Below are 144,179 nucleotides of genomic sequence, written 5' to 3' on the forward strand. Positions count from 1 at the left end.
ATTGCTTATTGCTAATGGTAGCGATGATTCAACTTTTATTTTGATGAGGCTATCTCTGTAATTAAAGATCTTGATTAGTTGTTCCTGCAAAACCAGGCTTGTGTTGCCTCTGCTCTTGCCCTCTTTTAGAATCTAATTGTCCATTACCATATTAAAAGGCCTAGAAGAAACCAATTTAACTTGGTTAACCCAGGTTTTAAAAAATTCATTTGAACACAAACACTTCGTTTATGTTAGCACCTATTAACCTCTCAAGGACTGGAATTCTAGATAATACACTTTAGGAAATGCTGACCTGGATGGACAATTCCTTCTTTGGAATGTTCCACTTCTCATTAGTTTTATGTCACAAATCTTAGAAGAAAACCTGCTTCATCTCTGCCAATGTTTTTTGTGCCCCCTCTAGAGTAACTTTGCTCTTTGCTTTCCTCTAGGAAACATGTACAGTGGTGTTTCCACGAATGGCATTGTACAGAATTGAGTGTCATACTGAAAGCTGACATATAATGAAATATATATACCACACGTATATATATGTGTGTGTGTGTGTGTGTGTGTGTGTGTGTATTTAATTATTATTATTGGCTCAATTTTTTTCTATTGCCCCAATCTCTGGCACCCCTATGGCAGTTTCTTGGGCACTGTTCCCATCACATGGGGTTTTTAAGCAGAGGTAACTCAGTGGGGGTGTTGAAATGTGCCCCAGGGATGCAAATTGAGCCCCATATGAACACACAGCCTAAAAGCAAGGTGGTGTCGGCAGCAGGCTTCCAGTCTGCCCATATGTACTTCTAGAGAGAGGGCAGTTGGTTTATAATGATCTGATTTGACAAGCCTATAGCTTCTTTCCTGCTGCTGTGATCATAAGCCCCTACTGTAATTATAATGAGGTGATTCCATAAACATTATTACCATGTATTAAACATATGTGATAGCGTCAGATAGACACCATAATAACAACAGAATGTTAACAAGCCCAAATGTTTTTGTGTTTGACAAAGCATAGCACAAAACTTCTTTAAGCCGTGCCTTTCCTTTCAAAGGATGCCAGTGAGTCTGGAACATAAGATTCATATCAGATAAACAACCAAACAAGGAATAATACACCAGGAGAAAGAAACCCTACACAATATGAACTTGAATTCCAATTTTAAAGAAACAGATTGAGTTTTTTATCCTCAGAATGACAATATTATTTAAGTGTAAAAATTGAAATTTGGCGTGAGAAGCAAGTACATCTGATGGGAAAAGAAGTTCTACTTGAGATATTTATTTGGAGGACAGGGAGAAACAGAACCAGAAGTCAGGTCAGTATGAAATGGCAGGCATCCATTAGAGGACACGGATCCTGCTGCTGCCACCATAGTAGACCTTGCTAGGCATCAAAATAAATGAAAATGGAGAAGAAGTATGATCTCATTAAGGTAGCAATACATGGAAAACAGAGGCATTTGCATCTGTGGTAAAATATAGAACTGATGGGAAATCAAATGACCAGAGCTTGAGAAGCCTGTTTTGGAGAACACATTTTGACTCACTGTGCTGGCTGGTGGGAAAAACTGTCCATGGTAGGTTAACTCCTGAGAAAAAGAACCCCCAGATTCGAGTGAATTAGCCTAATAAACGTTTATTTCTCACACATGTCACAGACCGATGCAGTCAGCAGTGAGCTCTGCATTGCCAAGGCATTCGGGGACCTGAGGTATTTCCTTCTGTTGGATCCACAACTCCTAGGGCCTCCCAGTCTTCCCCTCCTCGTCTGGTCAGGAGAGGAAGACTGAAAGAGTGAGAGGGACGGCAGGGGAAGTTTTATGGGCCTGGAATCTGGAAGAATACATCTGCATGTATTACTTCCACTCACATTTCACTGGCCAGAACTCAATGGTATGGTCCCATCTATTTGCAAGGGAAGCTGGGAAACGTGGTCTTCCTATGTGTCAAGGCAGAGAATGAAACAGGGTTATCTCTGCCACTTAAACCTACAGGTGAAACTTTTTTGTCTCACGTTTCTCATTCAGCTCTCAGGTGCTGGATTCATAGCCAGGTTCCCCCAGTTATTAGCTATATGGCTTTGGGCAAGATCCATACAATTTTGAGTCTCATTCTCTGCTTTGAAATTGGATAATAATATATACATCACAGAGTGCCTGTGAGGTTTAAGTAAATGAATTATAAAAGAATTTAGCAGTTTCTGTCCTAGAATAAGCATTCATAAAAGTTATTTAAACCATAAATTTATTTCAGGTCTGAAAGTTTAAGATTTTATTATTTTTTTAAATTAGTTATTGGCAGGTCAACTCATAGCCATTGTCATCAGAGAAGGAAAGGTTTCCAGGATTGGCAACATTTGAAATCTGAGTCACTGTCCTTCTCTTCCATAAACATGGTAGCTGTTGCTATTGACGACCACACTTTTCCCTTTTAAGCTCGACAAGTCCTCAGAGTCCTTATCAACTCAGCATTAGAGTTGAAATGATTGATGCAACCTATCTGCTACCACGAATTTAATTTTTATCCTAATAAGAAGTGAGGTCAAATGCTCTGGGACCAGTTGCACCTTATAGGTAACAAGTTTGGATGCAAAAATCATCTTAATTTCCAAACTGACTCTAGTGCTACCCAGAGAGGAGAAGACTGTAAAGTAATATCCAGTTGTGTGAAGTGTAGCCAGGGTGCATGGTAAGCCTTAAACAGGAAAAGACAGTGAGCATAACGGAAGCTGGTAAAGGGTGTTAAGGACCAGTTGAATCCCCAAATCAGAGGCTAGATTAAGTAAAATCAGGGCTGATGAAAAGCTTTTTGATTTGTGTAGTAAGAGGTTTTCAAGTAAATCTCTGACTGCTATTTGTGTGCTATGACCAGCTCAGGAATCCAGGGTGGGGGAGAGGTGCTGCAATTGTCCATGTGTCTGCAGAAAAAGAGGGTTGAGTTCCATTCTCAAGGAAGTAGCCAAAAATGCAAGTGAAGGAACTGGCTCCTGCTTAGGGAGAAGTTGATGATCCAGGAAGGACTTTTTGATAATAGGAATCACAAAAATATGCTTAAAACTCTACAGAAAGAACCCCAGAGACCAAAGGTCTATTTCATAATAGCAGCAGAAAGAGATGGAAAAATCCCAAAGAGAAAAACAGCAGGGGCACAGCCAAGCGACAAGAAGGTAGAGGAAATTAGTACGAGACCAGACACAGCCCATGCCAACCAAAGACTCCAAGTGGCAGGAGGAAAAATTGCAAACTTTCTGGAATGGTGTGGAGAACCTGTGAAAATGAGGGCAAATGAATTGAAACTGAACTTTTCATAGTGAGGAAGATAAATTTCATTTTAGGTGAGGACAGGGGCTGCACGTCATGAAGTGGGGAGAGGCTGCCCATACGTAGTAACTCTGCCAGGCCATGCTGTTTCATCTCTAGTTCCTTCCCTACCCCTAAAATCTTCTTTCCACTGTGATAATTCCGCAAGGATTGCCACGCTATCCTTCTTTCATGCAGCCCACATGGAGGAGAGGAACCCAGGGGAATGGACCAGCATCAGAAGTAAGACAGCCCTGGGTCTGAGTAAGTCTTAAATCTAATGCTTACTGCTCACAGCTGCTATTCCTCCACTTGTTAAGTGAGAATAATACATCTCTTTAAAGGCTATTACGAGAACAAAGTAAGAAAAGACATATAAAGCATCTAGCCCTGTGCCTTATACTGAAAGATTCTCAATAACGTCCAGATGTTATTAAAAAGCAAAAGAATTCCACTCTATAGTCCTATAAATTGGTGCCCTAAATACTGTATTCAATTGCTTTGCACAGCATTGAAAAAATAAATTAGACAACTTCTCTATCTGGCCACAAGAGAGTAACAGGATCCAGACTCATCCTCCCACCATAAATAACTAGAAAACTGGACAAAATATGTAAACAACTGCTTTCAGACATTGGACTACAGGCAGCACAGGACTGTGAACCCTGATAAAGGAAAGCAAGAGATGAGCCCTAAGATTGCCCTGGCTTTTCTCCTAATGGTGATTTCTGTATCGATGTACAGAGAGGGGGAACCTAAACAGAGCCCTTCAGTCTCTTGGAGTTGAGGCAACAGAGATCATACATTGGACGAGCTGAGAGAGCTGACATTTTCAGGGGAGAGTATCAGAAAAAATGGAGGCACAAGTGAAAGCTCCTGAAATCTACATGGGGTTCACTTTGAGTCTTTGACTGAATACTTATCTGCCATGAGTAAGTTGAAACTATGCAATCTAGCAAAGAACAATTTTCAAGGAAAGAATTCCAGGGAGTTATAAGCCTAAGTTCCCAGAGTTCACATGAGGCTAGGAATTTTTATGTTTCCAGAAGCCAGCCAATATGGAGAGATGGTATTGAATACATAGGGCATTCAGTAGATACTTCAGAACACCCACAGCTTACAAGTGGGACTACCTAGCCCTACGCTTACTATTAAACAGAGCTTAAAACCAAGTCTTGCAAGGACCAAAATGATCCACAGATAACTTAAGAGCCTACCGACACTCTCAAGGAAGAGCATAATAATAATAATAATAGTAATAATAGTAATAAGCAGCACTCAACCATATAAAACTTATAATGTCCATTATTCAATAAAAAATTTCTGCTAGACATGTAATGCAGGAAATGAGTTTATATGGGAAGAAAACAGTCAGTGTAAACAGATCCATTCACAACAGAGATAACAGAATTAGCAAAGATGTTAAAAATGCTCAATAGGCTCAAATATTTTAAGGAAAAATATGATGTAACAAAAGTACACATAGATGATATAAAAAAGAACCAAATGAAATTAAAAATGGAAAAAGATGTGAAATGAAATTTTACAGGACAGGATTTATAACAGACACTATGAAAAAATATCAATGAACTTGAAAATGTGATAATAGAAACCACCCCCAAATTAAGCATGTAGAGTAAAAAACAAAAAACAAAAAACAAAAAACAAAACACCCAAGAACCTCGTAGAATGTATCAAGTGATCTAACTATAATTGAAGTCCAAGATAAAAGGTCTGTAGGGAGAACAAAATATATACCTAAGGAAATTATGGCAAGAAAATTTCTAAATTTGATAAAAATCATAAATCAATATAGATCCAAGTAAATCAGGAAACAGTATATAGGAAAAAGAAAAAAGGGCACCCCAAATTGATTAAAGCTGAATTGCTGTAAAACAGAGATAGAGAATAATCCTAAAAGTAGTCAAAAGAAAAATACCAAATAGGTATAGAAGAATAAAGGTAAGAATCATCTCAGACTTCATGGAAATTATGTAAACCAGAGACAGTAGAATGATGTATTTCCTTACTTATTTTTAAATGTTTGTTTGTTTGTTTATTGAGAGAGTAGGCAGGGGAAGGGCATAGAAAGAGAAAGAGAGAGAGAATCCCAAGCAGACTTCACACTGTCAGCACAGAGCCAGATGCAGGGTTCGAATCCACAAACTGTGAGATCATGACCTGAGCCAGTATCAAGAGTTGGATGCTTAACCGAAAAAGCCACCTAGGTGCCCTAATAGAATGATATATTTAGAGTTTTGAAAGAAAAATAACACTATTGTTCTAGAATTCTACACCCAGTAAAAATATCTTCCAAAAATAAAATGAAAAGAGGGTGTTTTTAAACCCACCAGAGCTAACAGAATTTGTTGCTACCAGACCTGAACTATAAGAAATATTAAAGGAGATTCTTCAGGCAAAGGGAACATAATACCAGATGAAAATTTGAATTTACAAAAAGGAATGAAGAATGTAGCAAGTGGTAAATATATTGGAATATATAAAAAAACATTTTTTAACTTTTAAAATTCTTTAAAGAATACTCATTTAAGGTCAAAACAATATATCATGGGGTTTATAACATGTAAAGGAAAAATGCATGGCAACAATAGCACCAAATCTGGGAGAGGAAAAATAGATGCTTACATTATAGATGAAGTGCTATAATATTATTTTATATAGACTGTGCTTAGAAATGTAGATTGTAAACCCTGGAGAAACCACTAAAAAAACAAAAGAAAAACAAAAAAAACAGATAAAGATAATAAATAAGTCATGAAAATAAAATGTAACCATAAAAATGCTCAATAAATTCAAAAGAAAGCAGGAAAAGCAAATAAGTGAACAGAAACAAGTAGGACAAATAGAAAGACATAAAGATAATAGATATAAACGGAACCATATTGATAATTACATTAAAATCTGATCTTTCAGACTGGATAAGAAAGCTACTATGGTCTGAATGTTTGTGTCCCCCACAAAATCCATATGTTGAAGTTCTAATACCCAATGTTATGATTTTTGTTTGTGGGGTGGGGGTGGGGGTGCTTTGGAGGTGATTAGGTCATGAGAATGGAGCCTTCATAAATGGGAATAGTGCTGTTATGAGAGGTTCCACAGAACTCCCTAGCCCCTTTCATAATGTGCAAACACAGAGAAAAGTCTACAGCCTGAAAGAAGGCCCTCACCTGATGATGCCAGCACCATGATCTTGAACTTCCCAACCTCCAGAACTGTGAGAAATAAATTTCTTTTGTTTGTAAGCTACCTGTCTGTGGTATTTTACTATAGCAACCGGAACAGACGAAGACAAAAGCAAACCCCCAAAACATGCCATGTATAAGAAATTGACTTTAAGGGGCACCTGGGTGGCTCAGCTGGTTAAGCATCTAACTCTTGATTTTAGCACAGGTCATGATCTCACTGTTCATGAGATTGAGCCCCGTGTCGGGCTCAGTGTGGAGCTTGTTTGGGATTCTCTCTCTTCCTCTCAATCTAGCCCCCCGCCTCAAAATAAATACATAAACTTAAAAAAAGAAATTGACTTTAAATATAAACAGATAGTTTAAAAATAAAAGTAAAGGAAAGATACACAACACCAATTATAGAGTAGTTAGAATGGCTAAATTAGAATCAAAGAAAGTAGAACAAGAGATATTACCAGTGGTAAAAGGGACATAACCTAATAAAGCACCAATTCATGAAGAAGAAATAACAAATTTAAAGGTACGTGTATCTAGCAACAGAATTTCAAATACATGAAACAAAAACTGATGGAAGAAAGGAAGAAATAAGCATTCACAATTACAGTTGCAGATTTAAAACCCCTTTCTCAACAACTGATAGAATAGACAAAAATATCAGGAAGGACATAGGAGACTTGAACACTATCAATGGACAACCTTATCAATCAACTTGACCAAATTTTAAATATTAGAACATTTCATCCAATAAGAGTAGAATATATATTCTTTTTCAGTGCATACATATATTCACTAAGACATTATATTCTGAGTCCTAAGAAAACAAAGATTGCAATCATAGGAAATATATTTTAAAACCACACAGAATTAAATTGAATATCAAAAATTATATCTTTAAAATCTTCAAATATTTGGAAACAAATTAGCCTACTTGCATATAGTTTATTAGTTAAAGAAGAAATCACAAGAAAAATTGAAAATATTTTGAACTGTAAGAAAATAAACACAAACATCAAATTTTCTGGATGCAACCAGAGCAATAATTAAAGAAAAATGAATACCTTTAAATGCTTACATTTGAAAAGAATAAAGGTCTAAAATAAAATATTTAAGCCTCTGTTATAAAAAGAAAACAGAATAAAGAACAGGAGCGAAATAAGCGGAGAAAAGGAAATAGCAAAGATAAGATACAAATCAATAAAATAGAAAATGGATAATTAGTAGAGAAAAACCAATAAAATTAAAAGTTGGCTTTTTGAAAAGGTCAATAAAATTAATAAATCTCAGTTAGACTGACCTTTAAGGTGGGGGGGGGCAGTGGAGGAGTAATGGGAAATGAAAGGGAAAATATCACTACAGAAGCTACAGATATTAAAAGAATAATTAGGGATATATATATATTTTTAAATGTATTTATTTAAATCCAAGTTAGTTAACCTACAGTGTAGTAGTGGTTTCAGGAGTAAAACCCAGTGATTCATCACTTACATATAACTCCCAATACTCATCCCAACAAGTGCCCTCCTTAATGCCCATCACCCATTTAGCCCTCCCTCACCCATCTCCCCCTCCAGCAACCCTGGGTTTATTCTCTGCATTTAAGTCTCTTATGGCTTGCCTCCCTTTATGTTTTTATCTTATTTTTCCTTCTCTTCTAATTAGGGGATATTTTAAACAATTTCATGCTGCTGAAGTTGACATCCTAGATGAAATGGATATATTCTTTGGAAGACACAAATTACAGAACTTAGGAAGAAATAGAAAATTTCAAAGCTCTTCAATTTTAAGAACTAAATTCATACATTAAAACTTTTCTCAAAAGAAAACCCCAGACCCAGATCAATTCACTGGTAAATTTTACCAGACATTTAAGGAAGACTTAAGACCAATCCTAAAACACTGTAAGAAAGAAAAAGCTACAGAATATTCTTCAAAAACAGAATCAAGAAGTTCCTCAACAAATATTAAAATCAAAGCTAATTATGTAAAATAATAACATATAATGATCAAGTGGAATGCAAGATTGGTCTAACATTTGAAAATCAATAACCTTAATTCATCACCATTATAATTTACCAATGCAAGTTTTTAACAAAATAAAGAAGTATATGGTTACCTTAACAGATGCAGGAAAAGCATGCAAAAATTCAATATCCATTCATAACAAAAATTAGTGGAATTAGATATAGAAAGAAATCTTTTTAATTTTGAGAGAGAGCATCTTCTGCTAACACTTTACTTAAAGTTGAAAGACCGATTGCTTTCTTACTAAGAATGGGAACTAGGCAAGTATATTCACTCTTAAAATTTCTATTCAACATTGTCCTGGAGGTGCTAGCCAGTGCAATTAAAAAAGAAAAAGGATTATAAGCACACAGATTCAAAGGGAAAAGTAAAATTCTCTTTTTCCTTGGACACATAAAAGATCCCCAAAATTTTATAGAAATATTAGTAGAACTAAGTCATTTTAACACCATTGTTAAAATACATAAAGCAAAATATTAAAATCAAGTTTTTCTCCATATGAGAAATAAACGATTGGGATATGAAATTTCAAAATACCACACCATTTAGAATTTCATCATGAATGTTCACAGAAGTTTTGTTTATGATAGTAAAAGCATGAGAAATGAGCCATATGTCCATGAATAGGTGAATAGATGTTTTTTAAAATAATTTTTTAATGGTACAACCTTATGATGGAAGACTACTTAGCAGAAAAAAAAATAACAAAAAATGGGTGAATCTCAAATGCATTTATGCTAAAATAAAGAAGCTAGACATGTAATAGTTTCTATTGCCCAGTTCAACTTTTATGAAACTCTAGAGAAGACAAATCTAATATATATATAGTGAATGAAAGCAGAGCAGTGGCCTGCCTTGGGCTTGGGGGTGAGGAGGATATTAGATGAGAAAGGAAATAATTAAATCTCATATGTTGGTAAAAAGATTCTTTACCTTGATTTTGTTGGTGGTTATAAAAATTTATCAAAACCCATTGAACTATATAATTAAAATGGTCACATTTTATCTTATATAAATGCTATCACAATAAAGTAGGTTTAAAAACAAGTTGAACTTGTCATTCTCTCTCCATTTAGGCTCAATCTTATGAATTCCTATTACCTCATGACAAGCCCACTTTATTCTACGACAGAGCCAGGATCAGGGTGAGGCAAGAGAGGAAAGGAGGCCTTCACGGTCAGTGTCATCCACACAACCCTGTTCTTTTGCATTACTTGCCTTGCTCTTGAAGACATTTCTTTGTGATGCTTGACTCACAATCCCTTGTGGTCTGACTTCTACTCTCACTGTTCCCCAAAGCTCACCAAAAACAACCGATTTTCTGTGCTTCTAATTTGCCATCTCCATAACTTTGAGCAATGTTAACTATGCTATTCACCTTGAAATCTTTTATCATCTTTAGCTCCCAATTATAGGAAATCATTGCTTTTCTGTATACTCTCCATTGGCTTGTCCATCCACCACTGTTGTGGTGACAATTATTTGACCCTTCGGGAGGCTTCTGTATCTTCCTTTGAACTTTGCCTTCTATCCTCAGCTCCAGTTCCAAATGTTGTCCAGCTACTGCACAGTCACACAGGAAGTCTCATGTTTGCATTACACTTCACTGTATAAATCCAAATTCATCCACTTTGCTCCAACTTACCTTCTGACCTCTCTCCTCACATGTTCTCCTGGTCTCATTACTCCCTTCCACCACCACCACATCCAGTCAGTCCCATGGCTCACAGATGTCACCTCTTCTCCATTTTCGCTGCTGTCATCCATCTCCCCTTTTGCTCACAGCTCAGGATCTTTCACAAGTGTTGCTTAAATGGCCTCCAGATTGCTCTGTGCCTCCCAGTCTTTCCTATGCTAATACGCCCCGTCCCCGACATCATCTTCCTGAAGGATCTATCTAATAATGCCACTCTCAATTCAAAATTCTTGAATGACACTCCTTTGTGTGCAGAATAGAAGCTGGATTTCCTAGTTTGTGTCCCAGGTTCTCCATTCTTTTGCCTAAATCCCCCTTTCACTCTTGTCTCCCACTCATCTCCTACTCAAATCATCTAAGAGAAAAATTGCACTTTCCCTCACTATACATTCTACTATGTTTTAGCCTCTGTTGCTGATGAATGTATCAGTCTGCCAGGATCGACAGAACAAAGCACCGCAATGGAATGGCTTAAACAATAGAAATTTGTTCCTTGCGGTTCTGGAGGCTGGAAGTCTGAGATCAAGTCAGCAGAGCTGGTTTCTTCTGAGGTCTCTTTTCTTGGATCAAGATGGTCAACTTCTCCCTGTGTCTTCACATGGTCTTCCCTCCGTGTACCTGGGTTCTAAGCTCTTCTTATAAGAACATTAGTCACACTGGGACAGGCCCACCGGTATGAGCTCATTTTTATTTAATTACCTCTTTAAAGACCCTATCTTCAAATATAGTCACATTCTGAGGTACTGGGGGTTAGTATTTCACCATATGAATTTTTCGGGGGTGGGGGGGAATACAATTCAGTCCATAACAATGCTCATTGCTTCGGTACATATTTGTTCTCTATTACAAGCAAGCCAAACTCTACTCAGCCTCAAAGACCACATCAGATATTACCTCTGTCTTAAAGTTTTTCCATATGGACAGACCAGATAGGATCACTTACTATTCTGAGCCTTTGTAACATTTGGTTTGTACATCTGTCAGTATATGAATCATAGTCATTATGCAGAAGAACTACTACCGAGCTTTCCTTCTCTCCTCTCCTCTCATGTAAGTTCTCGGTAGTCAGAAAAGATGGTATTTTTATTATCATAACTCCCTTGACTACTAGCATTGTTCTGGTACAAATAAACATTTGTGATTGAATGGGATGCTTCTGGATAGGTGAACCTCCAAGACAAGACTTTAGGAGCCAGGAAGGTCCTTTTTGCCTCTACATTCTCCTCACTTCCTAATCTACTTCATTAGTTCACTTCCAGCATTAATTCTAGGTCAAGTATAACATCTGGGTAAATGTAGTGATGTGTTAGGCTTTTAGAGTACACTTTCATTGTGAGAAAGCATGAAGACCTTTGGGAGCTAGGCTAGAGAAGAAGGTAAAAGAGGAATATAAATATTTATTGACAACTTACAACAGGATAGGACCCGCAGAAACTTTGTGTTCATTTAATCGTCATGACAGTGCTATGGAGTTAAGCTCTGTTTTCCACACTTTACCTGAGGCTCAGAGAAGTTAAGTGACAGGTAGTTAGTACCGGTTATTGTGAGTTACTAGCACATCTAGAACTGTAATGCAAGCCCAACATGTCTCCAGTACTTCACTCTGACCTCTTTCTACCAGGTCGCACTCCATTTTAGCTTGGGTAGATCTGATAAGAATACGGTGGTGTTTACCCGGTGGAAGGCACTGCTCCCAAAGCCTTCGGTATAGTACTTCACACCATCTTAACAGAGGTATCATCACCATTTTACATAGGAGAAAGAAGATGTCGATTGGCTTGCCCAAAATGAAAGGGCTGATAAGTAGAGGGTCCAGAATTTGACCCATGTTGATTCCAGAGTCTCAGTCCTGAACTACTTGACTACACCACCTCTCTCACAAGTTGCCTGCTGCACAAGTATCCCAGCTTCCCTTGATTAGTGCCCCCACTTGGAGTTCCTGTTCATCAGCCGTCTGATTAACGGCCCCTCGGAGGACCGCCAGACATAGATGCACGAGTCAGTTCAATCTTTTCCAGTTTCTTTCTTTCTCAAACTCTTCATAGTTCAGGTAACTACTAAAATAATAGGCACTAGAATCTCGCTTTCTGCCCTTTGGGAATGTATTTCCCAGTCCACATGCCAGCACACATACCATCTCAGCCCAAGCTGGGATGAGAATTGGGTTTGTTTTATTTTAGAAAAAGTGAGTTTCACACATCTAGTTGATCTCCATGGGTTGCTTTTTGGTTTGGGTTTTATTTTTACCTTTTTTTTAGAGGAAAATATAAATTGGGAAGTTGTCCAAAAGTATATCAATTATTTACACTGCATTTGTGCAGACATTTTTCCCAGCTGCTGCTAAAAGGCAAGAAGACATTTTACCAAATGTTTTACCTGTGGCAACTCTCTTCTATTTGTAACTTTGAAGAAGAAAATTGAATTTTACCAAGAAGCGATGTAAAATGTGTTCTGAGCACCACATCTCCCCTTCTGGTTTTGGGGTAGGGGGACTATTTCAAAGACTCCCTTTATTCACTTTTGCCCAGTGGGGATGAAATAATTTATCATATAAATAATAATAATTGGTAAACTTATAAAGAGTAGCTGGATCAAATTCTGTTCCTCTTTCATATTGCCTTGAGCTGCCTTCATGGCTAAGAAAGGGAACCAACCTCAAGTTTGTATGGCTGGTTCATACCTCAAAAGATACTTTTCCTACAGGACTTCAAGTTGACTTTGAATTTAATAGTTACATAGGAAGCAGAAACATTTTGGGGAGGAAGATCTCTCAGGCCTAACCAATTTCATGATAGGAATCAGTGGTAATGGAAATAGCAGCATAAAAACCAAAACATTCACAAGATTTTGTGAAGGCCAAAGTACTCAACAGAGTTCATGAGGGGCACCTGGGTGGCTAGGTTGGTTGAACATCTGACTCTTGATTTCAGCTCAGGTCATGATCCCAGGGTTGTTGGATTGAGCCCCATATCAGGCTCCCTTCTAAGCATGGAGACTCTTTGGGACTCTCTCTCTCTCTCTCTCTCTCTCTTTTTCTCTCTCTCTCTCCCCCTGCTCCTCTCTCCCACTTGTGCTCTCTCTCTTAAAAAAATAAAAAACAGGGGCGCCTGGGTGGCTCAGTCGGTTAAGCGTCTGACTTCGGCTCAGGTCATGATCTCGTGGTTCGTGAGTTCAAGCCCCGCGTCGGGCTCTGTGCTGACAGCTTAGAGCCTGGAGCCTGTTTCCGATTCTGTGTCTCCCTCTCTCTCTCTGACCCTCCCCCGTTCATGCTCTGTCTCTCTCTGTCTCAAAAATAAATAAACGTTTAAAAAAATTTTTAAAAAATTAAAAATAAAATAAAATAAAATAAAAAATAAACAGTTCATGAGTGAGTGGAGCTGCCACCATCCAAATTCCTAAACATTGCTAGAAGTTAGGAAGATCTCACATGATTTTCTCTGGGAATGAAGTCAACAGGGAGACAAATTTGCTTTACCTCTAATACACAGTAAATGCGGAGTGCCAGAATTAAGCTCTTGTGGGAACATTTCTGCCAACAGTGTGTAAGTTCATGGATTGTGACTTTGGGACAACTGACATCTACTACTTAACATCCGGGCGAGGATAAAACTTTTCAGAGACCACTAGTTTCTGGTACCATCTTTGCCAATACTAATTGAGGTGATGCAGAAGACCTGCCAAATGTTGGGGTTTTGTTCTGTTCAGGTTTTGAATAATTTGAGAAAATGAAAGCAATAAAGAACAGAAATGCTGATGGAGACTAAGTTGGAGAGACAAATCAGTTCTGGAAGCCAAGTGAACTTAGGACTATCCAATTTCAGAATTAGGCAGACCTATCCATTGGCTCATACCAATGCTGGAGCTAGCAGACCTCCTGTCTCCTCCTCTGCAGGAACAGTAGAGAAGTGAAGGCAAACGTATGTTCCTGACGTGCAGCTTCTTCAAGAGGAAAAACAGTGATGGGTGCCTGGGTGGCTCAGTGGGTTAAGCATCTGACTTCAGCTCAGGTCATGATCTCACGGTCTGTGAGTTCCAGCCCCGAGTCGGGCTCTGTGCTGACAGCTCAGAGCCTGGAGCCTGTTTCCAATTCTGTGTCTCCCTCTCTCTCTACCCCTACCCCGCTCACACTCTGTCTCTCAAAAATAAGTAAACATTAAAAACAAATTAAGAAGAAGAACAGCGAGCTAGGATGAGCATGCTCAGTTATTCTTCTCCAATGTGGAAAAAAAAAAAACACAAAAAAACAAAAAAACAACCAGAGAATACCTCCCTTCCTCATGGGAGCCAAGAGTGAGAAAATGGTGTTTCTATTTAGCAAAGCCCAAAATAGTCCAATTTTCCTATTTCCCATTTCAGATCAATCTGTAAAGCATTTTACTGCAACTTGTATGGAGGAGATCAGTTCTTATACTAGTTTTCTGAACTGCTGTAACTCCTGTGTTATACAGTGTAGCAACTGAGAATAGCATCGGCCCGTACAAATTTGTAACGGGACTGTCATAAGTTAAGGTCTTACTTTTCCATGACTGACCTCAAACAATATGTACATCATTTTCCGTTGTTAACATTTCACCGTAGACCATTCCAGACTGTCATGTCAGAAAAGGTGAAAAATACCATCTCCTATTCACCGGTTGGGCAACCACAATTTAAAAAAACAGTCTTCAAATCCAGGCATATGAGTAAGGAAGCAAGCACATCACTTTTGCCTCTTGTCACCAGGGAGGAGGATTTCCAAATCACTTTGTTCCCTGTTCCCTGTTTTACTCATCTGTATCTCCTGGTTTAACCATATATATATGGTTTTGAATAATCGATATATACACATATATATATATATCAATCCCTCCTTCAATAATCATACATTATTCTACCTTATCAACCCCACAAAGTCCTTTCTACAGCAAGTAGACTTATTGTATTTTTCAATGGTTTATGCTGTGCTTTCATTGGTGAGTAGATAACATAAAATAAGCTATAACTTTTTAAAAAATGCAATTGATGGGTGGACTTAAAGTCAGTGGAGTGTGTCTGCAGAGCCGTGAAACAATGACTCTTGTTCGTCTCCACTGGAGTGACAGATGTAACCATCAGTTGATGTCCCATCTGGACACATCAACCATCACACGTGGCACCTGCCATAATGTTTGCTAAGGTGATTTGCCAAAATTGAAAAGTTAACCAATTTGATTGCTTAAGTTTTATTCCTAAGTTAGATCTTTTCAGGTATGTCACATCACTGGGCATTGGAGAAGATGAACAACACGAAAGTTTGAATTTCAGAAAGCATGCCAAGTTTTCTGGAATTATAGATGTCTTTGAAAGATTTTCTTTTTTTTAAGACTTTTTTTTTTTTTTTTGCAAAATATCAACTCTCAGTAAATGTTTATTTTTAATTTTAACCTGAAACTAAGTTTTAGAAATCCCAGGCCACATGGATTTTGTTTTTACAAAACTCATCAAAAAGGCTTACAGAAGACCGCCTCTGATAAAACATAGTGATGAAATTGCTACTTCAATGCCAAGAAAGTCTGGAGTGCTTTATTATGACCCCATTTACTGACAAATCTCCAATTGGTTGAAATCCAACTTACATAGATGCAGAAATGTCTATACTTTCCAAACCAAAATATAGAGAAAGGAAGGAAGAGAGGGAGTGAGGAGAGAAAGAGAGAAAGAGGAAAGAAGGAAGGAAGGAAGAAAGGGAAAAGAGGGAGGGAGGAAGGAAGGAAGGAAGGAAGGAAGGAAGGAAGGAAGGAAGGAAGGAAGGAAAGGAGGAAGGAAGGAAGGAAGGGAGGGAGGAAGGAAGGAAGGAAAGGAGGGAGGAAGGAAGGAAGGAAGGGAGGGAGGAGGGAAAGAAGGAAGGAAGGAAGGAAGGAGACTGCAGAAGCTGCACTGACTTGAACAGCATCCACAACAAACTGTTAGAATAGGGGTAGGAAAGGTCACCGAGCTAGAGTTCTCTGATAAACACCTAGAAGTCTCTCAATTGGAGGATTCTCAGCAAGGGCTCACTCAGGAAACCCCCACCAGCCACCTCAGTGCTTCTCTCCCCATCTCACCACATTCTCTCCTGAATTCACTTGTGCCCTGCTTCATCCTGGAAGGAAATGAGCCCTGTAGAGACAAATACAAATCATGCCTTCCAGCCTCCAGTTGGCTCTCTGCTGGTCACCAGGCCTTTATTTCTCTTTCTGAAGTGACCCCAGCATATTCCACAGTTCCCTCCTGCCAGGCCTGAAGGTCAGACTGAAGAGAAAAGACACTGCTTTCAGTGGGACCTTGGGCTTATCTGGCTTCGCCAGGCTGCCTTCCCAGGAAGCACATTGCTGGTAGTGCACTTCACCTGCAGGAGTCAGCGGGCAGCAATGCAGAGAGCATGGCCGTTAGCCCCAGAGAGCTCTAAACTCAAAGTCTAGCTCTTGCTTTTTTTAGCAATACAGCCCGAACTGCAGTCAGAGTTTTCTTCCCAAGAAGCAGTGCTGACCAGGTGCTTGCCCTGCTTAGACCTCCTCGGTGGCTCACGATTGCTTTCTGCATGAAGGCCAGACCTTGCATTCTTCTGGCTTGCGGGCTCTGTGGATTCTGGGCCGCGGCTCCCCCTTGACGGCTCCCCGCACGACTCTCCCCTTCACTCTCAAAACTCCGGTCCTCCGGCATCTCTCTCAGTATCCTGAGCTCTTTTGCTTGTTTCTAGAGCAGAGAACAACACGCTTTTCCTATAAAGAACCAGATGGTCCATATTCTTTCAGTCTTCATAGATGGTCTTTGCCGCAACTATTCACCTCTGCCATTGTGCTGCCAAAGCAGCCACACACACACACACACATGAACGCGTGTGATGTGTGGCAATAAAGCTAGCATATGGGAGGGTGGGGGCAATCGGTGGGGATGCGGATTCTGCCCATGAGCCTCAGTTTGCTAACCGCTGCTCTACAACCTTATTCGTGCTATTTGTTCCTTCTGCCTGGGACACCTTCCGCTTGCCCTCATATGAGTGACTCGTTTTTAGGTGGGTTTGAATTTTTCTTGCCTAAGCTCAGATGCCACTTCTTCCAGGAATCTTTCCTTATGCCCGGCTCTGGGTGACGTGCCTCCTCCCCATGAGTTTCCAAAGCACTTTCCCCACCCCTGGCTCACCGTTCCGTATTTTAATTGCCTGTTTACGTACTAAATCCCTCCCTAGACTTTAAGTTGCACAGGGCAGGGATCACGTTTGCCTTGTTTGTTTTATACCCAGTACCTGCACCTAGTAGGTATTCAATATATAGTATCTCTTGGTGTTACTATCATCCACAGTAGGATAAGTGGACCATTTTGTGCGAGCAACTTAACAACTCTTCTATCAGAAGAATCAGACTAACAGACTCACAAAGGCGACATTTATCTCAGTTCAGCCTTGCCTCGGGGTCTGCATGGGAGTGGGTTTAGCGTGTAAGTACGTGCAAGAGCCTGAGCCCAAGGTCACTGGTTCTCAGCCATCACGTACGTTGGAATCACCTGGGAGGACTCTATTTTTTTTAAGTTTACTTATTTACTTTTGAGAGAGAGAGAGAACAGGTGAAGGAGGGCAGAGAGAGAGGGAGACTCAGAATCCGAGGCAGGCTTCAAGCTCTGAGCTGTCAGCACAGAGCCGGATGTGGGGCTCGAACCCAGGAACCATGAGACCATGACCTGAGCTGAGCTGAGCTGAAGTCAGATGCCTTAACCGACTGAGCCACCAGGCGTCCCACCTGGGAGGACTTTAAAGCTCACTGATGCTTAAAGCCTACCTGCAGAGATTCTTATTTAATTGTTCTGTGGGGAAGTCTGGAATGAGAAGCTTTGCTCTCTCCCCAGGTGTATTTGTTCCCTAGGGCGAAAGCAACAAATTACCGCAAATTAGGTGGTTTAGAGCACCAGAAATTTATTCTCTGAGTTCTGGGGGCTGAAAGTGTGAAATTAAATTGCTGGAGGCTCTAGGGGACAATCCTTCCTTGCCTCTTCCTGCCTCCTGTGGCTGTCAACATTCCTTGGCATCTCGGCTTGTGGTCACATCACTCTGATCTCTGCCTCCGTCTCCATGTCACCTCCTTTGTGTGTCTATGTGACTCTAATAAGGACACCTGTCATTGGACTTAGGGCCCGCTTGGATAATCAAGCATGATCTTATCTCAAGACTTCAACTCAGTTATATCTGCAAAGATCCTTTTTCCAAATAAAGTACATTCTCAGGATCCAGGAATTAGGACACGGACCTATCTTTTGGGGGGCCAACAGTCAACCCCAAACAGTCAATTACCAAACAGGTAATTCTGATTTACAGCCACTCCCTAATTAATATGCACACATTTGTAGGTGGGCTCCCACCTCTGTGCCCAGGCTTGTGTGAGAACCGACCACTTCTTTTGCCAGGTGAGAATGGCCCTTTCAGAGCATTTCCTGCCGTGATAAAAGGAGCAAAGCGCTAAGGATGGATGGTGAGGAAATGTCGGGCATGTGAGATATGGGGGTGGTGTAGAGCATGGGTTTGACAAGCAATTTCTCTCTCTCCGTGTTTTTTCACTGCTTTCGCCCTTGAAATTCTCTCTCTGTAGAGGGGTCTGGAACATCCAGGCTTTTCTTTCCTTTTTTTTTTTTTTCCTTTTCTCCTCTTTCTTAGTTGAAGCATTCTGTGTCAGATGGAATATCTATAGTCATCTCATAGTGTTTCAAAACCATGCTCTTCCTTTGGGTCAGACTTTTAGACAAAACTGCGGGAATGTTTTTGGTGCATCTCTTTGGGTAATGGAGACATTCGTAATGATGAAAAAAAGCAAAGCCTGCTCTTCTTTCAGACTAGTTGAGGATGGAAAGTCAGACGTATGCCTGTGTTTCAGGGAAACCAGAACTGCCTCACACTGAGTCTGAATGCTTTACAGGCTAAAAAGGGGAAAGAAATGTGAAATTCTCATGAAAATAGGGCTTCTTCCTGCTTCTCGTGTTTGCTGTTTAATTTTCAAAAGCCATTTCACTTTAGCTCTTACCGGAAAGAAGTTCAAAAACCTAATAGCAATGAGTCCATGACGGAAGGTCATGAGGTTGGGGATTGAGTGCTCAGTTACATTTTGATTTTTTCCTCTTGGCCATCTTTGGGGAGCCAAACATCATTAGAAGCTCTAATAATTGTGGTACAAATAGTACTTGCATGGCAGTCCTTTAGTGACCTCCTTGAAGGGAAATATCTTGTCCTTATTTATAACAACATAATGTGGAGGCACCTGGGTGGCTCAGTCGGTTAAGCATCTGATTCAGATCAGGTCATGATCTCAGTTTGTGGGTTCAAGCCCAGCATCCAGCTCTGTGCTGACAGCTCAGAGCCTGGAGCCTGCTTTGGATTCGGTGTCTCCCTCTCTCTCTGCCCCTCCCCTGCTCATGCTCATGCTCTCTCTCTCTCTCTCTCTCTCCCTCTCTCAAAATAAATAAACGTTAAAAAAAATTTTTTTAATGCAATAACATAATGTGATTTCGAAAGAGGCAGCATGATTGTGGATTTTGTTTGGGCTGAAAAAAAATCTGCTTTTTTTCTTTTTTCTTTTTTCTTTTTTTTTGAAATGGAGGAATGTAAGGCTGTTAGATGCTGTTTGGATAAGAAGTAGTCGGGAGAGCATACTCATTAATGCATCCTGCCGTCTGGCATGTGGGCTAATACTGACTGCTGGCACCAACTCGCCTCTGCTATTTTGTTAGAAAAAAGAAAAAGAAAATACCCATTCTGCCTGTTTTCACTTTAGTGTCTCTTTCTTATTCTAATCCCCAAATAAAAAGAGCAAAGTCTTTCTGCTGATTCAAGGCTTTTTGCAATTTGGAGAAGAGTCCTATTTTTTCTTCCCAATTATGATGGGATGACGAGCAGTCCGGTAACTTTTCAGGTGTTCTTACTGAAACGAGAATTGCCAGAGAAATGCAGAAAATGCTGGCACTTATCGGAAATGCAAATGTAGCATTTGTTCCCTTAATGTGAATAGCCTTGCCCAGGCAACAACAGTAGAGACAATTAGAATGCAGTAGTGGTTCCAAAAATTCCCCCTTTTTTCCAACTAATATGACATTCTTTCAAAAAGAAAAGAAAGGAAGGAAAGAGAAAGAAAAGGGGAAATACATGTGGTTTTGCTTCAGTTACCAACACAAAAATGCCAATTTGGTACGGGTTTTATTTTAACTAAAATAATCTGTTATTGTGCAAGTATTGTCAGAACAAAGTAGCAATAAAGGAGTTTTATGTCTGTGCTGCCTTCATTATGGCTGAGTTTTAAGAGCAGTGGAACACAGGTCAACCAATGTTAGGAGTGACGGTGGGTGTTATTCTCCGCTGAGGACTGCCGCGAAATAGCCATGTTTAGTGCCCATCATTTTTCAATGATTTTATGCCATCATTTGGGAGATGAATAAAATAACTCTGTAGCAGGCATGCATGTAAATAAATTAAGCATTAAGAACCAGCCAGTTGTAATCATCTTTCTTTGAGAATGTACTAAATAGTTGCAATCAGTGAAATGGACGAGAAATTGCATTAAATTGCGGTCCCAGTTACACAGCACCGCCACTAAAACAAGTCTCGAGGTGCAAGGGGATGTCTGAAGGGAGAGAAGAATGCGGTTGTCTTCTGGGTGTGTTTTAGGCTACAAAACCACACTGGGCAAATAACGTATGGGTCACTTAACCTTCCTAAGTGAAAGTATCTATTATTGATGAACAAACAATGAATGAGCTCTTTAGCAATATATTACCATTGCCCTCATTTGAACATTCAAGTCTCCAAGGCCTGAGAACCTTGGGCAAATATAAAACCAATTGTCTCCTTGTATCATAATGCCTCTTTCCACAATGACCACTTTAATTATTCAGAGAATCCTTTTAAAAATTAAGATTGATTGGGAATAAGAGGAGAGAATTTGATGAAGAGATGAGGATTTTTTCCCCTCTTCTTCTTTTAGGAGAAAAATGGGAACTTTGTATAGAGAAGCATTTTCCTCATTTTCACTGAATTAATGGTTGGACCTCAATGGTATAGACTTTCCAGCACCTTCTCCAGAGTAAAGAAATGTGTGCCCTCCCAACTTTTCTTGATATTTCAGTTGAATGGGGTTAAATTTGGCCTCCATGGATATGTGCTGTAGTCAAGAGACATCTCTGGTTTATCATCTTGATTTCTGATGAAAGTGGGCCAGTCTTTTGGGGGAGGATTTTCAATGAACGGGAAAAAGTATAGGCTTCAGTCATCACCTATTTGGGTTCAAATCCTGGTTCTGCCACTTACAATTGCTTATCTTTAGGATAAGTTTCTTTAAAAACAATTTTTTTTAATGTTTATTTGTTTTTGAGAGAGACAGAGACAGAATGCAAGTGGGTTAGGGGCAGAGAGAGAGGGAGACACAGAATCTGAAGCGGGATCCAGGCTCTGAGCTGTCAGCACAGAGCCTGATACGGGGCCCGAACTCACGAGCTGTGAGATCATGACCTGAGCCGAAGTCAGATGCTCAACCGACTGAGCCACCCAGGCGCCCCCTTAGAATAAGTTTCTTTACCTCTCTGAGCCCTTTTTATTTTTCCCCTCAGAGGGAAAATAGACGCAATAGGGCTCACATCACTTTAGCCTCCTGGTACGTCTCACACGGTATTTGCACAAGTAATGGATGCTGAAGCTGTTAGTCTTAGAATTCAGAAAACTGCCTGTCAAAACGCTCTTCTTTGTAAAGCGCAGCTGACCTACAGCTAATGCTTTTTAAGCCCCTACTCTGTGCCAGGTACTCTGATCATGTATGTTACCTCATTTGCAACACTCAAGGTATTTTGCATAATTCCCATTTTGCAGTGGGACAAAATGAAGCTCAGGGAATGGACCACCTGCTCAGAAACTATTTGCTACCTGCTAGGGCTAGAATTTGGATCCAAGTCTTCTAATCCCATGCTAGGGCCCCTCTCTCCCCAATGCGTCCTCAGCCACATGTGCCACCAAAGTTCAGAGGTCTTAAGATTTGAACTTGAGATTTGAAAAATGAAGCCTTATCTAGGGCTCTGTAACTACGATTTACTTGGTAACTTATTATGTCAGTCAGAATTCTTTAGACAAAAATAAGAGAAACCCAGATTGTACTGGAATATGCAAAAAGAACTAATTGGCTAAAATAACAGAAAAGTTCAGGAGAAACCGGTTTTAAGTAGAGGTGAATTCAGGGACCCAAACAAGTTTGATGGCTCTTGGGTAGGATTTATCCCTGTCTTGACCACTGGCCCCATGTCGGCAGATTGTCCTGCTCTTCAGTTGTTGGTAAGACACCCGCCAACAGCTTCACAGTGGAAATAAAGATCCTCTTTTCCCAACAGAAAAAGGTTCCAAAACTAAATCTTTTTAGGCAATTTGGGTCACATGCCCATCCCTGAACCAATCACTCTAACCAGGACAGTGGGCCAGAACTGGGTCATCTACACACTCCTGGATTGAGGGGTAGAGTTCAGTCAACAGTATGCACAGATGTTGGGGGAGGCCTCCAAAGGAAAGTGTCTAGAATTAGTGTGAATGACCCAAGTTATAGTTGCACTTTGGGAAAGAAACTGAGAATCAAGTCTCTTGTCTATAAGCCATGCCACTTTGAACCAATTGAGTGTCTGTTAAGAATTAGGACTCTGGTGCCTAATTCTTAGATGGACTACGGTGAATTAGTCCAGACTGGATGAATTCTGGCTCTATCATTTTTCAGCTGTGTGACTTTCAGCAGGATTCATCAGCCTTCCGTAACTCAGTTCCTTCATCTGTAAAATGGTGCAATTCATAGAATTTTTGGAAAAAACTAAATAGATCAAACCATATATATGTATAATATATATAAAAAATATATGTATACCTATACATATAAATACATATATTATATGTACATATATATACACGCACATATAATATATGTATTTTACACAATATATATATTATGTATAATATATATATTCTTAAAAATGCTTGGCATGTGGTAAGTGCTCATTAAATGCTGAAGGCAGGCTAACATTTTTATTTTTTTTTTTCAACGTTTTTTTATTTACTTTTGGGACAGAGAGAGACAGAGCATGAACGGGGGAGGGGCAGAGAGAGAGGGAGACACAGAATCGGAAACAGGCTCCAGGCTCCGAGCCATCAGCCCAGAGCCTGACGCGGGGCTCGAACTCACGGACCGCGAGATCGTGACCTGGCTGAAGTCGGACGCTTAACCGACTGCGCCACCCAGGCGCCCCACATTTTTAAATTCTTATGCTTAAAGTTCCTGAAATTTAGCATAGGACTTTGTCTTCCTTGACTCTCCCACAGAATGAAAGTGAGAACATGCACATGATGGCATGTTGAGAAAACAGAAGGCATTCTACAGCTGTTCTCTGGTGACCGCACCGCGAGTGTGCTTGCGGGAATCGGATGCCCTTCCTTCATGGTACCTCCTTCAAGTAAAATTTGTCTAACCACATCCTTTGAAATGATATTGCTGGGATCATACCAGACTGGCCGTTTGCCAGTGGGCCGTTCCCCCAGGGCACAACTTCAGTGATGAGTGAGAAGCAGGGGAGGGCACTGCAGGTGTTGGGTGGATCACTTCTTTCCTCTGCTCAAACTTTCCTGTCGTACTCCGAATAAAATACAAGATCTTTACCATAGCCTAACGATCCTATATAGCCTGCTCTCCTACCTTCTTTCTCTCTTCTCACATCGCCTCACACCCCCCTCTTCTCTCATTGGTTTTGTCCACACTGGCCTCTTTGCTCTTTCTGAAATGTGAACCTGCCAGGTATATTGCAGCCTCAGGGCCTCTGCCTATAAGTTTAACTATTCCTGACCCACTTTCTCACTTCAGTCAAGTATCTGAGCAAATGTCACCTTGCCTGTGAAGCCTTTTCCAATTCACCTGACCTAAAATACATGCTTCCTGACACTCTAATCCGCCTTATCCTTCCATAGGTTTTTGTCGTGTGTAAATGCTCATCTTCACTTGCTATTTTATATATTTAGTCATTGATTCATTTATAACGTTTCCCTTAACTCGAATAAAAGTTCCTTAGAACAAGGATTGTTGCTGTTCATGGTTCTATCCACGATGTCTAGAAGAGTCTGACCATAGTAGTAGAGCTTCAATAACCATTTTCATAATGAATAAATAAATAAGGGATGTAAAAGCCCCTGCTGCCAAACGGGGGACATAATCAGCATTCAATAAAGGTTGGTTTAAAAACATATTTTCAGTTAACGCCTCAGTGAGCTTTAGTTGGTAGTTATTAAAGGTTCCTGGAGACCTTATCCAGCAATTGCACTCCTAGGCATTGGCCTGACTGATTTAAAAATTATGTCCACACAAAAACCTGCCAGTGAATAATAGATAGCAACTTTATTCATAATGATCAAAAACTGGAAGCAACCGCTATGGCTTTCCACAAATATATGGTGGTACATCCATACGATGGAATATTACCCAGCAATAAAAAAAAAAGAGCTATCAGTCCACAAAAAGATATGGATGAATCTTACAAGCATATTCCTATGTGAAAGAAGGCAGCTTAAGAAGGCTACACTGGATGGTTCTGATTATATGGCATTCTGGAAAAGGCAAAAATTAGTAATAGTAAAAATAAAAATCAGTGGTTGCCAGAGGTTTGAGGGAAAGGGGAGGGAGGGTTGAACAGGTGAAGCACAGGTGATTTTTTTGGCAGGCCGGGAGGGGGCTGGGAGGTCAAATAATTCTGTATGATATTGTCATGTGGAAAAATGATATTGTGCATTTACCAAACCCAGTGATTTTTACAGCATGAAGAGTGAATTTTAATTTTTGAAAATTATTTAATAGCCATTTTGAAGGTCTGGTGACCATAGGATGGAAAGCAGAATGCCACAAAACAGTCCAACTGTAATGCCAGTGCTCGAAACAACCTTACCAGACAAGGTGGAGGGGGGGGAAGGTACAGACCGAAATAACTCTAGAAGGAGTGTCGATAAGCACTGTATTCTAGTTGATAGAGTCCTACTCCATAAAGGTAACAGTTAACAATATTGCCACGTGTGTGGACTGGAATTGAACGGTCAGGTAGAGGGGTGGTGGCTGATGAAAGCCAAGTTTATCGCTGCTGGGAGTGGAAGTATACAGATATGCGCAGGGAGGAGGCTCTGGTGATCCATGTTGCGGTGAATTAGGTTGGAGATATCACTATGAACTCATGTTTAGCTTAACATAGATACAGATGACTACACATAAAAACATGTATAGATGTGTATGTATCTAGAGATTTATATATGCATACATGTCCTTGCTGTTTCAGCTGAGAGAGCCTAGAAGCAATAATACCTCAGTAACAATGAGCACATGTTAGCAGTCCCATCTTGGTTTCTAATACCATTGTCCAATAAAAGGAACAAAAGCTCCTTGAAGAAATGGCTGAAATGGCTGATTCTAGAGATAGGAAAAGTTGAGCCTGGAGTATTTTATAGTGCCAGAAAACAAGTGCTAAAAATACAAAACAAAACAACCCCCTCCCCCCCCCAAACTCACAATGATGAGGATATGTCAAAAGGACATAGGAACCAACCCAAAAGTCTTCCAGTGGCCAAAGCTGGAATAATTTAAGCAACAAAATAAATAGTGTAGTATTGGATTATAACCTTAGATACTAAATAAATATTCATCAGTCATACTGATATAAAAAGAATTGAATAAACAAATAAATGAGGGAGAATGGGCAAATTGCCCATGCAGAATTCCAAATACTTTTAGACATTTTCCTCTCAAGGATCTGAAGCATAATTCCCAGATCCTTGAGTGTAGCTGCACATCATAGAGAAACCTGGCCAGGCGATCCAGGTCAACAACCTCGGTGAAAAGTCATGTTAATAATATGTACCCTTGGCATGATGTGATGAAAATAGCACTTCCCCTCTGTGACCCCCTCTGCGGTCTTCCTCTCTCAAATCCATAACCCCAGTCTGATCATGAGAAAAACTTCACACCCATCCCTAGCCTACAGTAGAGGGATAGTGTACAAAGTACCTGACCAGTACTCTGCAAATTGTCCAGGCCATTAAAGCAGGCATAGTCTGAGAAACTGTTATAAACCAAGAAAAGACTAAGGCGATTTGATAATTAAATGTAATGTGGCATCCTGGACGGGATCCTGGAACAGAAAAAGGACACTAGTTAAAATTAAAGAAATCTGAATATAGTAAATAATAATGTGTCAATATTGGTTCATGAATTATAACAAATGCTAATATAAGGTGTTAATAGGGAAAATGGGTTCCAGGCATGTGAGAACTCTGTACTATATTTGCAATTTCTCTGTCAATCTAAAAGTGTTCTCTTTGTTTAAATTTTTGTTTATTTATTTTAGAGAAACTGTGAGCGGGGGAGAGGGGCAGAGGGAGAGAGAGAGAATATGGTGGGCTCCACGCTTAGCATTGAGCCCAATGCAGGGCTTGACCCCACGACCCTGGGATCACGATGACCTGGCCAACATCAAGAGTCAGACTTTCAACCGACTGAGCCACCCATGCATCCCAAAAGTGTTCTAAAATATAAAGTTCACATATATAAGAAAAAGTGGCTGAAGACAGAGGCCCTGGGTAAAGAGCACATAGATTAAGGATGTAATGAATAGACAAAAATGCTGAAGGGACACAAGTAGGGTGCCAAACTTTAACTTGGACTAATTAATGGTTTTATCTACCTCCATTCCTGCAACACAGATGGATCAGAAGTCTGCATTTACCGGGACCTGTGCTAGGAGGCGGGGACACAGTGGGGAACAAGGAAGAGGCCCGTCCACTGTCCTCAGAGAACAAACCAAGTAGGGAACGCAAACATTACTAAAACAAGCAGCTGAGTCAATGTCAAATACCAGTGGTAGTGTTACAAAGGAGAAGTACCCAGGGCCACTAGAATACAAATAGGGGCATCTGAGTCTATCAGAGAAGCTAAGAAATGTATACCCCAGGGGCGCCTGGGTGGCTCAGTCAGTTAAGCATCTGACTTTGGCTCAAGTGCTCCATGAGTGCAAGCCTTGCGTCGGGCTCTGTGCTGGCAGCTCGGGGCCTGGAACCTGCTTCGGATTCTGTGTCTCCCCCTCTTTCTGCCCCTCCCCCACTCACAGACTGTCTCTCTCACTCTAAAAAAAATAAATAGATACACATTAAAAGAAATGTGTACCTGACCCAATATTAAAATCGCAGTGGCCCTTTGGGAGGGTGGGGAAATAGTGGCGCCATTCACCTTACAAAACAAAACTATTGGAAATTTCTCAGCTTCATTCTGTCTGTTGCAGTCAGCCTGAACAGATCGACTGTTGTGCAGACAACTGCCATTTTGTTTAGTTTTTGATAACTGGCATTTTGTTATAGACAACTGCTTCTCGTTTGAAGTTGGAAACGTGGTAAGGAAGAATTAAAAAGATTTTAAGATTACCTGACAGGATTGCTTCACAATAACTAACAGAGCCATGTGAAATGTTTAAAGTGTGAGACATTACTTCCTCAGGGTTTTTGCGTTTTTGTTGTTTTTTGGGTTTTTTTACTGGGCAACCCCCCCTTCCTAATGATTCCCCCATAGATAAGAAATAATTGCTTGTTTCTTGAGGCATAAAAAAAAAAAAAAAGGAGAAATACCCTAAATCTGCTTTCCTCATATTTGGTTTGAAGATGAGTAATGTCTATTCTAATCCTTGAGGCACTCTTAAAAAGAGCCAGCATTTGAATAAAAAAAAAAAATGCTTTAACCTTTTTCCTTTGCTCATTATGTAAATTCTATTGTTTAGTTTCCCTTTTTTCCCCTCAGGTTTCAATGCTTAGTCCCCTACTCTTTATTTTTCTGAATGAGTTTTCTTCTCTTTTGTCTCCCCCCCCCCGTAGATGTTATTATGCACGTTATTTTGGGGTGGATAGGGATATATTAAGACCATTAATATGTTTACCTTTTTACCTATTTAGAGCATGGTGGAAGACAAGGACAATAAAATGAGTAAGTGGGGGCCCTTCTGAATAACACGGAGCTCACAGTAATGGCCAAGTCTTCTCAGAGACTTAAGTGGTAATCTGGCCGCATTGTGAAAGGAAGTATTCAGCATTCTAATCTTTTATATGTAACAACAGCCCAAGTAAATTAATTATAACTTGAGAAATCAACATTAGCATGTAACACATACCGCACCATTTTCCTCCAGGCGGGATGAAACAGTGTTAGCATAGAAATAGAATCATCCTCAGACTCACTGCTAACCTTTGCCCTCATTTTCATTCCTGGTTTTATGCAGGAGTAACTGAGCAGGTTAATGTCACAGAACTGGCTGTGATTATTTTTAGTTTAAACAACAGCGTCTGCCCAAGATAAATGCACCTGCGAGATAGATTTCATCCCTGAGAGTGGTTCATCTTTCCTTTTGCGTGCCATTTTCCCTTTACTGCCCCTCAGATGGGTTCTGAACTTATAGATTACATTATCACATTAAATGAGGATGGGTAAACTTCAAAGCGTTCAGATTAAAATGTACCTGGACTTTCAGATTTGAACTTGAAAGCAAGCTCACATTAACTGATCTATGAAGCCACCTAACGTCGTCAAATTCCTTCGAGTAGTTTTAAAACGAGACAACCCAAATATGGGACTTCAGGGCTTCTGTGTTATCCTCTAAGCTAATGTTGCAAAGGAAAAGAAAAGAATGATTTCAAATTTTTCTCAAATCGTGTATTATAAAAGTGCATTTGTGTCAATGTATCCGCAGCCAACCTTCTATCTAGTTGTGGCCGTTTCATCGTTGAATAAGAAGACTATGTAAATATGGGTATACCAGTTTGGGGCACATGGAAACAATGCTATATATAAATCATTGTTATTTTTACTTATTGGCTTATTCCTTCATTTATTCATTCAATAAACATGTGTTGGGCTTCCACCACATCTAGGCACCACGCAATTAGGTGAGCTCATGAGGATAAACTTTGAGGTGAAGGATTTGGGCTGAGGTAAACGTGTGTCCTGTCTGGGTCAAAGGTTGTGATGGCTGGGGCAAGACCCTCCAGAGCTTCCCTGCTGTGCTGGGGTGACTGAGAGAGCCTCACGTCTCCTGCAGCTGAGTTACAACGTGGAGGAGACCGTCAGCCTGGGGCCTGAGTAGGGCCCTCACTATGGCCCTCCCTAGTGGACCTAGAGCATGAGTGAAAAACCCTGGTTGTGTTAACCATAGGATTTTGAGATGGAAATCGATTTATTATTGTAGCATAACTTAGTTCATCTTGATGGAGAGATAACTGCTTAACTCGTAATCATGATTATAAAATAGCATTTATAAAATCCACAGCAAAAGTCCTGTGAGGCAGCAATTATCATTTACACTTTAGAGGTGAAGAAACTAAAGCTCAGAAGGTCAAGTAACTTACTCAAGCTCAGACAGTTAACAAGAAGCAGAAAAAGGCTTTGAACCAAAGCCTCGTGTCCGTGAATATGCCGTGAGGGTCATAATCAGGGGCTACACGTAAGAATGAAGATCTTTTACGATATTAGGCAGATGTTTACTGATTCATCCATGTAGTTCAAGCTTGTTCGGTACTCCTAAAACAAATATATGCTTACAACAGTGCAACCTGATCCTCAAGATATTAACGAGATTTGTTCTGTGGTCAAATCTGCGAAACACTCTACATAATTTAACTTCACCCGTCTCCCAGGTTCCACCACCATCTTAATGGCTACAGCTGCCGCTACTTGGTCTGTCGGTTTTACCGGTTCTGTTGCCAAGTATTGGGCTTCAGCAAAACTTCCCTCACGCCCGCTGCTGTGGAGTTAAGACAGAGTGGATAGATGTGTCAGCAGGACCCATCGGTGCCTGCCGGAATGAATTGCTGTTGCATGATAGCCACACCGTGGGTGAGCTCGAAGCCTGCCCCGTGTGTAGAGCTCCAGGTAGTGTATTACAATTGGCCATGTGTTTAGTAGGAAGGAGAGGTGCCTGGGGTTTGGACATAAAATGACTTCTGGGAGGTACAAATGGGCTTCATGGTTGGCGTCTGAGAGGGAAGAAACAAGACTAAAGGATTGGTAACACGAAGGTCCAGGATAGAGCTGCATAAAAGGTCCTATGGAAATGGGCACAGATGAGTCTGCTTTGATAGCTTTAGAGATTAATGAGACCATCTTTTTATAAGATCAGAATACAGGAAACTACAGAAAGACTTCCCTCGATACTTGCTCACCACTATAGCTCTTACCATAATCACCTATTTCTTTCTGACCTTAATACAGGTGTAATCTACACTAATTTGAAAAGCCAGCTTATGATGTTTGATCAAGTTAATGCATCGCTCTGCTAAAATGGCATTTCTATTTCAGTAAAGGCCTTCAGAAGTCTAATGTAAATAAATGGGTATTGGGGTGATTTCCACTCTAGCAGCAAAGTAGTAGAGAAAAGAATTCTAAGCAAGAGAGCCTTTTGGTGCTTCTTATATTACAGTCATCAACTTTGCCTAAGGAAGATCAATTTTTCCATGGTATCAGTATCTCCCAGGAATATACTCATTCTCCCCAATATAATAGGATCCTATGTAGTGAGATACGGAGGAGTCTGAAGACAGCATTGGCCCATGTAAGAGTATAGCAGGACTATAATGTCTGGTGGAAGAAAGGAGAGTAAGGGTAGAGATACTACTACTTTTCTGAGTCACTACCCCATAGTTTTTCTGGGAAATAAGAATTCCCCAAAATATGACAGTGATTCTATAGATAAAGTGGTGAAGTCCCCTCAGATGACCTGGACTTGAATCATGGCTGTGTTATATGTAGATTTAACTATTTCCTCAGAGATAATATATTAAGCTTCCATTCTCTCATCTACAAATTGGATGTTATAAGTAACTTGATAGGTGCAGAATGGATGTTATCTTGAATAAGATCAAGGTATTTCCATTATTTGTATAATCTCAGGCAAGTAACTTAAATTGTTTGGGTCCCTTTTGCTCCATGTCAAGACCCCTCTATGTAAGCGTCTTGGTTTAGATAATCACCAAGAACCTTCTAGCTCTGGTGTTATAGGTCCATGCATATGAAAGCATTAATTGGGAAGTGTTGGAGAAATGTAAACTTGATTACCCTTATGATCTATATTTGTATCAGTATTACTATTTTGAATGCAATAGTCCTTGGGAACCAGCCTTCTTTAAGAAAGGAAAAATCATGGTCTTTGATACCCTCCACATGGAACTATTGTCAGTGGCAAAGATTTGTCTCTGTAAAGGCCATTGGTAAGAAGCATAGAGCCCTTTGCTCCTCCTGCTCAAAATTGATGCCCTCCTGCTCTAACCACCAGAAGGGAGACATCATCTGTTTCATTTTCTGATTTACACACAGGAGCTTCTAGCGGCAGTTTTGAAATTAATGAACCCACAGCCTCCAGAAGTCAGAAGCGGCAGAATCATCAATTTCTCATCGATTTCAAGGAGGAGGAAGGAAGGCTCTGCCCTCTTAACTCCTCTCCTCTACTGTCCTTGGAGGATGGATGCAGTCCTGCAAAGGAAACCTGGTTTCCAAAGGGTCATAAAAATGGTCTTGGAAGTCACTGCACGTTATCATTCCTTTACAATGATGATAAACCACTTACTTATTAAGGCTTGACTGCGTGCTCTGCACTGAACTGTGTTCTTTGTCCATATTTTCTTATGTAATTCTCACAACTCCATGTGGTAAATGTCACCCTTCTGCCAGGAACACTGAGACTTAGGAAAGGTAAATAACCGAGAGGTCCGCAAAATGAGGATTTTAACCTATGTCTGAGTCCAAAGTCTGAATTCAAAGCAAGTAATCCTCAATTTTTTTTGGTCTCAGGATGACTTTCCATTCTTAAAATTTATTGAGGACCCCCCAAAGCTTTTGTTTGTGTGTGTCATATCTATTGATATTTATGCATTAGAAATGCAAGCTGTTTTCTGAGGAACCTCCACACTGCTTTCCAGAGCAGCTGCACCAATTTGCATTCCCACCAACAGTGCAAGAGGGTTCCCATTTCTCCACATCCTCTCCAGCATCTATAGTCTCCTGATTTGTTCATTTTGGCAACTCTGACTGGTGTGAGGTGATATCTGAGTGTGGCTTTGATTTGTATTTCCCTGATAAGGAGCAACGTTGAACATCTTTTCATGTGCCTGTTGGCCATCCGGATGTCTTCTTTAGAGAAGTGTCTATTCATGTTTTCTGCCCATTTCTTCACTGGGTTATTTGTTTTTCGGGTGTGGAGTTTGGTGAGCAGAGCTCTACAATACTCAAGCACTTTATCTCCATAGTGAAGAATTCAACCCCTCTGTCCCTTCTGAATATGCAACTTACCGTTGGAAGAGGTGTGGGGGGGAAACTAGTTTTGAAAGTTCTGTACAAAGGAAAGGTGGTTATTGTTATTCCCAATTTCTTTGTAACTCTTTCTTGCTCGTTCTTTACTTAGAATCCTGAAATAAAAGTGTTAGCTGATAACTTTACACCATCACGTCTCATTAAAAGAGATGCTGTTGGAAGCAGTTCATTTTTACCTGCAAGAAGTATTTATCCAGTACCTACTATGTCCCAGGCAATGAGCCAGACCCAAGATTTACAGCAAAGAATGTAACTCAATCCCGGTGCTCAAGAAACATTGCCTCATGAAGATAGACAAATCCAAAGGTAATTTTTATAAAAACAATGTGAGAAGCTAAGAATATGGGAGCACAAAGCAGGAACACCTAATTTGTCTTTCAGAGATCACAGGAGATTAAGAAATACACTAGTAATTTTACTGCTATATTTCAAAAGACCCATTTTTAAGTTTAACTCCATTATCCCAACTTGATGTCACTTTCAACATTGACTTCTAGTTTTCTCCCCTCTATTTAAATGTTGAAGATTTCTTTTTTATATTCAGACACATTGCTCTGCATTTTCAAAGTCAAGTCTCATTGTTATTCCTTCTCTGGGTCCTTTTATATCATTTTTTTCTGATATCCCTGGTATTCATAATATCTCCCAAATGAGCACCATCTGTGAATTTCATCAGTGTGCTGTCTGTTCCCTTTTCCAGCTCATGAGTGAGGATATTCACTAAGAACAGACATTGTAGGACAGCTGCTTCCTGTGGCACCTCACCAGGACCCCTCTCAGCATTTATGGCACCTTCTCCCTGGCATTCATTACCTTTTGTTTATAGTCCCTCAGGTAGCTAGGAATCCCAAGTGATAAGGATAATATTCAAGTGAATGTAAAGTTTTTTATTAAAATTTGAGGTAAGACATGGCATACTTTCTGCTAAATTCTGAGTTCTGGAAAGCAGTTGCCTTACTTCCTCCCCTCTCTACCTCTGGCCCAAAATGGCTCCAGTATTTTCTGGCAAAGTAGTGTCCACATGCATATCGTTCAGTTCATTTCAACATACATGATAGTAGAATGGAAATAAGAGTCACATTTTAATGTGAGGTGAGAAGCCACAATGTGCAATTTGGAAGGGAATGATAAAGAACCAGTTAAAGGATTCTTAACCCAGTACCCCAAGTTGGGTACCAAATGTTAGATTATTGGAGATTAGAGAGGGATTTTTGGAGGCAGCGGTTATACTGTAAGTCCCATTCATTCACTAAGGTGTAGGAAAGGTATTTCCCTGTTCCCCTCAAGCCAACAGAGAGGGAGTTTAAGATGATTCAGAGAGTTTGATAACTATGCTCTGAAGTTTGGGGGATATTATATTTTGACATTTCTCACTCACTGCAATGTCTAAAGACAGAAAGGAATGACTGTGCCAGGCAGCCTACTCTCCTACAATTAATCTGAGCAAAAAATATAGGACCGTGTATGGGCTATGCACAAAAGAAATCCACTTGGGCTCATTGTTGTCTAAAACTGGTAAACAGAAACTTTGCAGAAAGAAGCTAAAGGCACCACTCAGTTTCTACTAATGATAAATGAGATGTAAGCATGCAGCCAGGACTTCAGTGAATTCATCTAAGTCACTGGAACTAGTTGGGGGAAACTGTGCAGCTTGGGAGAACTCAAGCATATCAGCTTTTACTGCATAAGAAAAGACCCCAAAATTTAGTGGCTTAAAACAAAACAACCACTTTCTTAGCTCATGGTTCTTTAGGTTACCTATTTAGATGGAGGCTCAGCTAGGCAGTCTTCATGACCTAGGCTAACTCACTCAAGTGTCTGTGGTTAGATGTGGGTCAGTTGGGGGTTTACTGATCTCATGTAGCTTCAACTTAGCAAATCTCTGCTCCACATGGTCTTTCATCCTCTAGAAGGCTGTTTCAGTGGCCTCAGGCCAGGTTGAGGCCTCGGCTTATCACTGGAATATCTTGAATTCCTTCATATTCTATTGGTCATGGCAAGTCATAAGGCCAACCCAGATTTGATGGGTAGAGAAATAGCCTCCACCTCTTGACAAGAGGAGTTAAGTCTTTTCCTTCATCTTCCTGTGTGTAACACGAACGTGAGCCTGGAAAAGCATCCGTCATCTAGTGCCCAGGTTATGAGTGTGCTCAAAAAGACCTCATCATAAGGGTAGCAGAAAGGGAAGACTGGGGAAAAGAAAGGATCCTTAATGACATCACCGAGCTACCAACCTGCCCTTTACGGCCTACTCCTGTACTTTAATTGCATTTTAAGACAAATAAGCCCCTTTCCTCTTCAAGATACTGTTTGTTGATGTTTCTGTTACTTTCAGGCAAACACATTCCTGACTGATACAATAACAAATTTTTATATAAGATGAGCTAAACTGAACCGCACAACTCAAGAGGGATCACATTAAGAGAAGAGTCATAAAAAATGGATTAAGAGTTTTGTGAGAAAATATCAAAACAACAAGAATTTTTCTGGTCAGAAACAAAAATACAGAACTTGGAGAGAGTTTAGCAAAATTGAGTGAATGGTTAAAATGGAAAAGATTATGAATAAGCTGGTCTTTTATAGTGGGAACAAAACAGAAACCAAGATCACTCTGTAAAATAGTGAGACTTGTAAATTCATCTTTGAGAACCATGCAAACAGTAGAATTCTGTATAAGCATGGCTCTGAATCTCCTTTTCTAGAAATCTTTGAGAATGGAAAATGTTTTCTATCTAGGATTAGATACATTTTTATCCCGAAGAAAAATAAATGAGGTAACCCCATTTTGGTATTTTCAGCTCTATACTTCTTCAACAAATTCTTTGTGATACATATGAGAAATAGATAAATGTCGGGCGCTTGGGTGACTCAGTCAGTTAAGTGTCTGATTCTTGATTTTGGCTCAGGTTGTGATCTCACTGCTTGTGAGTTTGAGCCCCTTGTTGGACTCCACACTGACAGAGTGAAACCTGCTTGGGATTCTCTCTTTCCCTCTTTCTCTGCCCTTTCCCTGCTTGTGCTTTCTCTCTCTATATATACATTTCTTTCCCTCCCTCCCTCTCTCTCAAAATAAATAAACATTTTTCAAAAAAGAAACAGACAAATGTATAAAGCAAAACTGATTCCTCCAATAACTTGAGGTAGGCTTTGGAGAAGCCAAAAGGTATGCCTGGGAATGCTGTCTTGGTAATTTATGCTTCTATTTTTCTATGTTCTGAGTCAGAACCTTGACTTCCTGACTCTCCATGTCTCACAGTTAGTTTTGTTCAATAAAAAGAATCTCTTTTTCTCACAGGAATCCATGGTGTTTCTATACCTCTCCTTCATAATAGAAAAGTGGTATATTTTACAGCAAATGGTCATGGAGCTTATAATTGTCATTTTAAACCTCATTTGAACTTTGTCATGCAGCATATCCATCAATTCCTTGAATCCATTGTGATCATTTTGTTTGCTCCAATTTCTATGAGTCACCTGAAGAGGTGCCATACTTTAAAGTTGAAATTTTCAGCACAGGACACATAGTTTTAGCTACTGAAAATAGTGTATACATAACATAGGTGATTGTCTTGGTCCTTAGGATATTTTCTTCTTGTGTAACTTGTAGCATACCCAGAAAATAAGCCTTAGTAAAATAGAATTCTATGTGGAGCCTATTTCTCCTGGTTTATCTCAACTCAGCCACAAAACCCAGGACCATAACAGTTCTGTAGTGTCCACAGAGATCAGTTACCTGCCTGGAAGGTTTACAAAGACAACAGCAGAATCTGAGAATGACTGAAATCTATACAATAGGATAAAAAATAATATATGTCTTGAAACATACTCATATTCAAAATTTATGAATAAGATACTTTGGGTTCTGACAGCAAAATAGAATTTCTCCTTAATAAGGAACTAGATCTATGGGAATACTTAAATACCCTTTTGGATTTTTCCTGTAATCTGTTCCATGCCGTTCCTATCAGTTGATATCTTCAGAGAAATGTCTATAACTTGCTTTAGGACCCTAATTACCAAGAATAACTTATCTCTAGTCTTTGATAATGCCTTTTCTCACAGGATGGTCTCCAAATACTAAGTCATTATCCATTAATTTTTATGAAGGGCTTAGCTTCCCATATTTCCTAAACATTCAAGAAAATGCTGGAAGGTGTCAGAGGTAGATTTACCATGAAGCTAATGAGGTTAAGTTTCAGAATGCTTCAATTGCACAGCCCCTTCCAAGGCTCTGGGAGAGGCCCTATGACTGTCTAAAATTTGCATGACTAAGATAATTTAACCACAACTACTTAAAGCTACTCCAATCTCCACTTTTTTTATGCTTCCTTTCAAATCAGGTAGGGTTGACTTAGCTGCAGGTATTTGGAGATCCAACCAAGGGAAGACGGAATTGTTTATACATTAATTTGTGTTTAGTGGATATATTTTTTTTAATTTTTTTTCAATGTTTATTTATTTTTGGGACAGAGAGAGACAGAGCATGAACGGGGCAGGGGCAGAGAGAGAGGGAGACACAGAATCGGAAACAGGCTCCAGGCTCCGAGCCATCAGCCCAGAGCCTGACGCGGGGCTCGAACTCACGGACCGCGAGATCGTGACCTGGCTGAAGTCGGACGCTTAACCGACTGCGCCACCCAGGCGCCCCTAGTGGATATATTTATGTGGCTCACAGTCGCTTCCATAAACAGTTAAAATATTGCTGGCCTTCCTGAAGTTTAAATGGCTTCCAGGTACCCTCCTGCCCTTCATTATGCTAATTCACTGAACTTTACAGCACCAAAGTACAAGGCCGTAAGTCACGTCATAATAGCGCAGGAAGCATGCGGGTCCTGGAGGAGAAACAAGGTTTGAAACATGTGCAGACAGAAGTTGGCCTGTGGAAAATCTTTCAGTCAGCAAATGTGTAAAATTGAAAACGGAAGAGTTAGTTCTCACTGGTGTCTGGTCAGAAACAAAATTGTCTCCTGTAAGAAATATATTCATAATACGGTATATGCAATTACAAATGTACCGAACATTTCCTTGTTTGAAGGTAATAGTGACAAATAGAATTTATCAGAATTCCTGCATTTGTAGGGCCCCAAATTACATCCGTATTACAACTAGTAGGCACATCTGTAATAGTTTACACGTAAAAGAAACTCGACAGACTTGCTTAAATTTGTGAACTGTTACCAATAATTGATGTTAAAGGTAAAAGAAATTATTCTAAATTATTGATAATAAAAATATTAATAGTGCTAGAAGACTATTTTCTATTTTCTCTAGAAAGGATTATATTTCAAAATTATCGTCGTATGAAGACGCAATCAGAGAACATGAAGCCAAAAGTAATAAAGAAATATGTCAGACAGCTAATTAATGAAAAACATTGCTATTTTTGCAATTTTTGTGGTATTTGGCAGTTGTCAAAAATTTATCATATGTTGTGATTTCTATTCTGGCTCTAAATAAATATTTATTGTAATAACTAAGTTGTCATTTATAATTTTGTGGTTTTTTTTCTTAAAGTGGGCTTCCTAAATTGTAAACATTTCAGGTTTCCCAAAATTTAAATTCATCTCTGACAGAAGTGTCTCTCACTCTTTGTGTGTATATCTCCCTTTCTTACACACACACACACAGAGTTTAGTGAACTTGACCTGTGTTTATGCTCTTTACAATACTGGTTTTATTTGTTTGTTAAGTCAATTTCTTGATGTTGCAACAGAGAAAGATATTTTAAAACTCTTTGTTTCTTGGGGAATATTCACTTATTGGGGTAGGGGAAGGTCTGAGCTGATAAAAGACTTTCCCATTGGGCTACTCAATGAGATTCCTTTTCTAGCAAGTGGTCAGGATGTTTAACCACATCACACACACAATCGTGTTAGTGACCTTTGCAGCAATCCCTTCCTGCATGTTGTCAGCTTTATCTTCTTATTCCTGCCTCTCCCCCTTCTTTTTTCTCCTCTTCCTGCCTCCACTTTCTCCTCCTCATTTGATAAGCCCTATATATTTAGTTTTCACTTTGTCTAAGAGAAAGAGATATGGAAACTAAATCCACTAAGAAGAATACTTTCAGCCAAAAAGAGGTCAGCCTGCGTTCCAGGTAGGGCTGTTCTTTTGTGGTACCAGAGGATGGCACAGGGCAAATAGCAGAAGTGGAGCCCCTGATTTAGACAAGGAGAATGTTGAGGCCAAATTGCAAGTAGTTGGTTGGAGGTGGGGGAAGTTCTTGTACAAAGGAGGAATTCAGATAAACATGTTTCCAAAGAGACCAAGAACAGAGCCAGGAAAGTTTGGAGACCTATCTGAAGTCTGAATAAGAGATTGGAAGTCAAGCAACTGAGGGATGGAGAATGAGTCCACTGGAGACGCTCAGAGATGTGGGTTCAGTGTAAGTTCTAGACCAAAACCAAAACGGATATAGTATCACGGATGCAAAACTAAAGTCAAGGGCAGTAACCTATGGATGGCATCAAGGGCAAAGCTAGCAGCCAGTGCCCCAACTGCTTCAAATCCAAAGCTTCCTACTTTGAAGGATTGGGTCTGGCTATTGGCTGGGCTATAAGAGAAATGAGAGGCTTTCTTCTGAGAAGCAGCATGGACTCCAAGGGATAGATTAGATATGGAGTTCATGAAATCCTCATTTAGCAATCATTCCAATTTCAAATAGGCGTAAGTATGAATCTCTTCTGCATACTTTAAGGACAGGTGCCATATTTGGAAGGAGGTGAAAGATTCGAGGGTTCATGTTGCAGTCCCTTCCCTGACCAAGTCCTTCAACCCAGTGATTCTCTCCATTAAGCTAATAGCTACATCTCTTTATCTTGCAAGTTGTTGTTAAAATCATGATTGAGGTGAATTTTTACAAAATAATTTATTGTATTAATAGTGTTAGCCTGCTTTAGAGGCTTTTATATTCTTTTTTTTTTTTTCATTAAAGGAATGTAGCATGCGCCCTCGATGTTACAGTTGCTATTATTAGGAAGTATAGCAGCATCATTTAATTTTACTTACACATTTTATTATATTTGTCCAACTGAGTGCTATTATGTTCCAGAATAATGGAGGATATTCATAACATTCTCCAATCTCAAAATAAACCAAAGACTTAAAGTTTTCCCCAGGTACCTCTAGCCTTGAATTCAAATAGTATTCCTCCTTGTGCATTCCTCCATTTTGTTCTGTCAGACCTTCCAACTTTAAATATTGCTTCAAACCCCTGAGGGTTTTATAAGCTCAACCACAGACTACATTTAAACAGACTTCACTCATAATGAATTAGTTGAATGTGTTTAACTATTACCCATTGTCCAAATAAATGCAAAATAAAGTACCTCTACTTAAATGTACAAAATAGCCATCTATAAAATCATAAGCAATAAAGTTATATAGTTGCGTTTGCTCCATTTCTTTGGCTAAGATAAAAATAGAATGTTGGCTTCTTAATAACATTTTCTTATACTAAAGGAAGATATAGCACTTGTGATTGCCTATCAACTTTAATATTTGCTGATACGGGAAAGCGCTAGTCTCTGCTAAATAGGGAGAAGCCTTGACCTACTTTATTTGATTTTAACATCTTGCATTTTAAAATGCAGGATCAAGGACTGTAGATTTTTATCATCTTTCCTTAGCCTTCTCTACAATAAAAGGAACACAGGGATTTTCTGGAAGGAGAAAAGATGCAGGACTCTTGAGGCCAATTTGATAGAAAGGATTACTTTAAATAAATTCTAAAGTGAGACACATTGAGACTTGCGTAAGGGTAGACATGGAATTTCCAGTGCCTCTCACTGCCTGTCTATCAGATCCTGAGGGGCATGATGGGGTTAATGGGAGAGAAGACTGTGTTTGCCATGGGGGGAAAGCGTACTTTGTGTCAAATTTGGTTGATAGAGTACTCCACAGACACGTGTACCTGAGCAGACTGACCAAATCTAGACTAGAGAAGAGAAAGACAATGACATTACTTTCAACAGACACAGTTGGGTGACAAGACAGGACAGGAAATGGTTTTGCAACTATCAGTAACCCAAGCAAGATATCACATAAGTAAACTCAACAGCAGATGAGAGAGAGAGAGAGAGAGAGAGAGGTGTGGAAGGAAAGAGGTGTCTGGGGCAAGTATTAAGCATACCTGATCCTCAGGACACTTATCTAAATAGATACCTGAGGGTGAGAGTTGATTAAGAAAGGAGTTGGTGTTCCTGCAATGATGCAGAGCTAAAGAGTCAAAGAAATGTGATTTAACAACAGATGTTACCTCTTTCTACTACCCATCATAGCACAAACTGGAAGAACATGGTCCCAGAATTTGGGAAGAAATAATGGAATTCCAAACACTGCTTCCATATAATTTGCAGTATCTGGAGTACGAGTACCAAGCTGTTACTCAACTATTAAAGTCTTTAAATTGCTTCTGGTGTGTGTCTGAATGGTGATAGCATTCAAATAAAAATAGTCTATGCCCACTTGTCTAATTTGACTTTGCCCAAAAACAGATCCTGAGATAAGGACTTCTGAGCATGTAACTCTTCAACCTCTGTACTCAGCATAAATATTGCAAATGGATTGTTGAAGAAGTATGTAGTGTAACGGTTACAAGCAAAAGCTTTTGAACCAAACCACTTGGTTTGTAGTCAGAAGCTGCCATTTACTAGTCATGTGGCCTTTGAGTAGTTACTTATCTATGCCCTGATGTTCTCATCAAAAAAATGTTGAAGCTACTAGGATCCAGCTTTTAGAGTTGTTGCAACTACAAAGTCAACTAATACAAATACTGTGCTTAGAGTAGGGCCAGATGCATGGCAAGTACCCAATAAGCATTAGCTCTCTTTATCATGGATTTATTTTTTCACACAGCTTCAAAAATCCTTCTCAAAACAGTGTTTCAGGCAGCCACTGTCAATTAATCAGGGTTGACACTGAGATGAAACCAATTTGTCTAGTCTCCATCCTCCACAAAGTGAGAAGATGATTCTGTGTCCATATGGCTTTAAAGACTTGTGAAATCATAGAATCTCCGAGGAGAAAGGAACCATAAAAATCAGCCACTCCAACATCTAAACCACTCTGGAAATGTCTCCTATAATGGGCCTGAGCACACATGCGTCTGGGCCTCTGTTTGCTACTCAATGCTTATTAAATCATTCAACTTCAATTTTTAGGCATTGTCTTAGTTCAGGCTGCCACAATAAAATATCATGATGGTTGGCTTAAACAACAGAAATTTATTTTCTCATGGTTCTGGAATCAGGGAAGTCCAAGATCAAGAGTCTGACCCATTCAATTCCTGGTGAGAGCTCTCTTCCTGATGGGCAGACAGTTGCTTTCTCACTGTGTCTTCACATGACTTTTTATTTATTTATTTATTTATTTATTTATTTATTTATTTATTTATTTTGGTGTATGTGCAGGGAGAGAAAGGATTTTTCTCTCTTCTTTTTTACAGGCTACTTTTTCTATAGGATTACCTTATGATTTCATTTAGTCTTAATTACCTCCTAAAAGCCCTATCTTCAAATACAGTCACATGGGGGGCTTAGGGTTTCAACATATGAACTGCGAAGGGGGGTGGGGAGACATGATTCAGTCCATAGCAAACATTTTTATTTGTATTTAAGTAAATTTGGCCTCACTATAAGTCATAATTTTGTCACCAAGAGCAACAGAAAGTAGACCCTCTTCCATATGACAAACTTTTTGGAATTTAAAATACTTAAAATATCCTTCCTAGTTCTCATCTTTGGGCTTAATGTCCCCATTTATTTCAATGATTTTTTTCATATAGACTTCTCACCATCCCATTTTAATTTCTTTATATCCTTTATTAATTTCTATATTTAGAAAGGGTGTCTACAATTGAGAACAATATTCTAAATGTGCTCTGATCAATATCAAACGCCAAGAAATTACTGTCTTTTCTGTTCTTGTAACTACTCTTGCTTGCATACAAGTTGAGATTGTGTTTACTATGTTAGTTATTGGATTGCAGTTTATAGGCAAGTAGTTTACTCCCTGGTATTTTAGGTATGCAGTAAGCATTGGATAATTGAACTGGAGTCTACTCTGATGGAGTTCTTTGTTACATGGAGTCTTATATTTTTTTCTGAATTATCTTCAGTCTAAAGAAATCACAGAATACTGGAAACTGGACCATTTTGGAGTTCCCCTGATATTTTTGTATATAAAATGAAAATAATAGTAAAGGTCTGGGCCAGTATGGACCAAAATTGCAATGGACCAATAAAGAGAATTCCTGCACTGAAGAAAACCTGAGAGTTTTTTTCCATCTTTTCAACATGGACATAGATAGAGAGTGAACAAGGGGCCATGCTTCTGTTATGTGCCTTTAGTAATTGCTTTAACATGTGACTTGCCATTTAAGCAATAAATGACATTTACTAAGGGTTTAATATATGTCAGCTACTGTGCCAGACACTTTCACATTATCTCATTAATCCCCTCAACAGCCCTGTGAGGTAGGTCTTGTTAGCCTCACTTTACAGAGAAGTTATGGAGCTGGCCTAATTTTACATGTTCAAGATCATTCTTTCTTTGGCTGCCAAATCCCAAGTGTTTTCCATCACACCTGGGCTAGCGAAACTGGGGTGTGCCAGGGGATGCTAGAAACCACAGTCAATATATGGCACGTCACCCTGGGACATTAATATTCCTGATGACAGGTATATTAGTTTATGAGGGCTGCCATAACAAATAGCACAGACCACGTGTGAAGCACTCAGAATAGTACCTGGAATGTAAGAAGTCCTGCGTATGTATTAACTGCTGTTACACTATTGGATGGATGAAGTAAAAATGCAAAATTCCTTTAATTTTAATGTTAAAACATACCATAGTGTTTTTTCACTTGTAGAAGGCTGCTTCAATAGCAAATATCCATTTGTTATCCTCTTCTAATGGGATAAAGTTGAAGAAAAAGTCTGAGAAGCAATGAATTTCTGCAACCATGCATTTGCTCTTCATGCTGGCCTGATTTCTATGATGCCTCTCAGTGAGACCCACCTACTGATATTTATGTCCAGTGAAATCCCCTCCTTGTGCAGGTAGGCTGGACCAAGTGAATCACTTCTTTTTTTTTTTTCTTTCTTTTTTTAAATTTATTTTTATTTTTTTAATATGAAATTTATTGTCAAATTGGTTTCCATACAACACCCAGTGCTCATCCCAACAGGTGCACTGCTCAGTGCCCATCACCCCCCTCCCCTCCTTCCCAACCCCTATCAACCCTCAGTTTATTCTCAGTTTTTAAGAGTATCTTATGGTTAAAATGTGGCAAAAATGTTAGAATGGCACTTCCGAAATTAGATCCTAAAAATCTGTGACTTTCATCTTGCTATCTCTTGTCTCTTTTCTCCCTCTCTCTCTCTCTCTCTTTCTCTGGCTGTTTCTTGCCTGCTTGCTCAGATGGGGCAAATGGCCATGTTTTGAGTTGCCCTGTGAATAGTTCCATGTAACAAGGAACTTAAGGCAGCTTTGGACCAACAGCTTTCAAAGAACTGATACCCCTCCGTTCAAATTCCTGAAAGGAAATGAATTTGCCCACAACCACATAATTGAATTTGGAAGTGGATCCCTCCCAAAGAGGAGTCTTTTTTTCCAAGCCTTGGGATGCCTGAAACCCCAGTTGGCTCCTTGGCTGCAGTTTGTGAGATACCTGCAGCAGCAGATCCAACTGAGCTGTGCCCAGATTTCTGACCTACAGAAGCTTTGAGAAAATAAGTATTGTTGGTTCAAGCCACTAAATTTAGGAGTAATTTTTTATGCAGCAATAGATAACTAATCTACTCTTCTGAAAGTGGAAGATGTTGTAGAAGAAGATGGACGATCATCATTCGGGTGGAAAAGAAGATTCATGCTAGCACAGCAGAAGGACTCAAAGAGTAGAGGGCAAGAAGTAAGTTGTCTTCAGAAGATTCCAACTACTTCCCAAGAGTAACACTGCTCGAGTAGTTTTATCCCATCAGCATGTCTGGAATCAACCTTTAATTGGATAGCTGGCAATACTTTTGCTTTGGACTAGTTGTATTTCAAAGCACTTAAATTGCTCAACCTGCTCCAATACATTTACTCCTACTGTTTTCCTCATTAATGAGGCATTCAGCTTTTATAATCTAGGAGACGACCTAAAGATCAGAGTTAATTTAATTTAAAATCCATATACTAGAGAAGAAAGCCCCTGCCTGCAGTATTGATGTCAAACTGTGGGCCTCTGCAAACTCAGGAGCAAAGACCCCACACAATAGCATATGCCATGTTATTATTTCCAACAGGTGCCCATAGTCATGCAGTCACAAAGTTCTACCAAAAGAGATTCTGAAAATTGGTCCCCAACTGATTTAATACTACTTATCAGAGGCTTTTGTTTGGTCAAGTGAGTGGCAAACCACTTCCTGGTTTCATTATGAAGTCTTAAATCCCACTGAGCAGCTAAGACCAATATCAATGAATCTTACATCCCTGATATTTTGGAGAAAGTCATTCATGACTGAGATAATCAAAGAGCTTAGATTTATTAGCAGTAGTTCTTATAAAATATGTGTGTTTTAACCGAATTCTATTGGCAAAATTATTTACTCCTACTACAGGAAGTAATAAGGCCCTGCGAAGCACTCCCTGGAGGCATCTATTTCATATGTAATTTTTTTTATCCTCAGTCTGTTTTCTGATTTGCGAGGGTCTACACTGAGATTGTTTCACAATTGTTTTCTATTCATCCACTCATTCATGTGTTTATTTGGCAAACACTGGGTATATTTTCTGTGCCAAGCACCATGCTTGCTCTTGGAGATTAAAAGAGGAATAATGTAGTCCTTCAGTCAAAATAGACTAAGTTATGCTATTGTAACAAATAAGCTTAAAATAATCTCAGTGGTTTAACCCAACAAGTTTGTTTCTGGTTCACACCAAGTCTATGAGGTCCATGTGATAACTCCATGGCAGCCTGGGCTACATTTCCCGAGACAAGGAAAGACCAGACTAGAAAGTTTGGTAGCAATAATTAAGTGCTTCTATCAGAAAGAGATACAAGCTCTTCTGTTTGCATGACCACGTCTGCCTACAAGTAGCAGTGCCAACCCTCAACGGTTTCATGAGGTGGAGAGGCAGAACGAAACCACACACAGACTTTGCCCCGACATCCCACCTGCAGTCTGGTTTTGTTTGCCTGTGCAGACTTGTCATAGGCATTTGTATGACGTTTTTCAGGCCTTGAAAATACTAAACATATCATGGTAACGTCCCATTATTGTCCTCATGGACAGTTAAAGGAAGAGCGGCTCTGTGTTGGAGGGGACCCACCTCCCTCTCTCTAAAGATATTGTAGCTTTTACTTCCCTTTCTTCCTCTCCAGCCCAAGTAGGAAGACCTGGTCACTCTTTGAGAGTGAAGAAATGAACAAAGGAGGACACAGCTAGGATCAAGTTAGACATTGAGAATCACCATTAAATTCCCCATTATTTATTTATTTATTTATTTATTTATGTAATCAGTGGGTCATTTGACAGCTATGTATTAAACATCTCTGTTATGTGCTGTGTGCTAAGAATGACATGTTGATCTAACTAGATAGGGTTCAAAAAATATAATGAGGAGACTGTCAAGCAAATAGGCAATCACAATACAGTATACTAAGTTAGGCTAGAGAAATACAGAGAGCTCTGGAAACATGTTAATGGGGGGACATGGTGGGTGAGGGAAGACCTCTAGAGAAAATAATGACTGAGCAGAGGTCTAATGTATGCATAAGAATAAGCTTGGTGAAAGATCTGGGGGCAGAGCGATTGTTCCAGAAGAAGAACAAAGGCCTGGCGGAGAGAGGGAGACAGAGAAAGAGAGCACAGGAAGCTTTTGACAGGATCAGGGAATTGCAAGAAGCATTGATTCAAGGTGAGGGCATTTGAGGAAGTGAGATTAGAAACATGAAGAGGAGCCAGGTTTCTCCAAGGACCTCTGAAGCCATGAACAAGAGTTTGGACTTTTTCTTAAGAGCAGTGGGAAGCGACTGAAAGGTTTCAAGCAGGAGAGAGTGATATGATAAGTACTTCAGATTCAAACTAACAAATGCCCTTTACAAAAGCTTAGCAATTATTGTGCTGACAAAGGACCCACCCCAACACTTGCTCCCAGTAGTCTTGGTCTGTGGCTGGTTTCCCTAATATAGGGTGATTTATGAGAAAGTGGACTGGGGATTTGTGTGTTTGGTATGACCCAGGTATTTCCTGGTATGACCCAGGAAATCCGCTACTACAAAACTGTCCTTTCCGCACTCTGCCATCAACACTCCAACCCCACTCTTGGTTCCATCATTTTTCTATTTATCTGTTAATCAAATATGCACCAAGCACCTGCTTTGTAAATGGAATAGAGCTTGTTCAGTAAAGGAAAGAAGATAAGGAAGGAGATCTAGTGGGGGAGATAAGACGAGTTTAATAGTATTATGTGTGGGAGGAGAACAAAGCTGTAGGAACTCAGAGGAAGAAACAAACCATTCAGGCTGAGGAGCCCAGGGGAGGCTTTGTGGAGAAAATACCACTATGGCTGGCCCTTGGAAGATGAATATGATTATCTTGGGGCTGAGCGGAGTTTTCATCAGAGGCATGTCAGCTATCTGTGACAGAAACTTAACTCAAATGAACTTAAACACAAAGAGCATTTATTGGCTCACATACTGGGAAGTCCAGAGGTGCAGCTGACTCCAAGCCAAGCTGGAACCAGGGACCCAATGTTATGATCAAAGCTCTCCTTCTTTCCATTATTATTATTTTTTTAATGTTTATTTATTTTTGAGAGGGGAGAGGGAGGGACAGAGAGAGGGAGACGGAATCCAAAGTAGGCTTTGTGCTGTCAGTGTAAAGCCTGAGATGGGGCTCAAACTAACACCCCATGAACCCTGAGATAATGACCTGAGCCAAAGGCAGACACTCAACTGACTAAGCCACCCAGCTGCCCCTCCCTCTCTCCATTCTTAGGACAGTTTCTCTCTGGTGCTCAAATAGCTCTCAGCAAAGTCAATATATTAGCTCTACAAGGCTGCTGTAACAAATCAGAACCAAGACTGGGTAGCTTAAAACAACAGAAATCTATTCTCTCACAGTTCAGGTGACCCAGAGTCCAAAATCAAGGTGTCAACAGAGATAATTTCTTCTGGAGGTTCTGAGGAAAACTCTATCATATGCCTCCCTCCTAGCTTCTGGTGTTTGCCAGAAATCCTTGGCATTCCTTTGCCTTTAGATGCATCCTACCTTCTCTGCATTTCTACTCTGTGTCTCCTTATCTAAAATCTCCCTCTTTTTTCTGAAAGGACACCAGTCACTGAATTTAGGGACAATCCTAAATCTAGGACGATCTTTCTTGAGATCCTTAACTCAATTACATATGCAAAGAACTTATAATAACAAGGTCATATTTCAAGTTTCATATTTCAAGTAGATATGAAATTTAAGAGGACATTATTCAACCTGCTACACCTGGCAAAGCCATCTTTCCCCCATCTATAGCACAAAGATCCCCCTCCAGTTGGCCCAGCTTGGGTCATGTACCACATCTGTGATGAATGGGCTGGGTTGTGGAGTTCAGCCCCACCAGAATGACATGATTTGAGTTCCAAGGGAAAAAAACGTTCTGCTATTAGAAAAACAGGAGAAGGTGAACTAAAGAAATATCACTGATATGGGACTCCCGGTTGGCTCAGTCAGTTAAGCATCTGACTCTTGATTTTGGCTCTGGTCATGATCTCAAGCCCCACGTCAGGCTCTGTGCTGACAGTGCGGAGCCTGCTTAGGATTTCTCTCCCTCCCTCTCTCTGCCCCTCCCCACTCATGGTGCTTCTCTCTCTCAAAAAAACTAAAATAAACTTTATTTTAAAAAAACGAAAGAAATATCACTGATAGGATTCTGGAACAAGCCTAGAGCATTCTGGGAGAGGATAATGGAAAGGTGTTTGGAATTATGCTTCAGAACTGAATGGATTCTAAAGGCTAGTCTATTGGCTACATTCTCTTCTACAGATGAGGAATAAAAAGCACAGGGAGGGAGTTTCTAAAGGCTCCTGTACCTAACAGTCAGTGAGGGGCATTCCGTTAGAGGACAGGGGCTACCTGACCTGAATATGAGGAGGAAGGGGAGGAGGTACCCAGGGAGCAGGATAAACCAGACAGGGAGAGGCCCAGTGCCAGGAGACATGAATGGATATTCAAAACACATTTCACCATAATTCCTACCTCTATCCCTGCCTTAATTTACTTAAGCATTTTACCTATAGAGCTAAAAGTTAGACCGTTGTTTTTCAGAGGCTCCTCTGAAAACCAGTTTTGAAGTAATGTTTGCATCCATCTTCTGTAATCAGAAAAATAAGAATAACATGGAACTTTTTTTTTAAGCTGAATTAATTCAATGTAAAGGGCTGCATTTTCTCCCTAAAATTATATCCTCTCTACTTTTTTGATATTTGTTAGTCTATCATTTATTTTTATTAAACCATGATCATAGTAGAAAGTAATTTTTATTTTGTGTAATTTAATTTATGGCCTGTATTTGGCAAATGAAAGTGTTGGCAGCCCTATGGTGCCTTTCCATATTTTGGGGCAGGAAGGAGATTTTACTGATTCATGAGATCCATTGACCTTGGATCCCTGGTCTCAACCAACTGCTTCATCTCACTGGGAAGCCTCAGAACTGAACAACCACAGTGAGAAATTACAAGAGACTTCTCAGAACATTCATTTTTAGAAAAAGAAAGGTGGCCTTGATTTTGAATTGATTTTTACTGTGTCTGGCATATTTTAAGAAAACTCTGTTTTGCTCAGGATGAGATGTAGCTTGTTAGTTGCATTACTGGTTGCTAGGGGACGTGCTACTCTGTAGTGAGACATGCATGTGGTACCTCCTAAACTCCTGTAGCCTCGAGGCCTCTCCAGCATTACCCAAGGGCTCAGAAACACTCGTTAGCCAAAGAAACTGAGCTGGTGGAAAGCCTCTGATTCATCTGAAAACCTTTACACGTACTTTTTCAAAAAGGAAAATTAGCGGGGCATTCTTCAGAGTAATTGACCTGTGAATTTTACTTTGATTTGTTTATCCACAACAGCCATCACACCAAGTTAGCAATATGCATGCTTCAGCCAAACCTCATGGTTGGTGACATCTGAATTGCACATCATCCATCACATTGCAAGTGCTCATGGTCCCTCCACCAGAACCACTCCTGTTAGAACAACAGTTGGAAGTAGGGCGGGGGGTAGCGTTGTGAAGGCTTATTTAAGAAGCCAGTCAGACATAAGACCGTTCTTTCCTGGGACTTAGAAGGATGAGTTTTCTTTGCCTAAGTAGAAAGCAGAGAGATATTCAAGAGTAACATATTGGCCACTCTATAGAGTACTGAGTTTTTGTTAGGTGGTACTATTAAATCCACTTTCTTTACCTCCCCCAGCTTCTTTGGGTTTTGGTGCCTTCTTGAAGAACGAAGTGAAGCAAACAATGCCAAAAAGCCAGTAAACAAGAGAAATAAGCGTGATCTAGAAGATAAGTGCCTCACCCTCCAGGCCTCAGAATAGAGAAGACAGTAAACACCGCTTACCCATTTCTTATTCATGCATTGGTTTATTCATTGATTGGCTGATTCCTTCATTCATCAGGCCATTAAAAATCAAAGTTTTATTAGTGACTATTTTATGCAAGATATTCTTAGGACAGTGAGATAGAGAGGTAATAAAAATGGACTGAAAGGAAAGGGGATTTTAGGAAACTCATTTTATTTTTTATTTTTTAAAGTTTATTTATGTATTTTGAGGGGGAGAGAGAAAGAGAGAGGGAAAGTGCAGGGGAGGGGGAGGCAGAGAGACAGAGAATCCAAAGCAGGCTCCACACTGTCAGTGCCGAGCCTGATGTGGGGCTTGATCTCATGAACCCTGAGATCATGACCTGAGCTGAAATCAAGAGTCAGACACTCAACCAACTGAGCCACTCAGGCGCCCCATAGGACACTCATGTTAGCCTAGAGTTAAGGTGTTTGCTGGTATGCTGAGCACTCTTGGGCATATAGTTGGCCTTGGAAGTGTTGACTGGGTTTCAAGCTTCTACTTCAGAAGAGGTGAAGCAGTCCAACTGACAGATTAGGGCTTGCTCTAAGCCTAATATTTTAAGGGAGAGAAACACGATATTGATAAGTGCTTCCCAGGGACAGTCAATTCCCCAGGGAAGAAAAGCAGACAAGGATACAGAATACAGCATTTGCCTGTCCTGGAGGAGTGCATTTTTCCCTGGAAACTAAACCCAGAGGAAAGCTCATTGGGAAAGAAAGGAATAGAGACCAGTCACTAATTACCCTGATTTTTCATTAATAAAATTTGTGCTTATTGATAACAAGAATGATTATTGATTATGGGGTATTGCCAATCAATCCAAGCACAGCTTTAGTGACTGCCCTTAATGATCATCACTGGGCTGGAGCCACAGAAAGACAAAATGCAAGCCTTGCCCTACAGGCCCTCATTATCCAGTTGGGAAATAGGGTTGGTAAAGAAAAAGAAGACAGTCTTGCTTTCAATAGAGCTTGATGAAACCTATAAGGGAGTATAAAATCTTTTCATCCTTCTGGCATCTCATTGAAGGGCCGGTTCTATCTATTACTGAAAACAATAACAGCCATATTTATTGCATACTTGCTATGTTCCAGGTGCTATTCTAAGTGCTTTGCATATATTATCTCACTTACAACCCTATGAGATAGACAGTGTTATTATTCTGGATTTATAGATGAGGAAATTGAAGCATAGAGAGATTAAGTGACTTGCGTGAGGTTATATGGCTATTAGGTAGTGGAGCTAACATTCCAATTCAGGGGGCTGCTGGGACAGCTCTTGTATAGAAGGAATGTGCTGTAGTGCTCTGTATCTGAGAGACTGCTATGTCGGAACCAGGGCTCAATAGACACCAGGGTGGGTGAAACCAGCTGGGACTGGCTTTTAGAGACCAGACAGGGGACAGAGCAGGTGTTTCAGGACAGGTTCCATCAGCCAGAAATGTCATAAATACAGGTAGCCGTCCAATAGTCTGTGAGATGGGCTAGGCTGGGAGGGCTGAGCCTTGGAAACCAGACACCCTGGCAGGGGTGAAGAATGGGACTGAGATGCCGAGGTGCCTAAAGGTGAGCAAATACAGCCACACTGACAGATCACAGAAGATGGAACCGGCTGGTACTCTAAGCAGGTAGATGATAATAAAATTAATGTGTGGATGACCTGTAGGTGACTATGTTTTTGTTGAGTTTTTGGTTGCAAATGAAAGAAACTTAACATAAACCATCTTAAATAAGCAAGGAAATGTATTAGCACATAAAACTGAAATGTTCATGGGTGTGCTTGCTTCAGGCATATCTGGATTCAACCTCTCAAATCAAGAATCTGTCTCTGGGGCACCTGGGTGGTTCAGTTGGTTAAGTGTCTGACTTCGGCTCAAGTCATGATGTCACGGTTCGTGGGTTCGGCCCCACGTTGGGCTCTGTGCTGACAGCTCAGAGCCTGGACCCTGCTTTGGATTCTGTGTCTCCCTCTCGCTCTGCTCCTCCCCCACTCATGCTCTCTCTCTCTCAAAAATAAAAAAACATTAAAAAAAAAAAACAAGAATCTGTCTCTTTATCTCTGGGATCTGCTTTTTGGTTGTTGCTGACTTCATTCTCAACCAGACTTTCTTCTTATAGTAGTTTCTGAGAATTTAACAATGACAATGAAAAGAAAGTCTTATTTTCCCCATCGTTTATTATTTAATTAAATTAAATGTTTCTTTAACGCCTATGTACCCCCATAAGGAATACAGTGGTGAAAAAAATAGGTAAGTTTCCTTCCTCATGGAGATTCTATTGAGGAGGGGGGGAAATGGGCAATAAACAAACAAATACAAATACAGTATTAAGTACTGCTAAGTGCTATGAAGAAAAAAAATAAATCCAAGTACGGGTATGGTACTTTGTTATAGCCACCCAAATGGACTAAGACAGTGATTAAAGTAGGTCCCACCAAGCAAATGACATCTGAGTAGCCATGTGAATGAAGCCAAGGAGTGAGCCAGTGGACATATGCAGAAAGAGTGCTCCAGGAGAAAGGAAGAGCAAGCCCAAAGCCAGCTCTGCTCAATTTGAGAATTAGGCTTTAAATGTCATGTTGATGATCTCACAGTTCATGGGTTTGAGCCCCAAGTTGGACTCCATGCTGGTGGTGGGGAACCTGTTTGGGATTCTCTCTCTCTCTCTCTCTGTCTCTCTGTCTCTGTCTCTGTCTCTCTCTCTCTCTCTCTCCACCTCTCCTGCTCTCTTTCTCTCTCTCAAAATAAATAAATAAACTTAAAAAAATAAAAAAATAAATGTCATGTTGAATATACAAAGATGATTAAGACTTGGACCCTGAAGTCCAAGGAGTAAATAGTCAAAGAGGAAGAAATGGGCAGGTTTAAAAATGTAAACAATAAAGATGGATTGATATCATGACGCTCCTGATAATGAGTGTTAGGCACGGTGTAGGGCATGAAGGCAGGAATGATTGGGGAAAGCGTCAGTTTGGAATCAACCCTATACTCCTCAGGGTTAAAACTACAGCATTCTGATCATCACACACGATAAACAAAATCAGGGCTGTGATTTCCATACTGGGATCTTCAGCGATTGTTGTTTCACTTTTTGCACAATACTTAAGAGTAGCAGGTTATACCTAGATCTGTGCTCTGGCCTGTAGCATCTTGTCATTGGTGTGGTGACGAATCTGAAGTCCATCAGGAAAGAATGGACAAATAAGCTTTGCGTCACAAAGGTTAACCTTAAAATCAAATGTTTCTTATGGTGTTGTGAATAAAGAGATATTTGCTAAGAATGCCCAACTAAAGCCACCAGTCAAGCTCACTTGCCCTTTCTGGCTCTCTCTCTCTTTCTATTGAATACACTGAAGAATGATTTATCTTTTAACTTAGCCTTAATTCACAATTTCACAATTAATTAAATATCAGCCTAATCATTATACCCACAAAGCATTTAAACTGATGTTGGGAGAATGATGGGGAAATGAATAATGCTTTGAAGGTCCATTTCAATTTAGTTATTTGATTAATGAATATTCCACAAGGGCATTTGGGAGATGACCTCTGTTGATGACTTAAAAAAAGACATGTCTGTTTAGATAATGAGAAGACAAAGCGAGCTTGAGTTATCGCTGGGTGTACGTTGTGTAGAATTACAAGGATTAATCCATACAAAATGTATTAGTTTTCCCATGGCTTGTTGAAGATAACAGAGAATTGTAAGATCAATAAATAAAGTTTGGCATTTCAAAGATGCTGCTTGATGATAAACTGTGCGGTGTGCACCCCGGACTGCCAGCCAGGGTGGTTCTGAGCACAAGACGCCCACCAGAGGCTTATGAAAGAAAGCTGGGCTTGTTCCTGATAAGGCTTATGGTGGGGAGGGCTGTTTGCCTCATAAACTCTCCCTAATCCCTCCTAACACCTGACCTTTCGATTGCTTAGATGTAGAAGAAGAAAATTGGTTGTCACCAGCTTCCCGTATATTCAAACAAATAAGAAACAGCTTACCTTGTTTTGTGGTTTAGAAGGAACCTTTCCCCGGCAGTTTCGTGATCAAAAGCGCATATTGCAAAAGGGAATCAAATATAGGTCAAAGATGCTGACTGCAGAGCCTGATAAGAGTAGGGCGCAGAGGAGGAGGTGTTTCAATCACAACCAGACTGCCTTCTTCAGCAGAGAAACACTTATCACAAACTCAACATCGTAATCTTGGACAGTTAAGTTACTTTCTGTCTTTAATTATGCTAAATCTTAGCACAGTCTAAGCTGAATCAAAAATTGGGGTCAGCAGGGTCCCCCAAGGACTGGAGTTATTTGAACATAAAGCAAACGCTAGAGAAGGTTTAATTTTTATAGTAAGCAAAATAGTACTTCGTTCCCTCCTGAGTTGTTTTTCCCTTTAAACCATGGAAATGACTCTCCAAATGCCAGATTTGTGTTCATTCAATAGATAACTAATAATCCAGATCCTCTTTGTGCTGAATTTCCTGGTAGCAAGTTGAGAACCTGAACTGCCATGGGCCTTATGGGACCTTTGGATGTCCAGCCCCGAGAGTGGAAAGCGGTGCCTGCAATTGCTAAGCCTGGGGAGAGACTGGGAGGGGACCGGCTACTGGTGCCCACCCCCTTCCCAGTGTATAAAGGGTAAGTTAACACTTTCTAAAACCATCTGTTAAGCAACTCTGAATGAGTCTAATTCTGAGGGAAGAAAGATGGGAATACTCTTTTAGAAACAAGAGACTTTACGATATGGTTTGGACTTCAAGGCTTTTGTTTGGAATAATAGAAATTTTAGAAACTACAAGGTCCCAAATCCAGTGGTGGCATTGCAACTGGTTAACTGTTCAGTTTGGGGCACAACGTTTATTCTAAAAATGGAAGAAATTTGTTCAACTCAAAGTTTTCTCTCGGCGCAAAATCTCTCTTCTTCAGAGTGTTATTCCTTGCATGGGCAACAATATCTGAGATTATGGCACAGGAATTGTTTGTAGTCGTTGTCATGTGACCATTAGGAAAAAGTCTTTTTTTTTAAAATGTTTTATTTATTTTTGAGAGGGAGAGAGAGACAGAGTGGAGTGGGGAGGGGCAGAGAGAGAGGGAGACACAGAACCCGAAGCAGGCTCTAGGCTCTGAGCTGTCGGCACAGAGCCCCACATGGGGCTCAAACCCACGAACTGTGAGATCATGCCCCAAGCTGAAGTCTGATGCTTAATCAACGAGCCACCCAGGCGCCCCTAGGAAAATATTCTTTTAGTCTTTTGGATAGTTGTTTCCTAGAACTTGAGTTCTCATTTTTTTTTTTTTTTTTTCTTTTTAGATGTCCTTTAGCATAAATCACCCAGCAGGAAGTTATTTGTTACACTCAGCATTTATTTGCACTCACTTCCAAAAAATGACTTGAGAGCCAGGTTTCTCATATCCTTTGTAGTATTGCATGATGGTTTTGGCATTTTTTGGCATACAATCATTTTGGGCTTGAAATATTCGAGCTAGCGTGGTAATTTCTAAGGTTATTGTCAAGGGAAAGTTCTTGCTTTAATTTTGCCTTAAAAAGATCCCCTTATGCTGAATATTTCCAAGATAACCTTCCTCCAGGAGATCATTTAAAAGTCAAATGACAAGACTGGCTTTCATTTTCCCTTGTCAAGTCCAGAAAGACTTTCTCAAAAATATTTAGCATCCTGCTCTTTGGCAAAGCAGCATCTGGAGTTTGCCTAGGATAGCAGGCACTTTTTCTCACTCCTGCTCTCTTTTCATAAATGGGGAATTCCTTGCCATTGGGATCAATTCAGACCTGGCGTAGGGAGAGTTTGATTGATTGATTCTAGCGCCTCTCTCTGGGCCTTGCATTGTCTTTCTGAACACACCTTTAGTTTGGACTTGAGCTCCACTCCAATGACCAATTTTTCTACCATTGTGCCTTCTTCATCTTTGTGTCTTCTCTGGGGCCTCAGTTCCTGACAGCAATGGCAGCCTGCTCCTTGAACTGGTGCCTAGTGACTGCCTATCTGATATTACCTGACATTCCTCCTCGATGCCAAACACTTGCCTGGCTTTGTCAGTAAACACTAGACCTTGTTCTGATTCACTAACAGGTTGCAAATCTTCAAGACTATTCTCAGGGATAGACAGGCACCAGGGCTCCAGAGGCCTGACTACTTCCTTATCTGTAGCTAGCTTTGTACTTCTGACTTTGGCTGCTTCTTGAATTCATTTCTCGATTTTAGTCCAAGCAGAACTGATACCTGGCTTTAACATCCCAGGTGATTTCATACTCACCAGTGTGCATTATAATTTTAACAATGTACAACATTACCTTTGGTCAACTGACATAAGCGTTCTCCTTATTAGAAACTGATCAACATGCAAATTCTTTTCTCATTTGTTGATAACCAGCATTGTCCTTCAGAGTCTATACAGGGACCTGGATTTAACCACTCCAGACATACCCGGTGACAATCCCAGGTTGTATTCTTATAAATACAATTGCTGTCCTGTCAACTTGGCCATCATAATAGCCTGGCAGTCCTCTTTCTGTCTGACAAACTGCTTCTCCCATCAGCAAGCTCATTCTGTTGAGAACATCTGATTTCTTGTTTTAGGGCCTCCTCTTTGTGGCCGCAGGATAGCCAGCTACACTCTGCTTATCCACATGCTAATAAAGCCAACAAATTTGACTGAATAACAGATTGATATAGGGCAGCTTTGCTAAAAGAAAATGCCCTATTACTGGTAGCAGAAAATGCTACCAGTGTCTTTTCAGTTTTTCACTTGCTCCCATTTTTCCATCTTTTCCCTTACATAGCTGGTCCTACTTTATCATTAGTATCTCAGTGGGAAAGAGCCTTCACAGAGAAAGGATACTGAAGCTGTCCTGTTGAAAACCTGTTCCCCTGCTTGCATTTTCATGGCTGAAACCCATGATTATATTTGCTACCTACCCTTTATCACTTCAGTTTTCATGAAAGAAAAAGAATTTGAGAAGCAAATGTGATAGGAATCTAAAAAGACCAGAGAGTATACTTAAGGACTGGATCTCCAGCAGAGCGGAGGTGTTTGGGAGAGTAGTTGCAATCTTTATTCAGAAATGGACCCAATTCAGAGGGCTTTTAGTGAAGTGAAATCTCACAGTTGATAATCATCAGACGTGATTTTTCCATTGAACTACCATCATGGAGTCCTTTTAAGACACTAAACTTATTTTCCCCACTCCATAAAAGTTCAAAATCAGGGCTATTGTGAGTATACCATGCCTTTAAAGTCCGTGGGAGGGGAGGGAGTTTCTCCTATTCCCTAAAGCAAAAGACAAATTTGCACATACAGATAAAATACAAAAATTCTTAGGATCTTGGCATATGGTAAATGTTAAATTTGGCCTGAGGAGTAACACCTCTCTAGAAAAAGAGACGTGAGGGAAGCCTTGCTGGATAATGTTTTCAATGCAAACTTGCAAGTCAAATGCTAGGGCTACAGGTGACTGTGGGGCAGAAATCTGAGTTTATCTCATTTTAGATTTATCTTCCCTGGACTATCAGGAGTCTTGTACCCCCTGAGGCTTGGATGTAAACAGGGTGAGGCAATCTCTAGCATTCCCAGGATCCTTGATTGTGAGTACTGTGATTTAGGAGGGTGCTCCTAAGTTATTCCTACCAATTATTTCTCCCCTTGGATAAATTCTTAGTATTTGAGAGCACAAATGAAAGTGGAAATTTGGGCAGAGGTGGCACAAATACAGTGATCTACACCTTATCTTTGTGAGTTGTCTTCAAGCCATCACTTTTTTGTTTGTTTGTTTTTAAGCAGATGTGGCATTTTCCTATAGCAGGATAAACTGTAGATAACTTCTTCCATTATAGAGCCACTGGAAGGACTGATTGGGGAATATTTGATTGCAAACAAACAAAAACTTTGCCAAATTAAGAATACAGAAGGACCTCAAGGGACTCATCTGTAGGAGGTTCAGCTTTACTTTATACTGGCTGGCTCTGGGACATGGAATGTGAAGACAATCTCTCGGCAACTGTCTTTTCTCTGCTTGTCTATGGCCCAGCTTGACTTTGATCTGTCCATATCCCCAAAAATAAAATCCACTTCACTCTACTCAACTTTAGGAGTTATTCAATGTCTTTTCAACCTGTGGTCTAGCCAGGAAAGTGCTCTTGTATACCTTATCCCTAGCTTGGTGATAAGCAAATGGTGGGCACTCAATCAATGTATATTTGACAAATTAATTAATAAATTAGTCAAATAAGCTTTAAATGAATTGGAGAAATAACACTGTGAAACCTCTTTGTCCAAAATATCAGGGAAGCAATGGCCTCAAGGAAAACAAAAATTGATTTGAATGAGGAACAGACACAACAGTTCACTAACATAAGGACCTCTGAATAATATTCTGGGTTGTATTACAGAAGGAGGGAGACAGAACACAGAAATATGTATAGATGTTGAAGGACATCGGGGAGGGAGTTGTTTCTCAAACAGAGGAATGTGGGGTGCAAAGATCCCCAAAGGTGCCTACACACCGGCTTCATGTTTTAGTTTCTCTGAAACATCATGTCTTAAAAGAAGATTTCCACAAGAGGACCACAAAAGATAAAGACATAAAGCTTCATTAGTGTAGAAAACATTTTTGCATAGTTTAATGAGAATCATTCAGTTTAATGAGAATCTCCCTACCCTGCTATTTGATCAAATTCCCCATTCTACCCTTGAATTTTAGGTCCTTGGCCTTTGATTAGCCAAGAAACTTGTTAGGCCAGGTTAGCAATAATCCCTTACTCTTGATATATACTCAAGAACTGTCTACTGACCCCCTCACTCTGACTAAATCTCCAGCTGCCCTTTCTATACTTGGAACTGAGTTCAATCTTTCTCTCCTATTATAATAGCCTTGAATAAAGTCTTCCTTACTGTTTAAAAAAAGTGTTGGAATAGTTTGTCTTTCAGTCCTTCTCTACTCACGAACCATTCTTCCCACTCCATCAGGTGGCTTTCCTCGCCTCTCTGGGGAAGAGGGAACAATGGTTGCCTCTTCCTATAGTACCATCCAGAATATAAGACAGAGATCCTTACATTAGTGAATTTTTCTTTTTCTGACATCTTATTTTTTTCTTTTATTTTTTATTTTTTAGAATATACATCCAAATTAGTTAGCATATAGTGCAACAATGATTTCAGGAGTAGATTCCTTAATGCCCCTTACCCATTTAGCCCATCCCCCCTCCCACAACCCCTGCAGCAACCCTCTGTTTGTTCTCCATATTTATGAGTCTCTTCTGTTTTGTCCCCCTCCCTGTTTTTATATTATTTTTGTTTCCCTTCCCTTATGTTCATCTGTTTTGTCTCTTAAAGTCCTCATATGAGTGAAGTCATATGATTTTTGTCTTTCTCTGACTAATTTCACTTAGCGTAATACCCTCCAGTTCCATCCACGTATTTGCAAATGGCAAGATTTCATTCTTTTTGATTGCCAACTAATACTCCATTGATTGCCAAAATACACCACATTTTCTCCATCGATGGATGAATGGATACATTAGTGAACTTTTATGCCTCTTCCTCATTCAAGTCCATTTTTGTTTTCTTTGAGACCATTCTCTAAAGATTTGGGTAGAGAGACTTTGTGATGGTATTTCTCTAATTCATCTAAATACTATTTGATTCATTCATTCATTCAACAAAAATATATTGAGTGCCCACCATTTGCTAATCACTGTACTAAGTAATACACATACAAGAATCCTTAAAACCCAGTCATGCATTTTGTCTCCTTTTTAATTAACTTGAACTATTTTTAAAAATTAAAACAATAGTAAAAATGGAATGACCTCATATACATGTCACCCCCCTCTCCCAACTTCTCATCTCCCAGGAAGGATCCTACAGATTTTTCTCTGAATCCAAACATAAACATGGGTTCAGGAGAGCTAACCTGATAATTTCTCTTACAATTTGAAGTTGATATCTCATAGGTGTTCCATTTCCATTTTCTTCATGGAAAGTTTTCAACTAATCTTGATGTCAAGGGAAGAACTTTTATTCTCACTGTCTAGACCATTGCAGATGCTCTGTGAATATCTGTTGAATGACCTATTGTCCACACAGATTCTTTGGCTGCTCCCATGGAAGCTTCTACTTGGCCTCCAATGACCATTCCTTCATCTGATCTACTATTGTATGATAAATATACCCTTGTACGTATGTTTTCCATACTATTTGGTTACTCTTGTCTTATATGTATATCTTGTTTCCCAACTAGAATAAAAACTTCTTGAAAGTTCAAGGGTACAGCTCACATTATTAAAAGATAACAATGTGACAGGCTTTGGACCAGGTATTGGGGATATGATATAAAACAAAAAACAAAAACAGCTAGCATTTATGAGCACTTCATTAAGCACTTCACATGAATTAATTCAATTACAACCCTATGAGGCAGGTACTATTATTACCAACACTTTACCATTGAGGAACCTGAGCACAGAGAGATTAAGTAACTTGACTAAGACTGCCCAGCCAGTAAGTGGTAGCACCAGGTTTCAAACCCATAGAGTCCAACTCCAGACTCCATGCTGCTGCTGGGATCTCTGTTTTATAGTCTGACTCATAATTCCTGGTTAATTAATGTGAATATATAGGAAGATAAAATTTTTCTACCATTCACTCAATATTAAAAGAACTGTGTTGGAGAAAATAGGTTGGCAAGTTTGACATCCTTTTAGCTGCTTTGCTTGAAGAGATGCCTGCTGTTCTGGAAATAACTTCAGCATGACACTGTGTTTTGCCAGCCTCCCAGCTAACTTTAAATCGTGTGGGTCACAACTATAAATGCTCTGTCCTTTTTCTTGTAGGGATTTTGAATTTGCAGAGCTTACATAAGTAGATGTTGTTAAGACAAGGATGAGAGATGATTTGATTCTGGTATATTTGCTCAGGAAGGAAGTGCAATAGAGAATTAGCCCTGAGGGGAAGGACTTCTGATAGCAGTTTTTCATTTTCCAGAGAATCCACTGAGCCTCTAAGCAAGTCATTTTACTTCTATCTTCCTGTTTACTCTCTCTAAACTGTGTGAAATAATTCCTATGCCTCCCGGAAGCAGATAAAAAGGCTAGCTTATTTAAATATCAGAAGAAAATAGGATAAAAAATTGTATGATTACATGTTCATGCTATACTAAACAACAGCAGAGTCATAAAAAGTTTAAATGGCTCAATGCCTTGATGCATGAGTAGCACACTGACAAGATTAAGCCCTGTTAAGCCTTCTATGCACCCATTCTGGATTTATGAAGTTTAACTGAAATAGCCTTTGAGGGTCTATCCTAAAGGAATCAATATGAAATATCATCAGGAGGGACTTTAACTCAAGACTTCACAAAAACAAAAGAAATGGTTAAGAATGACATGACTTACATAGTATAAATAGACTAGGATATTATACATACATAAATAAATGATAAATTCTGTGTATACCAGGTTCCGAAATAAACTACCAATTTGTCCTCACTTAGAAAGCGATGACCACCCTTTCCCAATAAAGTTGAAAGAAAAGTCTCATCTATTATGGATTCTTTATTCAGACTCTCCTGGTTTCATGTGTGTTTCTCATCGTCCGTGCTGAGGTTGGTAGTATCATTGTATTAGACCTTATGTCTTTTGGGAGATGATTTTCAGGCTCTGTGAATGTATTGGTATAAAGTTTACTATTAGTGGCCTTTATCGATTGATAGGGACTTTGACATTCTCTAATGGGCTCCTCAAGATGTCTATAGCCATGATTTGTTAAACCTAGAATGGCGTGTCTAACCTTCTCTGTTGTGTGCTCCCTACTCTGCTACTTGACAGATAGACATATTTTATCAACAGGTGAGGGTCCAAGCTGAAGAAGACAAAATCTTATTATTCAGTACCATGAAAATCTCCCGACACAACAGAACCGTAATCTTGCAAACAAAATAAAAACAAAGACCTTTATGCTTAATATCATTATGCCTTTATTATTAAGTCTTTATTGCCTTAACATAAAGATGCCTAGGGCATCTTAACTTCCTTTTGGATAATGAAATACAAATCCCATCGTGTGAGAGACAAAGTGAAGAAATGGAGAAATGGAGAAACAGCTTCAGAAAGTGAAAGAGAAAAAAATGTGTACTGAATATCCTATCTTGTTTTGCATTCGAATTGCGATGAGATGGTTTTCTTTTTTTCCTTCTTTCTGAGGAAATACATATTTTGGATGTGTCCTTGATGCAGGAAATTGCGTTTGTTTACTTCTACCCAGGCCCAGTGGCTCAATCTTTTCAGTTATCATGAGCTATTTGGAATATAGGAATAAGAGAATAATTTCACAATCGAAATTCTGTAGAATGAGAGGATGGATTAGGTAAGAAAGAAACCTAAGTGCAATTACAACATGGCTTTCAGATTGGGCTATACTGTATCTCAAAGTATACCAGGTATGAAACTGTACTTTGTAAAGAATGAAGGGTTATCTAAATGCAAGGTAGCTGCTTTGCTGTAAGAGTTTGAGTGTTCTAACTCTCTTTGGAATTTGGATATATTAGCAGTAGCCAATTAATCTCAGAAGCATAAGCACAGAAATGGAGTATGTCTTCTTCTGATCAGTGTGCAGTAAAAGCCCATTTTCCATTTGATTTGGACCACTCTTTCTAATTTAAATTTTGGTGGAGCTGAGGTTTGTTTGCCGAGTAATGCCTCCATGTGATCATACCTAAGAAAGCACACTTAGTGAACTGTGTACATGGTGACATTACTTTTGTGCAAGCGTTTGGACAGTTAGTTCTGTGCTCTTTGTGATGTGGTGAGGACAAGACAGTCCTGGAACTGGGTCAATTCATCAGTGATCATATCATTATGTACTTCCCACAGTGGGAAGCCACGCCATCTTGGCAAAAGGTGGGTTCTTGATCCTACCTTATTTCTCACTATCCCACAGAGCAATGAATTGTCCCTTAAAGTTTTTTTAGGATTAAAACTAGAATTCGTCAATCAGATTTGGGATGTCATTAGCTGTAGCAGGATTCCTCCACCTCTTTTCATGCAACTGTTGCAAAATGAATGGAATAAGATTCCCCATTAATGCCTGGGGGTGTGAACAGGATGTCGTCATGGAGAAACAGAGCTATCTCCACACTTACATTTTGGCTCGCCTGCTTCCCAGCTGTGGAAATATGGACAAGTCACTAAACTTTCATAACTTTTGCTTCCTGTCTACCAAATAGTGATAATACCCACTTCGCAGGACAGTAGGAGTGTGGGCTTTACCTGCAGGTACCACCTCAGCAGAGCTTTCCCACAAGTCTCAGCCTACTGCAAATCATTGTAAATGTAATCTCTTTGAAGGCTTCTAGCAGAGATATTGCTGATTTTTGATAACCACCAGCCTTCACTTTGGCAAACTAGGTATCAGACACCCATGCATATGATAAAAAGCCCCAAGAAAGAAAAGTGAATCTCACGCCCAGGTGGGATTGTGATGGCATGGGCTTGGATGATGGCAGATGTGTTGTGGCCTCCAGGAGCCCAGGCTGGTGACTCCCTTTTGGCCAACACAGGTCCTGGTTCAGGGCAAGGTCCAGCAATGTGCCTCTATTCAACTGATAGCCCCCAAGTACACACATGTGCAATTTGCTCTCTCTACCAGGCCCCCATATCTGTGCCTCTAAGCCTGTAAAGTCAGCCCAGGCCTCATCCACCAGACTATCCAGCTGGAGCATGAAGATTTTATGAGGGCATAGTCTGAATGCTTGTATTCCTTCCAAATTCATACGTTGAAATCCTAACCCTCAGAATGATTGTTAGGAGGTGTGGCCTTTGGGAGGTGCTTAGGTCGTGAAGGTAGAACCCTCATGAATAGGATTAGTGCCCTTATAAAAAAGGCTTCAGAGAGATCCCTTTCCCTTTATATCATGTGAGGCCACAGTGAGAAGACTATGAAGTCTATGAATCAGGTAGAAGGTTCTCATCAGACGACATATCTGCTCTGCCATGATTTTGGACTTCCCAGGCTCTAGAATTATGAGAAATAAATATTTTTTGTTTGTAAGTCACCCAGTTCATATTTGTTATTTTTATTATAGCAGTCAGAACAGAGTAGAACAACGAGGAACCCAGCAAATATAGGATGTTAAAGAAATGTGAGTTTCCTTTCCTTCTCCTCTCTTGTTACAATGCACTTGGTTCTTGTGTTAATATATTGTGCTACTCACAAGAATAACATTGAGTATATATAGTATTTGGTGGCTTTCCTCAGATCCAATTTTTGCTTATCCAGTGTAGATACTTTATCCATTCTGGCTATGGACTTAAATAGTACATAAGAAAAACAAATAAAGAACAGCCATTTATCCTATGCTTTAATAAAACTTTTGTTTTAAATTAGGGGGTGAAATTATGGGTATATAATGCTTTACACAAAATAAAAATTAGACTTGGTACCAATAATTTTCAACCTGAAAACCAAACATTTCATTTAGTTCTTGTTGTATGGCATGTTCATTTGGTGAGGCTGCTTGGAAGGTATTTTTAAATTCAGCCACTTAAATCATCATGTCTCACATACTGTCTAGAAGATGCAATGTTTCATTATCAAACAAACATTATGTACTGTGGTTTATGAGTCATTAAAGAAACAGAAGATATGCTGTCACTCCCAAATAATGCTTGTTACTATTATTGATGATATGTCTTCATAGAACCTCTAATCTCAAATAGCATTATAATTGAAATACATAAAATTCCAGTAATGCAGATATTCTAAAGGATTATCATATCCACAGTCCATGCTTTCATTTCTTTAGCAAACATCTATCTAGCATCTACTATGTGCGATACAGTGCTAAGCCCTGAGGACTCAAAAAATAAGTAAGGCCCAAACAAAGCCTTATGCAAATCAATTAGCATTTAGACAAATTTAATTAGACACTATGTTAAGGTCTGGTTTACCTTAACCAGACAAGCAATCTCTGTACTCTAAAGAAACTCCTATTATGGCAGAATTAAAAAGAACCTGTTGGGAAGTAGATTAAAAACAAAAAACAAAACTCAGAAAATGATTTCTGAAAACCATGTCATTTGGAAGAAACTGAGAGTTCATTCAAAAATATCTCTACATTGTGTTTAAATGTATTTTTAGTCTAAGGTAAGAAAGGGAGAAAATTGGAGGGCATCTCAAATCGGATTTCTTTTCCTTTGGTTATCTTAAAAGCTGTCAAGAAGACTATGCCTGAAAAAACAAAGACCATCATGAGGTTTATATTTAGCCAAGTGATTCACACTATACATGTTGTCATTTCTGTAGCTATTTCAGCTAAGAAAAGAGAATATTGATAGAGTCAAAATAGCCAAAAGGACTATTACGAAGACACTTAATCTGTTTTTTTTCTAATAAATGTGAAAGTAATTAGGTTCCTACTGTTAGAGAGAGACAATTTCTTTAAAAGTTTTTGACGCCACACAGCTCTAATACTCCAAAGTAACGTATCTATAGTACTGTGCATGTCTATGCCCCAAAGACTTTGAGACTTTTATCATGAAGACATCATTTACAGTAATATCAAAAGATTGCCTTGTAGGACTCTGTAAGCTTAAGTTAAACTAAGGAAATGTTGAGGCAATGATCAATAAAAATCAATACTTAATTATTTAAGATTTTTTAAAATAATCTCTACACCCGGGGCACCTGGGTGGCTCAGTTGAGTGTCTGACTTCGGCTCAGGTCATGATCTCACGGTCCATGAGTTTGATCCCCGAGTTGGGCTCTGTGCTGGCAGCTCAGAGCCTGGAGCCTGCTTCGGATTCTGTGTCTCCCTCTCTCTCTGCCCCTCCCCCACTCATGCTCTGTCTCTTTCAAAAATAAATAAACATTAAAAAAATTTAAAAAAATAATCTCTACAACCAGTGTGGAGCTTGAACCCCAAACCCCAATATCAAGAATTGCATGCTCTACTGACTGAGCCAGCCAGACATCCCAAATGAACACTTATTTTTAATAAATTTTAGATTGTTTTCCATTTTTATATTTTAAAATGTTCCTCTGACATATGTATAACACTTTAAGATATTAATGTATTTAAAGTAATGTGTTTTACTCATACATACTATAATAGAGGTCTAATTTGCAATGGAAAAATGATAAATGAATAAAAAATTATACTTTGTAATATGTCTTTATCACTAACCATACCTTGGGAAACCCAATGACATGGATCATGAGAACAAAGCTGAGGTATTTTATCTACTCAGTGGAAATTTACCCAAAGTTCAGACTTAGTACCCGGGAGAAAATGAACATTCTTGTAGGTATCTCAATATACAGGAATATTTTTTACAGCCCCTTAACATTTACTGAAGTCCCACTATGTGCAGGCATTGCCCTAGGTGTTGGACATTCAACAATGACTAAGACACACTCTCCTATTCCAGGATTTCACTGTCAAGGAAAACACACAAAGTGCAATGTGACAAAGAACAATGGAATGTCTACAGCTTTGTGGGACTGTACCAATCCTTATTCAAATAGAAAGCACTGGAACATTCTCTTTCTGGAATGTCCATATCTTCCTTTTCTGAACTAGCTAATGCTTAATCATGCTTTGGATCTCAGTTGATTTTTTTAAGTTTTTAATTCTAAGTCCAGTATAGTTAATGTACCGTGTAATATTAGTTTCAGGTGTACAATATAGTGATTCAGCAATCCTATGCATTACTCAGTGCTCATCATAAGTGTACTCTTAATCCCCTTCACCTGCTTCACACATCCTCCCACCCACCTCCCCTCTGGTAACCACCAGTTTGTTCTGCGTAGTTAGGGTTAGTCTTGATTTGTCTCTCTCCTTTGTCCCCTTTGTTCATTTGCTTTGTTTCTTAAATTCCACATATGAGTGAAATCATATGGTATTTGTCTTTCTCTGACTGACTTACTTCACTTACCATTATACTCTCTAGCTCCATGCATATTATTGCAGATGGCAAGATTTCATTCTTTTTTATGGCTGAATAATATTCCATCACACACACACACACACACACACACACACACACACATACCATCTTCTTTGTTCATCTATCGATGGACACTTGAGCTGCTTCCATATCTTGACTATTGTAAATAATGCTACAGTAAAATAAGGATACATATATCCTTTTGAATTAGTGTTTTTATATTCTTTGGGTAAAAACCCAATAGTATGATTCACTAGATCACAGGCATTTCTATTTTTAATTTGATGAGGAACCTCCATACTGTTTTCCACAGTGGCTGCACCAGTCTGTGTTCCCACCAACAGTGCACAAGGCTTCCTTTTTCTCCACATCCTCGCCAACACTTGTCGTTTCTTTGGATTTCAGTTTAAATAGTACTTTTCCAGAGACATTTTCTCTGATCCTATAGCCAAGGATAAGTCCATCTGTTTTATGTTTCCATAGCATCCTGTACTTTCTTTCTCCTTTTTAAAAAATCACAGTACATCATAATTATTTGTTTGCCCATTTTTCCTGCTACTGCATTTCCTTCACAAAAACAGAGCTTGTGTGTCTTTTGGTTATTGCTATACTTCACATCTAGAGCAGAGATTTCCACATCATAGGCCCCTGGAAGACAGCCTCAGAGGATTTCTGAGCAATTATAACTTACTGAGCAATTTGAACTTGCCCATTTTTACTGAACTCCCGGACCTCACCCTCTGCTCCAGTTCTACCATCTCCTTATCTAGAAACTGGTCCTTTATTGCTTGCCTGTGGGGTTCATGCAATTTGTTTTCTTCACTTCTAAGAAGCACTTGAAATCTAAACTACTCTTCACAATTTGGACCCAATCCCCTCCCAAGTCTCTCTTCAGAGTGATTGGCCTTTCCGTTGTTACCCCATGTTTGTATCACACAGTTCCCTAGAGGTCTATGTTGAGTTTCAATTGATGATTTCTAGCCAGAATTGATGGTTGTGTAAAGTTACAGTGCTGACAATAAGCTTCGCAAACACAGATCCATAAAGAAACATTCTACATCAACAGGTTTTGTGTTTGAAATTTTGTTTCTTTTAATATTTAGGTTTAAATATTAATGAAATCGGTATCTGTACAAATTAGATGAGAAAACAAGGGGAGAAAATTGCTTCCTAGATCCCATGAGACAAATCCAGCAAAAGTGTGTGTTTCCTTCCACCACAGGACATGTTTTGAATTCCCCCCCTCATAAATATTTAAATTTGAGGTCTAGCAGCAGTTATTTCTGAACAAGGATGACCAGATTTTTACAATAAGAAGAAAAAGTACATTGGCAATCCAACAGATACCTTGTTCCACTGGAAAAGTACTAAAATATGATTAATTTCACCAAAATGAAACAACCAGGACAACACATTTAGAAAATGCACACATAAGCTCTATAATGGTATATCTGCATACAGGGATATATTTTAAATATGATTCATAATATAAATTCCTTTTATTTGCTATTCTTATTTTTGAAAGTATCTTATTTTTGAAAAGAGCATATTTCAGTTTATATGTTATAATGCCTGTCCTCAAATTATATGGGCTCCTGCCCAATCCTCATTTATAGCTAGGTTTGGACCAATATTGTTCAAAGAGCAAAAATAATTAATGAGAAAAGTTAGTGTAATTCTTAAGGAATTTCTTACTCTAGTCTAGACTTCAGAGTAAGGAGACAATTTAATATCTAAAATAAGTTAATTAGCTTGAATCTTACATTTTCTTAAAATGTTATCGTGTCATCTTTCTTTGAAATCATAAAATGCTAAATATTCAAAAGGAAAGGTTAAAGGAATTGCAATATAATTGTTTTCAAATATCTAATGAGGACACAACCAATTATTCTCATCTCAACTCTATAGAAAAACAAATAAGAGCTTGCATGCTTACACTGACACAGCAAAAAAAAAAAAAAAAAAGAAGATATCTTCTCAGGAGCAGCTGAAATACCAGAAAGATTATCAAAGCAGACCTAGAAATCATTTTTAATATCATCACATATTTTTTTATATCACAAATGTCATATAATGATATAAAACTCAAACGTTATGGAACTAATATCATAATATCATAAAAGGTAAATATCACCCCCAAAGGTAGCTATTCTAAAAAGTTAGTTGTATATTTCTTTGCTTTTTTCTATGTACTCCATTACTATTTTAAAAGGAAATAACTGAGGATAAGAGAATATATTTTCAGTATACACCAACTAATAACTAGTATCCAAAATATGCAAATAATCTCTACGTATTTGTAAGAAAAGGCAGAAGCTCCACAGCCCATACTATTAGCCCCTGGTATATTTTGCTTTATGAATGTCTTAGTTCAGAATACAGTAACCTGGGTGGCTTAAATAACAAACATTTATTTCTCACAGTTTTGGAAGCTGGGTAGTCCAAGATCAAGGTGCCAGCAGATCCATTGTCTGGTGAGAGCCCTTCCCACCCCAACCCTACCCCCAGTTTCTAAACAGCTGCCTTCTCACTGTATTCCTCACACAGTGGAGAGTGAGAAGGAGCAAGCTTTCTTATGTCATGTGTCTTCCTCTAAGAGCACTAATCCCATCATGAAGGTCCTATCCTCCTAACCTAATTACTTCCCAAAGTCCCCATCTCAAATACCCTCACATTAGGGATTAAGGTTTCAACAAATGAATTTGGGGAGCACACAAACATACGATCCATAACACTGAGCTTTTCATAGGTCTTCAGTTTCTTTTTTTCTACCACTGGATTCAAATCTCAGCTTCATTATTTACTAACTATGCAACTTTAGAAGAATTTCTTTACTTATGCTGTCATTTTGCTCCTGTCCCTTAACCTGGAAACTAGAGATCACTACATTTTCCTCATAGGGTTGTGATTAAAACTAAATGGAACTCCATTAGCAAATGTCTGTATTGCTATAAATGTAAAAATCCTAGATAATAGACTAGTAAATAGAGTCAAGCAATATAACAAACAAATAATTCATTACACACAATAAGGGTTTATTCCCCAAATACATGCATATATCAATATTAGAAACTTCGGTCCATAATGTGAATACACTTACTATTAGTTGGAGATAATAATACTATTTACCTAATATAATTGTTTAAGGATTACACAAGATATTTTGTATAATGTTTAGCTTAGTACCTGCAAGTATTAAATTTCAATAAATTTGTTTATTCTTATTCTTACTATTATTATACATTATAGGTAAGATAGCATATGAGCATCCAAAGAAACATTGATTTTTTTGGTAAAAATCTGACAACACTTCTTGATTTAAATATATGAACTTTTATAATTAAGGTATGAAAAGAAATTTAATAAGATAAAAAAAGCTATGTAAAGATAGCAGGCAATATCATATCCAATAATTAAAAATTAGCAGAATTATAGTTAATCCTAATACCAAGACTATTTGCTATCATAGCTATAATCTAACATTATTCTAGGAACTGTTGCTAATGTAATAAGTCAAGAAAAGTATGAAATACAAATATCTGTAGAAATTCCTTTTTTGCCTATGATATATGTTTCTACCTGGAAAACCCTAGAGAGTCAACTACAAGTAAATTTAATAAGGTGGCTTCTGACAAAACAAGATGAATAGCTTTTCTTTTTTATCAGCAATAAGCAGTTAGAAATTAGAGTAGAATAAGACTTCTTATCTGCAAAGCAGTTAAGGAAAAACCCTGGCAATAAACTGAACAAGCAATGTGCGTGGCCTATGTGGAAGAAAGACTTGGATGCTGTTTAGGTTAAAAAAAAGAAAGAAAGAAGAAGATTTAAGTGAAGATGAAAATATGTTATGCTTGGATGGAAATAAAGTTCCTTGGGAAGATACTAACTTTATACAAAGAAATCAATAATTTTAATGAAATTCTAATAGAATTTCTGAGGATATTATGTACTAGATACAACCATAATTAAAAGAATACTATATAACACGAGGAAATTTTCTCAATACAATATGATGTGAGGAAAGTAGGATAGAAAATTATATGCATTGTATGTATTGCTCTGGTATTTTGTAAATTAAAAAACAGGAGAAATGCACATAAAATATCTAGAAAAAATACCATAAAATTTTAACACTGGAATGGGATGGTGAGGACAGGGATTACTGGTAATATTTTCCTATATTTTTTTCAATTTTACACAATTGGAACTCTTACTTTCTGTATTTTTAAAAAAGGTATGCCACAGAAGTAAAAATCTAAAAAAAAATATTTTATCAGTGTAAAATAGGCTGATGATGACATTCGTTTTCTGTCATTCACACTTGGGCTCTGCAAAAAACATCATTATCCACACTGTGGCTTTTGTGCAGTGGATAATATATTTAATAATTAACTCTCTGCAGTATGTGAAAATTATGCTTCAATACTAAGTTTTATTTCACATAATAGATTTCGGTAATGTGTTTCATCACACAGTGTAATTAGTTAATGGGGTTATATTCATAAAGACTTGGTCCCATATAGAATTATGTTCCCTTTAAGACGTCTTCCTTTTGAAATTATGGACTCTGCTGTGCTTGGATTACACACACACACACACACACACACACACACACACTCTTTCTCTCTTTTTTCATTCAGATGATCATAATTTGTGGCTTTCAGAGAGTACTTTCTATTTTAACTTCTATTTTGTCTTGTAGTGGAAAAACATCAATAGATTGAAAATCTGGTGAGGTTTAGAAATATTAGTAAGGCTGCTAATTCAATATTGTGTGTCTAAAATGAGGTAAAAGATCTCTTCTACAAAAAATATAATAAATTAAACTTTTTAAAATGCACTTTTATACATTCTAATACAAATTTTATTCATATAGATATTTTATAATATTCTTATAGAGGATTCATCAAAATATTTTCAACATACCAAAAAAATGAAGCTAATTACTATCATTCTGGTTTCAATGAATGCTTTCTTTCATAGTACAAGACATTAAGAGACTGTCTTCTGGTGGAAAAGAGTGAGTATAAAAACTTGTTGGTCACTGATACAGAAACTACTTTATATGTTGACATAATGGAATGCTTATATTAGAAGTCAGGTAAACCATATGGAAATATTTTAATAAAGCTTATTTCCCTTCTAGTACTCCGTATTACACTTTCACATATGCTATTGTAAAAATTTCACAATAGTTTCTCACATTTGACATTACTGCAATATTTCAGAAAAAAAGAAAACAATGCTTTAATGCAAAAATACTAAGTAATTGGCCAAATAACAAAGAAAATAGTGGAATTAAGGACCAATGCTCTGCTAATTACAAAGCACAGTGCTTTTGTTCTCCATACTACAAGAATGTCTGTAATACTTCTGAATTTATCAATGTTAGACTATCTTACATTTTCAGACATTTACATTCACCAGATTCAAATGTCATGCAATTTACACCCCTGGGAAGGGAAAAGTTTATCATTCTCCTCTGCAAGTAAGGAAAATACCCAACCTGAAACCTAGGGATGACCTCTGGCCCCTTGCCTTGCTATCCACATTCAAGACTTTGGTATAGGTCTTGTCAGTTCTGCCTTGAAGTTATCACAGATCCATTATTTCTCTCCATCTCTATTGGCCCCACTTTAAGTCGAGCCCAAATCCCCCTTCCTGGACCAATATAGCATCTGCTAACTGATCCTTCCTTTCTACTTTTAATACTCAGGACAGTCTCTGCAAAGTAGCCAGAGTAATCATGTCAAGCTTAAATTCATACATATCACTTCTCACTCTCACAAAAAAGGCCTTGGTAGCATCCTAGTGCTCTTAAAGTAAGATAATCACATCCAAACTCTTCACCCTGCTTGCAAAGCTCTGCATCACCAGGCTCCGAGCTAGCTCTTCAACCTCCACTTGTGCTACTCACGTGTGGCTCTCCACTCCCCTACCACATGGTCTTGTGCTAATGTCCAGAACACCATAAGCTCTTAGCTGCCTCTAGGCCAACATACTTGATGCTCTCTCCCTGGATTATTCTCCAAATGACCAGCTTCTTATTCAAGTCTTATCCCAAATGTCACTAACTTACAGGGGCCTTCTTTAAGCCCTAAATCTAAGTAGGGCCCCATCCTTTTTATTCTTGACCAAAGCACTCTATTTCCTTCTCAAGCACAACACAATCATCACACTTTCATGTATTTGCTCATTTGCTGTTTCTCCCCTATTAAAAGAATTCAAGCTCAGTGCAAGCAGGGACCTTGATGTCTCATTCATCAGTGTAAACACTTTTCGTGGCACAGTTCTTAAATCATAGTGGGCTCTCAATAAATACTGAGTGAGTGAGGGGTGCCTGGGTGGCTCAGTCGGCTAAGCGTCTGACTTTTGATTTCAGTTCAGGTCATGATCTCAGGGTTATGAGATCAAGGCCCTTGTGGGGCTCTGTGCTGAGTCTGCTTGGTATTCTCTCTCTCCTCTCTCTGCCTTCTCCTGCTCACATACACGCTCACACTCAGTCTCTCTCTAAATAAATAAATGAACTTTAAAAAAAACTGAGTGAGTGAATACTTATTTGCATGATAAACACATGAAAGCTGTATGGAAAATTTGACACCCACTCTCTCAAATGTTTCTAATTTCTCCTGTGAGTTTCAGTGATACAAAAAGCAAATTATGAGCCAGAAGATAGGACAGTATTCCACTCTTCTCTAAGACAAGACTTAGGAAAATTGGCTTATGAAATATTCAAAGAAAAGCAAAATTTTAGTTAATCTAACTCAGAAGGAAATCTGGCATTAGTTTAATTGCTGTAATTGTAGTGAATGTCACTTTAAAAAGATACCTTGGTTAAATGGATATTGTTAACATTAATATAATAATTTCTTTTGATAATTAGTTTTTTGAGGCCTGTGGTTAGGAAATCTTTCAGTTTTCTAATTAGTTTTGGTTTTTGTCTGTTATTGGTTTGATTGTTTGTTGTTGTTTTCCTGGAGAGTTAATTACATTTCACAGTACTTAGAGTAGACAATACATAATCTCTTGTATCCAGCTCCAGACTTAACTTTTCATTTGCTATTATTGTTATCCTATGCTGATTTTTTCTGCTTTGGGTCATCTTAAACTGTGATTTCAAAGTAAAATCCAGTTACTGGACTATGTAAACTCTGAGAGAAGTATAACCTGCCAGAAGTTTAATACTTTATTTTCAGAACCAGGCATTCATTCTGCTCCTACTGTATGTATGCTTCTAGCAAAGAGCAAAAATAATAACAAATAACTGGAGGAAAATAGTGTCTTTATATCCTGCCATGTTTTAAATAGGCATCTTCAGAGATATAACTCCTTAAAAAGAGCTTATCTAATCTGAATTAAAAACATAAAGGGATTTCTTATGAATGGACTGACTTGCCTTGAAGTTGATATGCCAGGATTAATTATTAAAATAACCTTTATTTATGAAATTGTGTAAGTTAAATTACTCCAAAGCAAATAGAAGAAATGAAATTAGGCAGGCAGTTTGCCACCTAAAAAAAAAAAAAAAAAAAGCAAAACACTAAATTGCACGCAGCATCTTTCCACCACATCTTTCTTTTACACCATTATTCAGAAACCTGGGAGTAGGGCTTTGTTCACAGGCCAGCAGTAAATATATTGGCTATAATGTCGATGAACTTTAAAGCAAGCTCACCAAAATAGAACTCATTATTCTTTGAAGCACATCACTATTGGCATATGGTACATTCATTTCATTACTTTTCATTGTGTAAGTGGATTATATTTCTCAAAATAATTCTATTTTTTTAATGCCTAAACAGGCATGCATTTTTATTTACTGCAGCTCTGAGAAGCTGTGTGTGGAGCGACGCATCTTTAACTAAATATAAATTTTGTCCTTGGTGACAAGCTAATACATATTACACCAGGGAATTTGGTATAGATTGATTCCTGTTTGTGGGTGAGAATAATACTGGCACATTTATTCTTCTATAAGTTCATGGGGAAAGGGGATAAAGAAAAGATGGATTTTTGGAGTGGTTCTAATTACAAACAGATTATAACATTGACATTCTATGACGGTAATGGAGAAGAATATGTTCCAATTACAAGTTGATAAAAAATGGTGGATTAGGGACCAGTCATCTGGTGAATATGTTGGAGGCAAGCATGATTTACAAGGAGATGGTTTAGTGTTTGTTGAGTTTTCCTAGATTAGGCACAGCCTGAAATCAAGACAATGGTCTGAATAATTCTCTGTCAGACTTGAGACCTGGGATTGATCAGAATCTGCTGGTCATTTCGATGAAAACAGAATGGAAGTGTATTTGCTCCGTGGGGCATGTGTACTTCTGCAAGACAATAATAGCTGAAAAATCACATTTTAGGGCATAGGAAATACATAAAACATAAAAACATCATTTCTTTTTTTCATCTTGGACCAAGGTCATCAACAAACATATGGTTTTGTCTTTTTTTCCATCCTATACACAATACTATAAAGATTTAAAATGAACATGACTAAGATACATCAGGCATAAGGGTAAGGTTATAGGGGAAAAGGTATGATGGTAATGTAATCAAATGTGCATTTTTGCTATTTTTAGTCCTGATATGTGGATATTAAGCATTGTTTTTCTTTGGACAGATACTGAGTTGCCAAACTCTCATTTGGCAGAAGACTATATAAAACATATCTTTTCGTCTATTACATTTAAAAGAGCTATCTGGTTTTCTGTCTTAAAATTACTTATTACATAAACCACTTTAAACATTTTCTTGTCCCCTTTTTCTCAAATGATTCCAATGTCATTCCCTACATATATCCCCAGATACAACTTGGTAGTTCAAATTTCTACTTACATTTATTTTTAAAATAACTAATATTTGACATTTCTTATTAGGTCCCTGACTTTGAGACTCAGTGATCCTATATGAGGCTCACACTGGGGACTTAGTATTTGCCCCAAATTTCTGTTTTGTTTTCTTGTGTGTGTTAACTTAATTAAGCAAAACAAGAAGTGAAATTTAGCACCAAAGTTTCCAAACTCTTAACTTGACAAGTAGTCTTTGTCTCTCTACCTAAAAAAAGCATAATAAATAAGTAAATGAAGACATGAGTTAGAAAAGGTTAAAAGCAAATGATAGCTGCATTTAAGAAGAAAGGTCAGCTATCAGTTTATGGCAGCAACTTACACATCATGACTACTGCTTCTGCAATCCCCTTCCTGGGGCAGGTATATGCTTTTGATGGCTGTTCTGAATTAATCAATTGTCTCTACACTTCAAATATTAAAAACTTCAGTACCTGCAATTTCTTGTGAATTGTAAATCTACTAATCTAGTTAATTCTCCTAAATTCAATGGTTACATCTCAGTATTTATTTATTTATTTATTTTAAATTTTAACGTTCATCTCAGTATACGTGTATATATAAAAATTCCCATAATGGTTTTACAAAGAAAATTTAAAAATCATTTTGTAATTTCACCCTATGATAAGGTAAAGATAACTATATATGCTAATATTTGTTGCACTTACCCATGCAAGCAGGTCTATTTTATAGTCATCATCTCATTTGGTTTTCTTAACTGCCCTATAGTGTGTGGAATGAGCGGGATTTATGGGGTATCATCATAAGCGTTTTTTGTTTGTCTCCCAATGTTTTTAAAAACTATGTGTAGTGAGAAAGTTCTTTTTATCCCACTGGGAAACATGGTCAGCCTCATAATTTCCTTGGCTTTCCTTAAGGTTTAAATAAACAAACAAACAAACTCCTATAGTTATTTAAGCCAAAAAACACAATTACCTTTTTTAGTATCTAATTTACAAGGAATATTTAAAGTAAAAGTTATTTCTTCCTGAGCACCTAAATCCCATGTCATATTTTTAGCATTCCTATTCAGGCCTACTTGCCAATTTACATAGTCTTACAGGACAGATTCTGTTAAGATCTCTACCTCAAAACACCCATGCCTTCCTTTAAAAGATAGCTTGGACCCACTACTTATTAGATACAAAAGGATAGTTATAAGGTATGTATAAGATAGAATAACAGCATAATGAACCCATATATACTCAATATCCAGTTTAAGAAATAGAATATTCTGTGCACCTTCCTAATTCCATTATGCCAATGCATCTTTGCATTCATTTTATAATATTTCATTGTATGAACTTTGATTTATCCAGTTTACTTCTGATGGGCATTGTGCTTTTAAATTGCATTTCCATGACCATTAATGAGGTTGAACAACTTTTCATATATTTATTGTTCATTCCTATTACCACCTCTTTTATCTTTTGCATATTTTTCTACTGTTTGTCCTTCTCTAACTGATTTTTAGGAGTTGTCTCTCTCTCCATCTCTCTGTTATAGATACAGATGATACAGATTGATGATATAGATAGATATGTAGATATAGGTATAGATATAGATATAGATTAGATATAGATAGATATCCTGGTCCCTAGTCCACTGACTGTCACAACAGTTAATGTTTTCCTTGTCTTTTCATTTTCTTTTTGGCCATTTTTGATAAAAAGAAGTTCTTAAATTTAATACAATCAAATATATCAACAATTTCTTTTATGCTTTATATTTTAAAATTTTTATTTAAGGATCTTTATTCATCCCAAGATGGCAGGTATATGTTTTTATATTTCTCCTAAAGGTTTTATAGTTTTGCCTTTCATATTTGTCTATAATCTACCTGGAATTGATTTTTACATGTGATATAGTATAAAAACTCTCCAAGCACCGTTTATTGCAAGATCCATTCTTACCTCACTGTTCTGTAGTTTTATATCTATCATTAGATTTCTTTTTTTATAATGTTTGTTTATTTTTGAGAGAGAGAGAGAGTACAAGCAGGGAAGGGACAGAGAAAAAAAGGGAGACACAGAATCCGAAGCAGGCTCCAGGTTCTGAGCTGTCATCACAGAGCCCCATGTAGGGCTTGAACCCATGAAGCATGAGATCAAGACCTGAGCCGAAGTTGGACACAAAGGACTGAGCTACCCAAGTGCCCATCTATCATTAGATTTCTATATATCTGTGAGTCTGCTTGAGGAGTTCTATATAAAACCCCAATTGTCTTTCCTTGCAATAATGACACTGTATCTTAATAACTACAGCTACATAATAAGTTTTGACATTTTGTTAGCCACCACATTCCCACGTAGTTCTTCTCTAACAGGAATATTGTGACTATTCTTGGCTTGTTGCTCTTCCATATGGATTTTGTAACCAGCATGTCCCAGTTCACATACCCCACAAAATAAAACAAACAAAAGTCCTGTCCAACTGTGACTGTGATTACCTTAATTCCGTATATGGAGTCAGGCATCACTGATATCTTCACGGCTTAGTGATATGTCTCAGTATCAGCATGACGAGTCTTTCCTTCTTAACTGTGTTTTTTCACATTGCTTTGATTATTTGGGGGTATATTTAACTTTCCATATAAATTTTAGACTAAGTTTACTGAGTTCTTCAAGACATTCGACAGAGATTTGATTGGGATTGCATTTGTATGGATTAATTTGGACAATTTACATCTTCATAAGGGATGGTAACACCCAAGAGCATAAAATGTCTCTTCACTTATTCAGAACATTTTCTCTCTCTTTGTTCAAGTTTTACGGTTGTCTCCATGTAAGTCTTATGTATTCCTGTTGAAGATTCTTTATACTTATTGCTTAGTGGGTCATTTTTATTTTAATTAATTTTTCTGGTTGCTTACTGCTTTTGTATAATCTGCTACTAAACTTTGTACTCTGGTCTTGTATTTAGCCACCTTGCTAAACTTTCTTATTAGTCCCAATAGTTTGTCAGGTTCGATTATTATTTCTAAAACCTTCCCTCCCATTCTCATTTCTTTTATTTCTTTTTCTTTCCTGACAACATTGGCCAGAACCTTCAGTGTTATGTTGAATAAGTAGTGATGTTGGTCTCACATGAAGCACTCATAGTCCTTTTCTCTGGGCTTAGGTACAGGAGTAGGGGTAGTGATACCCACAGAACATTAGCAGGTTTCTTCAAGGTTTTATAGCTTACAGTAGCTGGATCTGTGACACAAACCTGCATCATTTAATTCCAAAGACTTTGATCTCTGTGCTGTATTTATAATAAACACTACAATTTAATTCACTTTGATAAATATATATTGATGACCTATTGTTACAAAATAAATATTATACCAAATCACAGTGGTTTCTGCCTGAAATCTGTGTTATAATTCCATGGGAAACACATTTACTTTTTAAAAAAAAAAACAATATAATATGCTACTTGATCTCATTAACTCCCTCAAAAAATTAAAAACATACCTTGGAATGTTCTCAACAAGGAGGCTCCTCAAATAGATTTGTAGCCAGTAGATGGAATAGGAACACTGTCATTTTTCAAAGTACTAAATTCTCCAAGTGAAATCATAACATCAGTTCTATAAAAAATGCTTTACTCTTCACTTGAATAGTAGACCTTAAAAGTTAAGTTAGTCATTTCAAGTTTGCCCTTCCTTCAGAGTAGTACTTGATTATTTATAAGGAGTAGGCCATGCCTTTGAAAGTAGACTCTAAGAGAAAATAGACCTTCTTTCTTTTTTTCATTTTTCTGGTGACTGCACAAATGAAGGACCTCATTAATCAAGATGATTCCATTGAAAATTTGGCATTAGACACATGTCACCATTCAGTTGTCATTTTTACCTCTCTGTGGTCTATTTCAGTTTAGTTCACTTGCAAAACAAGTTTTATCCCTTTATACCCAATCAAAAATCCAATTGTTTTTCTTCAAGTGTTTGAAAAGTGTTATAGGCTGGAAATGCATTCAATGAACATGTATTAAACACCAACTAGGCCCCACATGGCATCTCAGGATATGGGCAAAGATGTAAACATCTTTCTCACATATTTCCAATGCCAGAGGGGAGAAAGAAAGTAATTAGAGAGTTCCACCAGCAAGGGATAAGAGCTGTAATCAAGGCCTGTTGTAGTGTTTCGAGAATATAGATTGCTAATGTACTGAATATCTAATACTACATAATATCATTACAAATTTAACAATTTAAAAACAGCACATATTTATTTCTGCCAGTTCCTGTGGTTCAGGTGTTTGCGCCGACCCTAGCTCGGTTCTCTCTGGAGTCTTACAAGGCTGCAATCAAGATGTCACCTGGATCTGTGGTCTTATCTGAGGCTTGACTGTGGAAGAAACTCTCCCAAGTTCACATGATGGTGGAGAGCACTCAGTTCTTGGTAGGCTGCTATAATGGTGGTCACAATTTCTTGCCAAGTGACAACTAGAGGATATTCCTTGCCACATGGCACTCCATCATTGCAGCATGGACGGAGAATTTGTTCAAGAATAGAGATTGGCAAAAGGGAGAATCAGGAGGATAAGGGAGAATTTTTACTGTTTATCAGAGCACCTTGACTGGGTGACAGGCAAATAAAGCCAGAAAAGAAAAGGGACTAGAAGAATTGGCAGAGCATCAGAAAAAAAAATGGGAAGCTCATTATCTTCTAACCACATAGGGAATAAAATCCAAAGCCTTCACCAATACCCACAAAGTCCTACACAATCTTGCCCTGGCTTCCTCTCTGAAAGCCCCAAGCTGTACCTTGACTAGTGTAATAAGTATGTTCCTGCAGCATGGTGTTGGCTGTTGTTGTTGCCTCTCCCCAGACCACACTTCCTCAAGGTGTCTATCTGGCCCCCTCACTTCATTCAATTTCATCTTTTACCATTGCCTTCTTAGAGTGGCCATCCTTGACCTCCTTATCTAAAACAGCACACCTTTTCATTTTCCACCCCTTACTGAAATTTCATTCTTAGTAATTATTATCATTAGACACTATGTTATATACTTATTGTCTCTTTTTCTGTCTCTACCCCTAGACTATAAGTGCCAAGAGGACAAAGACTTTACAACATCTTTGATTAAATAATTCTTTCATATATTTAAAACATCAAATGATTTTAGTGTACATTGAAAAGTCTTTCAGTCCCATAACCATTCAGTTACCAATCTCTGGAAGATAGCCACATTTATGAAATTCTTGTGTATCTTTCCAGGTTCCTCATGTAAACATATACAAGTAGTATATATATGCTTATCTTCCTTCTTCTTTTATGCAAAAAAGGACATATATTAAACATACCATTGGGCTCGTTGCTCTTCCATTGCAGACCTCCCCTAGAAGTGCTTTGAGAAAGTCCTCATTTTACTTTTGTTTTTGAGATTTAGACTTTTGGTATTGTTTGATTCACAGCTCATAGTGTTCTGTTATATAACTATACCATAGTTTATTGGACTTTGGGGTGTTTTCTATTTTTCCTATTAAATAAATAACTTTCTACATATATTATTTTATCTGCATGCAAGGATAGCCATAGACTAAATTCCCCAAAGTGATGCAATGGTTACATACCTTTATAATTTCGATAGATAATGCCAAATTGCTCCCCATAGGGATTGTACCAATTTACAATCCCACCAGCCATGTGTAAAAATGCTGTTTCCCCACAGTATTGCCAACAGTGAGCTTTTTGCTGCTCTGAAAGGTGAAAAATGGTATCTTGTAGTGTTTGGTTTGCATCTCTCTGATTATGAGTGAAGTGGAGCTTCCTTTCTTATGTAAAAGTTTTTAAAAACATATTTATATGCATTTTTCTTTTCTATGAATTGTCTGTTCTTTTCTTTTATGGAAAGGACTTTGTCTATTTCATCACTATATCCTCATGTCTTAGAACAGTATCTGATCTATAGTAGACTCTTTAAGTATTTGCTCAGTTAATGAGTGAATGAGGACAAGAAGGGCAAAATGCTGGGCTAAAGAATTGAAGGAAATATGAAGTGAAAGAATGAAGGGGAAACCTTCATAACTGCAGAGGTGGAGCAGTTTGAAATGATGCCGTGCTCCTGAGTGACACAATGGCAGCAGGTCCAGAGCCATAGACATCCTTGAAACAGAAATGTGACACCTCATCAGCATAGATGAAGACATGAAATGAAGCATCACACTGTGATCTGTTCTTGGCAGAATATGTATCCTTGAGTCTGCCAAAGGATGCAGATAAAAATGACGCTGTGACTCTAATTGGGCATCCAGTAGTCTACTTCCAGGATGATTCTCTGGGCACCCAGACCTGCCTGCTTTGGATCTAAACATACTCCTCATTCTGTGTCTGATTCAGCTACCTTGGTTTATTAGCACCAATAATAATGAGTGAAGCTCCTTACCTTCCACTTACTGTTGTTCAGGCTAATTATCTCTAATCAACTCCCTCTTGGACTTGGAGTTCTAGGACCTGTCCCTCTCTCTGCCATTGGCCCAAAAGACTCAGATGTTGGATACAGAAAATAAGTTTTCTTCTCTTCCTTGCTCTTATCTTTCAGCAGCAAATGAAATCATTTTTAATTACTAAAGCCATCTTCTGGCAAATTCCTCTCTCTCAAAAATGAAGACAGCTGTCACAGAAAATGATTTCCTAAAATCAGATGCCTCTTTAACTGGAGGATAACAATCACTAAAATGGAAGTGTATCCCTCAAGACTTTGGGGAACAACTTATAATCTGTTTTTGAACTTTTGTAATAGTGTCATTGTGTTGTTTAATAGGTATATCTTTTCTTCACTCGTTATACTATGAAAAACAGCTCTATTACTATAAATTTAATTGAATTTAACAAGAATTTATTGAGCACCTAGTAATGTTCCCAACATTGTTCTAAAAGCTGTGGGGAAAAGGATGAAATATATGATATATCCTCGCCCTCAAGGATTGTAGGATTTTAGCAAGAAACAATATGTATGCAAATAATCCAATTAGCCTGGAAACCAACAGAGTGCAAACATGGAAAAGTAGAGAATAAGTCAACTGGATATAAATTATGCTGCAGATACATGAGAGCATTCACCCATACTGGTCAAGTCAAACTTGTCCTTTCTTTAGGACTTCTGTCCAGAAAGTACTATCTCTAAGCCATGGCATGACTGGCTTTTATTTTTGATCTCTCAAGACTCAATAAAGCCTCCTGTATTGACCAATCTAAATTGCCCAGATCTCTCCAGCCCCAATAGCACTTTCTTTTTTTTTTTAATTTTATTCATACCATTTCAGTCTCTGCAATTATCTCCTTCATTTATTCGTTTACTTGCCCACTGTCTTCCTTCTCCCACCAAATGGAAACTCCATTATAGGCATTTTGTTCTATTCCCAGCAATAATTCCCGAGGACCATACCAGTGCCGAACACACCATAGGGCTCAATAAATCCTTAAATAAATGAAACAAGTGGACAAAATGGATGGAACTGACACTAAGGAATAAGGAGAAGAAACCAAAGTATGCTGGTGTTGCTAGTATGGCTTTATGGATGTGGTAGGATGTTAGGTAGTATCTGAAGAATAGAGGACATTTCAATTGAAGGGGGGAAAAAGATACTGGCTGATTATCCAGTTAGCTGGTAGGTGTCTTGCTGGAGAAAAGATTTAGTAGGCTTTTAGAATTGTTTCTTTTTACCATAGAGATGTGTCAAAACCGACATAATCCACTCCCAGGGGGGACAGCTGTGCTTTTCAAAGCACTGTACATTGAAGAGATTCCTGAATTGTAAGGAAGAAGGGCTCCTGTGGCCACTGATAATCCATAAAAGCTCATCAGGATGCTTTATTTTTGCCAATGACAGAACCTCCTTCAAGGTTCAAAAGTATACTTAATATTATTAGAGGATACTAGCCCAAGAAGAAACTTCAAGACTTCAAAAGAAAGAGTTTGAAGGAAATTAAATTTCATGTCTCAGGAGAAAATGTGGCAATGTAATTAGTATATTTCATGGAACTTACTTTCAAAGAGGTGGTCAAGCTCTATTGCCTGTGAAATAACCTAGAGACACTGTTCTCTTTTTTCCCCCTCCAATCCAGCCAATCATTAGATTTCATGAAATCCACCCTCTTATAAATCCTTTGAATCTGTTCATTCCATGCTCTTCCCAATGCTACTTCCTTTGTGTAACTCTCCATAGCTCTCACTTGGCTGCTGCCATAGCCTTGGAACTCCCTGCCTTACCTTGACTCTTCCAATCTAGCCTCCACACTGCAGCAGAGTAACTTCTAAAAAGCAAACCTGACCACATCACACCCCTGCTTAAACCTGTTAAGGTCTTCCTGTTAGCCTGTGGAAGAATTCCAAACTTCAAATCATAATATTCAAGCTTGTTAATATTATGTATACATTTTTTCTCCTGCCAAACTCTCACCATCTCTCACTATTCCCCATCCTTAGCCACTTGTACCTGTCATTCTAGGTATATGGAGTTGCTTTTTGGTCCCTAAGCAAGCAGGGCTATTTCTTTCTTTCTTTCTTTTTTTTTTTTTACGAATATAACTTATTGTCAAATTGCTTACATACAACACCCAGTGCTCATCCCAAAAAGCGCCCTCCTCAATGCCCATCACCTATTTTCCCCTCTCCCCCACCCCCCATCAACCCTCAGTTTCTTCTTTGCATTTAAGAGTCTCTTGCGGTTTGCCTCTCTCCCTCTCTTTTCGTAACTATTTTTTCCCCTTCCCTTCCCCCTTGGTCTTCTGTTAAGTTTCTCAAGATCCACATATGAGTGAAAACATGATATGTGTCCTTCTCTGACTGACTTATTTCACTGAGCATAACACCTTCCCTTTCCATCCTTGTTGAAGCAGCACTATTTCTTGATTCTGAGCATATGCTCTTTCACCCTGTTGACCCTATCCCACCATTCCACTCAAGCTCTTAGCCAAGCAACTTGTTCTGTGTCACTGAGGCCTCACGTTGACTGCCTAGGTGCTCTGGGAAGCTTTTCTTGGTGCTCTCAACACATGTCAGCTATTCACGGTGCCTCCCTCCTCTGTACTCCCATAATGCTCTATACTTCCTGCTATTGTGCTTACCACACTCTTATACTCTTTTTTTTTTTGGTTTTTTTTAACGTTTATTTATTTTTGAGACAGAGAGAGACGGAGCATGAACGGGGGAGGGGCAGAGAGAGAGGGAGACACAGAACCAGAAGCAGGCTCCAGGCTCTGAGCCATCAGCCCAGAGCCTGACGCGGGGCTCGAACTCACGGACCGCGAGATCGTGACCTGAGCTGAAGTCGAATGCTTAACCGACTGAGCCACCCAGGCGCCCCACTTATACTCTGTCTTAATTATTGTTTTCTTCCTTGATTCTCCGAATAGCCTGGGAGATTCTTAAGATGAGGATAGATAGCCCTATTCATCTTTGTAGCCACAACATCTCACACAAATCTGTCATGGTTCTAATGTATGCCTAACGCTTGTTAACTTCCAAAATAGGATACCCATCTCAAAAGACAAGAAGAAATTCATTAGAAAAGTCATGTTGGCCAGAAACGAATAGCTGTAATCTTGTAGTATCAGTCAAGAAAGTGTGGGGCGTGGGGGGGTAGCATTGAGTATAAACGCCCGGTTTTGAGTTCTGGTCTTGAGTCGTGGGTATGAGTTCAGTGTTGCAGAGGAGCTGCAGACACAGCCAAGAATGGTTTAAATTCTTATTTGCCAAGCAAGGCAGCAGCTGGTGCCTGGCACAAGAGGGAGAGTGTTGCCATATCACTGAACAGCAGTAGTGGGATGGCCACTGAGCCAGCAGCCTGAACACTCTTCCCTGGGCCAGAACGGGGCTGCGGGGAACGGGGGCTGCTCAGCAAGTGTCAGCTGGAGAAGGCAGCAGAGCCCATGACGGCAGACTGGCAGGAGAACTGCTTCTCCAGACCAAACCAGTTAATTAAGACAAATAGGGCACAAGGCCAATCTGGATGGCTAAATACCTGAAATTTTAAAGTTACCTAAACAAGCACACTGTTTAAATTTTTTTTAATGTTTTTATTTTTGAGACAGAGACAGAACATGAACGGGGGAGGGTCAGAGAGAGAGGGAGACACAGAATCCGAAACAGGCTCCAGGCTCTGAGCTGTCAGCACAGAGCCCGACTCGGGGCTCGAACCCACGGACCGTGAGATCATGACCTGAGCTGACGTCGGACGCTTAACCGACTGAGCCACCCAGGCGCCTTACAAACGCACTGTTTATAATGTTTCCCATGCAAAGAACCTCAAAACCTCTCCTTTGCTTCCCTCCACCTACCCCCAGCCAGTCACCGAGCTTTGATGATGATATCTGATAAATGTCTTCAGACATCCCTTCCCTCCTCCATTCCCTGCCACAACTGCTACTCAGACCTTCGTCATTTTAATCTTGACTGTTCTTAACAGCCTATGAACAGATTTCTGTGTCCCCAAACAATCCCCTTCCATGTATCCTCTAAACTCCTGGAATCTATATTTCTATAGAAATCAAACAAGGTCATGTCCCCTCCCTTCTTAAGGACCTTTTTGAGCATCTGACCGCTGGCAAAATAAAGTCCAACTGCTTAGAATTGTTAAGAAATTGTACCCTGATTTTGTCATCGGTAACACTGGATAGTAGTACTTACCTCATGGCACTCTGAGGATTAAAGATTCCAGTATCCACTAAGCTTTAGAATTGTGTCTAGCACAGGGTAAGGACTATATAAATGTTAGTTATTATTAATATTATCATTTTTATTAGAATGGCCTCCACGATTTCTTATGATCTAATTTAGTGTAATTAGAGAAACAGTAGATTATATGTCAGTGCAGACACAAAAGTCAGACTTATCTGGATTCAATCCAAGACACTAGCTGTGCGACCTTAGGCAAAATACTCCTTTAAGTCTTAATTTCCTCTTGTGCAAAATAGGAGTGATAGTAGTTAATATTATTACCTCAATAAGTCGTTTTGATGAATGTAATGCGCAAAGAGGAGTTGGCTAAGATGATCAAGAAATAGGTATCTAAACATTAAGAGGAGGGCCAGGAAGAAATACTCTTCTAAATGCCAAAGAAAAATAAAGGAGAATATGTTCGAAAGTTGTAAACGCTCCAGGAGAACCAAGCTGAATGAAGTTTGGAAAGAAGCCTTAGATTTTGGCAAATAGGGAATTGTAATGACCTCAACAAGAGCAGTGTCAGAGCAGTGAATAAGATGGAAAGCAATCGCAGCAGCTTGGAGAAATGAAAGTGTAGCAAGCAGTGCATTTGGAAAAAGTTTCTGTGAAGTTGCCCTGAGAGCCACAGATGTACATAAAAGCTGAATCCCAGAATCTCAGGCTCAGGACCTGCCATTGCCTAAGAGACACGAGCAATATTCATGACAGCATTGCTGTGTGCCACCCCTTGGCTTCAGTGCTCGCAATATATTCTAATAATCTCATCTTCACAACAAACCTAATGTTCCCATTTTAAAGAAGGGGAAACTGAGGCTAGTTAGCAGCAGAGCGAGGATTCAAGCCCAGTTAGTCTGACTCCCGACGTGGTGTATCTGCTTTTATGTTACACCCCTCAATTCAATTCAATGAACAAAAACTTTTTGAGTGGCTATCTAGTGCCAGAGACCATTCAAGTCTCTTGGGGATGCACCAGAGAGTAAAAAAGACAAAGACATATCTTTTACACATCAAAGCTTTAAAAGTATTTCTGGCGTAGGGCGCCTGGGTGGCTTAGTCAGCTAAACGTCTGACTTTTGATTTCAACTCAGGTCACAATCTCAGGGTTCGCGAGATTGAGCTCCGCATCGGGCTCTGTGCTAACAGTGTGTGCCCTGCTTGGGATTCTCTCTCTCCCTCCCTCTGCCCCTACCCCACTCTCTCCCCCCCTTCTCTCTGTCAAAATAAATACATAAATCTTAAAAAATTAAATTATGTCTGGCTTAAAGGGCCCTATTCTACTCTTACATTTTCAGTGTCATTGGGTGTGGGCAACATGCTAAGAATGTACTATTACATACAAGGATGGCCAATTTTCCTACCTGAGGAAGGTGCCTAAAATTGTCCTCAGATGCCACAGTCCTTTGGTAATTTTGTTACCCCATTAGCTATTTAAGACAAAAGTATGTATTATAAATGGTTTGCTGTGTAGAGACAGTGACAGGCAGTGACTTACTCCCTAGGGACTGGAGTCCTTTCTCAGAAAATCTTCTTCTTTGGGGCGCCTGGGTGGCTCAGTCGGTTGAGCCTCCGACTTCGGCTCAGGTCATGATCTCATGGTCTGTGAGTTCGAGCCCCACGTCATGCTCTGTGCCAACAGCTCAGAGCCTGGAGCCTGCTTCAGATTCTGTGTCTCCCTCTCTCTCTGACCCTCCCTCCTTCATGCTCTGTCTCTCGCTGTCTCAAAAATAAATAAACATTTAAAAAATTTTTTTAAAAAAGAAAAGAGGGGCTCCTGGGTGGCTCAGTCGGTTAAGCGTCCAACTTCGGCTCAGGTCACGATCTCGCGGTTCGTGAGTTCAAGCCCCGCGTCGGGCTCTGTGCTGACAGCTCAGAGCCTGGAGCCTGCTTCGGATTCTGTGTCTCCCTCTCTCTCTCTGACCCTCCCCTGTTCATGTTCTGTCTCTGTCTCAAAAATAAATAAACATTAAAAAAAATTTTTTTTAAAAAGAAAGAAAAGAAAAAGAAAATCTGCTTCTTTGACTGTACCCGGGAAATAGCTTCTATCTCTCCATTGTACCACCTCCAATAACTTTGATCTGACTGTGCTCCCACTGCAGCAAATGACTTCAGTTTTCTCTTGGAATAGCAGCTTGGTTGCTCAAGGACAAGTTCTCTTCAGTCTTTTGGTGCTCCCCTCCTAAAGTCTGACAGTTTCGATTTGGGGGGGGAGTAGTGTTTTGTTTTGATTTTTTCAGTTAGAAGTTAAGTCAACATCTAGCCCTTTCAAAACTTCCTTATGAAGACTGATTTCTTTTTATACCCCAGGAATTATAGTCCATTCTGCCCTTAAGTCCCCACTGTAACTTTTATTCAACTTACTCTTCCCCTGTGAGCAGATACAGGATAGTCTTTTGATCCATGGAACCTAGGATGATGACTGACACATAGTAACTTAGAATTTAATAAATTATAAAGGAAGCTATATCGTGGCCATCACACCATAATTCTCACTAAGTGGTGTGTCTTGAGTGTATGAATAAATGAATGACCAAATGAATGAACAAATTAAACATAGCTGCTGGATGATCCCATCAGGGACAAAAAAACGTAAGCTGCTAGAATTTCCAAGGAAGAGCTGGTGGGCGGCATGTTTTAAAATCAGTAGTAGGATCTGGTTCTTTTTGATGTCTAAGAGAAAAGAGAAAATTATCATCCAACTTGAAAAGCAACTACTTTGCATAATGATTTTATTAATATTATGAGTGACGCTGGGCCCATTTGTTGTCAAATGACAACCATTTCACAGAAATTGCTTGGGGCCAGTTTGGGGATGAAAAGTGCTCCTTTTCAGTGTGTTCTTTTATGTGCCATCCACAGGGGTAAGGGAGAGACAAAAAACTAACTTGGATCTTGTTTGGAAGAATCAGTCCATTATTAGACACTCCAGCTTCTTTCCCTGAAACCCTTGAGGCCCAGGACTGACTACTCAAAGTATCCTTCCATAATGTGTAATCTACAACTGGTCAAAAGTTAAAATCTATGGAAGCCGCAGGAAGACAGAAGGGAGAAGTCCCAGTCACCATGGAATGCAGTCCAGCTGCATGATGCTACCAGCTGCACACAAGACCCCAAGAAGTAGGAAAAGGGGGACCTCTATAGGCAAGGGAAATTGTTGTTGTTGTTTTAATTTTTTTAATGTTTATTTATTTTTGAGAGAGAGAGAGAGAGAGATGGTGCAAACAGGGGAAGGGCAGAGAGAGAGGGAGACAAAGAATCTGAAGCAGGCTCCAGGCACCAGGCTCTGAGCTGCCAGCGGGGAGCCTGATGCGGGGCTAGAACTCACTGAGCCGTGACATCATGACCTGAGCCGAAGTCTCGTGCTTAACCAACTGAGCCACCCAGGCGCCCCTGGCTAAGGGAAGTTGTAAGCGAAATATAGTCGCAGCCATTAACAAACCCCAGAAAATCTTGCCTTTGCTTTACAAGGACCTTATCTCTGACAATCAGGGTCTTGCTTTTGGAATGCACCGTATTTTTTACTGTTTACTTAATTTGGCTACCTCACTCTCACATTTGCAACTCCCATCTCGACCTCTGATGCTAGTTACTCATCACTTTCTGGCTAATTAGTCATCGTGCTTAAACTCAGACACTGGGTTCACCTCTCCAGCATTTGCTGGTTTCAAGCCCTCAGTTCTCCTCCACTGCTCTTTCCCCTTCTTAGATTTCGTCTGGAGCTTGATGCTCAAGGCAAGTAATTTAAGCATTTTCTTCCCTTCAATTCCTGTTTAGTTTCTGTCAAAAAAACCCAAACCCTTTTTTTTCAGGCCTGAGGAAGCAGAACTTTTACTGAGAAGAGGGAAATGACTAAAGCCCAGCATAGGTCAAAGAATATAAAGAATATAAGACTATAAAGAACGTAAGAGGGCAGGCTCAGTTGGTTAAGCATCTGACTCTTGATTTTGGCTCAGGTCACGATCTCATGGTTTGTGGAATCAAACTGCCTGTCTGGCTCTGCTGGGGCTCTGCACTGACAATATGGAGCCTGCTTAAGATTCTCTCTCCCTCTGTCTCTGCCCCTCCCCTGCTTGTGTGCCCTCTCTCTCTCTGTCTCTCTCTCTCAAAATAAATAAATACGTAAATAAATAAATAACAGGAAGCAAGAGATATTAAACTATTATTTTAATTTATTTATACTCTACTTTTCTTTAAAATAGATTTAAAGACCTTTTCAGATACAAAAATATATAACAAGGTCAGGAAAACAGGCAAAGAAAAGACAGGTTAGAACACTTAGATCAAGTTAGCAAAGGGCATGATGATATACGAAATGTGCATCCAAAAGCTGGGTAACCTGACAGAGGTGACGCATGAATCTGATCTTCAGTTTATCCTATGCAGTTTTTATTCTACTTTTTCCACTTTAATTTACATCATAAAATTTGCTGTTTTATGATATTATCACCGCAACAAAATTGAGAGACCCATTGTATTCCATTTTATGGTATTACTGGCACAAATCTCATTTTTCTTCTTCTTTTTTTTTTTTTCTTTTTCTCCATTATCTGTAGGATAATATAAAAGACACTGACTGGAGTCAGCTGAGGCCATTGATTAGCAAGACCATATCCAATTCAAGCCTGACTCAAGGAAACTTTCACCAAGACTTATGTAAGCCCCAATACTAGAGTCTTCTTATACAGTCCCTTTCCTACTCTTTGCCTTTCTGTTACCATGGAAACCCATGCAATTAAATGGAGGAGACGACTGGGAAACTATCTTGTTCTGGCACCTTAGCTGGTTCTTTGTGAGTCCAAGATCTATAGTTCCAGCAATTATATTCAGCTTTATGTGTGGAACATCTCAAATTATGTATAATTTATATATCCATAGGAATGTTTACCTATGAAAAGTATAAGAATGGAAAAATAGTCGAGACTACAGAAAGAACAATATAAAAATCTGGGCAGCCTCGAGGAGATATTGCCAGGTACCTGCAGGCATGGACACTGGGGACATTAGGTAGTGGACACTGAGCCTCCAAATGATCATTGAGATACCTCAAGGTTTTGATGTAAGCTAACACTTACCTAACATTCTCCTGTGGTTAAACATGTTGGGGATCCCCACCTTCCTGCTCTCACAAATACGTCCGCAGTGGACATCTTTACTCATAAAAGATTTTCTACATTAAGATAATTTCTTGAGAGAGATTCTTGGTGGAATGAGGAGCTTTAATACTGAATTCGGATTTCCTATTCTTATTCTTATCTTCACCATTCACCAGCTGTAGCTAGTAGCTATAGATAGGTCACTTTACTTCTCTCTCTGTCTTATACGTAGCAAATGCTCAGTAAACACTATTATAATTTCCTGCTTGCGGAGGTTAAACTATGAGCTTCCAGTTGTCTGTGAACCCCTAAAGGCAAATGTTAACCCTTGGTGATATGTGCCAGGCCCCAGGACAGTTCCAGGTCTGTTGTTCGTACTTGGGTAAGCTTCATGAAAGCAGGGATGGACTGTGTCGTTGACAGCTATGGATCTAGAGCCTGTAACTATACTTGCCACCTGGTTAGCATGCATTGCACTTTTGTTGAATTATAACTCTTTATAGAACTAAAAGTAAGTCATTTGAAACGCATTAGGCCCTGAGCAGGAAACGGTCCATCACATTTGCTATGGTTCGCTGCCTGGAGTGCTTGGAGTATGGGACTGGGCACAGGTAGGAATTAAGTGTAAATTGTGGCAGAGGCAGGGAGGAAGAGAGGGTGTTTTGTACAACCATGGGGCACAAGCTGGAGTCTCCAGGAGGAAGCAAACCATGCCCAGGACAGACAGCTACAGGCTTGCTTTGGGAAGTGGAGTGGAAGCCCAGGAACCCCCAAAATCCCAGGGACAGGGGTAGGTGTAGAGAGGAGAGGGCTAAGGATAAAGGTAGGTAGAGGTACCAGCAAAGCAAACTTTGTTTCTTTCCTCTAAGACAGCTGCAGAAAGGAATAAAGTTTTTCCAGTACAGCAGTTGCTGCCATGGTCAAGCTGTGCAAAGGATTAGTTAGGTAGTTTTGTTAAAAGGTAGCACTGCGGCACAGCAGAAAGAATGGAGGGAGGAGGGGTGTTGGTTACACCAAATAGACCTGGTGAGCAACTCTGCCTCCGCCGGTCACCAGTACACGACTTGAAGGTGAGCCTCAGTTTCCCGATCCACAAAACGGGGCCAACACAGCCTCACTTACAGAGTAGTGGCAAGGGTTAAAATTTCCACTGACACAGGAAGCTTGAAGCTTTGCTGTTTAATGCCTAGCACCTAGTGGGTCCTAAATAAATGGTAACTCTTAGTATTAAAATTAACCACAGTAATCAGGCTTCACAATAAAAACTGACATAGGGCTTATCAAACGAATTCTCTCCACCATATGAAAGAAACATGAGAACAAGCCCAAATTAGCTTCCTATTTTCCAGCGGCAAGCAGAGGAGACTGCTGAAGGTCATAGCAGCCATCTCATAGAGAAAGAAAATGACATGGAACGCTGGATCCCTGCACATCGGCAGTGAATGCCCACCCAATTAAGCAGATTAAACATTCACTCCTTGTGATGAGAAAGTCCCGTGCAGCTGAGCTAGGCCGCCTTCTCTGCTTCCTAGTCCAGAGCTTCTATCTGTTAAATCACCCTTCCTTTCCCTTCCACATTCAAGAAATAATTGGCACTTGTTTAATGCCAAATTTACATTTGTTTTGCATGGGCACAAAATTTGCTTGCAAACAGCTATGTGTGTGAGCAAATGGGCATTTGTGCTGGTAAATAAAATAGACATGCAGTTTTCCAGTTTGCAGATGTATTATTCAACAAAACAAGCAGCGAGAGCCGTTAATTTTCAGTTACTCCTAAGTATTTAGGTCCAGATCCTCACAGAAAAGCCCCTTCCCCACCTCTTGTCCTCTGTGCCTGTTCCTGAGATTTGCACATTTGTCCTAGATGCATATGTGATCAGAACTGACCAGATTTTCAGAACTTTTGAATTAAATCTCCAAAATGAAGAAGTTTACAGACTTAATAAATATTTGCCAAGCACCTACTATGTGTTGGTTTATGGGGATTCAGAGATGACTTCACGGTGCCTTTAGGGAATCTCGCGAGTTGTGGAGCTTGGTTTGTGAACGGAATATGAACATGAGATAAAAGAATTACCCTAAGAGAGCTCTACGTGACCAGTTAGGGGGCAAAAAATCCCAGTAATTATTTCTGCCTGCACAGTTGGAAGAGATGGTGTTTGATTTTGGCGATGAAAGCGAAGAAAGAAATAAATGGGTTTTCCAGGCCAAGGAAAAAACACAGGGAGTTGTGAGGATCAGGATTCTTTGAGGGCTTTTAGTGGGGGATCTCTATGTGACTGGAAGGGGGTAGTGGGAGGATGCCTTTTAAAAAGGACTTAGGGGCGCCTGGGTGGCTCAGTCGGTTGGGCGTGAGTCACGATCTCACGGTTCGTGGGTTCGAGCCCCGCATCGGACGCTGTGCTGACAGCTCAGAGCCTGGAGCCTGCTTCGGATTCTGTGTCTCCCTCTCTCTCTATCTCTCCCCCACTCGCCCTCTGCTTCTCTCTCTCAAAATTAAATAAACATTAAAAAATAAATAAATAAATAATAAGGACTTAAATACCATGTCAAAAGTCTGAACTTTATCAATGCTTCTCTAACATTAATATGCATAGGGGGATCTTCTTTAAATATTCATTTTGATTCGATAGATTTGGGGTGGAGCTAGAGATGCTGCATTTCTAAGAAGTCCCTAAGATACAGTGTGTTGGTAAATATTTACCAATTGACTCTGGAACCAGAGGTCAGAAGGGGATTTGCCAATTCCCATGGTATAGATACTACCACCATGGCCTATTTCAACCTATTAACATGATGTCAATGAATGTGGAGTTAGAAAGAGACATGTACAATTGGCTCTTTCAAGCCTATACATGCTGGCCCCAGGACACCATATGACCCGTTGGGTGGTGCCCCATGCTTCTGGCCCAACGACCCCACTTTGAACAGAAAGCCTTCAATACAGTGGTTCTTAGCCTTGGCCACACATGAGAATTACCTGCAGGAGATTATGAAAGTTAAGAAGGAGGAATGAAGAAAATAAGTTCCTTCCAAACCCAATTCACATATTCAGCAAGTCTTTTAAGACCCAATGCCAAAGTGGTCAGAATTGCTTTATATTTTCCCTTCTTCCTTTCTGCTCCTTTCTGTGTTTCTACTCTCACTCCAAGTGCCTGGAGCTCTTATCCAGCTCCTCATTTTGCTGACAAATACTGGTTTTCCTTCTTCTTCTAACAGCCTATAAATTCTACTTTTCTTAAGCCTTTCTCGTTCCCAGTCCTCTTAAGGAAAAAAGAAAACCCTTATTTCTTCACTTCAGATTCTGGCTACACATTGGTCAGGTATGTAATAATCAACTCTGTTTTAGCAGGTGCCATTTTGGGGTTTTGTAAGGCCAGTGGATCAGGACATGTCTGTCATTGATACGATATTTTATTATACTCACAGATCCCGAGAGAGAGAGTATATACATCATGCCATGGGAGAAAACCTAAGAAACCAGTGGAGTAGGGCATAAGACAGAGAGGTGGGAATTGTGGGCAAGAGCCTTTACTGGGGGAAGGAAAAGACATGGCAGGCTAAGCAGATGTATGATTGGCTAGCTCAAATAATTTCAGTGTGCTCTGAAACATAGGGGGTATTGCTGGTTATCTGGTACCTACCCCTGGGTGATTGGGGCCAGTGGATTGTGGCTCAAAATCTGAGAGGCCAATAAGGAAGGTGGTTGAGGATGTGGACTCTGAATTGGTTGGTTTTTATCTTAAAAGCATGCCCCCTGGAAGAGGACTTCTCTGGAAGAAGAGTAGGACGTGGGAGCTGACCAGGAAGGCAGGAGGTCAAAGCAAGATGCCTCAGCCATATGATCAGTTTGTCTAGAATAAGGTGTGTCCAGTACAGGCCTGTTGGACAGATGTTAAAGGATCATATTACAGAATCTAGAAACATGGCTAATACAAACCCGTAATGAGCTATAAATTACTCAGAGTCCCTTCACCTTTCCTTGGAATACTTGAATTTTAAGAGGAGATACTTGTTAAGCCACATGACTCTAGTTGGTAGAGTCTTTAGTATGTCATTATCAGCATGTGTCCTATTATTCAACTCAAGGAAACTCTGAGTACCTGCTACCTGCCGGGCAGAGCGGTAAGAGCTGGAGATGGGGAAGGTGTGCCAGGAAGAGGGATTCATATAGGAGGAATGGATACAAAACAGCTTTGGGCACTCTGTGTCCTACCGCCTGATGGGAGAGACCAATATGCAAAGAGCTATCTGGAAAGCCAGGCAGAAGAAATTGAGGCTTAGAGAATCTAGAGGAGGAAGATGTAATAGGTAATCCAGGAAGGATGGTGACTGTCTCAGCTCATCTTTGACAGGAGCTGCAGTGAAAGACAATTAAAAGTGGAAATCACCCAAAAGCCCCAGAAATGCAGATTTTCTGTGGTGTTGATTGAAAGGAGGATAATTTCCTCAGCATACCAGCACTCCAAATAGCACACAGGGTGTTTTTGTTCTGAAAATTAAAGAGTTTAACTTGTAATTTTGTCCAGAATGGAGGCTACTTCCTCAGCTAGAGGGTTGGCTGCTGGAATGCTAGAGGGCAGGTTGGATCAATTAGAATGTGTTGGCAGAAAGTAATAGAAAAACTGTTTCATAGTAGTTTAAATCATAAAGATATTTATTGGTTACACAGCAAGAAGTCCAAAAAGAGGTGGTCCCAAGGTTGTTTTGGTATTTGTGGCAGGTGGAAAAAAAATGGCCACTGTTCTTTGTAGCAACTCCTATCAAGAGGATGAGCTTATTTCCACCTCCTGAGTCTGGACTGTCTTGCCTTTTTCTTGAGCTAGTAGAATGCAGCAGAAGTAATGTTGGACAAGTTTTGAGAGTAGGCTTCAAGACACTTTGCACACTTCTTCTATTTTTCACTCTTGAATTCTGACAAACCACCACATAAATAAGCCTGGACTAACTTCCTGGAAGATGAAAGACCATGTAGAATAAAAATGGGCTACCCCAGCTATGCACACTCCCCATGCCTGTACCCCAATCAACTCTCAATGGATCTGGTTGCTGACCACAGATGCATGAGTAAGAATTGCTGAGTCCAGAAGACCCATCCAGCTGAGCCCACCCCAAGATGCTACCTGTAGAATCCTGAGCTAAATAAATGGTCTTTGTTTTAAGCAACTAAGTTTTTGTGTGGTTCGTTACTCTGCAAGAGCTAACAGATACAGCGTCTTTGTGATGTCATCAGGAAGTAGGATCTTTCTGCTTTTCTCTCTTGCCATCAACAGTGTGTTGTTAGCAGTAGCTTCCATTATGGTTAATGGACGGCCACTGCAGCTCCAGGCACCATATCCTTATACTATAGCACAAATATGAAAGAAGGGAAAGAGGGGGAGGAAAGGGGCCTCTCTTAATGCTCCAAACTTTTGACTGAGAGAATAAACTCTCTCAGAAAGTCTTTAGCTGACTAGCCAATCACATGGCCTCCCTAGATAATCCCTGGTAAGAGAAAATGAGATAGTATATATAAAGTCATTACATATTTATAAAATGTTTGCATTATCATTATTTTTTTGTTTTTGCCTCTCTTCACCTCTTACTCCTTGATTCCCCACTTTCTAGATAGGCTCAAGTTACAGGATGAAGTGAGTTTTGAAGGAGGAAAGAGATGTTACTTAGCAAATCAACTATCAGTGAGAGGAAGACCTTCTGATGTTAAAAGGAGAGAAAAATGATCTGGAAGGATGTGTACAACCTAGGCAAATTAACCACAAAAGTTAAGAACAGGTTATATATAATGAAAGTCAAGTGAAAAGAGCAGTCGCCAGGAAACGGAGAGAAATTGAAACTTACTTTTATATGTTTGACATTGGCATATGACTGGTTTAGCATACAATTGGCATTTAATTTCAAAGTAAGAACATATTTGCTGTTAGTAGGATTTTTACACATGCTAGATGGAGTTGACCCGGGCCTTAGAGTCAAGCTTTTGACACTGTAGAAGGCAACCCAGGTATCTGATTTGTATAGATATCTAGGGAAAAGTTTGAGTGTGCATACATTTTTAGGGACAGAAAGTTTGGGAGAAAGACATTTTGTATTATAAGTAACACAGCAGGAAATATCCTACTCGTAACACCATTAATTTGATTGGTGCCTTTAAAGTTATCATTCTGATGATAGAAAATCTATACAGTCACAGCATAGTTACTTATTTTATGATAGTAGCATCCCTGAGAACCAGATAATCTGAATAAGGCAAAAATGTTGTGTTATTAAAAGAACAATTTATAATTGAGATTCCAATAAGCTGGCAACTAGGATATAGTTATTTTCTGTATGAAGCTGTCAAAACAAGGAGTTTCCATCACCTGTGGAACAAAATCAAATGCTTGGAGGCAAAGAAAACTTGCAAGAATATACATTATATCTTGTTTGGATTGAAATGAATATTTCCCCCATTGAATGCTTATAGACAAGTATGAAGTGTGGGCACGAGTAGATTGTATTTGTAACATGAAATTAAAAGTAATATGGGATTGGAAAAACAAAACAAAACAAGGAGTTTAACTCTTGAGAAGGCTTAGAGGGGTCATGATGATAGGTCTTCAATACTTGAATTTCATGTAAATAAGGATTAGACCCATTCTGTGGCCAATGCCTGGTACTTTTTTTGAAGGAAGGATGGAGAAAGGGAAAGATAGAGGGAGAGAAGAAAGAAGAAAATAAAAATACGAACAAATATAGAAAGTGTGGGTCTTGAAATCAAAACAAAAATCTCAAGAACATAGACCCAGGCTCCACATAAGGAACAACTTAGAGAAATTTCAGTCTTGACCTCAAGGGGAATTTTGGGCTGCCTGGGGATGTCAAGGGGTGCCTGTCACTTGAAATATTCAAGGAAAAGATACATGGTCACTTATTAGGAGTATTATAAGGAATTTTCATGTAATAGACAAAGTGATCTTCAATGTCCTTTCTAAATCTGAAATTATATGAGTTATATATAACACTAGTTTATTTAGGTAACAGCACCAGACCTAGTCTTTAGTTATAACTGTGGATGAGCTGACAGCTTTTCTTTTTCTTTCTTTCTTTCTTTCTTTCTTTCTCTCTTACAAAATTCTTATTTCTTTCTCTATATCAATTATTTTATTTCAATGTCCCCTTTCCTCTCTGTACCAGTTCTCCCTTTCCCTTACCACATACCAATATGGTCACAATAATCACTGTCTCCAAAGCAAAAAAGAAAACCAGTCTTAGTAACTCACTTGCTCTATGTGCTAGAGATTCAACCCATTGATTTCCCCACCAGATATATTCCCATTCTAAAAGGACCGTAGAGGAAATGCAATGCTCAGAGCAAAAGAATAAGAGAATCACTGAGCGTAGTATTCCAGATACCAGGCTTGCAGACACATTGCTCATTTGCTAAAGATACCTCCCTTCTACCTGTCAAGGCTTGTGATTGACCGCACACACTTATCTGCCCTGTCAAAAACTAAAGAATACTTGGCAGTCATCTAGATGCTGTTGCTGATAAGAACTTTGAGTTTGGCTGTGCAGATGAAGTAATAGCATCATTATCTCACCTGCTCCTTATTTCAGGTAAACGACCATGACTCCAGTATCCACTGGTACAGGTAATTTGTGTTTGATTTATATTTGCTGACACAACTAATACATAGTATAGAAATGGACTGATAACAGTAATCCACAACTAATACATAGTATAGAAATGGACTGATAACAGTAATCCATATGCCATCCAGCTTCTTGGAAAAAGTACTTTTTTAGGTTCATTGTAGATAACATGTCCTGAACATACATAAATGGTACCACTTTTCCCATTCACGACCACACATGAGAAGAATACACATTATTTTCGGAATATATAAGTAATCCTCCAATGATGTCTTAGCCAAATCTCATCATGTCTTGCCGGGACATCTAAAGTAATCTTCTGTTGTTGTTGTTGTTTTTTAAGTTTATTCATTTATTTTGAGAGAGAGCAAGAGAGCGTGAATGCAAGAGCACAAGCAGAGGAGGGGCAGAGAGAGAGGGAGAGAGAGAGAATCCCAAGCAGTCTCCACACTGTCAGTGTAGAGCCCAACATGGAGCTTGATCCCATGAACCATGAGATCAGGACCTGAGCAAAATTCAAAAGTCAGATGCTCAATGGACTGAGCCACCCAGAAGCCTCTAAAGTGAACCTAACTTCAGTCTTTGTCCCATGTCACTTTGCTGCTCACAACCCTCCAGTGTCTCCACATGGTCAGCAGAACCAAGTCCAGCCTCTCCAGCCTGCTACACAAGAAATTAGCATAGAAATCTACTTTTCCTTACGGTCCCAATCTGCCAGGTGGACTTTCACTCCGTCAGCAGCAGCAAATACACACACACACACCTTTCTTAAACCATGGATCTCCATTATTTTTGGAAAGTTTATCACAGTATTCAAAAAATGAAACACTTTATAATTGATTCATTTCTCATTTCCTGCCAAACACCCCTTCTTTCATCTACACATATACCTAGTGGTGGAGCCATGCTTCTATCTTCTGCTAAATAGAAAAAGAAAAGAAAGAAGATCGTGATATCTCATTGCACTTACGATAAAATTCAGAAATGATACCATCCCACAGGGTCTCACATGACCTAGTTCCTTTCCACCTCTCCTTTTCATTCCCCCATATAACCTGGGTCCCAACTATACAAATCTTTTTGAGTCATTAAAACTACCACATTCTTTTCGGCTTCAGGAACTCTCCCTGGAATACCTTCTCCCCAGCTGAGGCCAGGTTCACTTCCTCAGAGCTGTCTCCTCTTCTACTCCTGTAGTTTTTCTTGAGAGCACTTATTACAGTTGAAAACATTAAAAGAAATGATTGCATTATTTGTGCTTATCTCCTCCTCTATGAGGACAAACTTCAAGAAAATTCCTAGTTCGTACCCCATAGGAATCAATATGTATTTTTGAATGAATAAATGACTGGATGCTAAAGAATGAACCATAATTCAAAGCCAATATTGTGAGTCCACCTTCCCTTCTTTTTTTTTTTTTTTTTTTCCTGCATTACTTGATTTAGGTAAGGTCTGCTATTTCCTAAAATTGGATATATACCTTGAAATCTTTCTTAAAACTGAGGAGAAATTTCTTGGGGAAATTGTAGAGGCTCCTCAAACCTAAATAACTTAATTGACTTTACTAAGATTTCCCAAAAAGTTGTCTATTAAATCATCTTTCTTTATGAAATAAGTTTAATAATAATAGTGCTTTTGAAATCAATTTGAGCAGTTACGTATAAACAGAGTTAAAATTGTTTATGTTTTAGATATGGTAGGGTGAGGCACTTAAATACGTGATATGGCAACCCCCAGGTATGTCCCTAGAGTCACCTGGAAATTTTGTTACAGGATAGTGGTGCTCCTTGTGTTACCTCTCCAATGGACAACATCGGGAGGGAGGAAAGATGTAAATTGGCTCTCCTAAACCTCAAGCTCTGGTGCAGATGTTATAACACCTACTTTATGGTGTTGTGAGGATGAATTAAAATAATACTGGAAATGCTTGGGAAATGCTGGTACTTAGTAAGCATGTAATAAATAGCAGCTACTATTATTATTTATCACATTAATATTGTTGTCATGCCTCTTGAAACCATATGTGAATAGTTTTATTATGGAGCTAATAATAAAAAAAGCAATGAATGACATTCCTGGAATGGCCACTTTTGTGCAACTGCAAAAACTTTAGAAGCTTGGTGATTCCCCATTGCCAATTGGGTGAAGTCCCAGCTCTCTAGCAGGGCTTTCCAAATCCTTTACAAACAATGGTCAAGGAACATGAAGACAGAAGAGGAAATGCAAAAAGGTCAGTGAACATTAAATTAATATTTGGCATCACTGATACTCAAAGAAATATAAATTGAAACAAGAGCATGCTATGTTTCACTCTCAGTTAACAAAGTTGTTTTTGTGATAATATTTGCTGTGGGTGAAGGTACAATGAAAGAAGGGCTTTCACATTATCTGTTGCAGGATAATAAATCATTAAAATAATTTTGAAAGAAAGAAATAATATCTATCAGGAACTTTAAAAGTATTCTTATTATTAGACCTAATGGTTCCATTTCTGACGATAATAATTGCTAATATTCACGCCAACAGTGTTAACACTTCATATACCTTATCTGATAAAAAAAAAACTGAAGAAAAGAATACAAAAATTTCAAAAAATATAAAGAAAATGGTCATCACAGCATTGTTTATAATCTCAAAAACTTTTTAAAAAATCAACTAAGGAAGGGGTGCTTGAGTGGCTCAGTCAGTTAAGCATCTGACTCTTGATTTTAGCTCAGGTCATGATCTGAGTTTGTGAGATTCCCTCTCTCTCTCTCCAAAAGAAAATAAAAAATAATAAAAATCAACTAAGGAATGGCCTTATTCATTGTGGTATATTATGCAACCACTGAAATTTTGATTAGAAGAAAGGATGATATAGAATTACGTATTAGTTATAATGTTATTTGCAAACAAACAATACATAAAATTTTGTGTATAATTTGATTTCAACTATACCAAAAGAACATTTTTTAAAGCATAGAAGAAAGACTGGAAATAAGTACACCAAAATTTAGCAATGATTTCTACTGCATGGTGGGATTATGGATGACAAATTTTTTTTTCACCTTTATACTTTTCAAAACTTTCCATTTTTAAATAGTAAGTATGTATTCTTACTTTTGCAATTAGAAAAAAATTATTAAATTCTCCATTCAAATGTACCTCTCCACAATAGTCTTTCACCATTCACCCCCAGACCACTTCTGCAGACCCATCTTATACCAAGCCTCCATATCAACCCGTCTTGAACCTGAATTAGATACTGTGTCCTTACATAGTATCTGTGCCTTTATAAGAAAAAGTTTCCTTTATGATGTTCCCTTTGTCCCATTCCCTCCATGACTCATCCTTTGAAACCACACTCCAATATCTCCTCCTTAAATAAACTTTCTTATTAGGCAGTAAGCTGAGGTTCTTCCTTGGAGAGCTCGCTCTTCCTTGGACGCACTTCCAGTACAGCACTTATTATACCTTCCTATGCTATGATTTGTTACCTTGTTCACCTCATAATAGTTGCCAATCTTTTCATGACTCCCTAGCATCCAGCACAGTGCCAGCCATGTTTGTTGGATAAATAGATGGGCAGGTGGATGAATACGTGGAAAGACATACAGATAATAATGTTATAATAAGCTTAAGGCCATTCCACAGTTCAGATACTGGGGAGAATCAGGAGGGTCTTTGAAATAAGAATGAGGGATGTGCCAAGCATCTAATACTACTTGGTTAATTAATACTAGTTTGGCAAAATAAAGGAAATTAAGACACACATTCCTTCCATTACAAAAAAAAAAAATAGGACACTCAAAAAAAAGTCATGGAAAAAGAACATAAACATCAAGTTTTTATATTTGTGAATTTGAGTTGAAGGTTTAATTTCAGATGCTTTTTGAGTAGGATTTGCAACTTTGCCCTAAGTTTTTGAATTTTGAAACTGTTTCAGGGGTTTTAAGCAGAGGCTGATCTTGAAATAACTTTTGACCAGAACACTGGAAGATAAAGCATTTTCTTGACTGTGATGCAGACAGCAATACTTTTTCTAGTTGCCAAATATTATTCTTTATCAAACCTATAGAAAAGTTTTCAACCTGCCCTAATTTTTACCAATGAATCTAAGAGACCTGGATTAAACTGCAGGGAAGATGAGAACATAAATTTCCTTCCTTTCATTCCTTGTAATATTAGGGTTTGTATTCTTTCCAGCTGTAATAACCTCTAGACTTCAACAAAATTGAAAACCTTTAAATAGCCTTTCACAACCTTTCAGAGGAGTAATGAAGTTTTAAGTGCTCACCAGGGATTTTTCAGTTCAGAAAAATCTAAGCAGCAGTAGATATTAAAATGTAATGTTTACCTCAACTCTTTTACAGCCTAATGGGTTTTTCTGACAGTGTAATTTTTAAAAGGTTGAGTTTCATTTATTAATATAGTGTACTCATGCTGGAAACCTTTCTTCTTTAAGGACTCTGATGGGAGTCTTATGGTTAAACCTTGGTTGAAAGCCAGAGGAATCAGTGGGGACAGGGCAAACAGAAACCTGGAAAAGGGCTCATGAAGGCTGCCACAAGCAGGTTGTTTTGGGTTTAGAAAATGGGGGAAAGTCCTCTCTTTATGACTTAAACACTACAGGAGTTGAAAAAACAAACACAGGATGGAGAGCCCCTGTGTGCACATAATTATGAGTGTGTGAGTCACCGGAGTTCACGCAGTTGCTCACAACCAAAAGGTCTGCCTGGGAGATCAGCTGCTGGCTTACAGATTGGGGGATACCGTTCTCCAGAGCTGCTCTACCAGGGACCAGCGGGAGGGTATTTGGAAACCAAGGAGAAATTGCAGGGTGAGCAACAGGCGAACCCACACTTTAGCAGAGAGAGGATGTGATTTGGAAAGATTCCATTTTACATATTGTATGCTGAAACCAGTATGCAGGGAAGGGCTGAGTGAGCTCCAACCAAGTGGTAATAAAAAAACAAATGCCACTTCTCATAGGCACAATGCCTCCATGTAGTTAACAGAAATTTGCAAGAGAAGTACACCAGAATGAAAAGGGGCAGGATTTATTCCCATCGACTGTAATGTAGTAAAGCTATGCTCAGGTATACATACCATCTAGCGTGCTATTTTAAATTATGAAATAAAAGTGCCACTTGAGGATGTAATTGAAAATAATATTGTAAAGTAGAGAAGCTTGATGGTCATAAAGGACAGGTAGTTTGACGTATTCATTATCTTCACACTTCACAAATACATGGATATGTATCCATCCATCCTCAAATTGGAATCTTGCCCTGATGGATAAGACAATCTCAAAAAACACAGAGCACATGCTAAATGATCCCTTTAACAACTTCATAATAATATCAAGATTCATTACAACTACTTAAGAGGTATTTATAATTTTTTAGAGAACTTTTAAAATTTGGATGAGCAAAACAAAGCCAAAATCTCTTAGAATCCCAATGACCGTAGGCAAATAATCCACTGCTGGGGATATATAATTTTTCAGCAGGGTCTTTTTAACATTATGTCATGAAGATTTTTTAATATATCCTCTTCCATAACATAATGATTGCATAACATTGCTTTGATTATTCTACTATAAAATTTTGATAAGGACCCAAATAAGAATCATTAAAAACTATTTCTCATTCTGTTCAAAAGCTCTTATTTGAATGATTAACTCTAAACCTGACTTCTCAGTCAAATCTTGTCCTTTTTCTCCATCTGTCTTGTTGGATCTTCACTCTGGGCTACCATAAAGTTATACAAGCCTTAAAGAAAGGTCATTATATTTTCTTCCCTTCAATTTCTCATTTACACCCATTGCAGGCTTTTTTTTTACATCTGTTTTTTCACTTCTTTTCCTCATCTAGCTTCTGCAGTCCATATGTTACCAAGTATGGTACACTGAGTTCTTCTGAACATCTCCAACTCTGGTGCTTACGGCAACTCCGACCATTCACCTGTCATGCCTTGTTTATGGTTATCAACCAACTGATCGCCTGTATCTCTTCTCTCCTAATTTCAAGTCATATTACCTTTTGATGTCTAAGTGATTGATTAATTCATTTCATCAGTCACTCAACAAGTATGTATTATAGGCTGACTATGTGCCAGGCAATGTGGTAGACACTTGAAATGTGAAAAAAATAAATTTACATCTTTCTTTACTCAAGGAAGTTACAGTGCAGGGGGACGTAAGAATATTAACCCAACAATTATAAGATGATCATTAGGGTCAGTAGGAACATAGAACAAGAAACACCTAGTCCATTCTAAAAGACTCAGGAAAGATTTCATCTTTCTAGCATAACAATATTTTTATGTCACATTCATATCAACAAAGTTCCTAACCACATTCTATGGTGTAAGGTGAAATCCTCTCATTCTGGCTTCCTGACCCTATAAAATCAACTCCCCTGTAATCTGTCTAAACCTTTTTCTAACTTTTCTTCACTCCAGCTAACTCCTCTCCCATCTCTAACTCAGTTGTTGACCATGCTCTTTCCTTACCCAGAATTCCTTCCCCATTCCCTTCTGATTCTCCAATCCTAGCTATCTATTCAGGCCCGTATCTTTCATCCAAACTCCCCAACGTGCCAGCCAACATTGATCTTCCTCTGCTGTGGCAGCCTAAAGCAATTATTATAATGTTTCCCATTTTGCTTAACCATTTTCTGCGTGTCCTGTGTCCCTAAGTAGATTGTTGCATCCTAGAGAAATGATTTCTTCATATACTCAGTATTACATATGTCATATTATCTAAATAAATACACTTTACCAGAAGAGTAAATAAGTAATTTTTAAAATTGTTTTAAAAGTTTATTTTTGAGAGAGAGAGAGAGAGAGAGAGAGAGAGCATGAGCAGGGAAGGGGCAGAGAGAGAGAGAGACAGAATCTGAAGCAGGCTCCAGGCTCTGAGCCGTCAGTACAGAGTGCAAGATGCAGCTTGAATTCATGGACTGTGAGATTATGTCCTGAGCCAAAGTCAGATGCTTAACCGACTGAGCCATCCAGGCGCCCCTAAATAAGTAATTTTATAAGCTATTTAACTGTGATACATACTCTTTGTTACTCACTTAGTATTTCGTGACTGTATCACAGTGTATGTCATTTGATAATGTATTTTGTATAATTGTTTTCATAATTATATATACACATATACTTAGAGACTTGGGGACACTCGCAGATAAGGAGCATGATGTGAATTCACGTTGACCATTTGACAAACACTAAAAATGCCTACTGCAGGGTGCCAGACCCTGCACTAAGTATTAAGGAGTAACTGGTGGGCAAGACTCCCATGATACCTACCCTCTCTGGGCACACATGGATAAAGCTCCATCTGGAGATGCTAAGGAAATGCATGGTGCTAAGCAGAATCTAACATAAACTAGGAGGACAGGAAAAGCTTCCCAGAGACAGTGACATTTAAAATATCTCCTGAGGCATAATAGGAGTCAGCAAAGTCATGAGAAAATGGCTGGTGGTAGAGGAAACAGCACAAAGAGTGGTGGGCAAAATGAGCATGTTAAAATTGAGGATCTAGAAAAGTTTCAGTAAGGGTAGAATATAAAATGAGAGGAATGAAAGATGGAACTAAGGAGGTGGGTAAGAGTCAGATCATGTTAAAGGCTTTGGGCTTGGTCTTAAGCATGCTAGGAGATTTTTAAGGTCTTTAAAGAAAGCGGATGGCATGAACAGGTCTATATTGAGAATGTGGAAGAGGCAAAGTGGAGAATGGAATGGAAGAGAGCAAGAGCGATTAGTTAAGATTAGTTATGAGATTAGTTAAGAGGCTGTTGCTATAGCCTAGGGCGAAGCTGATGGTACCCTAAAGTAGCCTACTGTGGATGAAATTTAAGTGGAAATTTAAAAACTATGTAGGAGAAAGAACAGAGAGAACATGGTGTCAGGACAAAAATCACAGTCAGTAACTGGACTTGGAAAACACAAAGAAAGTTTCCAGAGTCAGACAGACTTGGGTCAAGTTTTGGCTTTTACTCTTTAGGTGACTTGAGCCAATTTATTTAGGCCTTTCTAGACCTGTTTGTTTGTTGACAAAATGGTGATTATAGCTGGCTCATGAAACCTAGGAAAAGGATGACTTCAATAAGTGAATATAGACAAATCTACTCGACATAGTGTTCAGTATACAAGAAGTACTCAGAAATTGTTCTTTTTCATTCTTCTCTCCTCCATGTGAGCAAACTTTGTCATCAGGAAAAGTATCAATTCTCTAGCAAAATCGTACCTTGATACAGCCTTTTGTTAGAAGTCATTCTGCGACAACTATTTAGCTCTGTGCAATCTACCTGAATGATGGCAGGGGCTTATGCACAATTAAGCAGGTCAAGTGTTATTGACAAATGCATTGGCATAAGGCAGGAGAGAAGAATGGAAATGAGGATGAAAGCACAGAGAGGGGTAGATGGAAAAATAGGAAAAGAAAAAGAAAAAGCATTGAGACTACAGGGTGAATAAAATTTATCACCTAGATGCTTTCTTCAGTTCAACTATAAATTTATACAAGAAGAGGATTTGCTTAGGGAAAATTGAAAATTTGCAAGGGTGCAAGTTTCCAGCAACCTGCAAAGAAAAATATTCTTAGTACAGCTAACTGTTTTATGGCCTAACCCAGATGGAACATATGTTTACATTTGAAGGCTTATTTCCAGTATTTATCACTCCAGTGAAATATTAATCCCACATAAATTTTCCAGTTTTAAGTTTCAGATGAGTAATTTAAACCTTGTGGTAAAATAGTGAAATTACCAGTGACCACATTAATCTTTTATTCCGGTGATTGATTAACTGTGGCTTTCTTTTGGGGCACTTCACTGGGCTCTTTGTTACTCTTTGCTTGCTTTCTCTGTTGTATACCTTTGAACTTTCCTAACTATACTGGATCCATGCTATTCCAGCATCCCTTTCTTTGGGGGGATGTTCAGATCTCTAGCATTCTTTTTAAAAACGCAGCTTAGCCCATAAAGTTCAGGTAGCATATGATCTAGAATCAGAGCGCTCCACCCCTCTTCAACCAAGTGGACACATGACCCAAGCTAGTCCAAATAGAGTCTTTCTCGGGACTTCCTCATAAGAAAAGAGGCTCTCATTTCTATGGTATTACAATCTGATAGGACAAGTCAAACACAAGAAGAGTTTCCTGCCTGAAACTGAGGCCAATCAGGAAGAAAGAAAAGCAGAGAAATAAAGAGGACAAGGCAAGCCTGATGGTATTCTTTGAGCATCTACATCTAGGCACACCTGAATCCATCAACTCCTCCTATGGTTGAGTTATGAGAACCAACACAGTCCCTTTGCTTTTGCTTCAGCTTCTCGATATTGGATTTCCATCACAATGAAAAACACAGCCCCACTTTCAAATTCAATAATATCTAAATGCTTGTATATTGATAAAAATGTTTACTAAGAGAAACCTGGAAATGTTTTATTGGAATTCTAATTAGGTCAACCCTTTAGTCAAGTTTTATATCCCACCTTTCTCAGAAATGTCAATTTGACAGAACTTCAAATAAAGGTGCTTTCACTCAATGTGAGCTATAGGCATTTATGAGTATTTGTCACTTTGTAGATTCAAGATGTTGAGGAAGCAGTGTAGCGTGTTGGATAGAATACACACTTTGAAGTGAGTCCTAGAGTAATATCCTACATCCACTGCCTAATGGCTGCATGAGTTTTCACAAAATGATAGCCATACTGAGCCTCAGAGTTCTCATCGATAAAAGGGAAGAGGTAATGCATCCTCACTTTGGGGAAGATTAAATGAAACCATATGTGTAAAGTACTAACTCCTTGAGGGTAAGGTATCGGCTTTACTCACTGTTACATTCCCAGGCCCTAGAACAGTGTCTAGCTCACATTCAGTGCTTATTCGCTATTTGGATCAAACAGAAATGGTCTGGTACCCAGGGAGCATTCAACACCTGATAACTAGTATGGTGGTGAAGATAATGATGATGTGCACGTAGGCTAGGCAACTGTGCCACTCAGGGGAAAGAAAGTGACCTGGTAACCTTGCAGGAAAACTGTTGAAGATATCCCCCTATCTAAAATGACCTCACAAAGTTATGGAGATTGAAAAATGCATGGCTTACTAGGATATTTCTTTATAACCCGAGAACATAAACGAAAGCCATACTTTTTCATTAACATTAATGAGCAATGGTAAGCATGCACTGGGAGCTGTGCTCCATGCTATGAATGCAATGAGAAGTCACAATAATAAGAATAATGTTAATAGGGGAACCTGGGTGGCTCAGTCAGGTAAACATCCGACTCTTGATTTCAGCTCAGGTCATGATCTCACAGTTCCTAGCCCCTCATTGGGATCTGCTCTGACAAGATGGAGCCTGCTTGGGATTCTGTCTCTCCCTCTCTCTCTCTGCCCCTCCCTTGCTTGTGCATGTGCTCTCTCTCTCAAAATAAATAAGTAAACATTAAAAAAAAAGAATAACGTTAATAGTAACAGCTAAGTTTTCCTGAGCAGTTCTTTGTGCCAGGGACTCCACTGAGTACTTTACATGTTTTAGCTCATTCATCCCACGGAAGATCCGTGCCACTTGGCACTACTATTATCCTCACAATTTACAAATGAGGAAACTGAGGCATGGAGCATTGAGATAGGTTGTCCAAGGACAGACAGTGGAGCGAGGATTTGAACCTTGTTTTCCTGGCTCCAGATCCCACAGTCTGTCTGCTATGTACTCAGATCTTCTTAAAGAATCCCCAGAATGTGAGAGCCAGATTTTAAGAGTATGTGGTGTGTGCATACAGTGTGCATACAGTGGCTACTATGCCATGGAAGCGTATTTTCTTTGTCCTAAAGATTGAATAAGGCATGGAAAGGTATACCAGAACCCAAGTTGGGTTTTCGTAGCTTGAACACAGGGCCAGGTGTAGAAACAATGTGAGGTGTTTTCACACAGGGCCTGTCTACAGGCCCCAGGGTGTGGATGTTTCTCAACCCAAGCAACCAGCCCTGGCTTCCTTGGACGCAAAGTTTCCAGAATCATCCTTCCTTTCTCTCTTTATCCTTATCGCCATCACATAGCTTTGTGAATACTTGAATAGTGTTTACTTAATTCCTGAGAGAGGGATTGGAGACACTAATTCACACAGGTGTTGTGGATTAATTATCATTCCAGGCTCTTTCCCTAAAGGAATGAATCTAATTTCTTCCTACTTAAACTATTAAGTAGTTCTCTATCCTTTCAGATTTCAGTCTCTGCCTCTTTACTTTGCATACAGCTGGAAAGCTAAGCTCTACCAATGCTTCTTTTTCTTTAAGCTTATTTATTTACTTTGAGAGAGACAGAGACAGCCCAAGTGGTAGAGGGACAGAGAGAGAGGGAGACAAAGAATCCCGAGCAGTCTCCATACTGCCAGCTGCAGAGCCCGACGTGGGGCTCGATCCCACAAACCGTGAGATCATGTCTTGAGCCAAAACCAAGAGTCAGACGCTTAACTGACTGAGCCACCCAGGCACCCTACCAATGCTGCTTTTGAGCGACTTTCTTGTTTCAAAGTCTTTGGCTGCCCACTCACAATAGAAAAAAGTCTTAAACCAGCATTTGGCTCTCTCAACATCTGGCTCAACCCACCTGTCGGAATGCGTCTTCCACCATGACCTTATTATCTGTTTTACTGTTTCCTGTGTGCTCTCGTCTCTTCACCATTTCGTATATTCTTGCCTATACCTAAAACCTTCTTTCCCTCCTCTCTTTCATTCTGGTGGTCCACTTACATTATTTGAGCACTTGCTATAGGCCAGCCTCTATTCTAGGCCCTGGGAACATGGCATTCATTAAGTGGGACAAGGTCTCTACTGTCATGAAGCTTTTATTCTAATAAAGGAAAACAGTAAACAAATAGAAGAATTTCAGAGAGTGGTAAGTGCTCTGAAGATAATAAAACAGAGTGATGTGGCAGAAAGTGAGCATGTGTGGGGGGGTGTCATTTCATCGGGTGTTCAGGGAAAGCTATTTCTGAGTGGATGATGTTTGATCTCAAACGGAATATCAAGAAGGAGCCAGGCATGTGAAGATCAGAGAGTTCAAGGGAGAGAGCTCAGCAAGTACCCCCGATATTCAAATATTATCTGCTCTTGAAAGCCTAGTTCAGATGCAACCTCAGCCTCAAACCGTCTCTTATCTTCCCACCTGAATTCCAGCCCGTAATACTTTATCTTCCTTGCAGTGCTTACCAGTTTATGCCTTGGATGCTAGCTATTTATGCACCTGTCTTTCTACCCTACTAGAATTTCCAATTCTGGAAGATCTGTTCTTTTTTTTATCACCTACAATGCTTAGTCCAATATTAATATGGAAATAATATCTCTTATTTTAAAACATCAATAAATATAATACTGTATCATATAATAAAAATATAATATACAGCATAAATGTAAAATATAATTTTTTCTTAACTTTAATTAACTTCTTTATATACAGAAATACTATTTTTTGAATGAAAGAATAAGTGAACAAAGGAAAATGGCAGAATTTTATTTTGTCTATGGCAGGGATGGGGAAGACAGATGTTAGGGATGTGGAGTCCTGGCGTGCCTCAAAAAGTGTCACAAAACCTGTGAGTGAGGATGACCCTTTTCATGGAGAGTGGAATTCAATTCCCAGTTAGCCTGCTTCAGAAGACAAAGTCCTAACTAAATTTTTTGGTTGATGATGATTTTAAGCGTCTGTCTTTTGCTAGACATGTTGGGTTGTTCTGATGTTGTCTGGGCAGACTCCAAAGCCATAGGGAAATTCTTTAAAAATCTGTATAGTCTAAAGCCTGGGCATGCTTTGATGCATTTAATCGTATAGAGCTGGAGGTAATTGTAGTACCAGTTTCTTAGTAAAGTTGGTATTCAACGAAAGTGACAAGCCTGACAACTTCATTAACAGCATTGACATTAAGCAACACTGACTGTGTCTTACAGTTAAATGGGGAAGGAAAAATTACAATTTTGGTGCATTTTAATCAAACTCCGCCAGTAGTCTGCATCGGGTCTGCCCTTGTAATTTTATGTGCTGTTTTGTTTTGCTTTGTTTTTCCAGTATGCTCCTCCTTTAAATGTTGCTGGGGAGATGTTCCTCTCCCAGCCCCCTCTCTGCACAGTAGCCAAGGAAGGTTCAGGACGGATGTCGCATATTGTCCATGATAGATGAGCTGCGAGCTCTCTCTGTGGCATGCCACCCACCACTTGCGGTGTCCGACAGACAGTTGCTAACTTTCATCTGCGGAACGCTCCCAGCCAGGGAAAGATGCCCTAATGCAGTGTTTATTACCTTTCCAGAACCACTGTTATTTTTCGATATTTTCCACTAGGTGAAATGCTTTTGTTCTTGATTGACCGGGAATCCTGAAGGGAGAATTAATTTCACTTCCCCAATTAACCCAAGAGAATAAATGGGGACAAATATAGCAGGGAATATTTTAGGAGAGAGAGGGATGACACAGGGTCATGTTTTAGCAACAAATGCAGTTCAAGGTTTAAAAATACAGCTGAGTTGGAGTCAAAGGTCTTGTTGAAATCACATCTTTTTCAAGTGGTGTGAATATAAGTCTTTTAAAATACTAGAAGGGATTTTTTTATTTTTTTCATTTCTTGTATTTATGTTATGTTTATGACAATAACTTATTTAGCATGAAATCACCATTTTGACACTTTTCCTTTGAAATGTCTTTATTTCATACATTTTATTTCTTGTTGATGTTTTGAAAAATTGTCTTCCTGACTGCGTTCTGTGGGTGGGCGCTTCTGTGTGATGTTTAACAAATACTTTTTAAAGGAACATTGTAAAATAATCCCACATCCAAAGTTCATTTTTAAAGTTGCCCCCCCCCAAAGTTTGTATAGAGTTTTAAGTTTTATTCTTCCTTTATTATCCCTTTAGCAACACAGCACTTTTTTTTCAACACGGCAGCAACCTTTGACGTTGAGCCCTGCCTGAGCCCGATCACATGCCCAAAATTGGTAGTAATGAATCCGATTCTCAGGTAGAGTGGAGCTGTCACCTAATTTCCCTGTGACATGGTATCAGATGGATAATGCCAATGTGTCACAATGACACAGGTGGGTCCTCGCTATTGGGATATGACACAATTTTAAGCATGCTCATGTCAAAAGGACAGTGTTTGGCTTCCATCAAGGCAAGACATGTTCTTATATAAAATATAAATTTTATGTTCAAATGAAACACATGGGAAGAAAATGTCTGTGTGAAATCTCTTTTTGCCTTTGTGCATTTTCTCTCTTACCCTCTGAAGGGTTCCCATAGGACTAGCACTAAGCTTCTCTTCATTAGAACCCAGATTTCAATTTAAATTTTAATTAGAATAGATGACTAGAATACTTACCATTCTCTGTAGTTTCTGCATGGAGCTAATCATCATCTAGAAGCATGTCCCATGTTTTCATAAAAAGATTGGGATCTTATTCTACAAAGATTTACTGCTATCCATAAAATTATTTTATACCCCATCACACCACTATTTCTGTGGATGAGTCAGGTTTGGAAGAAAATATTGTTTCTCCATTTATATATTAACAAAATCCAATAGAGAACTTGATTTTAAATGTGTACAAACCTTCAATATTTGTAAGATCAGAGCTTTACTAACAAACATCTCATGAGCCCCTGGACTTTCCCCTCAGCATTTCAAGTGTGTGATTTTTAGAATTTTTTTTAATGTTTATTTATTTTTGAGAGAGAGAGAGAAAGACAAGGTACAAGCAGGGGAGGGGCAGAGACAGAGGCAGAGGGGGCAGGGACACAGAATCTGAAGCAGGCTCCAGGCTCGGAGCTGTCAGTACAGCTATCCCATGATGTCAGCGTAGCTGTCCTGTGATGTGGGGCTCAAACTCAAGAACCGCGAGATCATGAATGAGCCGAAGTTGCACACTTAACCGACTGAGTCTCCCAGGCACCCTTCAAGTGTAATTTTTAATACCGTAATAATTTCTACAAACTAAAAAGGATATGTTAGTAATCATATAATACCAAAACTATCCTATACCCCAAACTGGTTTCATGTAAATAATTGTAGATCTGAGTTATCATTTTTAATGACAGCTAAGTTTTTTGCCCTTTAGAGTTCACAAAACAATTGCATTTGGTCATTCATCCATTCAACAAATATCTATTGAGCTTGTACTCTGTGCCAAATACTGTTCTAGATTTGGAGTGTGGGAGGTGGATTCAGCAGTGAATAATGCTGGCAAGGCCTAATTGCACGTAGCTTACATATTCTCAGCTACTTAGGAATAGGAGTAGAAAAGGTACCAATATCCAGATTTCATCCACGGAAGGAGTCAGGAGCAAAAAGCTATGTGACACAGCTGATGAGGGGCCAGGCTGTGACTTACACCTATGGTGTCCCCACTCCAAAGCCAACGTATTAGATTACCAGTAAAAACAGGAAAGGCATATAAGACTTTCTTCAAGACAGTTCTTTTTTCCTACATGACTAGTAAAGGTCAAATCTACTTTAAAAATCACAACTATTGATAGGAATTCGAGTGTAAAAGAAAATCAGAAAGAGACATGGCTATCCTTTGACACACCAAATGCTTCATTTTCTCTTAGCTAGTGTGTTCCCTCCAAAATGAAGACAGTTTGGTCATTTCATTATAGAAGTTATGCGTGCTGTTTGTTATGGACTGAATGTTTGCGTCCCACAGATATCATATGTGAAAGCTCTAACCCACACTATGATGGTGTTTGGTGATAGGGCCTTTGACAGGTAGCTCGGTTTGTTTACTTATTTTGAAACAGAAAGAGCGTGAGCGGGGGGACGGGCAGAGAGAGAGAGAGAGGAGAGAGAATCCCAAGCAGACTCCGAACTGTCAGCACAGAGTCTGTTGTGAGATTTGATCCCACAAACCATGAGTTCATGACCTGAGCCAAAATCAAAAGTTGGACGCTTAACTGACTGAGCCACCCAGGCACCCTGACAGGTAGTTAGGTTTAGATAAGGTCAGGTGAATCGGGCCCCAATGATGCAAGTAATGTCTTCATAAGAGGAAGAGAGACCAGAACTTGCTCTCTAGTGCTTGCTCTCTCCCCCTCGCTCTCTTCTTCATGTGAAGACAGCGAGAAGTGGCTGTCTACAAGCCAGGAAGAGAGAGAACCTTCCCACGAGTCAATTATTATTGATGTTTTTGTTTTTGCTTGTTTTGTTTTTGTTTTTGTTTTTGTTTTACCTATTACCTTAGTCCTGGACTTCTCAGCCTCCAGAACTGGGAGAAATAGATGTCCGCTGTTTAAGTCACCTCGTCTATGTATTTTGTTTTAGCAGCCCAGGTAGGTTAATACAGTTATAAAAGAGAAGACGACATACTAAAAAGAACAGAGAAAAAGTAAAAATCATACAGTTTCACCATCCAGATATAACCATTATTGCTCTATCTCTATCTCTATCTATTATAATCATTAAAATGTGATCAAACTATACATGTTGTTCTATAACCCAAAAGCATAATAATATAGATGGGAGTGTTCATTTTCAATGATTGTATAGCGTTCCATTCTGAATATATATCATAATGTATTGAATCAATATCCTTTTAATGGACATTTCAATAGTTTGCATTTTAACTCTTATAAACAGCTAAAATTTACATCCTTGCATAAAGATCTTTACCTATTTGTCCATCGATTGTCTTGGGATAAATTGTTAGGGGTAGAATTGATTGGGTGTAATGGTGGACACATTAAATAAATCATATATGCCTCAGTTTATAATTTTTACCAAAAGGGTATAAGGGTGACAATTCCTCATGCTCTTTTCTTTTTTTAATCTTCGACAATATGATAAGCAAAGGAAAAATAGTATCTCAATGTTGTTATTTTTATTTCATTCTTTTCCAATTAACAAATTAATATTTATGCATTATAGAGAATTGAGAAAAGTATGTAAATTCACAAAAAATAAAATTCATTCAATAATCCTATATCCAAGAGGTAAACATTATCAACATTTTACCATATTATCTTTACATTATTAAAAATTTTTAAATGTCTATAATTTTTCAGCAAAATTGGGATCATACTGTAAACAAGCTTTTTTGTTCTTCATTTTGCAAAGTAGACCTTTTTGTTGTAAAGATTATATATACAAAGAAAAGCATATAAATCATAATCAATACATTTTCACAAAGTGAACACACCTATGTAGCCACCATCCAGGCCAAAAAAAGAACATTACCAGCACCCCTCAACCCCATCAGAAATCTCCCTTGGTCTTATTAGTCACACCTACACACCACCTAAAAAAAAATTTTAATGTTTATTTATTTTTGAGAGAGAGAGAGAGAGACAGTGCAAGTGGGGGGAGGGACAGAGACAGAGGGAGACACAGAATCCGAAGCAGACTCCAGGCTTCGAGCCATCAGCACAGAGCTGGACGCAGGGCTCCAACCCACGAACCGTGAGATCATGACCTGAGCTGAAGTCAGAGGCTTAACCAACTGAGCAACCCAGGTGCCCCACATAGCTTCCTCATTCTTGATTTAATTGCTTATCTTTACGGATACATTTCCAGTATGTTCTTGAAAAAAGATTGATATGAAGTACTTTTTTGAGAACTTACAGGTTGGAAATCATTTTCTCTTTGAATTATGAAAGCGTTCCTCCATTTTGTCTAGTCTACCATGCTGCTAGTGTGAAGTCCAATTCCATTCTCATTCCTGATCCTCTCAGGGTTGTGAAACTCTACGATAGCCTGCCTTCATGTATACTCTGTCCCATTCTCTGCACACTCGGTTCTTTCAGTAAGTGTACACGTGTCCTTCAATTCCAGAAAACGTTCATCATTATTTCTTTTATCATTTCTTTCCCTTCATTTCTTTTTATTTCTTTTTAGTTTATTTATTTATTTATTTTGGAGAGAGAGAGAGAGAGAGAGACCATGTGCACGGTGGGCAGAGAGAGAGGGAGACAGAATCCCAAGCAGGCTCCGCCCTGCTAGCACAGAGCCCAACGCTGGGCTGGAACTGGAACTCACGAACCGTGAGATCGTGACCTGAGCCAAAATCAAGAGTCAGATGCTTAACAGATTGAGCCACCCAGGTGCCCCTCCCTTCATTCCTATTCTCTCATTTTAGAACTCCTATTGAGAAGAAGTTGAGCATATTTAGTTTGTATTTTGTGTTAAAATTCAGCAGATTCCCAAGAGTTATCTACAACTTTCATTTGTGTTTGCTCTTCTTCTTGGGAGATTGTCTTAACTTCATCTACAACTTCTCTATTGATTTTTTTTTAATATTGTGCCGATTTGTTTTCAATGTCCAAGAGTTCTTTCTGGCTTTTGTATTTTTTAATAGCATCCGTCTCTTTCATTTATTTGAGGAAATCATTTATAGTTTTTTGTTTTACTCCCTACATTTTGTTTATTTCCTTTAAATTCCCTTTTAGTCTGCTTCTCTGTTTTGATTGCTTTCTATAATTAGAGACTTTCCTCAAAATCTGCTAATCATTGACTCTGCTCATATTTAAAAGTAAAGCACGAAAAAGCTATACATTCACAGGTCAGTTTGATGGTTGGTAGATTTCATTGTAAGGATTCTGGGAGTGGTGTTGGGTGAGCCTGTAATGTCAACATCTATAGGTTTTTATTTTGGGGAGATTCTGTTTCTGTAAAGAGGACTCCTTATCTTTCCTGGAGGGTGTATCCTTATAACCAAAATTCTGTAAGCAGAGCTTTGGAAGGTGTTGTTTTTCTTACCATTGAATATATATTCACTGGATCTCTATTCCCAGCTCCTTCCTTTACCAACTCCACTGTGTCTACGTCACTGAGAACTGAACTTTTATGGCTAAAAGTTTCCTGTCTGGGGAAAAAAAAAGTAGTCACCTGGTACTTGGAGTGAGAGAGTAAATCTGGGAGTTCTAACTGATCCTTTTACAACCACTCCTCATATTTTTCAGTCCCATCTTTAACCCCTACTTTTAGAGGTACCTAGTGTCTTCAATTCCCGAGACCTCCTGGGAATTGGTGACAATAGGTTTCTTCTCTGACTTTCTCCTTTGAGGGGTATTAGAAGGTTTCTGTTTTCTCTGTGCTCCTAATTCTGTCCATACCAGTCCTTTGCTTTCTGTTTTGCAGGATTGCTTACATTTTCAGATAGTACTGCCTGTTCTCTACATCTTTAGGGATTTGAAATGCTTTTTATTCATTTACAGATCTGAAAAATCAGTCTTTAGTGGCTCAAGAAGAGATACTCATGGTAATTATGTAGGAATTACGTTAGGAATTACATGGTAATTATGTAGGAATTATGCCTTCTCCTGCCCCTGAGATGGCTGCATTGGCCCTCCAGGACCCACAGAAGTTCTACCAATCCAGCCTTTCCACTTACCCAGGTGATATTGGACAAGTCATTAACTTTTCTCTCTTTTTTTTTTTTTAACATTTTTATTTATTTTTGAGAGAGAGAGTGAGAATGAGCGCAAGCGGTGGAAGGGGCAAAGAGAGGGAGACACAAAATCTCAAGCAAGCTCCAAGCTCTGAGCTGTCAGCACAGAGCCTGACGCAGGGCTTGAACCCATGAACTGTGAGATCATGACCTGAGCTGAAGTCAGACACTCGACTGACTGAATCACCCAGGCGCCCCAGTCATTAACCTTTCTGAGCTTCAGTTTCTTTCTCAAGGAAACTGAATGATAATTTCTATCTCCTTGGGTGTTGTGAGAATTAAATCAGATAGTGCACACATAATATTTAACACATTGGCTGTAAGTAGCTCAATGAATGTTCTAGCAGTTCTTATTTTAATTATTAGTAGTATTATTATCATTATCATGATCAATGGCACAATAGCAAAAACGTCTTGGACTTAATCTCACAACAACTTTCTATAGTGGTAAAAATGCGAAAGCAAGAATCAAAATCATGTTGTCCAGAATATATCACTATTTATGTTAAAAAGCCTTATACAAGTGGGCATAGAGACGTTTGATGAAAGTCAGTACAACCATCCCTTTCCTTATTCATAAGTCCAGCAGTTTGCAAACATTTTTATAATGGGCCAGATAGTAAGTACCTTAGGATTTGTGGGACATACTGTCTCTGTCACACAATTCAACTCTACTATAGCATAAAAGCAGCCATGGACAATTCATAAGCAAATGGATATGGCTGTGTTCCTAATAAATCTTTATTTACAAGAACAGGTGGTGACCCAGTTTGGCTTGAGGGCTATAGCTTGCAAACCCTGCATAAAAAAAATGTCTTGTTGAAAATATTATTAATTGGGTTAATTAACACTATTTCTATAGCTAACAATCCCAAGTTCTTAACGATTTAATATAATAAATGTGTATTTCTTTACAGTTTGGTAGGCAACTTTCCAGTGGTGATTTAGGGAATCCTATCTCATTCCATGTTATGGTAATCCCCTCTTCCAGGGTTCGTTGGAGTTCCTTGCTGGATCCTTTGCATCCAACCAGTCTTTGAGTGAAAAGAAAGAATGAGGAGGATCATGTCAGACTTTTCATGGGCACACCACACTTGAACCCACATCTCACTGGCCAGAACTAACTTTAAAAAAGGCTGAGAAATACAGTAACTTCCTATAAAAGTGCACAGTAAAGAAATGAAGAGTGCTCGGCACCTAGACAATCTCTACCAAAAACAAAAACTAAAAGGACCCACAGGGTAAAAACAAAAACAAAAACAAAAACAAAACAAAAAACAAAAAAACAAAAAGCATTCAGTAAGCTTTGGCAGCCATATTTTCCCTCCAAAACATCTGAATCATCCTGCAGTGATAGCTACATAATTTGTTGGGCTTAATATAAAGTGAAAATGTGAGCCCCTTGAACAAACACCAGGTAAAAAGATATTGCCTTCCTTCTGTAGTCTCTCTCAAGCTACATAGTATTTTTTTTTAATTTGTTATTTAACCTCTCCTTTTCGGTCATGGGGATACTCACAAGGCAAGGACACACCTCCTTAGGCACCTGGGGTCTACCCATAATTCAGTTCGTGGGGCCTACTCTGGACCCTGACTCTCCCTGTATCTGTACTGAAACCCTCCAACCGCACCCCCAGGGTAGAAAGGTCAGCAGTCAAAATCCAGCCTGGGGTAGATGAGCCTATTTGTGAGCGAAGACTCCAAGCCCCAGCTTTTGCTCTGCTAACATCAGACTTCACTTACAAAACATAGCTGCAAAGATAAAATTATTAAGAATTTCAAGATGCTGTGGGGGTGCCTGAGTGGCTCAGTTGGTTAATTGAACAACTTTGACTCAGGTCATGATCTTGTGTTTCATGAGTTCAAGCCCCACATCAGGCTCTGTGGTGACAGCTCAGAGCCTGGAGTCTGCTTCAGATTCTGTGTCTCCCTCTCTCTCTGCCCCTCCCCTGCTCATGCTCTGTCTCTCTCTCTTCCTCTCTCAAAAATAAATAAACATTAAAAAAAAATAAAAATTTCAAGATGGTAAACAAACACCATTAAATACCATTAAACACCAAGAGTGGGCCCCTGATCTGAGTGTAGGGTCCTATAGAACTACACTGGTCACATGCCCATGAGGCCAGTCCTGCTACCTTTCCAGCTTGATCACATGCTGGAGGAGGGAACGATCTAGAAGTATCCACTTGAAGAAGTTTAGCAAAGGGGCGCCTGGGTGGCTCAGTCGGTTGAGCATCAGACTTCGAGTCAGGTCATGATCTCACAGTTCGTGAGTTCGAGCCCCACATCGGTCTCTGTGCTGACAGCTTGGAACCTGGAGCCTGTTTCGGATTCTGTGTCTCCCTCTCTTTCTACCCGTCCTCCACTCATGCTGTGTCTTTCTCTCTCTCAAAAATAAACATTAAAAAAATAAAATAAAATGTTAAAAGAAGTTTAGTAAAGAAGGGCACCTGCGTGGCTCAGTTGGCTAAGCATCCAACTTCAGCTCAGGTCATGATCTCACGGTTCATGGGTTCCAGCACCATGTCGGGCTCTGTGCTGACAGCTCAGAGCCTGGAGCCTGCTTCAGATTCTGTCTCCCTCTCTCTCTGCTCCTCCCCCACTCTTGCTCTGTCTCTCAAAAATAAATAAACATTAAAAAATTAAAAAAACAAAGAAGTTTAGTAAAGAATCAGCTGGGTTTAACCAAATGTTAAGCCCAGAGCCCTTCTGCCTGCTCCTGCCCAGCTTTTCCAACCTTCCTCTCCAGAAAAGGCATTGTGCTGGACTGTAGTAGAAATTTGGCATAGATTGAATTGGCCTTCAACAGACAGCTCTTAGCTCTGAATTGCCTAGATTATTGCATGTTAAGAACATGCTAATGCACTCAGCATTCCAGAATAAAATTATTTGTTGTTTTTCAGATGAAACTATTTATTCCTATCCTAAAATTGTATTGGTAGATTTCAAGAAGTTAGCCATTCATGCATTATTTATTCTGTGTTACTAATATTGTGAAAGGCAACGTAGAATCAACGTGAACTGACATTCAATCCTAGACCCTGGATTAGCCTTATGACCTTATGCAAGATGCTGAACTTCTATAAGCCTCTGTTTCATCATCTGTAACATGGGTTTGATAATATTCACCTCATAGTATTGTGGAGAGTTTGACAAAGAAATAGTATGTGTACAAATCTTGACACATAGTAAGCATTTAAAACATGGAAATCATAATTACTATGCATTGGTGATAATGCCAGTCATTACTATTGGGAGGGGGGAGGGGGAATCTTCAGACACAGTCCCTAAACTGCAAGATTATGAGTCTAGAAGGAGAATGAGTTCTTTTTTAAAATGTTTATTTATTTATTTTTGAGGCAGGGAGGGGAGGAGTAGAGAGGGAAGGAGACACGGAATCCCAAGCAGGCTTCAGGTTCTGAGCTGTCAGCATAGAGCCTGACATAGGGCTCGAACTCATGAATCATGAGATCATGACCTGAGCTGAAGTCAAACACTTAACTGACTGAACCACCCAGGTGCCCTGAAGGAGAATGAGTTCTGATCAAAAACTGCAAAGCCAAGCAGCAAACATGTAGAGACCCAGTCACACAATGGATCCTGTGTGTTACAGGAACAACAAGGGTGGCTTAGCGGTTTCTCATTTGGATCAGAGACACTTGTCAGCGATATTTTCCAGGCTGTTCTTCAGTCAGCTGGCTCTAAAGGTGAATACTTCCACATAACTTTTTGTGGGGGAGAGGAACACATAATTTAAATGTATGGCCATTTGGTGGCTTAGGAATTTACAATGGGGTAATTATCTATGAAATGTGGGTGCATGTAAATAATGCGATGAATGTAACCACGGTAAATAATAAAACAGGAAATGTAACTGGTTTCTGGATATTGCCTTTAGGGCTGCAATTCGGCCAGCATTAGTTATATGCTATAAGATCAATAGGGAAGAGGAAGCATCCTCATAAAATAAACATCTGTCTGCAAATTTTCCAGCTGAAGGAAAGGCTGGTTCTCAGCTGTGCTACCTCCATTGCACGTGATGATTGGACATTAGTGAATCAAACAGCCTGGGTCAGCCTAAAATTGTCCTATAATGAAACTGAGATCAAATAGGAAGCTATGCGCTTTTTGTATTTCCAAAGAAGGAGGCCTCTCATACAGCTGTGCTCCTGTGTTGAAAAGTGACGCTCAAAACAAGAAAATGGTATGGGACAATCTAAACTCTGAGATTAAAAGAGGCAACAAGACAATCTTGTTTCTGCTTCGTAAAAGGATGTTCTCACAGTAGAAAAACCTCTATAGCTACCAGTAATAAGAACAGATCAAATCAGTCCGCTTTCTCTGAACTTTGAGGGTCTTATACATAATTTTAAACATGGGAGCCCTACTTAACTCATCAGGCTGATTTTATTTTTGACTTCAAAAATATCGCACTATTCTTAGAGGGTCCATGTATAAAAATACAGAAGTCTGCTGGGTTCTATCATGTTCTAAAGAGTGCTGGAATTGCATTTACATTTAGAAGATCAGAAAGAATAAAACTTGCAAATCTCTTAGTGAATCACAAGGCCTGCTCTATGTTTGAGGGCAGTGTTACATAACATATTTATATTTGACCATTCAGTACATATGTTTGCCCTATATTGTCCCTAGAAACATGTCTAAACCTGCCTTATTTTTCAGCAAGAGAGGAGGCCATTATATTTAAAATGTGTATGCTGAAGTTAAATTTGTAAATTTCGGAAATTTACTTCTATGGCTGTATTAGTTTCTTACAGCTGCTGTAACATATCATCACAAACTTAGTGGCTTCAAACAACACAAATTGATTAACTTACAGTTCTAAAGGCCAGAGGTCTAAAAACCGGTCCACGAGCCTACATTCCTTCTGGAGGCCCTTAGGGAGAATATCTTTCCTTGCTTTTTCTAGTTTCTGGAGATTGTCTACACTCTGTGACTCGTGGTCCCTGTCTTTAATTTTCAAGGCAAGCAGGTAGCATCTTCTGTCTTTTCTGACCTCCAGTCTCTTCCTCACACGGATCCTTGTGATTATACCAGGCTCACCTAGATAATCCAGGATAATGTCTCCTCCACAAAATCCTTAACTGATCACACCTTCAAAGTCTCTTTTAACATGTGAGGTAACATATTCACAGGTTCTGGGAACCAGAATGGGAACATCATTGGGGGGCCTACTGCAATGACTGTCATCACCACAGAAACAGGGCAGAGTAGGGGTTTAGTAAATAAGGCCTGTTGATGGTGTGCATGAATTCATTGTAATTTGTTTATTTAATTCAGTCAGCTAGAGTTTTAAGAAATTACTGGAGAGTCTTTAGTATATTAGTATTTGGCTTTGACTGGACAAGGAATGAGAATGCTTATTTATTACATCAGTGCTTGTCATTCACATTCATTCATTCATACATTCCTTCACTTACTAAACATGGGTTGTGTATACAGGACGTATCAGATCCTATGCCTGGCACTGAAGACCCAATGACAAAAAGGACACAGCACTGGCCACAGGGAGCCCACAGTCACAGTCACAAAGAAATCACTGTTTTCTATGCTATAAATACAGGGACAACAGCCAGTAGTGGACATTTTTGAGGCAACGGTCATGGGGCAGGGCCTTGGCGAAGGAGAGTGGTAGAAAAGGGTAGAGAAAACTAAGTTGATCCTCATATCACGTTATTGCAGATATTATCTCCAATTTACAGATGGAAAAAACCCTCCCAAAGTAACTAAATGGGACTTCGAATCTTTCTTCCTTCAAAGAAGATGAAAAGGATTTGATTTGTAACCTAGAGCCCCAGGATTTTAAGTATCTCCTTTTCGATTTTCTTTTCTCTCTAAATCCCTGTCACAATCATGACAACTTGGAAGTTCTCCCGTTCTAGATGCCTGACTCCCAACTGTTCTACACATCTGTCCTGTCTCGTGAGCCCCGACCTCCGGTGATGATGTCCTCCCCGCGTCTTCCTCAAGTCCTTTTATCTCCCAGGCCGATGAGGATGCTGCACCCTCTGCTTCTCCTGTGTGTAGTCAGAGACTCTGGAGGAAAGACAGAAGAGGAAGTTTTCTACACCACCCTTACCCCATCAGGTCCTCCACGCAGCATCTGCAAACCCCCAAAGGGTGAAGTTGCTCTCCAACTCTAGTACTTTGCTAAGAAGAAGCCTGATTTTTTTCATTAAATTCAACATGTTTTCAGTATATTTGGAACAACTTGTGTGTGTGAATCTACTTTTCAACTGTTGAGTTTTAGAAGTGAGGGCAACAGGATTTGTTCTGTGGGACAGTGGTGAGATGTTACTTGAAATACTCAACTGGCTCTAGCCCTTCTTACACAAATTGGTGGGTGGAATTCAGAGAGAAAGATAGTTAAGAGAAAGGGTTTCCAGCTGGGATAAATGAAAAGCCCCTGTAACTTGAAATAAAGGAGGCTAGGGAGGTCACGGTAATCGTGGGCAAACGTGTCATATATATATATATAATATTGTTCACCCATAAAAAGGAATGAAATCTTGCCATTTGCAGCAACATGATAGATCCAGAGGGTATGATGCTAACTGAAATAAGTCAGTCAGAGAAAGACAAATAAATACCATATGATTTCATTTAGATGTGAAATTTAAGAAACAAAACAAATGAGCAAAGGAAAAAAAACAGAGAGAGACAAAGCAAGAAACAGATTCTCAACTATAGAGAATAACCTGCTGGTTATTAATATTAATAACCTGCTGGTTACCAGGGAGGAAGTGTGTGGGTGGATGGGTGAAATAGGTGAAGGGGATTAAAACTTAACTTACCACGATAAGCACCGAGAAATGTATAGAATTGCTGAATCATTATATTGTACACCTGAAATTAACATAACACTGTATGTTAATTATACTTGAATAAAAAAATTTTAGTGAGGCATGCAGATAATAAACAACATATATACTCTTGTATATAAACAACATGCATACTATTGTATACATATAGTATACAATATAATCAAATTATAAAGTACACTAGAAATTGATAAGTACTATAGAAAAAAATTTAAAGGACCATTTTGGAAAAGTAAGATTACTCACCTTGAAATATGAGGGAGCCTCAGAGAGATTGCCCAGTTAATAAGTGGTAGAGTTCAACCTCTTTTACTACACCACGCTGCCCTAATGAAGACAGATTATAAAGTTATTATGTATTAATGGTAATATATGAGGGCTTTTAAATTATAATCATGCTTCCAGAATACATATTCAGAAGCTCAGGAGTATACGTTCATAGGAAATTTTCTGCGAAAACCAAATTTCAAATCTGTTCTGGTAGTAATTTTAGATTTTCCCCATTTTTAAGTGCATACATTTAATTGCAGAAAGCACAAGTTTTCTTTACTGGGAAAGTATAGGATAAATGAGATACTCAGAAGACATGAGTTCTAGTCTCAGTTCCTCCATTAATTACATGTTTGGTCTTAGGCAAATCACTGAGCCTTTGCATCTCAGCCGAGCGTTGAAACAAGGGAGACTTTTGCCCTTAAGAAAAGGTCTACCAAAAATGGCAACAGTCTATGGAAGCTCCTATAAACTTGAATATTCAATTTAGGAACAAATTATTTACACATATGTTAACCACGTGTTTTGTAAAGTCGTCATAAAAATGTCTAGGGAGAGAATTCTGGTTTGAACCCCCTGATGGTGCCTATGTGCAGTGGACTGTATTCTGTACTCTGATACAGAGTGGCCGTCTTCTTTTTGTCTATTGAGTCTCATTATTTACTGTAAACGTTTATTAATATTACATCCATTTTGGGGTCAAACAAAAGCACTGAATATTATTACTCTAAACCACAGTGCCTCTCTGATGTTGAACACTTACATCAATGCTCTATGATTACACCGGTGACATGTTTGCCCAGGATTACCGTGACCTCCCTAGCCTCCTTTATTTCAAGTTGCAGGTCTTTTCATTTATCCCAGCTGGAAACCCTTTCTCTTAACTAACTTTCTCTCTGAATTCCACCCACCAATTTGTGTAAGAAGGGCTAGAGCCAGTTGAGTATTTCAAGTAACATCTCACCACTGTCCCACAGAACAAATCCTGCTGCCCTCCAAGTTAGCTGCTTCCCTATATGTCTCCGAAGCTCTCAAGGTTTTCTTTTTTTCTATCCAAGAATTAGACTTCACAAAAGAACAAAAAACAAAAAACAAAAAAACACCACCCTTAATTTCTTCCCCCCTCATAGTCTCTATCTCTGGACTATGGCCATGCCCTTATTTCTTACCAACTGAATTTCTGGGAATGAGCCTAGCAAAAGGACATCAGGCATCAATGCAGAAGTACAATTGGCTGAATGAGTCCATCTGGTTCCAACAGAGTCTCTTGAATTTGGTCAGGCTTCAGCCAGCCTCAAGCTACCCTCCCCATACTGACCCAGCAGGACCCAGGAGTGTTTTCAATATCAGCCCTAATCTCAAGAACCTCACCAAAAAATGGGCATTATTTTCATGTTTCATGTTACAGTCCCAGTGACATCTACACCTCTTGACCCAAACCAAGAAAGCTACTGCACAGGCTCCTTGGGGTTAGAGAGAACAGAGCAAAATCCCTATCCTAGTCCCACTCGTGGTTGATTATACAGAGGGATGAAATCCACCCTGCCTAATAGGGTTGCTACTAGTCACACATGGTTATCAAGCACTTAAAACATGGTTAGTGTCCCCGGGGAACTGAGATTTTAATTTTTATTTGAAAAATTAAATAAGTTAAATTTAAAAACTGAAACTCAATTTGGTTATTGGAAAACTTGTAAGAAACGATTTGGTCTTGTGACTCTGTATTGTCAACTGTTAATTTTATGAAATCTGAATACAGATCAAGTATTTCCAATGAAAGTTTAGTGTCCAAATTGAGGTGTGCTGCAAGCATAGAATAAAGCCCAGGTTTCAAGCACTTAGTAACAAAAAATATACAATGGCTCATTAATAATTTTATATTGATTTCCAATTGCAATAATATTTTGAATAAAGTGGGTTAAATGAAATATCTTATTTATACTAATTAAACCTGTTTCTTTTTAATTTTTTAATTTTTAAAAATATTTATTTATTTTTGACAGAGAGAGAGAGAGAAAGAGACAGAGCATGAGTGGGGGAGGGGCATAGAGAGGGAGACACAGAATCCGAAGCAGGCTGCAGGCTCCGGGCTCTGAGCTGTCAGCACAGAGCTGATGTGGGGCTTGAACTCACAGAGTATGAAATCATGACCTGAGCTGAGGTCAGATGCTTAACTGACTGAGCCACCCAGGCACCCCTGTTTCTTTTTAATTTTTTAGTGTGGCCACTAAAAATTTTAAATTCTATTTGCATCTCACATTATTTCAGTCATCACTGCTCTAGATCAACCTTGGGAGTATGTGGGGGTGGGGGGTGCGGGGAATGCTGTCTAGACCACCATTTTCAGGTTGCTGTTGGGGGAAGTAACTTCTGTTAATCACTTTCTATGTTCCAGGAATTAGTCTAGATTCTTTCCATGTGTTATATTGTTTGATAATCATGACAACCCTTTGATGGAGACATAATAGAGGCTTTCAAAGATTAAACATGTGATCCCCTAAAATCACATATGTGGGAAGTAGCAGGCCTAGAGTTAACCAGAGTTATGTCTTAAAACCAATTATATATATATATATATATATATATATATATATTTATTTTGAGAGAGAGTGCACAAGCGGGGGAGGGGCAGAGAGAGAGGGAGAGAGAGAGAATCCCAAGCAGGCTCTGCACCGACAGCAGAGAGCCCGATGCAAAGCTCGAACTCATGAATCACAAGATCACGACCTGAGCCAAAGTCGGACATTTAACCGGCTTTGGTTAAATGTCCCAGGTGCCCCACAATAATATTTTAACAAAACTTGCAATGCGCTTTCGTAGTAGCTTTTTGTATCTTTTTTCATTAATCATAAATTTAGTCTTATGTATTGTAATTGTACCTCCCTCCCAGAGAAGAGGTGAGTCTGAACCAACAGAATGAGTGTGAAATGCTAAAGATAGTGTCTGGTACACATTAACTACTATTATTTTTCATCTAGGAAAATGGTCTGATTCCACAAGCAAACTATTTCCACTTTATCACGCTGCCTCACATTTGGGGATATTTGTGACACAAATTACCATAAATTTGCATGTATTCTTTTCAGCTCAACGTTAAGGTTGTTTGTTCTGTTTTATTTTGTTTTTGACTTATGAATTGTATCTACTGCTATGTTTTTCCTTAACTTTTCCGGGCATTTCATATGTGTGGCCGGTGCCCCCTCAAATATTAACCCCCAGATTAATCTTCAGTCAAAATCATTCCCCTTTAATGTGGCATATGGAGAATTTGACTTATGCCTTTTATCCCCATTTTCGTACAAAAAGGAACAGCCCAGACATTAATGCTTACTAATTTTTAGCTAAGTTTAGCACAGGTAGGCAGTGGAAAACAAAACAAAACAAAACAAAACCCTCCCGGTGACTTCCAATCCTGTCTTTCAGATAGTATTCTGCTCTGACTGAAAGATATAGGTACAAAACATGAGCAACGATAATAGTTCTTATCGCACGGACTCAACCATGGAAACTACGGATGCCCAACACACCCTGCTTTAGAAGCAGCATGTCTCGAAAGCCCTGGTGAAATTGCTAAGGAGCCAAATAGACATTTGATTTGGGTTTTTCTCCTTCTGTCCTTTATGGTCACTGGTGAATCGATTTCAGGAATATCAATAAGGAAACTTTAGTGGGTAATCTATACCTGAATAGGGGACAGAAAAACAGTCACTAATTTCGGTTAGTTTTATAGTTTACAAAGTGCATTCACACACATTAGCTTATCTGAGCCCCTCAGCTCACTGGAAGAATGTGTGTCAAACTGTACGTCTGCTGTGATGTTCAATTCGTTCCTTTGCCACTGCCTCCCACTAGAATGTAAACCCCATGACAGCAGGAATCAGTTTTCCGTTTCGTTCATGGCTGTGTCCCCGACACGTTAGCCCACTGCCCGGTCATACAGAAAGTGTGCAATAAATAACTGACTGAATGAGTTGTGTAGATGATCTAGAGAAACCAAGAGGCAGTACAAGCCCACAGTGGAATTGCAAACCACAGGCAAAGGGAACACTGGACTCTGTTCACCACCCTCTTGCCAGAAGCTGTTTTCCCACAAATGATGAACAGATTTCTTTTACATATGATGTGTGTTCAGTTGTCCCCTATTCTTTGAGTGTGGCTTTTCAAATGTATAAAAATGAGGTTCCTGAGAAAATATCCAAATATCCAAAGCAAATATCACAGTGAGTGGGTCAGTCTGAGCCAATTAGAGTTGACAGGTGAGGAACCTAATTGTGAGGCCCCATGTCTAGGCACTCGGGGTGTGGTTCAATGTCCCTTTTGTGGTGCAGTGAAAATGTCACACAATTGGAAAAACACATTAGAGCCAGTATATGTCCAACTCCACGCTGAATTAGTGCCAAAGCTGAACATTTGCATTCAGCTTTAAAAAAAAAAAGGAGAAAAAAGAGGTTCAGAATGGCTGTCTAGACCTTGGTCCCACACAGCGCTGAATACAACACTTTCAGGGTGCATATAGGCACTGCCTTGCTGTGAGAGCCAGGAAGGACTTATACAAAAGGAAGGTTAAACCCTAGGAAGCAAGGAAAGGGACGAACATCTAATTTCCTTTGATTCGGTGTGATGCTAAATAAAACCCAGCAAGAACCAGAGTGCTCGGGACCACACTGACAGCAGGGGTGGGGAGTGGGGAGAGAATCCAACATTTATAAACATACATCTTTCAGAAACCAAAACAAGTTTTGTTCTCTAACACTCTGCGGTCAGGACATTGAAATGTTTAGTTCCTATTTATTTACCCATTCTTCCATTTATTTAACAAATACAAACCCTGTGTCTTGCATGCATGGGGCTGGATACAGGATGATAGGTAACTGAGCCACGTTTCCCCTTCTCGAGGAGCTTCACTCTATTACATGGGAGAGACAGCCACAAACAAATAATAGGATTGTAAGACAATTTTTTACATGTAATTCTAAAAGCTTAGTTTCCTAGGGCGGCTATAACAAATGACCACAAACTTGCTGTCTTAAAACAACAGAAATTCATTTTCTCACAGTTCTGGAGGTTAGAAGTCTGAAATCAAGGTGTCAGCAGGGACCTACTTTTTCCAAAGGCTCTAGGGGAGAATGCCTGCTTGCCTCTTCCAGGGTCTGCGGGTTCACGTTGTTCCTTGGCTGCTGGCTTCCTAACTCCAATCTCTGCCTCCCTCTTCAAATGGGTCTGTCTCTCTTCTGTGTGTCTTGTATAGGGACACTTGTCATTGGATTTAGTGCCTACCCAGATAAAGCAGGATGATCTCATTTCAATGCTCTTAACTGAGTGACATCGGCAAAGACTCTTTTATCCAAACAAGGCCACATTTCCAAGTTCCAGGATGTGGACAGTCTCCAGGAAGGGGGCCACCATTCTACCCACTACAGGTAGCATATGTGAATAATGAGGATAGTATCCAGAAGACCTACCTGGAGGAGGTAACACTCAGGTTGCATTTGAAATGTTATACAGAAGATGTAGGAGTTATATAGGCTAAATGGGAGCAGTAGGCTCTCATTGCAACAGAAGGGATAGCAGGAGCAAAAGTATAAAGACGTAATGGGTGAGTATGAAACAACAGCAAGCAGCTCAGTGTGTCTGGGGGATAATGTGAATAGAGAAGAGAAGCAAAGACAAGACTGGAGGCTGAAGCAGTGGCCCAACCGTGGAGGACTCATAAGCTACACCATGGAGCCTGAGCTGCTGATTAGCAGCTCTTAGCTGGTATGCCCTGGCACCTTGGGCGCTTGCCAGCTTTTCAAATGTTGGTTTAATGTTGGAATGGCTACAACTCTAGCCGTATTGAACTCCCAACTCTTCAGACCAGACACACCCACTTTCACCTCTGGGTCTTGCTACTCGATTTTTCTCCAGCAGAAATGTTGAGTATTAGTACTTTCATTTTATAAAGAAGATTCTCATTTTATTTATTTATTTATTTATTTTTAATTTGCATCCAGTTAGTTAGCATATAGTGCAATAATGATTTCAGGAGTAGAATCCAGTGATTCATCCCCTGCATGTAACACCGTGTGCTCATCCCAACAAGTGTCCTCCTTAATTCCTCTTGCCCATTTAGCCTATCCCCCACCAAAACCCCTCCAGCAACTCTCAGTTCATTCTCTGTATTAAGAGTCTCTTATCTTTTGCCCCCTCCCTGTTTTTATATTATTTTTTCTTCCCTTCCCTTATGTTCATCTGTTTTGTATCTTAAGTTCTTCATACGAGTGAAGTCGTATGATACTTATCTTTCTCTAATTTTGCTTACCATAATACACTATAGTTCCATCCACGTAGTTGCAAATGGCAAGATCTCATTCTTTTTGATTGCCAAGTAATACTCCATTGTGTATATATACCACATCTTCTTTATCCATCCACCCATTGATGGACATTTGGGCTCTTTCCATACTTTGGCTATTGTCATTAATGCTGCTATAAACATGGAGTACATGTGTCCCTTCAAAACAGCACACATGTATCCTTTGGATAAATACCTAGTAGTGCAATTGCTGGGTCATAGGGTAGTTCTATTTTTAATTTTTTGAGGAACCTCCATACTGTTTTCCATCAATATTCCCATCAACAGCACTAGAGGATTCCTCTTTCTCCGCATCCTTGCCAACATCTGTTGTTGCCTGAGTTGTTAATTTTAGCCATTCTGACAGGTGCCAGGTGGTATCTCATTGTAGTTTTGATTTTTATTTCCTGATAATGAGTCCTGTTGAGCATTTTTTCATGTGTCGGTTGGCCATCTGGATGTCTTCTTTGGAGAAGTGTCTGTTCATGTCTTTGGCCCATTTCTTCACTGGATTATTTGTTTTCTGGGCATTGAATTTGGTAAGTTCTTTATAGATTTTGGATACTAACCCTTTATCTGACATGTCATTTGCAAATATTTTCAATTTTGTTGGTTGCCTTTTAGTTTTGCTCATTGTTTCCTTCACCGTGCAGAAGCTTTTTACCTTGATGAAGTCCCAATAGTTCATTTTTGCTTTTGTTTCCCTTGCCTCCGGAGACGTGTTGAGTACAAAGTTGCTGAAGCTGAGGTCAAAGAGGTTTTTGCCTGCTTTCTCCTCTAGGATTTTGATGGCTTCCTATCTTATGTTTAGGTCTTTCATCCATTTTGAGTTTATTTTTGTATATGGAATAAGAAAATGGTCCAGATTCTTTTTTTTTTGCATGCTGCTGTCCAGTTTTCCCAATACCATTTGCTGAAGAGATTGCCTTTATTCCATTGAATATTCTTTCCTGCTTTGTCAAAGATTATTTGGCCATACATTTGTAGGTCCATTTCTGGGTTCTCTATTCTCCTCCATTGATCTAAGTGTCTGTTTTCGTGCCAGTACCATACTGTCTTCATGACTACAGCTTTGTAATACATCCTGAAGTCCAGAATTATGATGCCTACAGTTTTGGTTTTCTTTTTGCTATTTGGGGTCTTTTCTGGTTCCATACAAATTTTAGGATTATTTGTTCTAGCTCTGTGAAGAATGTTGGTGTTATTTTGATAGGGATTGCATTGAATGTGTAGATTTCCTTGGGTAGTAGGAGATTCTCATTTTATAAGGAAAATGAGTGGACATGGAATCAAGACACAACTCCAGATGTTCTGCCTCCAAAAGCACTTATTTGTCCCAGATACTACATTGTTAATCCCAAATAAAACATTCCAAGGATAAACAGTAGATTTTATACCTGCATGCTATATTTGAAAACAGCAAAAAAGTAGTAAACACTCAAATAATAGTGACTTGAACAAGAAGTGGTTATTTCTCTCTCAAGTAAATGAGGTTAGTTGCACAGGGCTAGCATGGTGACTATACTGTCTAAAATCTCTGGAACCAAGCTCTTCCCACTCCCTGGAGTATGGTCCTGTCCTCACAATATAAGGTGGCTGCTAGAAATCCTGCCATCAGATTTCTGTTCCAAGCATAAGGGTGGATTAAAGGATAAAACAACAGTGGAAAAAAGGCACCAACCAGTTGATATTTAAGGCAAGTTTTTGAAAGCTAACCCTTGACACTTCTGTGTCAATAATGGGCAAGAATGCCCACTTTTCCCTACCTCTCTTGCCTATAGTAGCAGGAGTCAGGAGGAAGTTTTGTGTGCTCCAGATGACTCTGCTCCTGCCCTCCCCATACCACCAAACACTGCTAGAGGCAGAAGTAGAGACGGGGCCCGGGAACTCTGTGTCCTTAGTTAAACCTCGCTCTGCCCTTTTCTCTACATGCAGAGCCTCACCAGCACTGTCTGCCCTGTCGTCATCTCAGTGTGTGCGTTGCCCTGTTTACATCAGTCACCACAAAAACCCCTGACTCCCAGACTAGATTTCACCCCCAGGTGTCTCATTCCCACCCAACTTTATGAACAGTGAGGCAACTCCCATCTCTTCTTCTATGTTCTATCCTCCTATTTTGCTTCATTTTTCTACATAACACTTATCACCTGGAATAATATATTTTTAACTTCTCTATTTCCTCCTGGTAGGTAGATTATAAACTCAATTTGGGGGTTGGGAGGGCAGGGATTACTGGAAATTTGTTTATTTTATTTACCACTATATCCCTAGATCCCAGACTCCAGTAGGTGCTCAATAAGTATTTGTTGACTGACTGAATGAATGAATGAATGAATCTTTTTGGTCAGGACCTATACACATGGCAAGACCTGCAAAGGAAGCTAGGAAATGTCTTTTTTGCAAGTGATCACATGTGTCACTAAAAATTGGGAATAGGGAAGTATAGATATTGTAGGATAATCAACACCCTCTAGCACAGAGGTCACCTACTAAGTGATTTCATGTAAACCTTACAAATATGTTTATCTTCACTAAAATAAAACTATAATGACAGTATGCAACAATCCACCTGAAAGACAGGATGGAGATATGTGACTTAGAAGTTTTGGTGCCTGAAAGCCCTGTCAGGAGAAAGAAAAATAAGTATACACATATGCCATGAGACTTCACTGTGCATAGGAGCAAAGCGATGCTCAAGGAAATGAAGTAGCTTATTCTGGAAACAAAATCCATTAGGTGTCAAAATGAGTGCCCAAATTTTTGGTTTTGTGCTCTCCCAGGTATGCCATTACCATGAAGTCTTGTCATACTGTTGGGTTATTGTTGATTTTCCATAGACAGAGACAGGCAGGGAGGGCCAGATGAATATATATGTGGTCAGAAAATCCATATCCTTCAGACAGAGCTAAAGGGTAAGAGGTGAAGACAGCTCAGGAGAAATGAGAAACCAAGGAATGCTGAATTTGTGAACTGATAGGTTTTGGGCAAAAAGACTTTTAAGATACTCAATCATGACTGTTGGAGTCTAGCTAGTTCTAGATGTCTTTCTGTTAATCCAGTAACTTATTTGCTGTATTATTTACTTACCGAATATTGCATATGTGCATTCAAATGTAACCTTTTCAAGTGGAATCAGAGGTAAATTTCCAAGTTCATTTGTATTAGATTGCCCTATATATTGACAAAAATGAATTAAAGTTCAAAAAAGTCATCTTTTTCTTTTTCCCAGCTCCTCTTATAAGATTTAAATGTTGTTCAATTTTGACAATTTTGCTCGTGATGTGTAAGGCTGAGCCAGACTCAGTTTTCTCCTCTTCAGATGTTGAGTCTGAAGAAGTGCTGACAAGCAAGAGTTTAAGAAAAAAAAAAAAAGGCTGGCACATTTTTGGCAAGCCATTTGACATGTGGGCCCATTATTATTTTAGAAAGCAAGATGGCTCCTTGTGGCAGACAATTCTGTGTACCCCCTCCCACTGCATACTTAGAAGACCATCACGTTGCCCAAGGTCTGGAAGCCAACTAATGAGAAAAAAAAATGAGTCCTTAAAACTGCTTGTGTCTTCATGCTGTGGTTGTAAATAGGAAGAGAGGGGGAGGGACTTTCCAACACAGGCATCTGATCCCACCTCATCAAGGAAGCAGGACTTGAATGCGCCGCCATAGCCCATAGCGCTGCATTCCCCCCCTCCGACCCCAACCTCACCCACCAGAGTCCCTACTCCACAACACTGCAATTCCCCCATTGTTAGTTTTTACCTTCCTGCCTTCCCCTGCAGTCTGTGAGATAGAAACCCTTTCTGTCTTTTCACCTAGACATCTCCAAAACTTCTATATTGCCTGGGGCATAACTGATACTCAATAAATATTATCGACTTTAATCAATTTAGCTATCACAGCTTACAGGGAAGGTATGTGTCTAAGTAAGTGGGAGCCTACAGAGGGTTAAGAAAAAAACTAATTAGCATAGAGGAAAAGCATTACATAAACAAAATGAAATTTGAATATCTGTCCACTGAAAGTTTGGTCTTCATGATCAGTTTATAAACTAATTTTTCTTTCATTTTCAACGAACAGATACATTTCTTTAGCACGCAAACAACATAAGGGAATCTAAACACCTTACGCTATTGTCATTAATGATGGCATTGATTTGGGTCACTGTCATTCTAAGCTTCACATGAGACAGAAAGAAGCATAAGTTGGTTGTCATAGAAATTAAGAAATGATTCAGATTCTTAAAGAAGCTTGATTGGAGTTTGGAAGTGACTTACAATTCAATGTATTTTTAGTTGATGTTGAAGCCAAAATCAAAATTAAATCTTCTGTCAGTTAATTAAGTGTGTAGAAGAGTTTCCAATTAGATTTCATCAGAAGAATTACTGTGATGGAATAATGGTATCCTATTCAACATGCTTCCTTCAAATTTCTTCCACATACCTCCATCCTACTCTAGATTTTCTAACACTCCAATCAAAGAGACAAAAAAAAGGGGGGGAAAGAAAAGAAAACATCTTCTCTAAATCCTTCAAATAATGTGGGTTCATCCCAACTGTCAGTGTTAGGATTCTGAAATTCTAAGTGGTAAGTGACATGAAAGATGAGCAACTTAGCATTTATATTTCTATGCATATATACATTATGAAGACATATATTTCCATCAGTATCGTGCTAAGGGAGGAAAATGTCAAAAAGATCTTATGAAAACCTTAGAAATATTTTTACCTTCACTGAAATGAAACTATAAAGGAGGCACCCTTTATGAAGAGACTATCCTGAGATTTTAAACATATGAGGTGTATAATTACAGTCACTCTGCTTTCAGTTTATATTTACAATTTCTTCTTCACTAAATACTTCTCGGTGTAGTAATGGCTAATATCTATTAAGCTTTTACTATGCTGTGGGCACCATATTAAGTGTTTATATGTACATTGTGGCATTTAATTGTCTCAACAACCCCAGGGATAGATACAATTATGATCTTTATTTTATCCACACAGAAATTCAGCACAGAGGGATTAAGTGATTTGCCAAGCAACTGGCAAACTCTTATCTAAAACTCCAAAACCATCAACAACTCCTTTAGTTTAAGTACGCTTGCAAACTATGGCCTGGTTACAGGTAATATGCATAAAAAAGACCTTTTGTCTCTTTTCAGTGACCACTCAAATTTATGACTTCAAGTATGGTTCTGGCCAGACCCTGAATCCACCTCTGTCACTTTCCCCCATTTTTATCCTTGCCCCGGGTAATAGTTCTGAAGGTCAATTTTATCTACTGGTAACTTTCTGGTGAAAAAAACCTCAGTTCCTTCTCTACGATCTATTTTGCTTCCTTTTCCCATCTCCACTAGAAAAAGTATTCCCAAAGGAAAGAGTCATAACATCTATACACAAGAGCAAGAAGAAAGAATTCTCTCAAATGTCCAAAAGTATTCTGAGAGCAGGTGGGATCAGAGAAGATAAAATCTGGGGATCTAAGTTGTACACTGAGTGACTGCATGTGGCCTTCATAAAAACGAAGCCTATATGAACTTATGCTAGTTCCTATTTTGAATTAAGTGACCTTTTGAATTCTGTGGACTGGGAAAATAAATAGATACATACATACATACAGGGGAAACTAGGTGGCTCAGTTGGTTAAGCATCTGACTTCGGCTCAGGTCATGATCTCACAGCTCATGAGTTCGAGCCCCATGTCAGGCTCTGTGGTGACAGCTCAGAGACTGGAGACTGATTCAGATTCTGTGTCTCCCTCTCTTGTTGCCCCTCCCCGACTCATGCTCTGTCTCTCTGTCTCTCTCTCTCTCTCTCTCAAAAATAAATAAAAATTAAAAAAAAGAATACAGAGTTTATCACTCAATTATACACACACACACATGATTTACATGTGTTCCAACAACCCTCACTATTTGCCTTGGAACAGTTGTGAGTTTTCAAAAGGACATGAGAAAATGCTGGTAGGGCTAGTGTACGAGAAATCAACAATGGTGGTATGAAAAAGGCATCTTATTGTCTGGAGATCATAAGTTCTCTTCCACTGCATCTTTCTTCCAATGAATTAAGAAAAAAGTGACTGAATGTCAGATTCTCAGGAGTGAGAAAAAAGAAGGCTTCAAACTAAAATGTCCAATCCCTGTGCTGTGATAAGTTACTTCTGGCAGGTTGACATCACTGATTGATCATGGCTCCAGAACCACCTCCTTTCTTGCCTGGAAACTTAACCTTCAGATTTTGGTAGCAATGAAGATTGACTTTGTGCTTCTCAAAGCACAGACAGAGTAATTCAAAAAGGAGAATTACAGATCTTATCTCATTATGCTAGTAAAAAAACTGATTTAGAAACCTGTTTGCAGAGAGCAGTTTTAACCATATTATGGTCCAAAATTAGATGCTCTCTTTGAGACTGGATGAAATTTGATCCCTTTGTCAATGACAGAAGAGGGTTCATTGCCACATGATAGAAGCTTATAGTGGTAGGTGATTCTTCAAAATTCCTCAGCAGTTATAAAGCAAACAAAGTCAACCCTAGGAAACCTGATTGTGAGGAAACTCAAGAACCTTGCACTGTGTATGCCTCTGCCTTCAACAGAGAGCCTGGCTTGACCATTCCAGGCATATACAGCTCTTCCAATGCCTCTGATAAGATTGCTTCCTGCAGAGTGCAGTTCAAGATCCTCCCTTGTGGTAGGGCCACAGAAGGCTTCCAAAGGCCCCCTAATCAACCACACTGACATTCAGTGGGGCCACTCATTTATCTTGCTGCACTTTAAGCCCAATTTTTGTGTGTCCTAACCATGGAAAACAACTCACTTTTTTTCTGTTTTATAAACCCCCTGACCAGAAAGAAATTCTGAAAGTAGCTTTCATTGTCTTGTTTAGTTTTGTTTTGTTTTGTTTCAGGCTGAATAATCCTAAATTTTGTATGCTTTCTTCTTGCTGGCCGTGCTTTCCATCTCATAATTCATCCTATGATTAACTGTAGCTTTCTAAGATCCTTATAAAGTTTTGGTTGGGCCTAACCAAAGAAAAGTGTGATGAATGTGTGTCAACAATGAATATTAAGTGTTGTTTGCCAGAAGGCTATCTAACTGAACTGCCTAGTCAGTTAGAGCTCCTTAAATCACTAAAGTTATTCATTACTCTTGTCTCTAAAACCATCCTGTGCTGAAGTGCATAAGGTAATTGGAAAGAAGGAGAGTGTTGTTCACAGGGATCTGTGTGGCAGATTAATTTAGGGGGGTTAACCGGCTAATTGCGTGGTATAAGAGGTGGTGACATGGTGCAGTACAAAGAACACGGGACCGACCGAGAGTCACGGGCAGGGTGCAGAACTTTCCCCACCCTTGCCACTCACCAGTTGGGTGACCTGGGGCATGTGCCCAAGCTTTGGATGTTTTATCTGCATCAAGAAGATACTGCAGAGATGATATTTATGATTCTACTCATGTCTGAAACTTGGAATTCAGTAACTTAATGTTAAGCAGAGCTCTATGAGGATATAATACAAAGTATATTTCCAAGGTGACAAGGTTGATGAAGTCCTCAGTAGAGAGTGCTGTATCTAAGGGGCTGCCACAGAGGAGAGTTGTGAACATCTGGGTATACAGTGTGGGTTTTGGATGCCTGGAAACTGGGCAGGGGTGGGGGGAGGGAGGGTGAGAGTGGGCTCCCATTCTGTTGAGAGCCTCAGCCGGCGTGAGAGATAATGTCTGAACTCTTCTGTCCTTCCTTACATAAGCCCAGCCATGCTGAAATAGATCTCAATGATACTGGGGACATTCAGTGTTTACCTCATATATACCTTTGAGGAAAATCTTATTTGTCAAAGACAAAATCATCTCCTCCTCTAGAGTTGCCAAGATGATAAATATCCTGGCAGAAAGGTTGATGACTATCAAGTTCTACAGTAAACCCAAGAGACAACTGGGATTTATCTTTTCCTTCATTTCAAAACAACTATCTCCAAAGAACTCAGCCACCATGGAGTTTTGACTTTCTCCAGTGCTTTTGTCCATGGCATCGAGAAGTGATAGAGGAGTTTCAAATGAAGCAAAGACAAAAATGCCCTTGAACCTTATATCCAATGAGTTGGTATTCCTTTAGTAATTGAAATCAATATAGCACAGTGGTTAGGAGCTCATTCTGGACTCAGCTGAATCTGGTTTGCACTTCTCTCATTTAATAGGAGTAGGACCTCAATGGAGGCTGAGGTCTTTAAGCTTCTGTTTCTCCTCATCTGCCAAATGGAGATAATAACAACAGCTATCTCATAGGGTTATCTATCTCATGTAAATTAATAATAAAAAGTTCTTAGCCCAATGCCTGGCATATGGTGAGTGCTCGATAAATGGACATCATCATCATCATCAATTTTATCTTCCAGGAGGCAAAAGTGATAACATTGTGGTTCTAAAGTGTACAAAAATCACATTCAGAGAAAAGAAGTGCACTCTTATAATATGCTTCCCATTTCTGGCAGCTGAACACGGGATTGGAAAGTGAGCTGGAATGTGTCAAATACGAATCTCACAAAAATAGGTAGAGCACTGCCTCAAGCTAGTTTCCCAAGCCAGGCCAGTGTCTGATATTAAAGTTTCCCTGCAGTCATATTGAAGTATTATTACTATATATTGCTTTGAAAACAGAAGCTGAGACGTGTGTCCTCAAAGTATCTTTTAGGCTATCCTCACTGGTCCACCCAAGCTTCTCATTTTCTAGTGGAATCATGGTTTTGATCATTGTGAGACAAAAGACTGAGAATAGATAGATGATCAATTGGCTTGTGTGCCAATTCCCTAGTTTGATTTCAATTTTAATAAACACCAATGGGAGGAAAAAACCACAAATTTCTCTGTGGTTATGAATCCAGTCCTCTATGGATGAAGTCACTGTTATTATAAAGACTGATAGAAAATGTGAACAATATAATATTTGATAACATCAAGCCAAAAAAAATGTCAAGTGCTTTATGTAGTGGAGGTTAGTGATTGGGTGTAACATTGTGTTGCTGAGTAAGAGACAAACGTATAAAAGCTAAACATGGGCTTTTTTGCTCTTACTACAGTTTTTCTCTCTGTCAATTCAAAATTCTTGTTTTTATTTTTTATTAGTTTATTTTATGGACCTAAACAAGTTCAAGCTGCAAAAATGACATCTGTGTTTGTATAAGACAACAGACATCATTTGAATTTATTAATATGAAGCGTTTTACACCTAGAAAAGACTCAAATAACCAATGTAGTAAGCAGATGGGAAAATATAATAAATAATCTGTCTTTCAATGACATTTATATCTTTTCCTCATTCGGCAATGGCAGACAAAATAGGCAAATGGACTTTTTTATAGGCATAGTCTAGGAAAGCTTCTTTAAAGCTGCTTTTGTCAGAAGTTTATTTTTATTATATCAGATTGAGTATCTAATCAAGCGATCTGCATTTTATAATGCAAAAGTTTGAAGCCATTTTAGGGGGAAAAATACCTAATTTACAAGGGTGCTCAAATGTAAATAAAAGCCAAAAGTGTTTTCTGAAATGGAGAACATTTTAGTGAAAGTACTTCAACCTAAGACATTTAAATCTAAATTTTGCTTCCAGATGTACTTGTTCTAATATACAAAGCAAAAGATCGAAGAGCAGAAAACTAAACAGGTTTGGAGTTTTTAGCCTGAAGGAGAGAAAAAAATCAAGGAAAATTAAATTTAAAATCTTCCATTTTAGAAAGAGTTTTGACTAAGAGAATAGAAATGTATTTTTCTGTGTCTTCATTTACTTAAAAACATTTTTTAACATAAAGTCTGTATGAAAATTACCACCGGGAGGTCTTCAGTTGGGTAGAAGTCACCATTTACTGTTGACAAGAGTTTTTAAACATGGACGAAAGGGTTTGCCTTTTGTGAGATCTTTTGAAATATGACAGAGTGTTTTTTCCAGGTTGGCTAGAGTTGCCCAGGTGTGATTGCCTTCAAATCCATTCCTGCCCTCTTCAGATTCTTCTAGCTCAATTTGCTATGATGGCAAGGTGTGTTATATTCCTCCAAAAATGTGATTTCTGCTATCTGGTTTTCAATTAATTAAAAAGGAGGCCATTACACTGAGGTGGCTCTCATGCTAGGATGGCTGATGGAAGCAATCCAAAACCCAAGCCTGTAAATGCCTCAAGGTTATAAAATCAAAACCTAAGAACAACCAATCATAAATAGCCAACGAGGCTTTAAGTCATAGCCAATTACATAATTTCCTTGCTTTTCTTCTGCACCTTTTCTGTTTAAGTCTTGCTCCCTAGCTCCTGTCTATGGGGTACCACTAACCACCCCCAGGCTGGTGTTGCCCGATTCCAATAAATTTTTGCTTGTATAAACTCTTAAAAATTTTAACATGCCTCAGTTTATATTTTAACAGTGTTTAGGGAAGGATTCGTTAGAGATTAATTCCTCTTAATTTTTATGTCCACCATGGTCAGAGAGCAAAAGTTGGTTATCCTGCTTATACCTTTCAAAGCTAATTGAAATTTGTCACAACCAAATAAGCCGTGGGAAGTAGTTGCATTTCTGGATGCTTCTCATTGTACTTATTTATTTATTTGTATTCTTTTTGATGCATCTTTTATTGCTTATTGCTGTATTTATTTTTTAATGCTTTTTTATTTTTGAGAGAGAGAGAGAGACAGAGCACGAGCAGGGGAGGGGGAGAGAGAGAGAAGTGGGCTCCGGGCCCTGAGCTGTTAGCACAGAGCCCGACATGGGGCTCAAACTTCTAAGCTGTGAGATCATGACCTAAGCCAAAGTCAGACACTCAACCAGTTGAGTCACCCAGGCACCTCTGTTTTCAAGGTAGGATAAGGTTCTTTCATTATTAATTCCAAAAATGAAATGTCCTCTAGTTAGTTCTGTTTTTAAATTCATTCTGATCTTAAAATGAAAGTCATCTTTTCGAAACCTGCCCCTTTATAGGTAGGCTGTAGAGTTTTAGGTGAGTAGCAAAGTAAGTTATCCCCTTAAGCAAAGCTTTCTGCATATGTGGGCAGGGGTGGGGTGGGGGTAGGCTTTTAGACTTAATGGACCTTGTGTTGAACAATATTCTTTCTTACTAAAAATCTCAAAGTAGCAAGTCTGAACCATGTTGAGTGAGTTACATTTGCAGTGGAGGAGAATACAGAGAAAGCGATTAAACAATGAGGGAGATTCCATTTGAAAGATAATCCTAAATACAAAAGAGGTAAATTCATATTCATCTTTTTGATTCAAGTAGTTATTTTCCACTGAATGAATGGCTGCCACGTTTAAGAACAAAACAGTGGTCTAATTGATTATGTTTTCTAAAATTTGCCTGATTTTTGGTGAGTGTCTTAATCTATTCAGGCTGCAGTAACAAAATACCATAAACTGGGTGGTTTAAGCAAAACACAGAAATTTTCTTCACATTTTGGAGGCTGGAAATCCTAGATCAGGGCATCAGTATGCTTGGGTTCTGGTGAGAACCCTCTTCCTGGCCTGCAGATAGCTGCCTTCTGGATGTGTGCTCACTTGGCCTTTTCTTGATGAATGTCTGAGGGGAGAAAGAAGTGGGGGGATAAACTCTCATGTTTTTTCTTATAAGGGCACTAATCGTATCATGAGGGGTCCACCCTTGTGAACTTCTCCAACCCTCATTACCTCCCAAAGGCCCCCATCTCGAAATCCCATTACATTGAGGATTAGGACTTCCAATCTATAAACTGGGTGGAGAGGGAAACACAGATATTCAGTCCCTAACAGACAGGCAAACTAGAGCTTAACTAAACTGTGCATGACACTCAGTAAAAGTCGTGTCTATGCACATCTTCCCTTTGTACTCCCAGATTCAGAAATCCTTCAGAAATCCACGTTCTCCATCCCCAAAACTGCATCTCCACTGGCCCCTCTCATCCACATATGCATCCGTGCAGAAGACTCCAGCTCTCTTCCCTTCCTGTCTTACCCATCA

Source organism: Lynx canadensis, chromosome B4, assembly GCF_007474595.2.
Source record: "Lynx canadensis isolate LIC74 chromosome B4, mLynCan4.pri.v2, whole genome shotgun sequence".
Taxonomy (NCBI): Eukaryota; Metazoa; Chordata; class Mammalia; order Carnivora; family Felidae; genus Lynx; species Lynx canadensis.